The sequence below is a fragment of the Rhineura floridana genome, chromosome 7 (genome assembly GCF_030035675.1).
Source record: "Rhineura floridana isolate rRhiFlo1 chromosome 7, rRhiFlo1.hap2, whole genome shotgun sequence".
In the NCBI taxonomy this organism is placed as follows: Eukaryota; Metazoa; Chordata; class Lepidosauria; order Squamata; family Rhineuridae; genus Rhineura; species Rhineura floridana.
The window spans coordinates 152,435,252-152,579,430 of NC_084486.1; the positions used below are offsets into that span (position 1 = coordinate 152,435,252).

The 144,179-nt window shown below is 46.6% G+C and overlaps 1 protein-coding gene across 5 annotated transcripts; it reads left to right on the forward strand.

Moving 5' to 3' along the window:
- Positions 1 to 891: 891 nt before the first annotated feature.
- IL1RAP (interleukin 1 receptor accessory protein) lies at positions 892 to 96,613 on the forward strand. 5 transcript variants are annotated; one of them, XM_061637623.1, is made up of 13 exons: positions 892 to 1,160; positions 2,078 to 2,205; positions 25,590 to 25,694; positions 35,749 to 35,816; positions 46,600 to 46,885; positions 48,311 to 48,503; positions 53,570 to 53,735; positions 56,701 to 56,772; positions 59,586 to 59,715; positions 63,635 to 63,783; positions 64,343 to 64,492; positions 65,843 to 65,986; positions 95,061 to 96,613. In XM_061637623.1, the coding sequence occupies exons 3-13, from the start codon at positions 25,657 to 25,659 to the stop codon at positions 95,777 to 95,779; spliced, it is 2,115 nt and encodes a 704-aa protein (XP_061493607.1). In that variant the 5' UTR covers positions 892 to 1,160; positions 2,078 to 2,205; positions 25,590 to 25,656; the 3' UTR covers positions 95,780 to 96,613. The 5 variants fall into 5 exon arrangements, with proteins under 5 accessions (XP_061493607.1, XP_061493608.1, XP_061493609.1 ...); XM_061637624.1 differs by lacking the exon at positions 25,590 to 25,694 and adding an exon at positions 32,470 to 32,567; XM_061637627.1 differs by lacking the exon at positions 95,061 to 96,613 and adding an exon at positions 82,540 to 85,707 and having other exon boundaries at positions 898 to 1,160.
- The last annotated feature ends 47,566 nt before the right edge of the window (positions 96,614 to 144,179 follow it).

The window sequence follows — 144,179 nt, forward strand, 5'->3', positions numbered from 1 at the left end:
CTGTACCTGCCCTACACATGACGTCAGGTGGGGAGCAGGGGTGTGTGGTCTGGGGAAAACCAGCCTTGCTGGCCGAATCTGAACCCCGGGCAGGCCACGTTTGGCTCACGGGCTGCTGCTGGTAGAGATGACCCTGAGCTGGATGGGAGGGACTAGTGGGCTGCCTCGGTATATAAGGCAACGTCCTGGGTCAATTTACAGTGGGATGTGTGTAGAGGAATCATCGAGATTCTTCTCTGTCTCCAAACTGACCGAGGCAGCTTTTCAGAGGACGCACGGCGACTTCTGCCATCCAGCTGGGCAAACACAGTGAGGCCCTAGCAAGTCAGTTCGCCCAGTGGTGCCCTCCAGATGTTTTAGACGGCAACTCCCATTAGCCGTAGTCAGCACAAAACATCTGGAGAGCACCACGTTGGGGAAGGCTGGTCACGGCTAAAGGATTCCGTCGTCGATCACCGGGAAGTCTGTCATTGCAGCCCCGCCATCTCTCGTCGCCCCGCTCCTTACTCAGTGAAACAAGAGGCTCTTGTTTCGGAGAGGAAGATAAGCAGCGGGGGTGGTAGGTATTCTGCACGTGGTCAGAGGCCCTCTTCTTACTCAGTGCTCCCAGCCCAGGAGCGCCACACTTTAACCCTTGCTCGGTTTTAGCCCCCTCTTCCGCCTGGTTGCTGCGACAGGTTGCGAAGCAAACGCCTCTGGGGCGCATCCGGGACGCCGACCTCGCCGGCGTGGCCCTCCCACGCTGCTGGCCCCGCGACGGGCGGCAGCAACTCGCGCTTGGCCCCGCCCAGCCAGCCCCATAGGGCGGCGGAGGAGGCGGTGCCCGCCCCCTGCTTTGCATCGCGGCCACGTGAGCGGAGGGCCGGCTCCAATCAGCGCGCCCGCGGGGAAGTGGGGGAAAGGAAGGCGAAGCTGAGCGGGGCAAAGCGGCCGGGCGAGGCAGGCGGCGAGGGAGTGGGCGGAAGCGGCGCCTCGGAGGGCCAGGTGGGCGATCGCCGGGAAGGGAGCGCGGGGGGCGGCGGCGGCGCGGCGGCAGAGCCTGCGTGGCTGGCTGGTGATCGACGGAAGGGACGCTGCCGAGCCAGCCGCGGGTGCACGGAGAGGGCGCGTCGCCTTCGCCAGAGCTTCGTTCGGTAGTACCCCGGCTGAGTTCATCCGAGGTAGGCAACTCGCTTCACAGGGGAGGGTGCGCGCTCCTCCGGGCTCCTCCGGTTTGATTGGGTAAGGGGGCGCCTTTCATGGGAAGGGCTCTTTCGCCTTTAAAGTAAGGGGGTGAGCGCCCCCAATAATGAGCTCGCCCCCCCAGTATATTCCACCCATCTAGAAATATGCTTTGCCCCTTCTATGCCCCGCTCCGATTTTTTTCTCTGGTGCAGTTGCTGAAGCAGTTTTATTTTTAAAAACAAATGGCTAGCACACGGGATGGGGCGGGGGGGGCAGGAGAGTAAGGGGGCTTTAACCCTTTGCCTCCCACCGCGGGCCCGATCAGGATCAGGCCCCTTCCCCTGCGCTTTGCTCCGGGGGAAAGAAAGTCCTGGCAAAACCGTCCCGCTCAGCTCCTCTCCGCGGCTTCCGCCTCCACCCGCTTCTTTCCCTGCCGGCCTCTGATCCGCCTGGTCTTTGGCTCCCAGCCGGCGCCGCGCTTCCCGTCAGCGGCATCGGCCGAGCGGAGCCGGGAGGAGCAGCCCCGGCCGGCGCAGGATCGGCAGAAACACGGCCGGGCACTCTGCAGCCGCGCTCGGGGTTGTGCGGAGGCCCCCCGCGCTTTGAGCCGCTGCCGCGCTCCCTCCTGTGACAGGGAAAGGGGGCGATGAGGAGAGCCTGGCTGCAGGATTGGTCCAAAGGGAGCCTATCTAGTCCAGCCTCCTGTTCTCCCAGTGGCCGGCCAGGTGCCCCAGTGGAAGCCCCGTAGCAGGGCCTGAGGGCAAGATCCGCTCCGTAGCAACTGCGGCGCAGGGGCATCCTGCCTGTGACCCTGCAACGTGGGCCAGGCAGTGTTCTTGAGGGCAGGCAAGCCCTCTGAAAAATGGCACCGGGGGAGGAAGAGGAACAAACTTGTTGCTTGCTTTTTCCTCAGGGTGGGACTGGAAGACCCATCTGGCAAGGCAGATGACCACCTCTCCACAGAGAGTTTCTGTTGTGCTTTCGAGTACTCAGAGTGCTTTGTGTTCATGACCCCGGCAATCCATACAACAGCTCTGTAAGGTAGGCTCCTATTATTATTGTCGTGGGGGAAGGTGCTCTGCCCACGTGGGGTCTGGCCCAGGACTTAATCCCAGCTGCTGAGCCTCCCCCAGCCTCCCGATTCCCAACAGCTCCCAAGGAGTGAGATGGCAACCTTTGCAGGGGAGGATGAACACCTGTGGCCCTCCAGATGTTGTTGGACTGCACAGCTGCCGTCATCCCTGGCATTTGACTACCTGGCATGGGCTGACAGGAGTTGGAGTCCAGCCACAGCTGCAGGGCCGCCGGTTGTCCATCCTCACGAGTTAGTGCCTAGTCCTCTGTTTCATCATTCAGAGGTAGGTAGCTAGAACCAGACTTCTGGATCTGTTTGCTCATTTGTGTTTGCCGTGTATAGACTTTCCATCAATGACCTCCTCGGTGTGGTCCACAGATTTATTTATTTATTACAAATGAATTATAAACATGCACAAAAATTTAAAAAGCCAGTCAGTGCAACTAGCTGCCTAAAACCAACACCGGCTTGCATCAAACCATTCTGAAGCAGCATTAAAACCCAGCTAAAAATAGCTTGTTCCAAGGACGCTGAAGCATCGTTCGAAAAGTCCTGGGAGAATAAAAAGGTTTTCACCTGCTGCAGGAAAGATCTTAATGTCGGTGCCCAGAGAGCCTACCTAGCAGGGCCTGTCACTGGGGTGGCACTATTGAGAGAGGCCCTCTCCTCACTAGCTACCCCCTCCCCTCTTTAGATAGGCTGGTGGTCTGCCTCAGCAGCTTCCTGTGGTTGGAGAGGGCCCTTAGCTTCATGCAAGAGCCCCTGTGGGGAATGCAGAAGAGGTTGGGTCCAGTTTGACATCTTCAGTTAAAAGGAGCTCAGGCGGCAAGTCAGGAGAGAGACCCCTCTCTGCCTAAGCCCCTGTCGAGTGGCTGCCAGTCAGAGTGGTCTGCCTCCACATGAGGCGTTTTTGTCTGTTCATGCTGAGGGAGCGGCTCATTACGGTCGGTGTTCCTTCAGCCTGGTTTCCTCGACAGGTTTTGGTCTGCACCTCCCATCAGCCCCAGCTAGCGCACCCGTTGGGAGTTGGAGTCCAAAGGACTGCCCTCATTCCACTCTTGGTCCGGGTGGGTTCAGAGCACAGGGGATCCTTTCGGCCGCCGCACTTTCCTTTCTGTGGCGGATTCTCTTGTGGGGTCTCAGAGTGGCCCAGTGAACATCCTCCCCCCACCCTCAATGGGCATTTCTTAGCTTTTCTTAGCCTCTAAAAATTGCACTGATATTGCCTTGACACACGTGTGTGTGTGTGTGTGTGTGTGTATGTGTTGCATTGTCTGTTTTGCCACTGTGGGAATCTTTATGGCTCTGTTTTTGTCTTTTTAACTGCGTTTTTACTGTTACATGATTGCCCTGCAGATTACCTTGAGTACCTTTTTAGTCGTAAAGGTGACTCATATGTTTTGTAAATAAACAAACAGCACGTTCCTTCATTTGGCTGCAGGGAGCCTTTCAGTAGCTGAAGGCATCATCTTGAAAACAGCAAGCGTAAAAACTGGTCTGTTGTGGGGTAGACTTCATTGGGAACTTACTTAAGAACACAGGAAGAGCCCTGTACTGGACCAGGCCAACGGCCCATCTAGTCCAGCAGCCTGTTTTCGCAATGGGAAGCCATTGGCAAGCAGGCCCTCATCGCGAGAGCGCTCTTCCCTCCTGTGGTTTCCAGCAGCTGGTGGTATTTGCAAGCATACCACCTCTGACTATGGAGCCAGAGCAATAGCTATCACGGCTAGTAGCCACTGATAGACTTATATATGAATATGTCTAATCTTTTAAACCCCCTCTAGGATGCACACCTTAATGTGGTGAGGGGGTTTGAGAGTGTAAGAAGCTGAGAGCGATCCCTTCAGGAGTCTAGACCAAGAGGCTAGACTCCTAGCAGGGGCACCCAAGGCGGAATGGGGTCGCCATAAGTCATAATCGACTTGAAGGCGCATAGCAACAACAAGAGCAACAACAAATCTTATAAAACCCTCCAAGTCCGTGCCTCTTGTGGGAACAAATCCCATAGTTTAACTCTGTGCTGTGTGAAGAATATTTTCTTTTGTCTGTCCCGGATCTTCCAACATTCAGCTTCATTGGATGGCCACCAGTTCTAGTGTTAGGAGAGAGGGAGGAAAACTTTTCATTCTCCACAATGCATAATTGTATAAACCTCTATCGTGTCTTCCCGTACTCACCTTTTTTCTAAACTAAAAAGCCCCAATGTTGCAACCTTTCATCAAAGGGAGTCGCTCCATCCCCTTGATCATTCTGGTTGCCCTTTTCTGAACGTTTTCCAGCTCTACAATATCCTTTTTAAGGTGCAGCAACCAGAACTCCACACGGTACTCTGAGAGTGATTGCGCCATAGATTTGTATACTGGCATTATGATACCAACAGTTTTATTTTCAACTCATTTCCTAATGATCCCTAGCATGGAATTTGCTTTTTTTCACAGTTTCTGAGCAAGCAGGCTCCTTACCACTGGAATGTTTCAATTTTTGTTTTGATTGTTTTCTTGCTTGCCATCCTGGGTGACTTTGGAAGGAAGGTTGGAATTTTAATAAGTAATGACAATTATAGCTTGTTCCCCCTAGAATCAGACTCCCTTTCCCCCATTACTACTTTTCTCTCTTAGGGTTTCCTGATTGACCTTCAGTTGTACATCTGCAGGCAGGGTCAATTTCAACTTTTATTTTTTTTGTAGAGCACCTAGCAATTTTAGATATGTGAAATGATGTCAGGTCAGGACCATACAGAACTGGCTCTTTCAGGAAGGATGAGTCAGTTTATGCCTGATTAGCTATCCCCAAACCTAGTCATATAATTTTCTTCTTTCATAAACCAGGAAGCTCTCTCCATTTTCACGTTAGACTTCTTCCTGTGAGCCTTGGAAGCTGAATATGTAAGATGATGGGCTTTTTTAAATTTTTTTTTGGCATGGCAGGCCATCTTCACTGTGCTGTGTGGCTTTTGGCTTTTCTGGATGAGTTTAGACGTCGCTGACAGTGACTCTTCTTCTACTGTGTGAATAGGAAGGTCTTGTTGTAGCTGTGCACTTTGTATGAGTGAATAATACTTTGCATTTTTAGCATTTCCGTAATGCTTGTTGTGTGTTTGAAGTGCTTCACATGCAATTGCTCAAATTCCAAAGGGATAGCTGTCTTGAAGCAAAAACAGCCAGAAAAGAATCTCAGACCTTAACAGCTTTCAACTTGCTCTCCCAGTTCTTTCCTGTTGGCTTCTGTTTTGGTTGGGGGCAAGCACAACCATCCTGATTAGATCTTGTGCTGGCTTGATTGGGTCTTGCATTTGCTTCTGATCTGCAATGTCCTCTGACGCACACTCTCTTCTCTTGCTCCACATTTCGGCCTCACTCCATATATGACGTCAGGCCAAAAGGTGGAGCCTCACTTATATTTGAAAAAATGGAAATGGACTACCTTCAAGTCGATCCCGACTTACGGCAACCCTATGAAGAGGGTTTTCATGGCAAGAGGTATTCAGAGGGGGTTGACCATTGCCTCCCTTTGAGGCTGAGAGGCAGTGACTGGCCCAAGGCCACCCAGGGAGCTTCATGGCTGTGTGGGGATTCGAACCCTGGTCTCCCAGGTCCTCGTCCGACACTCTAACCACTATGCCACACTGGCTGTTCACTTATGTAAAAGGTGGAGCCTCATATATATATGAAGTGAGGCCAGAAGGTGAAGCAGCACAAGAGAGTGTGTGTCACAGAATGTTGCAGAGCAAAAGCATATATATATACATCCCTTTCTCTCATGTTCTCTATATATTTACTAACTGCATAGGTGACCAGTTTTATGAAGTGGACCCTGGCCCAGAAAACTGAATAGCACCATAGATTGGATTAATATGCCACCATGTGCTTTATTGTGTTTGATTTTTATATATAATCTCATTAACCTTCACAACTGCCCTGTGATGTAGGCCACTGACATTGTACCCCTTATTTCAGATTGAGGGACTGAGGCAGCGTAAGGCTGCCTGGTGAATTTGCAGCTAAGGTTAGTATTTGACTTGGGGTCTTGCTGGCCTGCAGCCTTAAAGTGTGGGTGATTTTAGTAAAACAAACAAATAGCTAGAGCTGTGTGTGAGGGAGAGTTACCCTGATGGCTGTTCTACCTCCACTGGTGGAGGTCGTATCGTTCTGTATACCATTTGCTGGAAACCGCAGGAAGGGAGAGTGCTGTTGTGTTCACGTCCTGCTTTGGGGTGTCTGGTTGACCACTGTAAGAACAGGATGCTGGACTAGATTGGCCACTAGTCTGATCCAGAAGGTTCTTCTTATGAGTTGGATCAGGACCATGGTGTGAAGGAGAAGAGCTTTATTTTATTTTATTTATTTATTATAAGATTTGTTAGTCGCCCATCTGGCTGGATAACCAGCCACTCTGGGCGACGTACACGATAAAACAGTATATAAAACAGTTAAAAATTTAAAACAACAGTAAAACTAGCCCGTTCCAAAAGCCTGCCTAAAAAACCAGGTCTTCAGGGTCCGGTGGAAGCTCATAATAGATGGGGCATGGCGTAGATCATTTGGGAGAGAGTTCCATAGGGTGGGGGCCACAATTGAGAAGGCCCTCTCTCGAGTCCTCACCAGTCTAGCTGTTTAGACTGGTGGGATCCAGAGAAGGTCTTCTGAGGCTGATCTTGTTGAGCGGCATCCCTGTCGATGCTGGAGGCGCTCCTTCAGATAAGCTGGGCCACAACTGTATAGGGTTATAAAGGTTAAGACCAACACCTTGAATTGGGCTCGGTACACAACCGGTAACCAATGCAACTCCTTCAACACAGGAGTGATGTGATCTCTACGGTGGCCGCCTGTAATCAGACGCGCCGCTGCATTTTGTACCAGCTGTAACTTCCGAACCGTTTTCAGGGGTAACCCCACGTAGAGCGCATTACAGTAGTCTAGGCGAGTGGTGATGAGGGCATGTACCACCGGTGGGAGCAGATGATTGGGAAGGTAGGGGCGTAGCCTCCGTATCAGATGGAGTTGATACAGAGCTGCCCGACTCACAGCCGAAACTTGAGCCTCCATGGACAGCTGGGAGTCAAGAATGACCCCCAGGCTACGGACCTGGTCTTTCAGGGGCAGTCGTACCCCGTTGAGCACCAGGTCTATATCTCCCAACCTTCCCTTGTCTCCCACAAACAGCACCTTGGTTTTGTCTGGATTCAGTTTCAGCTTATTCCTTCCCATCCAGCCACTCACCGACTCCAGGTACTTGGACAGGGTTTCCACAGCCAACCTTGGTGAAGATTTAAATGAGAGATAGAGCTGTGTGTCATCCGCATACTGATGACACTGCAGCCCAAATCTCCTGATGATTGCTCCCAGCGGCTTTATATAGATGTTAAAAAGCATTGGAGAAAGGATAGACCCCTGTGGTACCCCACAAATGAGGGGCCAGGGATCTGAGACCTCCTCCTCCAGTGCTACTCTTTGGTACCTCCCAGAGAGGAAGGAATGGAACCACTGCAATACAGTGCCCCCAATACCTAACCTCTGCAGGCGGTCCAAGAGGATACCGTGGTCAACGGTATAGAAAGCCGCTGAGAGATCGAGAAGGACAAGGAAGGTGCATTCGCCTCTATCCCACGCCCTTCTCATATCATCTACCAAGGCGACCAAGGCTGTTTCAGTCCCATGCCCCGGTCTGAAGCCCGACTGAAATGGATCTAGATAATCCGTTTCTTCCAAGTGTGCTTGCAGCTGTTTAGCCACCACCCGCTCAACTGCCTTGCCTAAGAATGGCACATTTGAGACCGGGCGAAAGTTGTTCAGATCTTGGGGGTTCAAGGTGGGCTTTTTTAAGATTGGTTTTATTATCGCCTCCTTGAGTACTGATGGCATTAGTCCCTCTTCAAGCGATGCATTTCCCATCAGCTTGATTCTTTCTGCCAGTCTATCTTTGCAGCTCATGATGAGCCACGAAGGGCAAGGATCAAGTAGGCAGGTGGTCGGCTTTAAAGTTAAAAGCACTCCCCTCTTCTCCCGAGACAAACACAAGGTCGAGTGCATGACCGGCTACATGGGTGGGACCCATTGAAATAAGGTGCAGCTCCCGGGAAGCCATGGTTTCCCAGAAGTCCCGAGGTGCTCCAGTGAGACTGGCCTCCGAATGCACGTTGAAGTCCCCCAATACCAAAAGGTTTGGGGACTGCACCCGCACATCCGAGACCAGCCCCAGCACCTCGGCCAGGGATTCTGTCGTGCTGCGGGGTGGGCGGTACACCAGCAGAATCCCTAGACTGCCCTTTGGTCCCAACCTCCAGTACATGCAATCTGCCACCTTGGTCTCATAGAGTGGGGGTCTGGTGATAACCAAGGACCTTCGATAAATAACCGCCACTCCCCCTCCCCGACTACCAACCCTCGGCCGCTGTGCATACGAAAACCCAGCTGGGCACATGGCAGCCGGAGTAGGAGCGGAAGCTTCATCCAGCCAGGTTTCCGTAATACATGCTAGGTCCGCGCCCTCATCCAGTATCATATCATGGATGAGGGATGTCTTCTGGGCGACAGACCTGGCATTGCACAGCAGCACTCGAAGGCCGGAGCATGGAGCCAAGCACCCCCCAGCTATCTGTTGGTTCCAGGCAGGCCTGGAATGAGGGACAGATATTACGCATCTCTCTCTGGTTCCTCTTACCTGACATGGCCTGCCCCTAGCTCCCCACCAGCGTCTGCTGCTCAGCCTCGGTATACATTGGCCTCCCACCCTTTCCCCATCTCTCCCCTGTGAATAGCACATGCCCCGATGTTAGCTTCCGCCGCTGTTAAACCTCCCTCACAAAAAGTGGCGGAGTTGAATGGCGCCACAAGGTCTCTTCAAAAGGCCCTCCAACAAAAGGGAGGCGATGCTGTTCCACACAGAGTAGACCCACTGGATTAAGGCCAGTGCCACAGGCGACCGCAGTGTAAATCCGCCACCAATCTCCTCTTCCTCCTCCTCCTCCGACAAAAGTTCTCCCTCTTCGGCTGGCTACGGTGGACAAAGGGGCCGGCAGCCGTATGGTAGGCGTTGTAGGCTAGTTGGGGCTCCACGGTCAGGAGGAGGGCAGCGAGGCAGCGAGGCAACCACTCGCCGCCTCCTCCTCCTCCGGCTTTGCTAGCTGGCTGGGCTGGGTGGATGGAAGAGCCGGCAGCCGTGGTGGGCGGTACAAGCCAGTTAGATTTTGCGGGCAAAGGGAGAATGGTAACAGTGGCGCTTCTCAGCCCAGCGAGAAGCCACGGTCCAGAAGAGAAGATGTAACAGCCGCAGCTCCCACTCCTCTGCCCGGCCCTTCGCCCCGCTCCCTACCAACGAAAGCTCGACTCACCCTTTTCTTCTGCCTTCTGTCCCAGTTGGAATTTCTCTCTCTCTCCCCCCCCCCCTGCCAAAATGGAAATGTACTGCTTTCAATTCAATCCCGACTTATGGCGACCCTACAAATAGGGTTTCCATGGTAAGCGGTATTCAGAGGGGGTTCACCATTGCCTTCCTCTGAGGCTGAGAGGCAGTGACTGGCCCAAGGTCTCCCAGGGAGCTTCATGGCTGTGTGGGGATTTGAACCCTGGTCTACCAGGTCATAGTCCAACACCTTAACCACTACACCACACTGGCTCTGCCCCCTCCTGTCCATGCCAGCAATTATTATAATTATTATATTTATTATTGTATGTATTGGTCTCTTTATACAAAGAAAAGGTCTCAAAGTGACTTGACAGGATAAAATGCAACACATAAAAGCAATTTAAAACAAAAAAAATTAAAACCTCCTACTGGGAGGAAGGGCGGGATATAAATCTAATAAATAGATAAATAAATAAAACAGTGTGCAATACAAAAAACATAAGATGCTCATCCTGCAACATACATGGACAAGTCCTCCCTGCCCCACTAAAAGATGAGAGGAAGTGAGCGTATTATCCTGGCTGGACAAAAAAGCCAGAGGTATGAGCGACTCAGTGTGTGTCTGCATTTATAGTTCCTTGTAACGTGTGAATCTTCTCTCTAACCTTTCAAACCAAGAAGGGATGTCTTTGCTCAGCCAGAATCCACTTTTTTATGTATAATCCATACTCTTGCATAGGGTATAATATTTGTATTGCTTATGCAGCACCATCATGGCGCCTTACATAGGCAGAAATAGATGGGTCTCTGCTCCCTAGGAGCTTACAATTTTAAAATAGACAATGGGGCAAATAACAGAGGGTGGGGGAGAGAGAGAGAGAAGAAAAGGGATGAGAGCATGTGGGATATGCTCTTCAGTGGCATCTAGTGCCTGTTGGGCTGGGGGGGGGCACGGAAGGCAGGGAGGCCAACAGTAAGTGGCGACAGAGGCCATGGCAAGAGGAGCCAACTAATTTTGGACTGGCTATCAGTAAGAAGACAGGTGTGTGCAGGCTTGCTGTTGAACAGATGGAGGGTTTCACTGGACCACCCTCCATTGACACTGCTAACATGTACTTCAAAGGTGAAGTATACGGCTTGGGACCACAATACCTGATGGAATGCCTCTCCTGACATGAACCCACCCGTACACTATGCTCAACATCAAAGGCCCTCCTCCGGGTGCCTACTCCGAGGGAAGCTCGGAAGATGGCAATAAGGGAGAGGTCCTTCTCAGTGGTGGCCCCCAAATTATGGAATAATCTTTTTGTCGAGGTGCACCTGGTGCCAACACTGTTATCTTTTCGCCACCAGGTTAAGACTTTCCTCTTCTGCCATTTTAGCATGTGTTTTTAAGTTGTTTTTAAAAATGTGTTTTTAAATTTGTATATTTGTTTTTAATGTTGTAAATCGCCCAGAGAGCTTTGGCTATGGGGTGGTATACAAATGTAATACATAAATAAAGGTGGTCACAGTAGCGCACGAGAGGACTAGGAGAGAAGTCGTAAAGGCCCACATGGAAGAGGTGGGTTTGATTATTTGAAAGAAGGGGGAGAGATGATTCCCGGGAAGGGATTCTGGGACTGGGGGCATGAAACAGTCAGTTGGCCAAGGGCATTGATGTGGGCTTCCTGGGGATGGGGAAAGTAATTGGGAAATCAGGGCAATTCTCACTGGAAAATCTTCTGATTGCCCAGGTCAGCCTTTGCCCAATCGGGTGCCCTCCATATGTTTCGGACTACAGCCCTCATCACCCCCAGCCAGCACAAGTTTTCAAACTCCCAGCACAACAGTCCAGGTCGGGAAAGGCTGCCCTAGAGAGTGATCACTGGCTGAGGGTAATAGAATTGAGGCAGGGATTTGACACTTGACATGATATGTAGGCAAAAAGAAGTTCCTTTCTCTGGGAACGTTCAGTCTAAATTTAGAGCAGGTCAGGCACAGCAACAGGGCTGTGTATGTGAGTAAAACGCTTCAGGCTCTTATGGAGCATAAATCCACCTTGACAAAAGAAGCTGATTCGAAAAGTGTGTCATTGTTACTAAGCAATATCTGTTCCTTTGAAAAGAGGGCAAAGGGCCTTCGTGAGAAATGAACCCATCTACAAGACCCATAAAGACGAGAGGAAGAGTTGGTGTTCTCAGGCTGGTGCGTGTGCTATTTTCAGCAGCAACTTGAAGTTTCGGCTGCATTTTCAGTCTTTGTGTTGGGTTCAATGTTGTGTTAAATTTCTTTTTCATTGCCACGGACGTGCCAGGAAAGGAATGAGAGGAGGAGGAGAAGGTGGAAGTCGAGAAACGATCCGAAGGGTGAGGGAGCCTGATCGTTAACTGTTGCTGAAAGCTCACAGGAGCTTCTGCCACCTTGGTTTCTCCTGGCTGTTTTGGGCTACAATTCCCATCAGCTGTACTGATGGGAGCTGTAGTCTAAAACATCTAGAGTGCACCAAGTTGGACAAAGACTATGTTACAACCATTGCACATATTGAAATCTATCTGAATTTGTTCAGGTTCACATTTCCCATAAAACGATGCACTTCACTGACAACTCTCATTGTAATTCCACTTACAACAGTAATAAGGGGCTCATTTTGAAGATCACGGTATTTGTGAGAAATGTAGAAAGCTCTGTGCCACGTTTAGCAGACATACAGCAAATTAAGTGACAGCCAAAGGTTTAAGATAATTTCAAAGTTTCAATAATTTCTGTGCCCACTATCTCTTCTTCGCAAGGACATCAGTTCATGGCTTTAGCTATACCAATTAGCTGTCCAGTGCTCTGTTCACACACCACATTTCGTTACAATGTTCTCATATACACCAGATGTTTGGGGATATGGCATTTTTGAAAAATGCACAATTTCCCTACTTTTGGTCCACAAATCAGCGTAAGGTCCTATAATGTTCAAAATACACTCCTTTGGCTGTTTGCAATTTATTTTGAGAACTGCAAGATTTGTTGTTGTTGTTATCTGCCTTCAAGTCGATTGCAACTTGTGGTGACCCTATGAGTCAGTGACCTCCAATAGCATCTGTCATGAACCATCCTCTTCAGATCTTGTAAGTTCAGGTCTGTGGCTTCCTTTATGGAATCGATCCATCTTGTTTGGCCTTCCTCTTTTTCTACTCCCTTCTGTTTTTCCCAGCATTACTGTCTTTTCGAGTATTCCAATTTATGATATTTTAAAATTATTTTAAACATATGCCAATGTTAGGTGTGCTCTACTTCTAGACCTTCAGTATAATTGCTAATTACTGGGGATACATTTAGCAAAGAAACCTGCATATGCAATATTCTGGGAGTTAAATAATAGACAATCACATGCTTCAAATTCATGCAAACCATTCATTTTTGTGTAGATTATAGAGGCAAGGCTGCCAGATGTCTGCATTTCAGGACAGTGTTTCTTTAACACTTCTGCAGCTTCTGTGATATATAAAAAAGATTAGTCCTGTAACTTGTATCATTGAACTAAAACATAATGAAACTCAATCAGTCACAAAACAGTTGGATAGCCTTTTCCTCTTATGTCAAAAGGGGCTGCATCATAGATGGCTATGCAAACTAATTTGCCTGAGCCCCGCCTGTTGGACCAAGTGGGAGGAGTCATCAGTATTCTGCCTACTGTTCTGATCATTTACATCCGGAGGTCAGAAAGAGGAGAGATTTCTGGTGCTGGTTACGGATTTATTATGTGGCTCAACGCATTTTGGAATATGTTCCTTCCTCAGAAGCTATATTTCCTTGTCTCTGTAAAAGCAATGAGAATTCTTTACCAAAGCCCCACACTGAATATAACTGGAGTTTGATTTATAGCACCAGAGCTTGTCTCTCCTCTTCGGTGCTTTTCCCATTTTTTGTTCCATTTACATCTGGGGTCAGGAACTGGATGTTATTGGACTTCAATTCCCATCAGCCCCAGCCAGCATGGCCAATGGCCACGGATGATGTTGGAAGTCACAGTCCAGCAATGATTTACGTTACTGATATCTGAAGGGGGAAGCATGCAGAGCTAGCATTTATCCCCCACCCCCGAAAGAAAACTAAAAAAATTCTGTCAGCTGCTTTGGTGCTACATTCTTGGAATAGTAGGAGCTGCCTTGTACTGAGTCTGTCTGGTCCATTTAGCTCAGTATTGTCTACTCTGACTGGCAGCCTCCAGCATTGAGAAGGAACTGATTGGACCTGGGAGCATCTGCATGCAAAACAGATGCTCTACCAGTGAGCTACCTATAGAAACATAGAATAGTAGAGTTGGAAGGGGCCTATAAGGCCATCCAGTCCAACCCCCTGCGCAATGCAGGAATCCAAATCAAAACATTCCCGACAGATGGCTGTCCAGCTGCCTCTTGAAGGCCTCCAGTGTTGGAGAGCCCACTACCTCTCTAGGTCATTGGTTCCATTGTCGTATGGCTCTAACAGGAAGTTTTTCCTGATGTCCAGTTGAAATCTGGCTTCCTGCAACTTGAGCCCATTATTCCGTGTCCTGCACTCTGGGACGATCGAGAAGAGATGCCAGCCCTCCGCTGTGTGTCAACCTTTCAAGTACTTGAAGAGTGCTATCATATCTCCCCTCAGTCTTCTCTTCTCCAGGCTAAACATGCCCAGTTCTTCCAGTCTCTCCTCATAGGGCTTTGTTTCTAGTCCCCTGATCATCCTTGTTGCCCTCCTCTGAACCCGTTCCAGCCCTTCCCCTGATTGGCCATGTACAGGCTACTTGACACAGTTAGGGGCAAGGTGGTAGGGCACTCTTAATTTGCACATATTTTCAGAGAGGTTGGATTGGTGGTAAAGGACACGTGATGTCTCCTCACTCCCTTTGGTCCTGTCTGGTCTCTGTGTCTAACGGCAGGTGTGTGATCATATGTGTGGAGGTGAATATATCTTACTATATTATATTTTTGTAAGTGTAACACTACCAGTGAATGCTTCTGCATGGTGGGGGGAGTGGTAGGGGGTGGCACAGCGGAGGGAGGGAGAGATGGCTAGGGGGCACCTAGTAGAGGGGATGGGGGATGCCTTGGGGGTGCTGTAGGATGAGGTATAGGCAGGGATGGCGAGCGACATGAGCAGAAGTGGCAGCCCCTAGTACGTATACACGCGTACACGGATAGGTAGTAAGGTAGGTTCAATAGTTGCTTTGTTTTTTATGTTGCAGTTTGAAGAAACCTGATGCAGAATTAAGTAGTATAATTGATTGTAATATTAAGACAATTTTGCTTGGAATTGCTAAACACATCACAAACATTTTAATAATAATAATAATAATAAAATTTTATTTAATTAGTCACCCATCTGTCCGCCTAAACGGACACTCTGGGCGACGTACACAATATAAAAACAATACATACAGCAATTTACAATATTAACAGCACTTCATCTAACCATCCTTCAGTAATACAATATAAAAACCTAACCCACCCCAGAAATCCCATAGGCCTGCCTGAACAGCCAGGTCTTTAAAGCTTGGCGAAAAGCCATCAGGGAGGAGGCATGATGAAGGTCAAAAGGAAGCAGGTTCCAGAGGGTGGGGGCCACGATCGAAAAGGCCCTCTCTCTGAGCATTATTGTCTCCTGCACGCATTCTGATTTGTAGAGTCTCTCTCTCTCTCTCTCTCTCTCTCTCTCTCTCTCTCTCTCTGTGTGTGTAGAGGCTTTTTTGTTTATTTAAATTTTTCAGAAATTCAGCAGCTCTCAAAGAAAGCATCATGTGTGAATGAGACTCCCTGACTGAAGCAACCTTTATGTGCACAAGCAATACGCTGAACGGAGATGTTTTGATGTTGATGAATAATGACAGACGCATTTTGGAACAGTACTGTTCATTCCCTTTCTTTCTCTGCTTACCAGACCCCCAAAACAATTTATGAATTTCAATTTGCAGAGACATTTTAAAAAATATTGTTGGAGTTTTAGAGCATAACTTGTTTGCGACGATGGGTCTGCTGGCATGGAAGATGCTGTGAAGTCACTGGGGCCCTAGTTTTTGCCAAAACTTTCTGCAAAAGTTCTGTTTCATTAATTGATCTGAAATTTCAGAAATTCCTTTCAATAGCATCTCTTTCTTACGATAATTTCTTCTTGTTTTTTAATCTCAGACCTAGTTCTGTAAGGTTCACTTGCGAGTGCCCAGAGGTGTCCTTTGGGTTTTGTGCGAGGTTGTCGCAAAGGCTTTGTGCTGTTATTTACTAATTGTGCTGTAGGTAATCCACAGCTCTTTGTAACACCCATTTATAGGGCCGTATCTTGGGACCCCAGAGAGTTTGGTGATCATCGTCCCAGAAAGAAGATATTGCAGTCTGCCGTACGTGAGCCTTGGCCCTTAGATAGCCACCTTGCCATAGACGTGCAGAATTTGTGGCCTGCTAACCAAACACAACCCCTCTTGACTACATAAAAGAACTCAATTGAAGTTTCCTAAACCCACTGTTTTGCTTGCTTGCCTGAGACTGAAAACCAGAGGGGGGGGGGAATTGTTGATTATTTGGCAGGTGAGAACTGATGGCCGGTGGTGGTCATCTTCCAGATTGGTGGGGTGCCAGTCTCTGTAACACTGCTGTGGAGTATTTTTTGACTCTGTTTGTGGCTTGGTATGGTTGGAGGGTCTGGCTCTGCCATGCATTACCTGGGGATAATGGTCCCTGACCTCTGGTTTCTAAGCCATATCCAAAGTATGAGCTCATGCCTCTGCTTGGCTGTTCTCTACTTTGCTCCTGGCCAGTAACAAGGCTTTTGTGTTCAGCCTGTGGAGGAGCTGGGGAGCAGGCAGGCAGGAAAGCCAGGTGGTGGGGTACGTCCTGGCCAGGCCCACAGTCTCTCCAAGTAGGCCACTAACCTTTCTGGTGTGTGTTGCCAGCTGTGGTCCTAGGAACATAGGACACTATTTTATATCTAGGCTGCAATATTTATTTATTTGATTTATATCCCTCCCTTCCTCCTAGTAGGAGTCCAAGGCAGCAAACAAAAGCACTGAAAACACTCTAAAACATCATTAAAACATATTAAAACAAAACATCTTTAAAAGCATTTTTAAACAAGCTTTAAAAACATCTTTAAAAACATCTTTAAAAAAAGCTTTAAAAGCAATTCCAACACAGACGCAGAATGGGACAAGGTCTCAACTTAAAAGGCTGGTTGAATGAGGGTCTTCAGTAGGCACCAAAAAGATAACAGAGATGGCGCCTGCCTAATATTCAAAGGGAGGGAATTCCACAGGGTAGGTGCCGCCACACTAAAGGTCTGTTTCCTATGTTGTGCAGAACGAACTTCCTGCTAAGATGGTATCTGCAGGAGGCCCTTGCCTGCAGAGCACAGTGATCAACTGGCTGGGTATACAAGGGGTGAGATGGTCTTTCAGGTATCCTGGTCCCAAGCTGTAAAGGGCTTTGTACACACAATGCAGCACCTTGGACTTAGCCCAGTAGCTAATAGGTAGCCAGTGCAGGCATGTATCTATGCAGAAGTAAGCTCCATTGGGTTCAATAGGACTTATTCCCAGGTAAGTGTGTATTGGATTGCAGCCTTAGTCAGGTCATTGACGTCCACAAAACCCTTCTCAGTAGTTGTGCCCAAGCTCTGCAACTCTCCTCCAAGGAAGGCCAGTCAAATCCTCTTGTTGATGCCCTTCCACTTAGCAGGCATTATTTATATATTATTTGAAGAGATTTCTTACTCACCTTTCACCATAACATTCCAAAGTGGGTTACAACCATGTAATCATGCCACACGAAAATCCAGTGGAGCAATTTAAAGCAAACTACAGTCTGTGCGTCAAACCATAGTGAAGGCCCCACAAAACCCACATAAATCTTAACTGTCACAGGCCAGGGTAAAGAGGCGTGTCTTCAGCAAGCGATGGGGATTATCTAATGAGGGTGCTTCATGCGAGGGTGCTTGATGCTCCCTCTGGGGGGGGGGGGAGCACCACAATTTGGGAGCTGCCACACACAGAAACGTCTCTATTTACACTGGCTTTTGGCTTAATACATTGATTTGTTTGCCTTCCTCCCAGTATTTTAGTTTGAACTTTAATTTACGTTTTATTATTTTATCAAGCCGTTGGATTTTTAAAAATAAATTTGATCTAAGTTGATGCTGTTTTTAGTAATTATATGTATTTTGTTGTATATGATCAGTCTGGGATTTCTGATTTGGAACTTATCCTCCCTTTCATCCGTGGATAAATGATACCTTAAAAATAGATACAGTCAACGGGGTCGTTTACCCTTAGTGGGTGGAGTTTGTGTTTCAATAGAAATACTATTATCAAAGGTGCTATGGACTACGAAGAAGAATGAATACAGGGTGAACAGGACAAATGAGCTAAGCGGAAGGCACGTCAAACAAATCCTCATCGCGACCATCTTCCATCTGGAAACCTCACTGTGGGAGGCTGTGTGGATCCAGAATTGGCTTCCACTGTCACTTATGGACCCACTGTTAAAGACCTTATCTTGGAAGACAATCTTACTCGGCCATGAGAGATCACCAATGAATGAATGACTTTGAAATATTTCAGGTTTTGGAGGCCAGAATCAAGTAATGTGCTTGGATGACCAGGCACTTTCCTACCTCTAGCTCTATGGGGTCACAAATGTGGCGCCCATCTGCACAATTGTGCCCTTGAGGTCCTTTCCTGGTGCCCACCAAGCCTCTGAGCTTCCCCCACCCTGGGTTTCAGCTCTGTGTGCTTTTTAAGGAAGTTGTAAGAGTGACACTCTTTCCACTTCCTCTTTCAGCACTATGGACTTTCCAAGACTTACATTATACAGCACTCTTTGAGTACGATTCTGGAGCCATCTGTGGATCCACCTGATAGTTTTTCCATCCAGCCCACGTTTAGCTAGCTTGCTAATCAGAATATCATGGAGCACTTTGTCAAGAGCTTTGCCGAAGTTGAAATATATTATGTCCACAGCCTCCTCGTCTGCCAATAAGTGTTACCCGATCAAAAAATTAGATAAGGTTAGTCTGGCAGGATTTTTCTTGACAGATTATCATTATCTCCTTCTGCTGCTGATGGTAATTGTGAGATGAGGCACGCCTGAGATTCTGGTCTAAATTCTGCTGCAAGGAAACCCAAATTATGCAACAGAAGATAATGCATTTTTCAACCTGTAAAACAGGGGAGGACACTTCCTTTGCATTCAGAACATTCCCAGCACCTCCAGTGACAAAGGATATTTGGGCTTTGTTTAAGATCTCTGCCTCAGGTTTTGGAGAGCTGCGACTGGTCAGAGTACAAGCTGTATACATTATGCAGATTCACATGATTTTGCTTCTGTTAGTCATGGGGCAGGAGCTACCTGGGCATTGAGCCCACAACCTGACCACTGGAAATAGTGGACATGTTTAACCCTCTTTTGTAGCTTCTTAGATTTGTCTCTGCAGGCATTGCCTTTCAACACCTTGCAATCTTAAGGTCTAGAAGCTTGTTTTTGGTTGGAAATAATAAACAGAGAGAGGTGCCGTACTCAGGATGTTAAATTTTGCATCCAGTGCCACAGTCAGCTTCTGTGGCATCTGTATAGAGCTGAGAGCAACACGCACAGTCATGGATACATCTCTCTTTGACTTTCCCCCCTAAAAACAGTTCAGACCTGGGAGTCTCAAATCTTTGTTTCAGTTTTTGCAGGATCAGTGTTGCAACATGGCACATTGGGAGCCCCATCAATTTCTCAGTTGTTTTCCATCCTGAATAATATCTTGAGAGGGACCAGGCTTGGACCAGGGCTTTGCATTTCTGAAAGGGAGGAAATGAATCCCATCAGCTTCATGGCTGCAGAGTTATTGCCTCATGACTCAGACAGAGCCCCCAAAGACCTGGACTTTGATTAAGGTTCTTCCTGTGATATCTACTCTGGGTTTGATCACTTACAAATTAAACTGAAGGGGTGAGTGTGTTTGTGTGTGTGAGGAGGACATATTTCTCAGTGTGTTCAACCACGGCTGGGTTAATAATATCTTGGGACTCAATCTTATCCATGCCCTCTTGTACAGAGAGTGAGGGAGGTGGGTTTCACACAAAAGCATCTATTTTCCTGATAGCAATAAATTGCATTTATGCCAAGTCTTTTCTTTTCCCCTCGTTTGGCTGGTTGGGAAGGCTGCATGTTCTAAGGGAGCTGCTAAAACAGTGGAATCTGACCCTTTTCAGCAAGAGGACAGAGGAGTTGTCTGCTGTGCAAGACGCTTGCTGAGCTTGCCAAGATTTAAGAGCATTGGTGATGCACTGGAGGCAAAGTTAAGGGCTGCAGAGTGAGAGGCAGGAACATCTATGTCAGGGGTCTCTGCCCTCTGCAAAGTTCTCCTGCACAAGCAAGTTACATCTGGTGTGGTGTAATGGATAAAAAAACTGAGCTACCAACCAGGAAGTCCCCAGTTCAAATGTTGCCTCTGCCATGATCTCATCAGGTAGTTTTAGGCAAGCCGTGGTCTCTTGGCCTTGGTGTCACCATCTGGAATATGGGTGGGAGGACAGTAATGCTGACTTATATGGGGCTGATGGAAATATTACAACCAGATCATGCATGTGAAGTGTGTTGAAGGCTGTAAAGTGCTACACAAATGTTAAGAATTGTTATTATCCTACACTAATACCTACAGGCCAACTCTGGTCACTTCTGTAGGAGTTAGCTGGTGTTAATGCTTATCTCCCTGCTATGAAAACCTTTGCCTGTTTTCTGAAGATGAAGCTGCACTTCAAAGGTTAAGAACAACCCAGGTTGACTTCTGATCAGTGGGCAACCGTGTTTTGGTTTCCTCTCACCTATTTGGTCTAAATGGCAGAGAAAATCACATTGGAGCATTATTTCTGATTGGCTGCCACATGTGATGTCAGGCCATGTGATGTCCTTGGACCTCTTATTTGTCTGGTCTCCTTGAGAAAATTAGTAGTTTGTCCTAAGTGAAAAGCTTTGGAATGTGCCCAAAATATGATCTGATGCATTACTTTGAAAGTCTTTTCTGAGAGGAGGGCAATTGCTCAAACATTTGTATATACCCCCAACTACAAGAAATTAGGAAGGATATTAATCATGGGGAATTTAATGAACCATAGTTAATAAAATCACCTGGAGCAAACTTGGATGATATTATTAAAACAAAAAAGTTCAATATCTGACGATTGCACTCTTCCAGCTTTCTCCTTCGCTAAAGATATCTTTCCACCTTTCAGCCATGCCTACAGACTTTCTAAATGTGTTAATGAAAGCTTTTGTCAGGCTTTGCTTTTCTGGGGTGCTAGGTGTGAATTGGTGGGAAAAGAACAGCTCTCTGTTCTGGCACATATGACCTATGAAGTGCAGACACTCTAATAGAGAGCTACTCGCTATGGGCGGTTTAAAAATGAAACAAAATAAATAAATAAATAAATAAATAATATCCTGTGGAGATCATGCTGCAGAGCGAATAAGCACATGGATAAGGTTGGAATCGCACTTGCTGGCCCTGTCTCTTGATGTTTCACTTGCTGGATGGAGCCATGGCATCCACATGAAGGTTCAGATAGGGGCCAATATTCATTCACACTGTCTCAGGGTTAGCCAACATGGTGCCCTCTGGATGTTGCTGGACTCCAGCTTCCATCAGTCCCAGCGGCATGTCTAATGGTTAGGGCTGATTATGAGAGTTGTAGCCCAACAGTATCTGGAGAGCACCACGTTGGCTACCCTTGTCCTTCTACAGCCAGGCATTTGATGGCTGAAAGATACTGTCCCTGGCCACCTTGAAATTATTAGCTGTGAGGGTATACCTGTCTCACATATCTACAGTAAAATTTTCTTAATGTTTTTTTTAATGACTTACATAGTTTAAAAAAATAAGAATGACGAAGCCCCAAACTGTGTTTTACTGCTGCTTTGGTGTTTTGACTTCTTTGAGAGGAAGGGCAGGACAGAGATGTAGTCAATCATAATGAATCATACTACGTTGTTGGCTCCACAGGGCCACCTATTTCATTAGGCCTAAATAATCAGTATGGCATAGTGGTTACAGTGTTGGACTATGACCTGGGAGAGCAGGGTTTGAATCCCCACACAGCCGCTAACCTCACTGACCTTGGGCCAGTCACTGCCTCTCAGCCTCAGAGGGGGGCAATGGGAAACCCCCTCTGAATACCGCTTACCATGAACACCCTATTCATAGGGTCACCATAAGTTGGGATCGACTTGAAGGCCGTCCATTTCCATTTTTCCTCTCTGTTAATGTTCATTTTTTGCCCCTGTTTTGACTGGGGCAGTGCTGGCACTAGAAAAAAAAATGTATTGCTTTTTGAGAGCCAGTGTGGTGTAGTGGTTAAGATTCTGGACTACAACCTGGGAGACCAGGGTTCGAGTCCCCACACAGCCATGAAGCTCACTGGGTGACCTTGGACCAGTCACTACCTCTCAGCCACAGAGGGAGGCAATGGGAAACCCCCTCTGAATACCGCTTACCATGAAAACCCTCTTCATAGGGTCACCATAAGTCGGGATTGACTTGAAGGCAGCCCATTTCCATTTCCATATAATCAGGTCTATCCATGTGTCCCAACTGCACAGCAGCTGCGTGTGGCCAGGCAGGCGAGGGACTCTGGTAGAAGCGTGTTCAAGGCAATCTCTAAATGCAGGAAGGATATCCTGAGTTGTCTGTCTGCTTAGAAACCAGTAGTGCCAAAATATGGACCGGTGTGCCACCAGGCTCCATCCCGAAGCTCCCACACCGGGCTTCCTTATGTTGCGAAGCCCTTGTGAGGAAAATGTGAAACTATCGTGCCAGTGTCCCCATCATTGTGTGCTCCCAAAGAGCATGTGACTGATCATTAAAAAACTTTTGGCCTGCTTCAGGGGGGCGGTTCTTGGGTTCTTAAGATAGAAAGAGAGAGTGACCTTGTGGATGACAAGGGAGTCATGGGTTCAAATCCCACCTCTACCACATAATTCATTGTGTTTGTCACTTGTCTCTCACTTTCTCTTTATTACCCAGTCTCTAAAAGGCTATCAGTAACCACTATCACATGACTCTGAATAATTGCTGCTATAATGCCACAACTTTCGTCCAGTCTCTAACTTCCCCTTTTGGGGCAAGGTGATTGAGAGGGTAGTGGCTGATCAGCGCCAAGTTTTCCTGGATGAATCAGACTATCTAGACCAGCCTTTCCCAACCAGTGTGCCTCCAGATGTTGTTGGACCACAATTCCCATCTTTCCTGACCATTGGCAATGCTAGCTGAGGCTGATGGGAGTTGTGGTCCAACAACATATGGTGGCCCACTAGTTGGGAAAGGCTGTTCTAGACCCTTTTCAATCAGGCTTCAGGCCCAGTCATGGGACAGAGACTGCCTTGGTCGCCCTGCTTGACGACCTACGCCAGGCATCAGGCAGTTGGGAGTGCATCCCTGTTGGTGCTGCTGGACCTCTCAGCAGCCTTTGATACGATTGACCATGGTATCCTTCTGGGCTGTCTAGCTGGGATGGGATTGGGAGGCACTGTTTTACGGTGGCTCCGATCCTACCTGATGGACAGGACCCAGAAAGTGGTGCTGGGAGACTACTTCTCGTCCCCCTGGCCATTGGCCTACGGGATACCACAGGGTTCAATTCTGCCTCCGATGCTCTTTAACATTTATATGAAACCGCTGGGAGAGGTCATCCAGATATTTGGAGTACAATGTCATCAATATGCTGATGACACTCAGCTCTATCTCTCTCTACCACCTGATTGCAGGGAGGGAGTGCTCATCTCAAGGCTGTGAAGGGCTGGATGTGGGCTAACAAACTGAAACTTAATCCAGACAAGATGGAAGTGTTGCTGGTCAAGGGGAAAACAGCGCCAGGGATAGGGTTGCAACCTATTCTGGATGGGGTTGCACTCCCCTTGAAGGAGCAGGTCCGCAATTTGGGAGTCCTCCTGGATCCTGCCATGCTGCTTGAATATCAGGTGGCTGCAGTAGCCAGGAGTGCTTTTGGCCAACTCAAACTGGTCTACCAGCTGCGTCTCTTCCTGGAAGCAGTTGTCTTGGCCACAGTGACACATGCATTGGTGACATCGAGGCTTGATTACTGTAACACACTCTATGTGGGGCTGCCTTTGAAAACGGTTCGGGAATTGCAGCTGGTTCAAAATGCAACAGCCAGAATGTTAACCGGTGCAGGGAGCATATCACCCCTGTGCTTTATCAACTCCACTGGCTCCCAATTTGTTTCCGGGCCTAATTCAAAGTGCTGGTTCTGACCTTTAAAGCCCTAAACAACCTTGGACCAATATACCTGAGGGACCACTTCCGCCCATATGTACCTGCCCGGGACCATCTGCCTCTGGTCTCCTCTGCATGCCTGGAATAAAAGATGTTAGACTGACAGGCACGTGGGAGAGAGCTTTTTCAGCTGGGCCCCCAAGCTCTGGAATACCCTACCCCAAGAAGTTCACTCTGCTCCCTCCTTGTTGGTTTTCCGGAGACTTCTGGAAATGATCTTGTTCCGGTGAGCCTTTGAGAGGGACTGAAAGTAGAGCCTGACACTGATTTCATGCCTTCTGTGTTAATTTTTACCTCAGTAGTCCCTTCAGTACCATTCCTTATGTGTGTATGTGTGTGTATATGTATATAAATTATTTTATGTATTTTAATTGCATTTTATGTATTATAATTTAATGTTTTTGTGATTTTTATTGTGTGCAATTTTATTATGTACGGGCTCGGTTTTATTGTAAGCCGCCCTGAGTGCCCTATTATAGGGTAGAAGGGTGGGATAGAAATGTTTTAAATAAATAAATAATAAATAAATAAACAGTGGACAGCAGATGCCCCAGATGGGAAGTCCACAAGTAGGGCATAAAGGCAACAGCTTTCCCCTGTTGCTTACCCTCGGTGTCTGCCGTTGGAGGTTCAACTTGTACATGTTTTGGGGAGGACAACTGCAATAAAAAGTTGTAAGTCCCCTTTGAAAGTGTTCTGTCTAAGTGGTAGGGGTGGTAAACAAAGTTCTCTGTGACGGGATACTTTTGCTGGAAAGCCTGTGAGGGAGTCCAGACATCTGTCCCCTGGCCAGGCGTGGTGGGGCCTGTTTTGTAACCTCTATATCTGCATTGTGTTCTCTGTCATTCAGCACCAGCCCTTGGCTGATCAATTGAATTGTTCTCCCTCAAATAATAAATATTGATGGAGGACATCAACCCCAGTCTCTTCGTCCTCATAGGTGCAAGTTGTTGCATACAGAAAGCTTTTTGGATAGACAGTTCAGGGAAGGGCTGTAAGTCATGCAAACATAGGAAGCTCAATCAATCACAAAACGATAGGTTACTCTTCCTTTTGTGTCAGGAAGGATTGCATCATATGTGGCTGTGCAAGCTAATTTTCATGAGCCGTGCCTGTTGGAGCAAATGGGTGGAATGATCCAGTATTTTTTTTATTAATTTATTTATTATTTGATTTATACCCTGCCCTTCCTCCCGGCAGGAGGGTGGCAAACAGAAGCGCTAAAAACGCTTTAAAACATCATAAAAACAGACCTTAAAATACATTAAAACAACTTTAAAAACACTAAAAAAAGCTTTAAAATCTTTTTTAAAAGGGTTAAAACCATTATTTAAAAAACACATATTAACAAGCAATTCTAACACAGACACAGACTAGGATAGGTCTCAACTTAAAAGGCTTGTTGAAAGAGGAAAGTGGAAAGTTTTTGTGAGTATTGTGATTATTTATAGCAGGGCTGCAGAACCTGTGACCCGATGTTGCTGGGCTTCAATTCCCATCAGCCCCAGCATGTGGCCAATGGCCAGGGATCATAGAATAGTAGAGTTGGAAGGGGCCTGTAAGGCCATCAAGTCCAACCCCCTGCTCAATGCAGGAATCCAAATCAAAGCATTCCCGACAGATGGCTGTCCAGCTGCCTCTTGAAGGTCTCCAGTGTCAGAGAGCACGACCAAGATATGGGAGTTATATCTTATTGGCTGTCTCTTTAATTTCTATCCCATCCTTCTTCCCAAAGATGTTGTGGGCCAGGGCTGCAGGTTACCCACTTCTGACTTACGTGGCTGAAAACTGAAGGAGGAAGCATGTGGGCCTTTTTCTCCCCTTCCCTGCAGAAAGAAAGGTCAGAATGTTCTGTCTACTACTTTGGCATTACGTTCTAGGAACACCAGAAGTACCTTATGCCGCATCTGATCATTGATCCATCTCGCTCAGGATGGTCTACACTGACAGCTGTCCAGGGGTTCAGACAGGGGACATTCCCAGCCCTACCAGGAGATGCTGCCATTGGGGGTTGAACCTGGAATCTTTTGCATGCAGAGCAGATGATCTGCCACAGAGCCACCCAACCCCAGTTCCAATAGTAGAATATTTTGCTGTCATGCAGAAGGTCCCAGCTTCAATTCTTGGCCCCTTCAAGTAGGGCTCACAATACATTGAGCCAAATGGTCGGCCAGTGCTCTGACTTGGGATAAGGCAGCTTTCTGTGTTCACACAGATGCAGTGTTTGTACGTCCTGGCTGCCACCTCAAATCCCTCCCTCCCCTAATCCAAGGTGGTAGCTCACCAAGGTTTCCAACAGGGGTCTTTCATAGCTCTGTCTGCAGGCGCTGGGGATTGAAGGGGTGGGGTGGGCCTTCTGCAGCTCTGCCATTGAGCTTTAGATGCTCCTGATGAACATAGGAAGTTGGGTTGTGCTGAGCCAGACTCTCGTTCCATCTAGCTCAGTGTTGCTTACACAGACCGGCCACGGCTCTTTGGAGTTTTGTTATTATATCAAGGTGGAATGCAACATAATAACAATCAGTAAGATTCCAATGGGGGTCTTTCTCAGCCCTCCATGGAGAATACCTGCCACGGATTTAACATTGGACCTTTTCCGTGCAGTCCATGTGCTCAACCACGGGGCCATTGCATGACCTTCCTGTGTTGCTTGTGAGCTTCCGAGGAGTGTCTAACTGCCTGCTTTTGAGCTTGGACTCTTGACCTGGCCCAACAGGTCTGTTCTCAAGATGTTGTGAACCTCCTCTTGCAGTGGTGCAACTCAGCCTCCGAGCATCAATTGTAATTTTTGGACAGTTGTTTGTTCGCTATGCGTTTGGATACCTTTTTAAGATTTCATAAGCACATTCTGCGTGGTGGTTCATGAGACAAGGACCAGGTTTCTGTCTGTGTTTAGATACAATTGGACACCGTTGTGAATCAAGGTGGTGGACTGAACCTTTGAAAACTGCACTGATCTCCTGGTTTCTTGGTGTTACTATTTATTTATTTATTTATTGCACTTGTGTACCGCCCCATAGCCGAAGCTCTCTGGGTGGTTTACAGCAATCAAAAACATTGAAACAAATATACAATTTAAAACACATATTTTAAAAACAATTTAAAACACATGCTAAAATGCCTGGGAGAAGAGGAAAATCTTGACCTGGCGCCGAAAGGATAACAGTGTTGGCGCCAGGCGCACCTCGTTTCTACGCCAGTTATTGAATATCTGAGGCAGGCAAGAGGCTGCTAGTAACTGTTAATTGCATGATGAGAGTATCAATTGCTCAAGGCCCAAAGCGGGTTGCAAGATGCTGGCTAGGAATGGGATGCTACCTGACTTGTACAAGTGATGAGGGATGGCTGAATCTGTCAATTTCATTTTCTCATTTTTTTTCAGTCTTTATTTATTTATTTAGTCCATTTATATACCTTTTATATTTAGATAAAACTCTAAGCAGTGTACAAGTCAAAACATCTTAAAACAACTACAAAAAACAATCAATAAAATACAGTTAACTGAACAAAACATCCTCTTTAGTATCAACGTAATGTAAACATTGCATATAAAATTAAGTACAAGAAATACAAGTCTTAAGCTCAATTCTCCATATTTCCATTTAAAAAAGAGAAAATGTCTCATGAAAATTCATCAGCAATTTTCTCCTAATATACACATTTTGGCACACAATTGTGCCTATATATTGCTGCAAGCACTTCTCACAAATATAGTGCATTTTTGTAAGTTAATTTCATTAATATATGCATTTTTTGCACAATATTACTTGGCTTGAGAACTGCACTAGACAATTCAGAGAAATGTGAATTTTGAAAGATGGCTGCTTTTGGGGTTGTCTACTGTTTCTGGAAGTATGGATTAGGTAGGTTCATCTTTGCATGCGAACTGGATTTCTCCCCTATCTCTAGCAAGTACAAGCATCAGTTGCAGGCGTTTGGAGGAACAGGTCCTCCGTTTACTTGAAGAGATTTAGCATGTGTTTTTAAATTGTTTTTAATTGTTTTTATTTTATTTTTTTATTTTTGTGTGTGTTTTAAAATGTGTATATTTGTTTTTATTGTTTTTAATTGCTGTATACCGCCCAGAGAGCTTCGGCTATGGGGCGGTATATAAATGTAATAAATAAATAAATAAATAAATAAATAATTTGTGTAACCCCAAAGCAAGTGCAGACAGTTTGTAATAGGGGAAGCAAATCCTGTTGAAAGTATTTCCTTCCTGAATTTGGATTGCTGGGACCACTGTGTCAGCAATTATTTCTGCTAAGGCATTAAAACCCAGATAAATTAAATAAAAAAATATTATCATTGTTGCATCATGACCTTGGAAGGTCATGCCTTTTTATTTGGGAGGCTGATGACTTGTCAATAGGAGCTGTTTGCTGTGGCTGTAGTTTTACTCTCTGGGGCTTGTGGCCGAAGGTGCAAACTCTTTACTGCTAATCTGCCTGCCCAAATAAAATGGACACTGATGTTCAGAGGCTCATTGCCCCTGGAAGAGCAATCTGGCCGCCTGGAAAGCACTTTATATTCCCTGCTCAATGGAGCCCAGATGGCTTCTGCTACAGTAATCTTCTCCATTGTCTATCCTCCTCTTTTTTTTGCAGTACCAGATAGTAGAAAGCAAAAACATTTCCTGAATGGGCTGAAGGGCCTTTCCCAGCATACATTAAATCCTTGAGCTTCCCTCCCCCACATTTTTTTTTGCAGCTGCTTTTGCAAATTATTTCCTCCCTTCTCCATCATTTTGCTTTCTTTATCTCTCCCCTGCCCCCAGTTCTGTGGTTTTGACTATTTGAGCAGCAGTGCTGTTCAGTTCTAGGGAAATACCAGGAAGGTGGTTCGGCCTATAGTCAGTGGAGGCTGATGGCTCTGGGGCAGTGAATCCACTCCACGTTTTAGTCCAAGCTTTCAAGGAGCTGTCCAAGGTGCGTCCAGCAGATTCACTGCCCCACTGACATCGGAGCCATCAGCCTCCACTGACTGTAGTCCAGTGTGCAGTCTTGTGTGTGACTTTACATATAATTAGCGGCACTCTTGAACCCTGTAGATGAGACTGCAGAGGAGATAAAAGCCTGCCAAATACATACACAGATATATATACCTTTTCCTTGAGCAGGCCTGCACAGTGTGGGACTCGCTATACCTGTATGGAGGCCCACCAAGGGCTGGATTAAATTGCTTTTTCTGTCTGCCTCGAACAGGTTTTACAATGCTTTTATTGTTGATTTTATATATGGCTTGTTTTTAAATGGACCGTTTGGAAATGCAAATGATTACTTGGTATATAAATAAACTCAAAAGAAATAGCAAAAACAGAGATGGCGCCTGCCGTGTCACAATGCACAGCTATCTGTCTGTGTGGGTCTCAAGGTGGGAATGCCTGCAATCTCCATGGATAAAACCAAGCAGCTAGTCCCCATTGCAGTAATGGGCCTGAAGGCTTTTCCAAGTGCTGCTGCATCAAATCACTGAGAAGAATGAATGGAAACGGTAGACTGCTACAGGTGTTAACTTGGTGGCTGTCAAATTCTGCCTCTGGGGCTTGTGGGCTTCCCATAATGGGCTTCTGGTTGGCCATGTGAGAACAGAATGCTGGAGTTGATGAGCTTTTGGCATAATTTAGGAGGGTTCTTATGTAGTCCCATATAATGGGAATTATTAACCCTGACTGGACATCGCCACCATGTCTTGAGAACTGGTTGGTGCTGGAATTTTGTGCAGTCTTCTGAGCTACACAGAACCCTTCATTAGACGTGATGGGAAAGCGGCAGGTGGCAATACTGAGCAGCAGTACATTCTGTGTGAACATGGTTGAGGGTTGTGCCGTGGTCTTCTGATACCCAGATGTTAACGGCAATAGTAGCTGAAAGGTAGGATAATATAAATATTTTAAATAAATAACTTTTAGAGAATGGGTAAAACCATCTATTTGCCTGGGTTGCTTAATCAGCCATTTACAGATTGTTCTGGACCCCTCAGGTGTTTTATCATCATCCGTTGGTTCTCCAAGAAAAATTAAAATACATCTTGTGTGTTTAGTCTGACAGCTGGTTGCCAGGGCATTTGGCTCTTGTTGCTAAGGGTATGTTCGTTGAATGGCAGTTTGTTGTTAAGCCTTGCCCAGAGAATAACTCAAGGGTTGCACTTCAGGAGGCCCTTCGGAAAGAAGGAAGTGGAGAGACATGTGTGGCAAATGGAAGCAGAATAATGACCAAGCTGGGTGACCTTGACACCGTCTCCATTCAATGTGCCTGGTGGGAGACTCTTATTGTGAGCGGTAGCAATGGTCAGGGGGCTTCGTCTAAGTGAACCAAGCATGCATATGGAGCAAATTCCTTTCCCATGGCACCAGTACTTTAGTGCCACTGAAATAAGGCTTGAAAGAAGATGCCTATTGTAGCCACTAGCATACAGATATATGCATCACTGAACACTAAAGTCAGGATCATTCATAAGAACATAAGAAGAGCCTGCTGGATCAGGCCAGTGGCCCATCTAGTCCAGCATCCTGTTCTCACAATGGCCAACCAGGTGCCTGGGGGAAGCCCGCAAGGAGGACCTGAGTGCAAGGACACTCTCCCCTCCTGAGGCTTCCAGCAACTGGTTTTCAGAAGCATGCTGCCTCTGACTAGGGTGGCACAGCACAGCCATCATGTGATTGATAGCCCTGTCCTCCGTGAATTTGTCCAATCTTCTTTTAAAGCCATCCAAGCTGGTGGCCATTACTGCATCTTGTGGGAGCAAATTCCATAGTTTAACCATGGTATTCCTGATCTGTGTGTATGGATGTGAAAGCTGGACAGTGAAACAAGCGGATAAGAGAAAAATCAGCTTATTGGAAATGTGGTGTTGGAGGAGAGCTTTGCAGGTACCATGGACCGCGAAAAAGACAAATAAGTGGGTGTTAGAACGAATTAAACCAGAACTGTCAATAGAAGCTACAATGATGAAACTGAGGTTATCATACTTTGGAGACATAATGAAAAGACACGATTCACTAGAAAAGACAGTAATGCTGGGGAAAACAGAAGGGAGTAGAAAAAGAGGAAGGCCAAACAAGAGATGGATTGATTCCATAAAGGAAGCCACAGACCTGAACTTACAAGATCTGAACAGGGTGGTTCACGACAGATGCTCTTGGAGGTCTCTGATTCATAGGGTCGCCATAAGTCGTAATTGACTTGAAGACACATCACAACAACAACAACAACAACAAAATTGTAGCCAAGAGAGTAGTGTCTCTCTGTGTGTGCCTGGTCGTGTGGTGTGTGTGGTGCGCATGAATGTTTCTCAAGTTTGGAAATGTGCCTATGGTCCCCAAAAGATTAGCGTCCACTGCATTACTGGGAAGGCTGCTGATTCTTTGAGAGAGGCCCTAAGCAGTTGGCTCTGCCCCCACGTGGGTGCAGACTCTTGGATGCTACAGGGTCCCCCCCTCCAGCTCTGGGGGTAATGCTTGGCATCACTGCCAACATTACTTAGGGGAAAAGAGGTTTGACATTGATATGGTACTTTTTAATGGGATTGCAGAAAGCTGCCTTGCACATAGTCAGGTCATTTGTCCATCTAGGTCAATATTGTTGACGCTGACGGGCAATGACTCTCCAGTGTTTTCAATGCCAGGGACTGAATCTTGTACTTTCAATGTGGAACACAGGAAGCTGCCTTGCACAGAGCGAGACTGTTGGTCCATTTAGGCCAGTATTCCCCACACTGACTGGCAGAGGCACTCCAGGGTTAAGGCCAGACTCTTTCCCAATCCTAGCTGGAGATGCTGTAAGGGCCTGAACCTGGGGCCTTCTGCATGCAATGCAGCTGCTCTGCCACCAAACTGCAGCCGCCTTCTACAGGCACCTGGGCAATGGCCAGATGCAAACGGAGATTTTGAGACTACAGCTGTGCAGAAGGCAGAAGTTTAGCAGGTGCCGCTTTGCTTGTGATGAGCTTTGCTTGCCACACCTCCCATTTTCTACAGGATCTTTGCGTCTGGTCCTGTACAAAGTTGATTATTTATATAAATATTGCTATTATTGATTTGGAGAGTCAGTGTGGTGTAGTGGTTAAGGTGTTGGACTCATTCATTCATTGGTGATCACTCGTGACCAAGTAAGATTGTCTTCCAAGATAAGGTCTTTAGCGGTGAGTCCGTAAGTGACTGTGGAGGGCAATTCTGGATCCACACAGCCTCCCACAGTGAGGACAAAGGTTTCCAGATGGAAGATGGTCGCGATGAGGATTTGCCTGATGTGCCTTCCGCTTAGTTAGTTTCTCCCTTTCACCCTGTACTTGTGCTTCTTCAAAGTCCATAGCACCTTAGATAATGGCTGACCGCCAATTGGGACGCTCATGGGCCAAGGCTTCCCAGTTCTCGATGCTTATGTTACTTTTTTTTAGATTAGCTTTGAGAACATCTTTAAACCTCTTTTGCTGTCCACCGATATTCCGTTTTCCATTCTTAAGTTGGGAGTAAAGTAGCTGCTTTGGAAGACGGTGATCAGGCATTCGAACAACATGGCCGGTCCAGCGAAGTTGATGTTGGAGGATCATTGTTTCAACACTGGTGGTCTTTGCTTCTTCCAATACACTAACATTAGTCCGCCTATCTTCCCAAGTAATTTGCAGAATTTTCTGGAGGCAGTGTTGGTGGAATCTTTCAAGAAGTTGGGAGTGGCGTTTACAGATGGTCCATGTTTCACAGGCGTACAGTCAGGTCGGTAGTACAATGGCTTTGTAAATAAGCATTTTGGTCTCCCTGCGAATATCCCGATCCTCGAACACTCTACGCTTCATTTGGGAGAATGCGGCACTCGCAGAGCACAGACGATGCTGAATTTCAGTGTCAATGTCAGCTTTTACAGAGAGATGGCTGTCAAGATAAGAAAAGTGATCGACATTCTCCAGTGTTGCACCATTAAGCTGAATTGATGGTGCTACACAGAGATTGGTTTGCACTTGCTGATGAAGCACTTTGGGTTTTTTTATGTTAAGCAAGAGGCCAAGCTTATCATATGCTTCTGCAAAGACATTTAGGATAGTTTGAAGATCTTCCTCTGAATGTGTGGAGACTACATTATCATCGGCATATTGAAGTTCTGTGACAGAGGTTGTAATTATGACCTGGGAGACCAGGGTTTGAATCCCCACATAGCCATGAAGCTCCCAGGGTGACCTTGGGCCAGTCACTGCCTCTCAGCCTCATGAAAACCCTCGCCACAAGTCGGGACGGACTTGAAGGCAGTACATTTACATTTAATCTGCCTTTGCCTGCAGTGCTCTCCCTGTCTTCCTCTCTCTCCAGTCTCTGTAGTCTACTGCATTCCTGCCTCTATGGTTGGATGCTGAAGGGTCCCTCTTTGTGACTCAGTTTCCCTTGCTGCTAATTTGGGCAGAGAGAAAGCCAGAAGCCAGATGTCTTGGGAGAGCCAAGGCCCCCCATGCTGAGGCTTCGGTGGTGCGATTTCCAGGGCCTCGCATGTCCTGGCATTCCTCTCCCACCGCTGCCCTCACAAGAATTCCTTCATCCGTCTCATTCCCAAGAGCTCACTCCGGCAACTCTCATAAGTAGTCCTTTGTTGCTCTGCTTGTCCATGCCTGAGCCTTCCTTTGAAAGGCAAACATGCCTCGTTCCATAAAGGGCTGGGACATTTAATAGAGGACAATTCCCTGTATCTTTTATGCTCAGGTACACACTTGGCTTGTTATTCCCTGCTGGAGGGTTTTCGCTGGGTGACCTTGGGCCAGTCACTGCCTCTCGGCCTCATGAAGACCCTATTCAGAGTGTCGCCATAAGTCGGAACCGACTTGAAGGCAGTACATTTACATTTTTATTATTGATTTATTTATAGCAATGGATCTCCTTTCCCATCAGAAGGCACTTGGAGCAACAGTCCTCTTGCCCCCCCCCCTCAATTTGAAGTCATTGTCTCAGGACAATGACAAGAGTTAAGGGAGTCTTGCTGATTTCAGCCGGAAAGAAACAAAACGTGAGCCACACCAAGTCCAGACTTTGGGGGGGGGGTACTCGCAAAAGGCAAACTTCACAAGCTGCTGAAGAAAACAGCATAACTTATTTACGAAAGCATTCCATTTTTTGTTATTGTTTTGAGTGTAACAGCTCTTTGTCAGAGGCAATAAGGAGCTCTTTCCTCAAAGAAGGAATTTTTCTTCGTCTTTTGGGAGAGCGCGTGTGTAAATAAATTGCAGTGTTTTCTTCAGCATCGTCCTTTAGCCTCTTCTTTCCAAGTTCCTACTTCAAAGAGAGTTGGGTGGGGAGTGAGTTCTAGTTCTCTTAGATAGCAGATGATGCAGTTCAGCCTGTTTTTATGATATTTTGTGGTATTGTTTATTGATACTGTTGTAGTTTATTATGATGATGATGATGATGTTCTGAATTGTTTTTATTTTGTTCTTGCTATGGAAGCCGCTTTGAGGTCACCTAGTGATGAAAAGCGGCACACAAATATACTAAATAAATAAACCTGTTTCTGGACTGTCACTACAGTTTTGTTTTCTCTCTCTGTTTGTGAGCCCTTTAAAAATTCCTTGCATGCATCTCATGTGCAGTGTGAAATGCAGACTGCAGGCAATGAACTAGCCGTTTGTGAGGGTAAAGCTAGGTGTGGCAGGGCCAGCCATATTTCAGATATGAGCTTAAGGGCTACTCCAGGCTGGTGATTTCCCCTCTGGAATGTGTCATTGACACAAGAATAGTGTGTTAGTGGTGGATTTATACTGGACCATCCACACATCTTCCCACCTTATCGGTTGTTCTGTGTTGCTTCCACAAGGTTGCCACGTTATTGCCATCTGGAGGGATAGTCTTGGAGAATAGCACATTTGGGACATAATGTACACCAGAACATTTGTAACATTCAAAAGATTACAGGATTTCAGCAGGAAGTTACAGGACATGCACAGATAAGAAATGAAGCAATATGTCTGCCCTTAAAATTTTGCAGGTGCAAATAGTATTGAAAGTGTGTATCATGAGTACAAATCATCATGAATGCACAATAAAAAGGATGTCTGGAGAAGCTCAAAGCGAGGAAGCTCATTGTTCTTGAATAATGTGCATGAATAATACACTCCAATAATATCTAAACACATGTGGCCTTCCCTGTCATGCCTTAGTTTTGTCCTAAGACGTGGCTCTGAGCAGGATTGCTGGCTCAGATTGTTAGGGCCCTTCCGTGGCTCCTAATTAAGGAGCAGAATTTCACGCCTCCTGGCTGCAAACTGAACTGTGCCCGAGGCACCCTCTGCTTTTTGTTTTTGCTTCGCTTGTTTGCTGCCTGTGGAAGCTAAAATGCACAGAACAGGAGATGTGCTTGCCTTCTGACTGAGTTTGCCTTTGCTACCTTAATTGTTTTCCTTCCTTCATGATCTGGTGGCATCAAGGGAGAACCAGGCTAATTAGAACATTTCAAGACATGTCAGGCTGCAGCAGAAGCAGCAATAGTGAGCTTTGTACCTTGGACAGGTGGGAAAGCTGTTTAATCTGGGTGGGAAGAGCAGGATGTCGAAATGTTGGCACTTAAGCCTGTTGGGGGCCCCTTGACTTGGACTGCTAACTCAGGGGGCACGGGGGACCCAGTCTCAATTATGCAGTTGCTACTGGAACACTTTCCAGCAGGGAATAACAAGCCAAGTGTGTACCTGAGCATAAAAGATACAGGGAATTGTCCTCTATTAGGTGTCCCAGTACAAGTGGCAGGCTCCAGCATGCGTGCACACACTCTTGGGTCAGTGTTGCATACTCCTGGCTTGTCTGCCAAGGTGTAGAGTCAGCTTTATGCAATTTGCATTAGATGCTTTTAGCGGGTTGGAGGGGGGTGGTGGCAACAAAGTACCTGGAATACTCATTCTGTCTGTCTGTTTTTCTACCCCTGCAGGATGAACGTCCGCTGCTGCCTCCTGGTAACTCTCTGCCTTTGCAGCGCTGACTTCGGCAGCCCCTCTGGTGAGTGAGCCACTTTTTCTGTCTTGGGCAACAAGGCTTTAATAGGGGGAGCATTTTATTTATTCAACAAAATTTATATGCTGCTTGATTGTACAAAACCTCTAAACGTCAAGCATATGAAACAGGTAGAGCTTCTTTTTTGGGGGGAAAATCTAAGGCTGGAACCAAATAATTGCTGTGAGTGCACCACAGAGCCTGGATGCACCCTGCAGGGATCTCGCTCCTTTCCTCTTTGAAGAGCATATCCATAAGCTGTATCATATCCTGCTTTGGACAGTCTGCAAAGTGACACCCCCTCCCAAGTCTTCCTAAACGGCAAGATAAAGACGGCCATGGCTGTTGGAAAATTCCGGTGGAAATGAGAGCGGAAATTACCAAAGTTTGTTTATTTGTCCCAGGTCCGGAATGGAAATCAGTCCGGCAAATATGATCAGTATTTGCTATAGTTATTTTCACTCTGCACACAATTACATCCCCCCCCATTTGCATTGCATTTACTTTGCATTGAAGTAAATGTAGTGGAATAACACACTGATGATCTAATTTATGTAATTAATTGTGCAAGTTACATAATTTTGCCACAGCAGACAGCCAGAGAAATAACGGAGGTTTGGGCAGAAGGCATACCGCAGTGGAATGGGAACAGTGCTGCTCTAAAGAGGACTTGTGGCATCATGATGGAAATGGTCAGATGGGCAAGTAGAAAGGTGCCTCATAGTAGTCAATCTCTTGGTCCATCTAGCTTAGTACTGTCGTCACCAGAGGTAGCCAACATGGACTACAACTCCCATCAGCCCCAGCAAGCATGGCCAATGATCAGGGATGATGAGAACTGTAGTCTCAGCAGCATCTGGAAGGCACCATGTTGGCTTTGCCTGGCATACACTGACTGGCAGCGGCTCTTCAGGGTACAGTCTCAGCCCTACCTGGAGATGCTGGTATTTGAACCCTGGGACCTTCTGCAGGTAGGGTGGTTGTTCAGCCATTGAGTTACAGCCCTTCCCCAGCTCAGAAGGTGAAGAGGCTTCTCTGGGTGCAATAGATGTTTCCCCTCCCCCAAGGCATCCTGTTCAAATGTGGGTCGGGGCAGTGGAGGGAATGAAACTAAAGAGAATGCAAAGAGGTCTTCGTATACACTGCACAACCGGAAGAGGATTTCAAAACTGCCCAGTGTAAATCAAACTGGTTCTTCAAACTGCGGGGCACCTCAAACAGCCAATCCTCTTTGGAAACCCACGTATGGTTGATCATTCTGCCACACCCGCTTGATACTTCGGGGCATCCCTGCAGGGGAATGACATGGCTAAGTGCCGTGCATGGGATCTGAGCCCCCCCTTCCTCCCCTCCTACCTCCCAGATGCTTCCTTCCTATGAAAGGACAGAAAGATGAATTCTGCCTTGCAATGCATCTTTGCACAAGGATGGAAAGTTCTGAATCAGCCTTTTGAGAGAGATTTGAGCAGCGGGAAAGATGCTGTAACCCTAGAGCCCAACCATGTGCCCCCTTCCCCCCAAGCTGCCATGCCCATGACGGGGAGGACTGTGACCACACAAGGTCTATGCACCTGGAGGGTTTCTGCAGAAAGGAAAGGAAAAGGAGGCAATTGTGAGGCCTGCCTAAATAAAGGCATCTCCAGCAAGTATGATACTGCTTTGAGTGCCGATGGGGCCAGTGGCTGGTGCTTCAATGGGTTTTTGGTTTGCTAGGCACTGGGGGTGTTTTGGGACATGCCAGGGGTGTACAAAAAGGGCTGGGCTCCACGTTCACCAGGGTACGGCCAGACTTTTGGTGCTTGAAATCAAAAAGGTGGCAGAACAGCTTTTAAACTGCAGGGGGAAAGCTGACAGTAGCTGTGGAGGGACCAGTTCAGGATAAAACACCCCGCTTTGACGAAGCCTTGATCTATCTCCTGCTCGCTCTTCATAAGCCCAAGTGCCTTTTCTTCTTCAGGACTTTCCTAATTACTTTAGCAACTCTTTCAATGTTCCTACAGCCCACCCGGGCAGGAGCATTACACCAAACTGATGCCGTCCAGTGCCTTGCGCTCTGTTGGCACTACACAGATGTAAAGCTGGTCCTCCAAGCATGAGCATGAGAAATCCTGTGGGCAGACCCAGGCCACCTTATTGCAGTGGGGGAGAGCCCTCCCTTCTGTGGCCACAAGCCAATGTGCTGAGTCTACAGTGGGCGTATCAGAAGCCTGGGCAAGGGGCCAAATGGCTCATTAGCAGAAGCATCCTCCCTTCTCTCCAAGCAAGGTCACCCCCCTCCTTGTTTGCAAAGTGGGGAAGCAGTTAGGGCCCATTTCGAACAAAGGGCACCCTTGATGGAAAGAGATGGGCCCCAAACGGAGCAAGATGAACGTGTTGGCATCTAATTAGCCGGAGCTGCTAACAGGCCAATTTGTCTTAGTCACGAGCTGGCTTTGTGAACTGCCAGCCATCTGGGGCCAGAGTTATTCCAGCTTCTTACTGATAAGCCTCAGAGGCTCCAAGAGAGGTAGACGATCAACTTGCAGGGCCCATCCTCTCTCAAGGATGATCCTTGCTCTCCTGAAGGCCTCTAGTAACAAGGGGATTGCAGTGGAAGGGTTTTGCCATTGCTAGGTGAGGAGTTCTCACCCCTCATTTTGTTAGCCGCAGAGTTGAAGAAGAATGCCTGGCCCCTTGGAGTGGAGTTTGGGTGGGCGGAGGCAGATGGCAAAGGTTTGGGACCCCATGATGGGATCTCCACCAGAGCGACTAGGGGAGTGGCCTACCCTTTGGAGGAGGAGCTGCACTCCCTGACCAGTCTGACACTTTTCAGGACGGGGCAAGTGTAGGAAGTGGTGATGCTTTTGTCCTGCTTTGTCGGGGGAGGAAGGGGGTGCCCTGATCTGTGCCGCATCGCTCTCTGTTCCTCGAGCTCTCTCTGATCTGTGCATGACTTGTACTTTCTTTGGCAAGGGCCAGCTGTGCCGAAAAGAGCACAGGAAGCTGCCTCATATGATGTCAGGCAGTTTGTCCATCTACCCCAGTATCGTCTGCTCTGGTTGGCAGCAGCTGTCCAGGGACTCGGGCAGAGAAGAGTCTTTCTCCACACTTGGCTACCCGATTCTTTTTAACTGGAGATGTCAGAACCTGCAGTCTTCTAGACACAATGCTGAGATGCCCCACCCCGAAGAGACAGACCTTCTCTGTACAGAGAAAATGTAGGCTAGAACCTTATGCACTTTTACTTGGGAGTAAGCACCAACTGAACTCGGTAGGACTTGCTTCAGAGCAAGCATGCAGAGGATGGGGTTGTCAGATTGGTGCATGTCAGGTCTCGAAATTGCTTCAAAAATAGCCTTGGCTGGCTCATCACAGCATCTGTGCTTGGCGAAAGCATCATTGGATAACAAGTATTTCAGTTGCTGAGCTGTGCAAGGTGTGTGTGGGGGTCCCCCTCTATTATTATTACTAATGTGATGTTTGTACAGGGGAGGTGTTGCTGTTAGTTGACTTGGATGTGCAGAAGCCTCTGGGAAGGTGGGATAATTAGAAATGTATCGGATAGAATAAATCATCTCTTTGCAGGCCTCTCGCTGTCTTGATTTGTGCATTGCTGAGTCATGAAGAGGAGCCCACTTCCTTCCTGGGCAAGCAGCCACAATGGTTAAACACCCTCTCTGTGTTAACAGGAAACCGTGCCGGATTTTTCCTTGGCAACGGGCCAGATTCAATCGCAAGCCAATGGGTGTTTTTCTGCATTTTTACTTGAGATGAAAGAGACTTCTAGTTGTGGCCAGTTTTGTTAATAATCATGTCTGCAGGAGGTTTTTTTTTCTGTTTTTAGTTCAGATTGCTGGAATTGTTGTGATAAACGTTGAGTTGTGGAAGTTTGGGGATACTGCTTTGTGGCTTTTATTTCTTTAAATTTTTCATTGAATGGTTTTTGGGGGTTTTTTTGCAAGCATAACACTGTAGAAAAAATCTACAGTGATGGTAATGATTCAGAAGAAAGGGAAGGGGTGAGAGCATGGAAAGGACTGAGAAAAGTAAGCTTATCCACTGGGGGCAGGCATCTTTATGCATTTGGTAGTGGGCTGCACAAGGGGACGTGGAAATTAAAAAAAATACATTTTTATCAACCAATAAAATTCTGAATTAAAAATTGCCGTAAGCTGACCAGATCTTCATATTGTGTTTCAAGGATGTGATGACTGAACTGGCTTTCTGGATGAGGCCAAAGATCCATCCAGTCTAAGTTTGAGTAAAAACAAATGAAAATAGAGCTTGATAAAAATTATGCATGGTGTGGAGAAAGTGGACAGAGAAAGGGTTTTTCTCCCTCGCTCATAACATTAGGACTTGTGAAAATCCAATGAAGTTGAATGTTGGAGGATTCAGGACAAATAAAAGAAAGTCCTTCATTCCCAGTCTATGGGCTTTGCCCCCACAAGAAGTAGAGATGGCCTCCAACTTGGATGCCTGTGAAAGAGGATGGGACAAAGTCACAGAGAAGGAGGCTAGCAATGGCCGCTAGCCACGTTGGCTGTGTTCTGCTTCCACTGGTCGAGGCAGCATGTCTCTGGATCCAGTTGCTGAGGATCGCAGGTGGAGAGAGCGCTCTTGTGCTCAGGTTCTGCTTGTATATTTACTATTTATTATATTTATTATATTTATTTATTTATACATACATACATACATACATACATACATACATACCCTACCTTTTGGCCAAAGTCCCTCAAGGCAGCTTACAAAAAACACAAATATAAAAATACAATATAAAATACATCAATAAAACAATACAATTTACAAAATGCAATTTTCAAAAGTTAGATAACTGCTCTTAGACTAACAATGTCAAATGCACGACGCGTGAGGGAAAAGGGACAGGGAAGAACAAGGGGAAAAGCACGCTCAGGCACCGGTTCTCAAATTACAGTTCTTATCATGACCAGCTGGAATGGAAGCAGGTAGCCTGATAGCATGGTGGGGAGGGCAAGGGCAGCTAGTCGCTACTAAGCACATCCCCAGATGTTCGAGTTCCCAAAGTCCTTTGCACAGGCCATTTCAGAAGTGCAAAACGGCCCTGACCACATGGCCTCTGGGTTCTCTGGAGCAATGCATCTGTCTTTTAAGAAACCATGGAATAAGTTCAGCACAAACATAGGAAGCTGAGTCAGGCAATGGGTCCATCTAGCTCAGTGTTATCCACACTGACTGGCAGAGGCTCTCCAGGGTTTCAGGCAGAAATCTCTGTCAGCCCTACCTGGAGATGCCGGGGATTGACCCTGGGGCCTTCTGCATGCAAAGCAGGTGCTCTGCCACTGAGCTGTGGGTCATAGAATCATAGAATAGTAGAGTTGGAAGGGGCCTGTAAGGCCATCAAGTCCAATCCCCTCCTCAACGCAGGAGTCCAAATCAAAGCATTCCCGACAGATGGCTGTCCAGCTGCCTCTTGAATGCCTCCAGTGTCGGAGAGCCCACTACCTCTCTAGGTCATTGGTTCCATTGTCGTATGGCTCTAACAGTTAGGAAGTTTTTCCCGATGTCCAGTCAAAATCTGGCTTCCTGCAGCTTGAGCCCATTATTCTGTGTCCTGCACTCTGGGATGATTGAGAAGAGATCCCGACCCTCCTCTGTGTGGCAACCTTTCATGTACTTGAAGAGTGCTATCATATCTCCCCTCAGTCTTCTCTTCTCCAGGCAAAACATGCCCAGTTCTTTCAATCTCTTTAGGTCCTTCCCCCTAAATGAAAAGGAGCTATCAGTCCTGCTTCAAACATCCCATCTTGGCACCACAATTAGACCCCTGCAAAGTGTGGATCCCTGTGCAATTTTGAATTGGATGCACAATGAACGGCATCATGCACCAGAGCCATACCTCTGCTAGATAAAACTTATTAGCATGTAAATTGGGAATCCCAGGAGGGAAAGGCAGACCAGATGAATACACAAATATGCTCCCTGAGTTTGACAGACAACACTGAGGCATGGTAAATTAAACCTAAAATTAAATATACACACTTGCCAGCTAGGACTGGCTGCTTTGCAAGCTTTGCCAGTTCTGAAAGTGGGAGTTTGTTCCTGCCATTCCTCAGGGTCCAAACTCACAATCTGACCATATGCCATTTCTGGGAAATGTTTTGATAAAAGTCTTTCACCTAAAGCGCTTGTGTAAACTTTCCAAAAAGTGAGCGGATTGGTAAAAAGGAAGTTAAAAGGCAAAGTCCAGAGGGCCAGATCACTCCCAAATGCTTTGGAGCCATTTAAAAACACAATGTGAGAAGCTCAATTGGAATGTATACCGCAGAACAGGAAAGGTACCACCAGGGCCAAGAGGATGCCAGCGTGGCTAATGAGCAAATGGTGCAAAGACGTCCCATTCTATGCAAGCCTCCTAGAGGAGACGTAATAGGCATGCCTGCCCCTAGGGCAAATCAGGTCAAAGATATGCTTTGGGAAAGAGCATCGGAGTCCCAGGTCCAGTCCCTACCATCAGGGCTGTACACAAGCTCTTTGATCTGTCTGTGGCCCCAATTTGTGCCCCCCCCAAATCGGGCTGATATGCATTGTGCTGACCCAGGGAAAATCCACATTTTGGGAAGGGGGGAGGCAGGGCTCGGGGATTTTAAAACCATATTTTAAAAATGGGGTGGAGAATGAAGAGACTCTGCATGTCTTCCTCCCCCGCCCACCCCCCAACTAAGGGCAGGTGGGTTCAATCCTGACGAGTGCTGCTGCTTTGTGAGCGGCCTCCCTGCATGTGGTGAAGCCACTTTTGAAGGAGCAGTAACCGGCATTGCGCAGGATGGCATCCTGCCACTTACAAGCGGGTGAGTGGGAGGATTCCATCCTGCGGGGCGCTGCTTCAGGGGCTGTGGAGAAGGAGAGGTCAGGCAGGAAAGGCAGCAACCCACCCCCACACTTACCTTCTCTACCTGTGAAGTCGTAGCCGCCCTTTAGGGCCTTCTTTTCCATGGTTTGTCCCACTTCCCGTCCATAGCTGCCTCTCCTTCCTGCACCCCACCCCTTGACAGACATGGATTGCTCTGGGACACCCAACATGATCCGCAGGGATCTGGGGCTGCCTCACCTTGACTCGATCAATGCCTGGATACCCCCAAAATCAGCCCAATTTGGTTGTGGTCTCGAGTGACTCCAGTGCACAGCCCTGTCATGACCCCCGGACCCTCAAGGTACTGGGTTCATGCATCAGACTCAGACCCCCACCCTTAGGGAAATGAGACTGGAACCAAAAGAGCTATTACTTCACCCTTGCCAAGGCTATGTACGCTCACAACAACCCTGCAAGGTAGAAGGTAGGCTGCCACCACCCCTGTATACTGGTCCACTCAGAGCCAGGGGATCTCTGAGCCCAGAAGATATATAAAACCAAGGTCCTAAAGGGCAAGAGTCACAGTTACACTCCTTGCCAGGCACCTCTGGTTTAACACTTAAAATCCAAGCCTTTAACTTCTTAACCCTCTTTGGTAGTTAGTGACTGAGATTGGTCAAGGTACTGAATCCAGAACCACCCCTTCTCTCAATTGAACACACCAGGTTAAATAGAAGTAGCTTTATTAAGATATATAAGTGCACATCAAATATAGCAGCAAGTAATCCTTTAAGACCATTCACCCAACAGGGGTTTAGGTTCTTACAAGAGCATTCATACACACAACAAGAAAATAACAAACTAACTCACCTAACTACTTAAACACGAGGTAGTTGGTTGCGTGGCACCTCTCCTAAGGGAGATGGATGTTCAACATAAAGCAATGGAACCAGACATAGGTTGCCTTCCCATAAGCAACCCCTGGAACCATAAGGCAGAAAGGTTTGGAACTCTGGTGCCAGTCAGCATAGGCAGAGAACAGAGAACGAAGGCTATGGGTCTCTAGCCCTATACTTAAGGGAAAAAGATCCTAACGGTCCAAGATTAATTGACCAATCAGGAATTGGCTGATGTAACTTTCTTCTCGATGTTTCTCACATTTTCGCGCCTTCAGGCCCCCCTCCCAACTGTGTTTTCCAACTGTACAGGCCAAGGATGACCTTGGGTACCAGGCACTTGCTAATCAGCAAAGATAAACAGGTGCAGCTTGTTAAGGCTTCTCTAACCATCTTCAGCTGGGAAGTGAAACTCAGATTTGCAAATTGGCAAAGGCTTGTCTTTTCCAACTGTAACCGTCTCCCAGAGTCCCTTACTGGAGCCAAAGTATTGCTATTAGATTTTTAATAACTCATGACCATTACAGGTTCATGACAAGCCCTACCTGCTATCTCCAAGTAGGGCTAGGAGAGAGTCCTCTCTGAAATCCTGGAGAGCTGCTGCCAGTCAGTGTCAGCCATACTGAGCTAGATGGGCGAATGGTCTGATTCAGTATATACATTCCAAAAACAGTCAAAAACATTCTCTCAGACAGTGATCTCAGGCTGGCCAGGAAGAGTGTCTTTCAGCCATCAAATGCCTGAGTAAAGAGGAATGTTTCTAAATTTCTCTTGAAAGTCAGTAATCAAGGAGACAGAACCTTATCAGGGAGGGCCTTCCACAAATGGGGATCTACCACTAAAAAGGCCCCGTCACAAGTCAACATGAGCTGGGCAGCCCCAGTGGCTGCACCACCAACAAGAGCATGCACAACTTAGGCCAGGCTTTCCTGGTCCAGGATTGGATGTGGTTGGCAAATCAGCCTAAGCAGGGCATGAGCACTCCTAGCCACAGAAGCCATTTGGGACTCTTGTGACAGATTGGGCCACATTCACACCATACATCTATTCTACCATTATTCCACTTTAAACTGTTGTGGCTTTCCGCAAGGAATCCTGGGACGAGTAGTTTGTGAAGGGTGCTGGGAGTTGTTAGGAGACTCCTCCTCACAGAGTTACAATTTTTGGAGTGGTTTCACAGTCCCTCTTCCCAGAGAACTCTTGATAATTGTAGCTCTATGAGGGGAATAGGGCTCCTGCTGGGAGGAAGGGCGGGATATTAAACAAATAATAAATAATAAAAACTCTCAGCGCCCTTCACAAACCACACTTCCCAGGATTCTTTGGGGGAAAGCCATGGCTGTTTAAATGTGGAATAAAAGCGGAATAAATATGTGGTGTGAATGTGGCCTTAGAATTGAGAAGTACTCCCAGGCTACAAACCTGTTCCTTCAAGGGGAACACGGCCCCTTCCAGATTGCAGCACCAAATTCCTGAACACAAGAGCCCTCCATCCACAGCACGTCCATGTCATCAGCATGCAGCCTCTGTTTATTGATCTCTATCCAGTCCACAGCTGCTAGAATTTGTGTTTTAGAAATATTCCTGTCCTTGCATAATCCATAAGTTAATGTGTGACAAACAGCTTATTTTTGTCCTGATCCTTAACAATCAAGCGCACGCTTCTCCCAATTAATTTCTTTTTTTTTTCAATTAATTTTTATTCCAATTTTCAAAACCAAAACAATACAAAAAGAAAACAACACAAATCAATAACTAGTACAATACAAAAAGAAATATATATATATATATATATATATATATATATATATAAAAGAAAAAATATTGACTTCCAATTTGTCATAGTTCAGCTATAAATCTATAATATATAACAAACCTATCTCTTAATAGATTATAAAATCACCTTCCTCCAGCGGTTATCTTAGTTTGTTTCAAATCTCATTAACATCATATCATTTTAATCTTCCACAAAAAGTCAAAGAGAAGTTTCCAATCCTTGAGATATATATCAATCAATTTTTTTACTAAATAAACATATCAATTAATCCAACTCATCAAATCTACTAAGTCCAGTAATTTTAAATCGCTCTTCTGTCATTATCCATATTGGGTCCATCTTTACGCACCCAAAAATCTTGCTGTCATAGTCATATAATAAAAGTCTGATAGGAGTTTCCTCCATCACAGATATTTTCTTGCCATCAAATCCAAACGTATCACTGAAGTATTGTTGCAGAGCCGCATCTGTGTTCCTCTTTTCCACATGATACACTAGTACATCTCTTGAAGGTTTTTCCATTGACACAAAACAGGGATTAATTCTGTTAACTTTCTCCATTTCAAGTTCCATCAAATCCTTCCAGTCCAGGAATTTTTTTGAACCAATAATATCTTTATCTCCAATCTCTTCAATTCCTTCAGGGACAGCGCTGAATTCCAAACTGTAATATTTGTCTCCAGGATCCATCACAGCCAGGAAATCCAAATCTTTTTTCATGTCCATAATTAAGCCAATCTCCATAATTTGAACCTTGCCTTTAATTTCTCTTTCATCCTTTTTTTGTTTTCCAGATCTATCTTTATTCTCCTTTCTCCCAATTAATTTCATGGGGTGGCTCTGGGTTTTATATGTTAATTATATACATTTTAATCCCATCCATCGTCCTCCAAGCAGGTTGAGGTGGCACAGGATGTTCTTTCCCCTTTAATCCTCACAACAACCCTGTGAGGTAGGTTAGGCTGAGAGATGGTGGTTGGCCAAAGGTCACCCAGTGAGCTCCAAGGCTAAGTGGAAATTTGAACCTAGTCCTTCATAGTCCTAATATAATTCTTTCTCTTTAGTTCTGTGTGTAAGAGAAAGAAAAAAATTAACCTGTTTATTTCCTACACCTTATTAATAATATTTTACACTTATCCTATCACTATTTGCTTATTACATTTGTAGCCTGCCTTTGCTCTGAGGGATAAGGCCGATAGATGCAGAGTTATTTCGTTTTACCTTCCCTCCAACCCTGTGAGGTAGGCTAAATTGAGACTGGCTATTTTAAAACGTTATTATTATTTTTACTTTTTCCCTTAGAGCGCTGTGATGACTGGGGAGTGGATACCATGAAGCACAGGCCGGTCTATAATGGAGAGCCAGCCAAAATCAGATGCCCGCTCTTTGAAGCCTTTCTGAAGTACAATTACAGCACGGCCCATTCAGCTGGCCTAACCCTCATCTGGTACTGGATTGGGCGAGGCCAAGACCTAGAGGAGCCCATCAACTTTCGCCTCCCTGACAACCACATCAGTAAGGAGAAAGATACCCTCTGGTTCCGCCCTGCGCTTCTCAACGACACCGGGAACTATACGTGCATGCTCAGGTGAGAAAGTGGGCAGAGATAAGTTGTTTTTCTCCCTCTCTCAACATACTAGGACCCAGTGGGGAATATTGGAAGATTCAGGACAGACAAAAGTACTTCTTCACACAGTGCCCAGTTAAACGGTGGTATTTGCTCCCTTACAAGGTAGTGAAGGCCACGAATTTGGACAGCTTTAAAGAGGGGTTAGATGAAGTCATTTACGCTTCTGAATACCAGTTTTTGAGAATTGCAGATGAGGAGAGCACTGTTCTGCTCAGGTTCTCTTGGGGACTTCCCATTTGGGCATCCGGTTGGCCACTGTGAGAACAGGATGCTGGAAGAATGGCCTTGGGTCTGATCTAGCTGCAGGGCTTTGCTTGTATTCCTAAGTTGAGGCTGTTTTTGGTGGCTTCATACACTCCCTGCTGGCACTCACCGACATCTGTTAGTGATGTCATCTTTGAACATAGTCAGTGCTACACCATCTATCCACTATCTAACCCTTTTAACCCTTTTAAAAATTGCTGTTTCTAGTTTCCTTTGCGTGGAATCCATAAACCTGTTATCCACTGTGTGAAGAAGGGTGTCTCTTTTTCATGTCTTAAATCTGATGTGCATTTTGACTACAGCAATGTGCTGTACGTGGGGCTGCCCTTGAGAACACTCTGGAAGAAATCTCTCAGTGGTTTACATATCTCAACAAAAATCAATTAGTGCTTTGGTGCAGTGGCATCTACCCTTTGGAATTCCCTCTCCGTAAATATCAGAGAGGCGCAGTCTCTGCTGTTTTTTCAGTGCCTGCTGAAGACTTTCCTCTTCCAACAAGCCTTTTGAGTAGAGACCTTTATCCCAGTCTACGTCTGTATTGGAATTGTTTTTAAGATGTTTTATTGCTTGTTGGTTGCTTCCTTGGGCTCCTTTTGGGAGGGATGTAAATTTAATAATAATAATATTATAAAAAATGCAGATTTCCTGTTCAGTGCAGCTGCTGCTGCTAATAATCACAATGATACTAAAATACCACATTTTAAGTAACATAATTAAATAATAAATCTCTGAGAAAATAATAACATACAACAAACACACACACACAGGCATAACAAAACAAAAATACATCAAGATACGGTGTCAAAACAAAACAGAATTACACTACATATCTTTAAAATATCTCAAATACTACAAAAAAAGCTCTCGCATGTAATAATACAAATGAAGAATTTAGGAAACTTTTTTTTTTGCCAAATATTTAACACTTTAGCTTTCCTTGCACCTACCACATCACTCCATCCACTCCATTCTTACTTCAGTAAAACAGACATTCAACCAACCGATAATGATGTGCAACAAAGAGATGTGGGTGACCATCAAGGGGTTGCGACTCTTCCCTCCGATGTTCCGGTCAAACTGATTAAAGCTTTTTTGCTTTCCATCTCTCTTCCCCAACAGAAACACCACCTACTGTAGTAAAGTCGCTTGTCCCCTAGAAGTCGTTAACAAAGACCCTGGTTCCTGTGTCAGCCAAGCTATCAAGCCAGAAGAAGTGCTCATGTATTTGGACTCCACCAACAAGAACCTCACCTGCCCGGACGTTCAAGGGTTTTATCCAGCCAGCATCAAGCCAACGGTCCGATGGTATAAGGTAAGGTCTGAAGCTTTGGGTTGGAGGCTTCATTTTGGAGAGAGTTTTCATTTTTATTTTATGCATTTGCAAATGTATAAAATACTTCACAATCAAAAGCTACCAGCAGTGTACAATCATCATCATCATCATCATAATAATAATAATAATAATTATCTTTATTTATTCCCCGCCCTTTTTCCAAACTGGAACTCAAGGCGGCTTCCAGATAAAAATAAGTACATATCATTAAGAACCTATAAAAATATAAAATATATAAACATATAAAATCAGCATTAAAACAGGATCAAACTATTAAGATGTTAAAACCAATTAGATATACACTTAAAATACTGCAACCCAGTTTAGGAGCGTACAACTAAAACAATAACATACAGCATCCTCTTCAGTCACTACCCTTAAAACCTTCAGTTCCAAAGGCCTGCCAGAAGAAAAAAGTCTTTAGCTGTCGACGGAAGGACTGCACAGAGGAGGCCATTCTTGCCTCCCTAGGGAGGGAGTTCCAGAGCCTAGGGGCAGCCACTGAAAAGGCCCTATCTCGTGTCCCCACCAGTCGCACTTGTGAAGGTGTTGGGATCGTGAGAAGGGTCTCTCCTGAAGATCTCAGGGTCCGGGCAGGTTCATATAGGGAGATACGGTCTGACAAATAGCCTGGACCTAAGCCGTATAGGGCTTTATAGGTCATAACCAGCACTTTGAATTGTGTCCGGAAACAGACTGGCAGCCAGTGGAGCTGTTGCAGCAGGGGAGTTGTATGGTCCCTGTAACCAGCCCCAGTTAACATTCTGGCTGCAGCTCATTGCACCAACTGAAGTTCCAAACAGTCTTCAAAGGCAGCCCCACGTAGAGCGTGTTACAGTAGTCTAAGCGGGATGTAACTAAGGCATGTGTCACTGTAGCCAGATCAGACGACTCCAGGAACGGGTGCAGTTGGCGCACTAGTCTTAACTGTGCAAACGCATTCCTGGCCACCGCAGAAACCTGGGCCTCCAAGTCCAGGAGCACAACCAAACTGCGAACCTGCGTCTTCAGGGGTTGTGTAACCCCATCCATCACAGGCTGAACCCCTATTCCCTGATCCGCCTTTCGACTGACTAGGAGCACCTCTGTCTTTTCTGGATTAAGCTTCAGCTTGTTCACCCTCATCCAGTCCACCACTGCTATCAGACACTGGCTTAGAACCGAGACAGTTACCTTGGAATTAGGTGGAAAGGAGTAGAGTTGGGTGTCATCTGCATACTGATGGCACCGAACCCCAAACCTCTGGACAACCTCTCCCAGCGGTTTCATGTAGATATTAAATAGCATGGGGGACAAAACTGAACCCTGAGGGACCCCACAGGCCAACGGCCAAGGAGTCGAACAGGAATCCCCCAGCACCACCTTCTGGGTTCGCCCCTCCAGGAAGGAACAGAGCCATCGTAAAACGGTGTCCCCAAGGTCCCATCCCGGTAAGGCGACCCAGAAGAATACCATGGTCGATGGTATCGAAAGCCACTGAGAGGTCCAACAGAACCAACAGGGACACACTCCCCCTGTCCAGTTCTCTGCATAGGTCATCTACCAAGGCGACCAAAGCCGTCTCCGTCCCATAACCAGGTCTGAAACCAGACTGAAATGGATCCAGATAATCCGTTTCATCCAGGAATCCCTGTAGTTGGGATAAGACATCATAAAGTTGTTGTTTTTACTTTGATTTAATATTTGGGTGCTGCTTTTCCAGCAACAACATTGAGGTCTAAGTGGCAATACTAGCAAAGCATTAAAAATTAGCAAACAGCATTTCTGTTGATGGGATCTGTATCAAAAATGCAATAGTATATAAGTAAAGCAAAAAGAAGCAATTCAATAAACAATTAATGCAGTTTGGTACAAGCTCATTAAGATTCAGAAAAGGCTGCTATGAAAAAGCCAAATCCCAGTTGACATAGTCCCTCTGTGTTGAACGTCTTTGGCTCAGCTGAGGTGAAGCTGCCAAAGTGAATGTCTGCATATGGCCCTGGCACACATTGTTGAAGGCGATAGCAGGCCTCATCCTCTTACCAGCTCTGCTGTCCAAGATGGATTCTCTCTTGGTGTCCCCAAGGCTCATGATGGCCCATATAGCCCTAGGAGTGACCACTCTGATTGGCCAGTTTTTTTCAGGGTGTCTGGCCTTAATAGCTGTAATCCATGTTTACCTGGAGATGCCAGGGATTGAACGTGAGGCCTTCTGCATCCAGTGCAGGTGCTCTACCACCGAGCTGCAATCTTTCCCTGCTGTTACGAAGAGAACTAATTGCATCAAGCTGGGCCAACTCAACATCAAACCGTGTAGTGCTTTGGTGGGCAGCAGCGTTCCCAAGCATTGGGCAAAATTTGTCCCAGTTGTATTTCCTCAAAACCTTTAACTGGAGTTGCTGGGGTCTGAGTGTGGCCCCTCTTGCATGAAGGGCAAGCAGGTGTTCTGCTGCTGAGTTCTGTCCCCAGCTCTAGCTATCATCATGTTTTTGACCAACTCTGGGCCTCCCCAAGAGGCTGTGCCATGCATCATCTGGCACTGCTGCAGGGAATCTATTGGCTCCCCAGACGTTGCTGAATGATGCTCCGGTCAGCCCTAGCAAGCATGGCCCATGGCCAGGGATGTTGGGAGTTGTCCTTCAGCAACATCTGGAGGGCCAAAGTTTCCCTACACCTGATTAGTAGTTGCATTGGATCTTTTCTCTGGGACCTTACGAATGTTGGCTGGCCTTAATAGCTAGCCAGAGTTCATGGTTGCCACTGACTCTCCATGGGAACATAGAATCATAGAATAGTAGAGTTGGAAGGGGCCTATAAGGCCATCGAGTCCAACCCCCTGCTCAATGCAGGAATCCAAAGCAAAGCAAAGCAAGCTGCCTTGCATCAAGTCAGGCTGTTGGTGTTGTCTATAAAGACTAGAAGCACCTTTCCAGAGTTTTATGGTCCTTGATTCTGCTTGGCAGGCAGCAGTGGGGGAAGGGCCATAGCTTAGCAGTAGAGCCTCTGGTCTGCATGCAGAAGGTTCCAGGTTCAGTCCCCAGTGGCACCTCCAGGTAGGGCTGAGAGAAACTTTCCTGGTGAACTGGTGCCTGTCAGTGTGGACCAGTGGTTCGCAAACAGGTTTCTCCCTCGGAGCACTTGAAAATTGTCGAGGGTCTTGGTGGACCACTTAATGATTTTTCTTCCTGATGTACCAATCGTAATGCTGTGTACTAAACGCTGCTTGATTTTTAATAGTCTTTTTATTGCTTCATTTCTTATATACTGTATTTTATTGTATCACAACTTTTGCTGCCCTGGGCTCCTGCTGGGAGGAAGGGCGGGATATAAATCAAATAATAATAATAATAATAAACAACTTGTATTCCATAGAATTCAGGTTGTAATTCAATAAAATGCAATATAAAGAACTAAAAGCTGCAATTAAAATAACATTAAGAATCAACATGACTATTTAATACAGACATGCCACGGACCACTTGAATGCAGCTTGCAGACCACTGGTGGTTCATGGGCCACAGTTTGGGAACCCCTAGTATGGACCATCTTGAGCTAGATGGTCCAGTGGTCTCACTTGGCAAAGGCAGCTTCCTCTGCCCCTAAGCTATTTCTGGCCTTTCCCAATGATCTGCACAAGGAGAGAAATCCTTTTCCTTCCCTCAGAATTTTCCATGAGCTGCAAAGAACTTGGAGGGGAGAAGGAACCTCTTGCATCATATCTGGTGGGAGAGATGGACTCCACATCTACCTTAAGTTTCCCTAATACTCCCACCCCCCTTGTCTCTCGATGGTCCTGTGAAGCAAAGAGTGGGTGATTTCCTGCCCTTGCTGCCTCGCATCCCATCGCAGAAGCTCTCCAGTGACCATTGTGGATCATGGAATCCATTCCAGGTTCTGCAATGTACTCTGGAATTTTGGAGGGTGTCAAAATCGCAGAGTTCTGAGGTTCCGTCAGCTATCCCAAATTGCCCTTCACGGTAACTCGTGGAACAAGAAAAATTGAATAAAACATGAAAAAGAAAGAAAGATCTTGAAATGAGAATCAGGTGCGTAGACAATCTGTGTTGCAAAATTCTGTATGCAGAATTTTGATATAAATATTTTTAAAGCACTGTGAGTTAACAGCTTTACTTATCCTTCACTCTTGGGTAAGCCTCTGAGGGGAGAACACCCTCCCCCCGACCAAATACTCTTCCCACTCAGATGCCCTCACTGTGCGAATGTAATTCATGGCTCAAGCATTGCTGGGAAACTTCTGTCCCTTTGATCAATACGCCTTTTCATCAGGGCAAAGAGGAATTTGGCTGAAGGGACTTGCCCATTAAAATTCAAATCTCGACTGTCAGTTGCAGAATGAAACTGAACCCTCTCTGGAAATAATTTTTGCAGATGGTAGATTGTTCGTCCCGCTAATAAAACTTCATCAAAAAATGGTATATTGCCTCTGTCATGCAGAGATGGATGTGACTTGGAAATGAGCCACATAGAAATCATCCCTGCAAAATTATGTATCGCCAACTTCTGTGATTAGGAAGAAGTTGCCCCCCTAGCATTTCCCTTCCTCCCTTCAACCCCTTTCTTGACACCGCCAACACGCAAGGAACCATAAAAAGAGAGAGAGCTCATGAAGGAAGCTGTTTAGCTTGCCTTGGCTCAGCCGCCAAAGAAGTGCGGGATTTTTGCTGCATAGTTACTCAGTGCCCAGGTATTCTGCCTTCCTGCAGTAGAACCGTGTCAGGATATATTGGGCATCATGAGAATCTCTTCTTTCGTCTCTAACTCTTGTAGCGTTGAAGGTAAATGCAACAATGTGGGGCACCAGCTTCTGAAATTTCAGTTTCCAGAAGCTTCCACAGTATTCAGTGAGTGGTGCTTCTGTGCCTGGATACCACCTTTCTTCCCCCCTCCCCCTGGAAATAAACATTGCATACTTAGTTGTAAACCGCCCAGAGAGCTTCGGCTATGGGGCAGTATACAAATGTAATAAATAATAATAATAATAATAATAATAATAATAATTTCTCACATGCATAAAGTATATCTGAGTGTGTATTTGTTGGCTGCAGAAATGCACCCTTGTGGATAATTTCACTGAACGGTATCCCAATGGCATCAACCTGACCTTTGTGTTCGTCCGCGAGTCATACCAGGACGACTACACGTGCATCGTGAGCTACAAAGAGAATGGTCGGGATTTTAAGCTCACCCGAACTTTGCGGGTAAAGGTGGTAGGTAAGTAGGCTCAAGGGAGAAATGGGAGAGGGGATGGTGGCAGTATTGATTGAGGTATACTGGATATGCAACTAGTTTTATCTCATAAGAAGCTGCTTTATGCCAGGTCAGGATAAAGTTCCATCTAGCCCAGAATAGTCCACCTCAGGATTTCAAAAAGGGATATTTTCCTGTCACCTGCTACCCCATCCTTTTAACTGGAGATGGCAGGGATCAAACTTTGTGCCTTCTGCATGCAGGACATAGGTTCTGCCACTGAGGTATGATTCCTCCCTAAATCCATCTCTTTGCATAGACTGGTAGCATGTAAGCTTATCTGGTTGTGGGATTCTGTTGACAGGTCTGTCACATAAGAACATAAGAAGAGCCTCCTGGACCAGGCCAAGGGCCTATCTAGTCCAGCATCCTTTTCTCTCGGTGGCCATCCAGTTGCCGATGGAAAGTCCACACAAGCAGGACATAAATGCAAAGAGCCCTTTTCCCTCCTACACTTTCCAGCGACTAGTATTTGGAAGCATACTGCTTCTGCCTGTGGAGATAGAGTTTAACCATAATGGCTGGAGGCCACTGATAGCCTTATCCTTCATGACTTTGTCTAATTCTCTTTTAAAGCAATCCAGGTTGGGGGCCGTCACTGCGTCTTGTGGGGGTGAATTCCATAGTTTAACTCTGCACTGCGTGAAGAAGTCCTTTCTTTTGTCTGTCCTGAATCTTCCAACGTTCAGCTTCACTGGATGTCATAGAATTGTAGAGTTGGAAGGGGCCTATAAGGCCATCAAGTCCAACCCCCTGCTCAACCCAGGAATCCAAATCAAAGCATTCCCGACAGATGGCTGTCCAGCTGCCTCTTGAAGGCCTCCAGTGTCGAACTCCAGTGTCCACGAGTTCTAGTCTTATGAGAGAGGGAGGAAAAGAAATTCTCTATCCACATTCTACATGCTGTGCATAATTTTTTTCACTTCTATCGTATCGCCTCTGACTCGCCTTCTCTCTGCTGCAACCTTTCCCCATAGGGGAGTTGCTCCATCCCCTTGATCATTTGGGCTGCCCTTTTCTGAACCTTTTCCACCTCTGCCATATCCTTTTTGAGGCGAGGCGACCAGAACGGTACACAGTTGATTATGCCACCATAATCAACATTGGGGGAAGGGCTGTGGCGCAGTGGCAGAGCATCCGCTTTGCATGTGGAAAGATTCTGGGTCCAGTCCCTGTTTTCTCCAGGTAAAGGAAAGGAGGCGCATGTGTAGCTTCAATGAGCAATATTGGGAAGGAGAATCGGTTTCCATTGAAGGGGAACTGCTCCCCTCCTTGAGCAAGGCAGCCCCCCCCAGCAAAGGAACAATCAGGAGTCCACTTCAAGCTCCTGATGCTTCCTTTGAAGTCCTACTACTACTACTACTGGTGATCACTCATGACCGAGTAAGATTGTCTTCCAAAATAAGGTTGGTTGGAAGACGCCTGTGCGTGAATTTGTTTTATGTCGGGAGATCGGCGCACCACGATCAACACACAATGTTGACAGAAAAAGGCTTTGATCCAATGGCACGGATACCATGACAATTGGAAGTCCTTTATCTGCTGCAGCCTTCATCCGCCTTCACAGCCGTTGTAACATGCACATTGTTATCCTCCATTGAGGACTTTCTTGGAGCGTTCTTTGTCTGGTTCCTCTCCCTTGACCTAACCACCATGGGTGACCCTGCTGGGAGTACATGACTCCCAACGACATCGCACACAGGGTTCATTGGAACACGCAAGCCCACTCACCACTACAAGGTGACGATCCAGTGATCCAGCCCTTACACGACCGACACCCGATGTCATGTATGACATCAGGTATAGGGTGGATGGGCGTGGCTTCTCTTAAACAGCCTGACGGGCCAAGTGTGGTGTGCGGGCCAAAGGTTCCAACCCCTGGTAATGGGATCAGTATGTCCCAAAACTACCAGCTTTGAGGTGGTAACCTTTGTGCAAAGAAGCCTTTCACTCTGTCATGACAGAGCCGGAACCCAGGGGTGTAATTTCCCTCCCCTCTAAAAGGCTTTTAGAAAGCTAAAGTGAAAAGCAGAAAAGTGTCACTTTTGAAAAACGTTCTCTAAGAAAATAACCAGCATTTTGAGCTGTCAGGGAGGGTTTTGTGTCTTGGTGGCCCTGTGCTCTTGAAACTACCTCCTGCCCCTCCCTCTGCTTAGTCTTGCCTGTGCACTTTGCTCTGTCCGGTTGCCTGTCAGGAGGAGAGCAGATTTGTCAGAACCATGTCATTATCGAGCGTGATGAGATGTTTAAAGACACCTGCACTTTGCAGTAATTATGGTTTGGGGAGCGAGTTGGGAGACGCTTGAAAACGGACGTGATAACAGAGAAAGAAAGCATTATTTGTTGCAAAGCTGTTCTCGTACCCTACTTGTGGGCTTCCCAGAGGCGTCACATTGGCCACCCCACGAAGCTACATGCTGCATGACATCAACCCAGCTTAAGCAGTTTTTATGGACACGTATGTTCTCCGAGTTGCAGCCTGCCAGTGCCCTTCAGTGTGAGCTGATGCCTGAGCATATCCCAGAGGAGAGAAGCTGAGGGTGGGAGAAGAGAATGGGTGATTGTTCGCTTGGGACATAGAATAAACCGTCCGATCTGACTGGCTTTCCTCAGGATCCACAGAAACTCAAGAAGTGCTTTTTAGCTTTTGCAAAGAAATGCATGCTCAAATAACACATGCGTCTGTGTTAGAATTGCTTTTAATATGTTTTCTTTAATAATATGCTTTTAACCCTTTTTTAAAAAAATGTGTTATACGTTGTTTTGTTTTAATGTATTTTAAGGTCTGTTTATGATGTTTTAAAGTGTTTTTAGCTTTTCTGTTTGCTGCCCTGGGCTCCTGTTGGGAGGAAGGGTGGGATATAAATCAAATAATAAATAATTAAATAAAATATCCCCTTCATTTAATTCCATTTTGTTCTGTTGGCAGGGTCTCCAGACAAAGCAAAGGCCCCACTGATAGTCACTCCAAATGACAGAGTCGTCTATGAATACAGACCAGGTAAGGTTCCCGCAGTAGTTGCCCAGATCTATCCACTCAGATCAGCATCTACCTTTCAAACCTGGCTTGTGTGTTCAGACAAGCAGTGAGCAGTGGAGAACCTTCCAGAACGCCTCTGGCTTGGCCACATGCCCTTGGAACACAGGAAGGCAGAAAGTTCTTCCGTCTAGGTCAGTACTGCCTACCCTGGAGGTGGAGAGCCTTCTTCTGCCTGAGAACCACATTTCCTTCTGGACAACCTGCCAGGAGCCACATGGCAGTGGTGGGCAAGGCCAGAGGCAGCAGCAGGCAGAGCAATAATTGTAGATTTCTACACACGCTCACACACCCCTCTCTGTCCTCCCTGCGGGCAAGCAAGTAGCACGGTCAGAGTTCAAGGATACGCCCCAGCCAGGCAAAAACACTCAAGGAGGGTGTGGCCTCAGGAAAGAGGGTGTGGCTGGGGGAGTGACCTGGAGCGAATCCCAACAGCCAAGCAGAGTGGCCAGGAGGGCCAGTTTGGCCCCTGGGCCATGGTCTACACTGACTGGCAGAAGCTCTCCAGGATTTCGGGCAGGGATGTCTCCCAGCTCTACCGGGTGATGCCGGTGATTGGACCTGGCACCTTCTCTTTGCCAAGCAGGTGCTCTACCACTGAGCTACAGCCACCCTCCCCATCTCGCGTGCATGGTTCTCTTTAACTGTGACCTAGATTACCCTCCCCCTGTGGATACAGTGGCTGTTCAGAGAGAACAGTTTTATTTATTCATCCGTCCCAATTTTATGCCACCCTCCGTCGAATCCATGATCCCACAGCAGGTTACAACCAGACTTCAATATCCTAAAACAGGAGCAGTAAAAGGAACAGTTTATTTAATTGATTAATTTATTTATTTATTCAATTTGTATCCCGCTCTTCCTCCCAGCAGGAGCCCAGGGCGGCAAACAAAGCACTAAAACACTCTAAGACATCATAAAAACAGGTCTTAAAACAGTTAAAACCTCAAGTGTAGATATGCAAATCCAAGAATACGGTGGCGGAAAACCCATTGCTTTGCTTAATTTAGACCCGGTGAGGCTTCTTGGTGCTTCGTGACTCGCCAAACCAAATGCAGCCTCCCACCACGTGGATGCTCCTTGTCTGTTGAATTGCCCACTCAGTCAGCTCTTCTTGTTTTCCAAACTGAGCAGGCTCAAGCATTAAAATCTTTTCCTCATTTTATTAATCATCATCATTATTAGTTCTATATTACTATTTCATATAGGTTTGCAACAATATGTAAACCAAAAGCTGCATAGCGCCTTAAAGGTAAGAAGCAGCACTTTGAATTGGGCCCGCAGATGAAATGGCCTCCGGCGCACAGATGCTTGACATGTGGCTGATATGTGTGAATGATGTTCCATATCAGCTGGAAAGGAGGAAGGGCTGTAGCACACTGATGGAGCATCTGTCTTGCACTTAGATGCCCCAGGTCCAATCCCTGGTGTCTCCAGGTAGGGTTGGGAAAAGACTCCCTCCCTGAAATCCTGAGAAGCCACTGCCAGTCAGTGTCAATAATAATAATAATAATAATAATTTAATTTGTGGGTCGCCTATCTGGCCAATGGCCACTCTAGGCGACGTACAATTTAACAACAATACATTACATAATACAATACATTAGTACTAACAGTACTAAGCTGGGTGGACCAATGGTCTGGCTCTGTTATAAGGCAGCTCTAATGTTCTGACTGAGAAGGTGGCCTGCCACAAAAGCAAAAAGTCTGGATTCCTAACCATGTTAAAGGTCTTACCCATTAAAGCCCTAAATGGTGGTGGCCTTTTAAAGCAGGAGTGGACAGACAGAAGACTGGGGTCTTGTGGTGGTCCGCAGGCTGGGGTGCTTGCAAAGAATGCTGGAGCTAGCACAGATGGGTCTGAGCCAGCCATGCACTTGCCAGTCAGTGTAGACAATACCTGAGCTGGATAGAGCAATGGACTGACTCACTGTAAGGCAGACTTGTGTGTTCCTGTGTTACGAGGAAGGCCGCTGCATTCTGCCACCGCTGACGTTTCTGAACCAAGTAGAGTGCATTACAGTAGTCTAGTCAGGAGGTCAGTGACAATGGCCAAGGCTCCACACTGCCATCACCAGCTCGGTTGGCCAGGAGGCGAGGAAGGAATGCGTTTACAGCCAATGCACAGTTTATAGTTTGGCCCTGATTGATAGTCTCTCTTGAAAGCATATAATAGTCTTAACTAGGTTGGTGTAAGCATATGGTTATTAGGGCTGTGCAAGGCACCACAATTCAGTTCGGTGCCTGATTTGGTAAGCCCGGTCGGACCCCAATTTGGGCCTGAACCAAATTGGGATCATGAACAGCCCTGGGTTGAGTAGTGAGGAGGAGGAGGAGGTGATGAAGATAGAGAGTCTTGCCGGCACTGTCTCCTGCTCCCCTCCCCCTTGCCACCTGACTCCATTTTTAATATCCGACCCCCACATTTGATCACTCTGGATCACTCTGGAGGGACTCAGGGCTGCTTTGATCCACTCTAGACACATCCCAGCCTGACCCAATTCATTTATTATTTATTTATTATTTGATTTATACTCCGCCCTTTCTCCCAGTAGGAGCCCAGGGTGGGAAACGAAAGCACTAAAAACACTTTAAATCTTCATAAGAACAAACCTTAAAACACATTAAAACAAAACATCCTTAAAAAGATTTCAAGATCTGATATTTTCAGACCGGTTGCACAGCCCCAGCGGCTGCTGGTAAATGTTGTTGCTGTTGTAGTTGCTGTTGTTCATTTTGCTGTGTCAAATAATTGTTGTCCGTATTGCGCATGTTAGGACAAGACCTCGTTCTCAGTTGTGATGTCCGTTTCACGTTCCTGAAGGATTCTCCGCAAGAGGTCTGGTGGCTGATTGATGGGAAACGCCTAGATGACATCACCGAGCTCAAGTTCAACATCTCCTATAAGTAAGAACCAAGGGTGTGTCCCTCTTGTCTATAATGGGGACGTGGCTGCTTGGTCCAGGGTCAGGGGCGAGATGTAATTCCTTGGCAGTGGCAGAAGAAAGCACAATTGAGACTCTGTGGGACAGCCTTGGGGCGGGGGAGGGTGCTTGGCCAAGTATCAGGGACTTTCTATAATAGAGGGTCTGTGTGGTAAGACCCTCAGGGCTCTTCGTCTGCTGCTGTGTGCAAGTGACATGGCGGTCACGTCTGCCCTGCTCTGTGTTTCCTCCCCGACTGAATGCACGCTTAGGGTGGGTAGATTTTTTCCCACCAAATGAACTGATTTATGTATTACGTTTAGCTCCTCTCTTTCCTGCAAGGAGCTCAGGGTGGTCTGCATGGTTCTCTCTCCTCTCCCCCCATCCATTTTAGCTTTACAACAACCCTGTGAGGTAGGTGAGGCTGAGAGACTGATTGGCTCAAGGACACCCAGTGAGATTCATGCCTAACTGGGGATTTGAACCCTGGTCCCCCAGGTCCCAGTGCAACACTCTAACACAATTTGCATCCTTCCTGTCTACCAATTGGTGCTCAAAGTGTCTAAAACCAGGAAAATATAGAGGAAAATACAAAATATCAATCAGTACATAAGAACAAGCAGTTCTTAGAATCATAGAATAGTAGAGTTGGAAGGGCCTGTAAGGTCATCATGTCCAACCCCCTGCTTAGTGCAGGAATCCAAGTTAAAGCATATTCAACAGGTGTTCTTATTTTTTTCATTTATTTCTCATCAGTGAAATAAAACCAAGCCAGGTGAACCAAATTTACAAGTGGTCATAACAGTTGGTTTATGATGCCACAGGCTTGCCTAAATAAAGATATCTTTGCCTGCTGGTAGAAAGTCAGCAGAAGCATGTCTTGCTGGACCTCTTTTTGGCAAGGAGTTCCAGAGGCCTGCAGCATCCACTGAGAAGGTCCTGTCTTTGACTTCCCAGTAAAGAAGTAGAGTCCCTTGCAAAGACCTTGCAGATTCTGATGTCTTTCTGATAAACTGGCCCCAAGTTGTGTAGGTCATAACCCAGCTCTGGAAAGGGGCCGGTAGCCAACTGTAACACAAGAGTCAAATGCTTCCTGTAAATGGCCCCAGCCGGATCTGGCTTCAGCTTTCTGAGCCAACGGAAGTTTCCAAATACTATTCAAATGCAACTTCATGTAGGTCGCATTACAGCGGTCCAACTAAGTCCATGCAGGTAAGGCATGTATCGCTGTGGCCAGATTCAACATCTCCAGGAACAGGCACAGTTGGCGCACTACCCTTAGCTGTGCAAAAGTGCTCCTGGTCACTGCCACTATCTGAGTCATCTTGCCCAATGCAGTCATCTTTGAATTGCATTGGTGGATCGATTCCCATGTGGCTGAATGAGACTGGACCGTCATCAAAATGTTCAAATTTGGGTTGTTGGCCTATATTGAACCATGCAGAACCATTATTTTCATGTTGCTTTTAAGGTTACTTAACCATGTTTGCGTTCTTTTTCTTATGGCTCTAGTGGTCAGCTAAAGATCACCCTCCCTCAGTGAGTGGCTCAGGGGTTACGTGCCCTGCCCCCTATGGAGCCGTAGGCAAGCTGCATAGTCCCAAGTAGCCCAGTTGCCCCCCAGCTGGCCGTTGCGGACAAGGAAGGGGCTGGCTTGTGCAGCTGTGGCAAGCTGAGCAGACCCTGGGCAGCTGGGGAGGACTAGCCTCAGAGGGAGGCAATGGGAACCCCCCTCTGAATACCACTCATCATGAACACCCTATTCATAGGGTTGCCATAAGTTGGGATTGACTTGAAGGCAGGCCATTTCCATTTTCAGCAGCATCTTATAGATCTTGCTTTCAACATGTGTGTTTGAGAGAGATTTGGTTTTGATTGCATTTTTTTTTCATTTTGTGAGCTACCCTAGGAAACTGATTGAAGGGTGGGGTAAAAATCCCCATCATAAATAATGAGATGGATAAATATGAAGCTCCCTTATACTGAGTCAGAACGTTGGTCCCTCTAATGGAGTCCCTCCTTTGACTGGCAGTGGCTGTCTAAGCTCCACCAAGGAGAGGACTACCCAGGCAGCTGAGATCCTTTTATCTGGAGATTCCAGGGATTGAACGTGGGACTTCCTGCAAAAGCCATGTGTGCCCTCCAATATTTTGGATGCTGGCTCCTTCTGTGAAGTCCTTTCTAGTGAGTCCGACCTTCTAGTCCTCTCCCCGTAGCAACATCAGAATCTGCCTTAAACTGAGTCAGACCATTGGTCCCCCCACCTCAGTATGGTCTACACTGATTGGCAGCGGCTCTCCAGGGTTTCAGACAAGGGTTCTGCCCAGTCCTACCTGGAGATTGAACCTGGGGCCTTCTGCATGCAAAGCAGGTGCTCTGCCAGTGAGCTACAGCCCTTCCTTCCCCTGCTGACTCCTCTGGGGGCCAAACTAGATGTGAGGTAGGAGGATCATGATCGAAAGAATACCTGTATGTTTTCCTGTCTGGGTCAAACAGTAGCTTATGGGTGCATTGATTTTAATTGAAGGAGGAGGGGAGGTTAACACCCCTCCCCCAGTGCTCCCCCAGTGGTCCTGATCCATATTGTGTATTTGCAGTTAGGGACAGGGGGAAAACATTGTTTGTTTGTATTTTAATGGGAGCCCCCCTAATCTGAGCTTCCCAATAATATATGAGAACCGAAACACAATTATCCTTCAAAATTCACACTTCCTCTGAATTTTGCAGTGCAGTTCTCCAACCAAAAAATATGTTCAAATGTGGGTATAAAAATGGATATGTAATTGAATGTAACGTACCAAAATACATTATATTAGGAAAAGAACACTTGCAAAAATAACTATATTAGGAGAAATACAGTCTGAGATGCTGACAGACCTTAGTGAGGCCTTTTTTTAATTGCAAACTGATACAAAAATGTGGTGAGCTGAACTTAAGACTGGGGGAAAAAGAAACCAAAATAGACAGACCCGTCTAGCCATATGTGCAGTGAAAAGCCCACATGTGTGATCATCACATCTGGTGATCTACATTTTGAGCGGCACATTAATTTTAGGATGCGCCTTCCACAGCTTCTTTTCATTTTAAAAGGGCAGGATAACTTCTCTGGGAATTACAGCTATGGAATATGCAATGTGGAAACATAACCCTGGTTCCAGCAGACAGACAGAGAGAGAGAGAGAAATACACACCCATGATCGTCTTCTGTGATGGGGAAGGGCCCTGGTGCTGGAGGAGAGCTTTGCACATACCATGGACCGCGAAAAAGACAAATAATTGGGTGTTAGAACAAATTAAACCAGAACTATCGTTAGAAGCTAAAATGTTGAATCTGAGGTTATCATACTTTGGACACATCATGAGAAGACATGATTCACTAGAAAAGACAATGATGCTGGGGAAAACAGAAGGGAGTAGAAAAAGAGGAAGGCCAAACAAGAGATGGATCGACTCCATCAAGGAAGCCACAGACCTGAACTTACAAGATCTGAACAGGGTGGTTCATGACACATGCTCCTGGAGGTCGCTGATTCATAGGGTTGCCATAAGTCCTAATCGACTTGAGGGCATATAACAACAACAAATGATCATGTGCTGTGATGGGGAAGTGTAGCTCAGTGGCAGAACCTCTGATTTGCATGCAGAAGATTGCAGGTTTGTTTCCTGCTAGCATCTCCAGGTCGGGCGGGGAAGGACTTTGTGTCTGAAGCCCTGGAGAGCTGCTGCCAGTCAGTGTAGACAATACTGAGCTACGTGGCCAGTGGCCTGACACAGTATCAAGAGAGCTTCCTAACCATATTCCAGGCTAATTCCCATGCTGAAAATTCATTCCTTGGGAATGTAGGTCTTGTTGTCCATCGGCAGACACCTCTTTCTCCTCTCCCCCGTTTGGCCTTTTCCAGGGAGACCCCCTTACAAGTTGGAGACCTGAAAATTGAAAAGACTCTGGTTGTGCCGAAGGTCACGGAGAAGGACTTGAAGCGCAACTACACATGCTGCGCCTACAACCTTAAAGGGACGGTTCACTTGCAGGCACTGGTGAAGATGGAAGGTAATTCCCAAATAGCACTTGAAGTGGGGGACAACCTTGGCAAAATGTGGGGTTCGGAAGGCTGAGTGGCTTTTGGCTGCCCACTGGTGGGGGATTCTACACTTCAGTTCCTCAGAATCATAATTGGATGGAGCCACAGATTTGAGATCCTGCAGAGAAAAGGGTGGCCTGCCACGGAGGGAAGGGTGCGCCAGCAAGAGCCAGTAAGCCAGGGATTGTCTCCAGAACCTTTCAGCTCCCGGATCTATTTTCACTGCCTAGTATTGGGCCCCATACTGTCATGCAATGACAAAAAAAGCTGCCCACCCTGTTTTGAGGTCTTCTTCTGGCTCCAACCGCCCCTTCAGTGGCAGAGGGGCCCCTCCTCTCATTCCAGCATTCCCCAGCCCAGTGAAGTGGAGTTTAGTTGTAATTACCGTGTTTTGCTCTGTTAGTAGTAATTACCGTGTTTTCTTTTCATTGTACCTTCCTGTTGTATTTAAACCAAATTAAATTTTGGGGTTTGAGTCTTAATACCCTGTGAGCATCCCTTTTCTCTTTCTCCCCCCCCCCACTCCAGTTCCCACACCGAGGTACACAGTGGAGCTCGCCTGCGGCTTGGGAGCGACTGTCCTCCTTGTGGTCCTCCTGACAGTCATCTACCACTTCTACTGGCTCGAGATGGTTCTTTTCTATCGGGCTCATTTTGGGACAGATGAAACCATCCTAGGTAAGGGGGGGGGGTCCCTGGCCAGTTGCATCCCTTGTGCTCTTCATTGTCCTCCCTGGACATCTTACGCCTCTCTCCTGTTATGGGTTGGCTACCATTTGCTTGTTTTTTGTTAGAGTGGCAGCGCTGTGCTTTTAAACAAACTTTCCCTCTGCCCCGATAACAGTTCTTCTCGGGACAAACTGGATTCCACCTGTTTGGTTTCACAGTTCTTCCATGGCTTGGCTCTGTCTGGCATTCCTGTCTTCCAAAACTCCATGCTGAGGGTCTGCAATTAATTTTGGAAACGATGCATGCCCCAATGGCTCTGCACACAGCCTTCTGCCCCTCTTCCAGCTTGCTACTTTCGCCCTTTGTCCCTCTTAACTCTGTTGCTCCTCATCAACCTCATCATCTCCACCTCCTTTGCTACTTTCTTTTGATGGGCTTCTGTGTCTTTATCGGATCCAGTTTAACTTTTTGTTTTTCAGTCTTTGTAATCTTTACTCCCCCCCCCCCCATCTTCTCTCTCTTTTTTTACCTTTTCTTGTTTTTGGCTAAGCTTCTGTGCACACACACTCTGCAATATGGGAGATAGTGATACTGACCGACCTTACAGGGTTGTTGTAAGGATTACAACAAGGCCATGTATATGGACTACTTTCAATATTCTGAGCATTCTGTAGGTGTTATTTGCTAAAGCTTTTCATAGTTAGATGTTGCTGCTGTATTTTTTAAAAAATGATTATTGTGTTTTAAATTGTTATGCTCATTACATTGTTTTCTAGCATTATTGTATATCTCTTGGTATTCTTTGGTAAAATGGTGTTTTATTATTCATAATAATTTCTCCCCAAAGGCACCTGAGGCGATGTAAAACTGCAGCTTTAAAACCCACACATCTATAAGACAGCACACAGTAAAGCAAAATAAGTGCATTAAGTACATGCATAATAAAATCTTAATGTTGACTTTGCAGCTGAATGTGGCAGCTGAATGAGTTGCAGCTGAATGTGGCAGCTTCTGGTATAGGATAATGTCAGAGAGCAGAAATCCTGCTTGTCCAGTGCCTCTCCACGTTCTGTTTGTATCCCACAAGAGCCACAGGCCTTCTTCCACGTGGAAACATTTCAGTTTGTGCCCTCAGAGTTGCCCCTAGCAAACAGACTGGCAGGCCTCGGGACCTCTTTGGTGGGCACAAGGTTCCTTGCTGAACCTATTAATGAATGCAGAGTGCCTTTTAAGGCCCCAGGGAGGTGAGGGAGGAAAGCCCATAGCAGGGGACAGAAAAACCCCTTCTTCCCTGCCCTACGGGCATTCACTTCCCTCCTCCTCATTCACGGAAGCCTTTTTCTTGCTTTCTCTGGTCAGATGGGAAGGAGTATGACATTTATGTCTCCTATGCGAGGAATGCCGAGGAGGAAGAGTTTGTGCTGCTGACGTTGCGGGGAGTTTTGGAGAACGAGTTTGGCTTCAAGCTGTGCATTTTTGACAGAGACAGCCTCCCCGGGGGAAGTGAGTATCTCAGCGTGCAGCCGCTGCCACAGCTTTCTGTTCTGTCTCCCTCGCTGATGTGCATGCGCACAGCCCTTCTGCTAGAAAGAAGAAAAACTCCAGAGCAACTCTTAGCAAAGGCAGAGCTGGGGAAGCTTTGCAGTTCCGTTTTACCCCAAAGCAGCTTGCCGCAACTTTTTAAACCCCTGCGCTTAGTGCCTTCCTTTAAGGATGGGATTTTGCTCCTGTGCCAAAGCCCCTGAGACCACTCTGAGGAAGATCCTGCAAGAGTAACAGATGTGGCGGAAGGGCACTTCGTTAAATTGATGAAATATTTTCCCTGGTTGGCAGGAGAGGGATGCAAATGGTGGGGCCAAAAGCCCTTGGAAATGGCCCCCTGGATTGAAATTGTCATCTTGGCACCCATGTGTGTCTGTCTTCATCTGCCAAGTAAGAGTAACCTTTCATGAATGCGGTGAAGCGACTCTTAGTTCTTGCTTGTCTCCCAAGGAAATCCTGGGAGCAGTTGCTGACCTTCTTAAATCACCATCTTTCCTTCCCTGTGCCCTTTAAAGAAAATACAAATTAAGGGACAGAGCATCAGGTTCTGCTGAGTCAATGATGGGAATTAGCCTGAACGGGTGTGCCTGTTCCTTCTACAGTTGCCTGTTTTTTTTCTGTACTCAAATTTCTGCAGTTGTTTAGTACCTGGTGGTACAAAAGAGGATGGGAAAGGGGCACACTGGACAGTGGAGGAGGGCTTGATGAGAGAGGGGCAATGTAGCAATTTCGCAGCGCCCCATGCTTAAAGCATGGAGAGTATGGCCAACGCAAGCTGCCATTCCCAGTGTCTTCCTCCCTGTTCCATCTTGGTACCTACAAGGAACCAAGCAGAGGACCAATGGACAAGCGTCTCCGAAGCAGGACGCGTCTTGTCGCATCCCTGCTCTGGTGCTGAGCCCTTCCTGCAGTCTGGACCCCCGAGGGAATTGAAGGCCCCTAAATACCACTCCATGGCCCGGCACTTGTCTTTGGGGAGAGACTGTAGAGGAGCAGATTTTGCGCCTGGGCAGGTCACGAGGGCTGGTTCTGGCCAGCTTTCCACCTGCCCTCCAGGGGGCACTAGGGTCTCCTGCCTTGCCCTCCCCATCTGCAAACTAGAGCAGGGCCTTGCTTTTTAAATGTGTTTTTAGATCTGGGGCCATGTCCTGGTTTCCACTCCATCACTGGCCTTGAGTTTCCATCTGCTTTATAACTTTCTGTGATTTGTTCTTATTCTGAACGCCCCCTCCCCCCGCAGGCTTGGGACCCTCTAGAGGCGCATATATACCTTTGGTGCCCAGAAGCAACAGTGGTAAAAATGGCATCTCTTTTCCTTGTGGGTTTCCCTGCCTTGTGCATCCAGAGCCAGAACGACTCACGTGAGCGCCCAAATTTCACTTCCTTCCTTCTCCTCTTGTCCTTTGCAGAGCTCCCACAGGAGCTGCCTTCTCTTCCCTCTTCCGCATCTGTAGTCAACTTTGTCACCTGCTACATAAAATGATCAGTTTTAATTACACTAGCCTAACCTGATGACAACGTATGCTAGCTTTCCAGTTCCATTGAACTCTTCCTTGGCTCGTTTCTATCGGGGTTCTGTGAAACTAGAAAGCTCGTGTACTCCAAGAGCGACAAAAGTTAGTGTGATACTATACGCCTTCAATCTTTTCAGACCCAGCACTCATCTTGAGCCCAAACATGCATTTTTGGACTCGCTTCTTAATTTTTTAATCATGCATTTGTATTATGATCGTGCTGCCATCCTGACCCACCCTCAGTCAGGCTGAGACCCAGTAGTGCATCCTGACCCACCTATGGAAGACCATTGAGATGACTGGCATCCCTTTCCTTACATGGCCTCTCTTATCATTTGGGATTGTCTTTTGTTGTTGTTACGTGCCTTCAATGGCGACCCTATGAATCAGCGACCTCCAAGAGCATCTGTCATGAACCACCCTGTTCAGATCTTGTAAGTTCAGGTCTGTGGCTTCCTTGATGGAATCATTCCATCTCTGGTTTGGCCTTCCTCTTTTTCTACTCCCTTCTATTTTTCCCAGCATCACTGTCTTTTCTAGTGAATCCTGTCTTCTCATGATGTGTCCAAAGTATGATAACCTCAGTTTCATCATTTTAGCTTCTAGGGACAGTTCTGGTTTAATTTGTTCTAACACCCAATTATTGGTCTTTTTTGCAGTCCGTGGTATGCGCAAAGCTCTCCTCCAACACCACATTTCATTTCAAATGAGCTGATTTTTCTCTTATCTGCATATTCACTGTCCAACTGTCCGTGGCACATACACGTTAAATATTTCCTATTGATTTTTAATTGCTGTTGTAATTACTTTTATTTCTTATGTTGCGTTATATTTCTATGAAATTTATTTCTCGCACTGTGTTTTAAATAAAATACAATATATAAGAAATGAAAGAAGCAATAAAAACGCAATTTAAAACTCACACGGCATCTAGCACAGCGCGCAAACAACGGGCAGAAGATCATCAAGGAGTCTGCTAAGAGCCTCAGGAATCTTCAAGTGGCTCACCAGGATAAAACAAGGTTTGGGAGCCACTGCTTTAAACCATGAAACACGGTCCCTCCAGATGAAGTGATGGGGTTGTATTCAGCTAAGTCTTATGCGCAGCAGACCCATTGAAGTGCCTGACCTTAAGCTAGTCATGTCTATTAACTTCAATGGGTCTACGCTGAGTAGGACTAGCATTGAATTCTGCCTGTGGCTACCAATGTCAGCTGCTTTAAATGAAGATTAGACAGACTCATGGAGGACAATGGCTACTAGACACTGTGCCTCTGAATACCAGTTGCTGAGAATCACAGGTGGGGAGGGATGCTCTTGCGCTCAGGTCCTGCTTGGGGCTTTCCATAATGGGCATCTGGTTGGCCACTGTGCGAACAGGATGCTGCACTAGATGGGCCATTGGCCTGATCTAGTTGCAGGACTGTTTTTGTTGCTAACTCATAGTCTCCCCCCAATGTTGCTAGACTATAACTTCCATCATCCCTGACAACTGGTCATAGTGGCTGGGGCTGATGGGATTTGGAGTCCCAACATCATCTGGAAAGCCACAGGTTGTCTGCCTCAGGCAACAGAACCTTTTGCAGTCTCTTCTGGAGGTTGCTAAATGTGTCAGCTGGGCTCAGAAAAGCACAAACTGTGTGTCCGAGGCCAGTTGTGAAAATGTGTGTGCCCCCAGCCAGGACTAGGGATGCCCTCTCCTCCTCCAGTTCCTCTATGGAACTGGCAGAAAGCTGCCCGTGTGGCTGTGCCTGACAGAATGAGCCTGAGGTTCCAAAATGCCATTGGAAAGAGGTACCCGTTGTATCTGTCACGGTTGCAGGGAACGAGGGAGGCTGAGCCAAGCTGGGCACAAACTCCAGGGAACAGAGCCCATCAGCTGGTGCCATGGATGTCTCTTCTCTACAGATCTCAGTCACAGATGTCTTTTAACAGACGGGATCTGCCCCCCCCCCAAAAGCTTTTGCTCTGTTCCTTCTGTTTCCCTGCTATTTTGGACAAGATGGGGAGACTGCCAGGGCTCTGCACATGATCCCATCCTTGTAGGGCTCCAGCACATCCCAGGCTCCGATCCTCTCTCCTTTCAGGCTTGGAAGTGCCTCTCCTTCTTCCTCTTCAGAGTATCGCCTACCGAGACGATCACTCTCTGGGGCTCAAGATGTATATGTTTATTTCCAGTCTGTATAACGTGGTGCCTTCCAGGGCAAAACTCAGGGGCCGCAGGCTGTACATCTGCTTTGCATGAAGGAGGTCTTTACTTCCACCCCTGGCATCTCCAGGAACATCTGGGGGAGGACTCCTCATTGGAAACCCTAGAGGGCTGCTGTCAGTCAGTGTAGACACTACTGGGCTAATTGGGCTTATTGTAAGGCAACTTCCTAGAGTTGTACAAGCTCAGATAATCCTTGTTTTAGTTTTGATATTTTTTTAAAAAAACTCATTACTTAAAACAGTCGAAAAACATTATACAGCTCAACCCAGCAACACAGATGAAACAAGCTAAAAGGAAACACAATAGCAGCTTAAATAATTATTTTCAAGATCAGGCCATTACTTAAAAGCGGATTGAAAGAGAGACCTGTCCAAGGCCTTTTTAAAAGCTTGCTGTCCTGCTCGACCGCTTCGATCTGCGGAACTTGCTCTCCTGCAAGTACCATCCAATTTTCAATCCCTCTCTCTGGGGAGTCCAGCTTTCAGAGTGGCAGGCCCTGTGCTCTGGAACCCTCCCTGCCTATTAATATCATGCTGGTTTAGACGCCTACTACAATCTTTTCTCTTTTGGCAACCTTACCCGGACATGGAAGCAAGTTATGTATACGCTTTTTAAACTTTTGCTGATTTTTATTTGTATAGTGATAATGGTTTCATGTTACACTGCTTGGGGATTTTTTTTGTTAAACGGTGTATAAATTCTCTTGCGTAAAATAAATAAATAAAGATCGGGCCAGACACAATACCCCTTGGGAGGAGGATTTCAAAAATGCTGTAGATCTAGTGCCTGCCAAATTTAATGGCAGGATCTGTACAGAGGCAGGCAGCTCTTCAGTCAACCTGGTCCCAAACTGTTCAGATCTTCAGGGGTCCTCTCTGGGCAAGTTCTCCAAATTTTATTTATTTATTTATTTATTTATTGTATTTGTATACCGCCCCATAGCCGAAGCTCTCTGGGCGGTTTACAGCAACTAAAAACATCAAAAACAAACATACAAATTTAAAATGCATCTTTTTGGCAGGGGTGAGAGTAGATGATCTTTTGAGGTACCTCCAGACTCTATGATTTGCTGATTTCCCCCCTCTGCCACTCACTAGGGCAGGTGTAGGGAAGCTTTGGCCCTCCAGCTGTTCTTGAACTACAACTCCCATCTTCCCTGACCACTGGCCATGTTTGCTGGAGCTGGGAGCTGTAGTTCAGCAACAGTTGGGGGACCACAACTGTTGTCACACAGAGGAGGGCCGGGATCTCTTCTCAATCGTCCCAGAGTGCAGGACACGGAATAATGGGCTCAAGTTGCAGGAAGCCAGATTTTGACTGGACATCAGGAAAAACTTCCTAACTGTTAGAGCCATACGACAATGGAACCAATTACCTAGAAAGGTAGTGGGCTCTCCGACTCTGGAGGCATTCAAGAGGCAGCTGGACAGCCATCTGTCGGGAATGCTTTGATTTGGATTCCTGCATTGCGCAGGGGGTTGGACTCGATGGCCTTATAGGCCCCTTCCAACTCTACTATTCTATGATTCTATCAAGCCAGATTTCGACTGGATATCAGGAAGAATTTCCTAACTGTTAGAGCCATATGACAATGGAACCAATGACCTAGAGATCCCCAAGATGTAAACAACTTTCGCCCAATTTCAAATTTACCATTTCTGGGCAAGGTCATTGAGCGAGTGGTGGCCAATCAGTTGTCAGCGCATTTGGATGAAACGGATTATCTAGATCCATACCAATCAGGCTTCAGGACTGGACATGGAACAGAAACAGCCTTGGTCGCTCTGGTGGATGATATGAGGAGGGCATTAGATAGGGGAGAACTCACATTTCTTGTCCTCCTGGATCTCTCAGCGGCTTTCGATACCGTCGACCACGGTATCTTGCTGGATCGTCTGGAGGGATTAGGAATAGGAGGCACAGTATTACACTGGTTCCGTTCCTTTCTCTCCGGTAGACAACAGCAAGTAGCATTGGGAGATGAGGTTTCAGACCCTTGGCCCCTCAACTGCGGTGTGCCACAGGGTTCTATCCTTTCTCCCATGCTATTTAACATTTATGTAAAGCCGCTGGGAGCCATCATCAGGAGGTTTGGGCTGAAGTGTCACCAATATGCGGATGACACTCAGCTCTACCTCTCATTTAAGTCCTCACCAGAGTCGGCTGTGGAAACCATGTCCAAGTGCCTGGAATCTGTGAGTGGATGGATGGGAAGAAACAGGCTAAAGCTGAATCCTGATAAAACTGAAGTACTGCTCGTGGGAGACAAGGGAAGATTGGGAGACATCGACCTGATATTTAATGGGGTACAATTGCCCCTGAAAAATCAGGTCCGCAGTCTTGGGGTGATTGTTGATTCCGAGCTGTCTATGGAGGCCCAAGTTTCATCGGTGTGCCGAGCAGCTTGGGGTCAACTGCGCCTCGTTCGAAGGCTGCAACCCTATCTTCCTGTTCACCAGCTCCCACTTGTAGTGCACGCTCTGGTCACCTCTCGTTTAGACTACTGCAATGCGCTGTACATGGGGCTACCCTTGAAAACAGTCCGGAAACTACAGCTGGTACAAAATACGGCGGCTCGTTTACTCACGAATAGCCACCGATACGATCATATTACTCCAAAGCTTTACAATCTCCACTGGCTTCCAGTTATTTTCCGGGCTCAATTCAAGGTGTTGGTATTAACCTTTAAAGCCCTATACGGTTTGGGCCCAGTATATCTGCCGGAGCGCCTCCACCGTCATAAATTGTGCCGCCCTACGAGATCTGCCACACAGGACCTGCTCTCAGTCCCGCCAACTAAAGTGGCTAGGTTGGTGAAGACTCGGGAGAGAGCTTTCTCTGTGGCGGCCCCCTCGATCTGGAACTCCCTCCCAATAGACCTTCGACATGCCCCTTCCCTAGAAATATTTCGCCGGGGCCTGAAGACTTGGCTCTTTAACCAGGCCTTTACAACCTCTGAGACTTCTAGGGTAAATTAGCCTTGTATTGAAATGCTGATAATTTATTATACTGAACTTGTATGTAATGTATTGACTATATCTTACTTATTGTATTTTATCATATTTTACTGTAAGCCGCCTAGAGTGGCCATTGGCCCCTTCCAACTCTACTATTCTATGATTCTATGAAGCCAGATTTTGACTGGACATCAGGAAAAACTTCCTAACTGTTAGAGCCATACGACAATGGAACCAATGACCTAGAGAGGTAGTGGGCTCTCCGACACTGGAGGCATTCAAGAGGCAGCTGGACAGCCATTTGTCGGGAATGCTTTGATTTGGATTCCTGCATTGAGCAGGGGGTTGGACTCGATGGCCTTATAGACCCCTTCCAACTCTACTATTCTATGATTCTATGACCACAACTACGTTCGGGAGTCTCCCAGACTTTCCCCCCTCTTGCTAATTTCCCTGCCCTTCTTTACACTCAGGGGTGTGTGCAGGTGTGCCTTTCAACTTTTAACAGGATGCATTTCTCCCAAAGCCTCCCACACACACACACACACACACTGCATTTGACAGACGTACTTATCAGTGATTCAGATGCTAATTCAGCTTCAGGCAGACTATCCGCCTTCTCTAATTGTTTTTGAGTTGCTGTTACTTTCAAGCGTTGTGTGGATGTTTGTTTTCATCCTTTGTTTTCACTTTACAGTAATTGATTAATTAACTACATCTTAACAAAAGGAATGGGGAAGAGCCTGAAGGCTGCATTCCCATCTGTCAGTCTGGGGTGTGTGTGGGGGGGGGCATGCTAGTGGTGGGCAGGGCTAGAGGCAACAGTAGGCGGAGCAACAAATGCAAATATTACCTTTGTCCAGTAAGCTTGTTTCTGCACATGCTCACACCCCTCTCTGCCTTCCGTCCAGACACCCAAGAAGCATTAGCGGAGTTCAAGGGCAAACTCCAGCCAGACAGAGACAGTCAAGGCCGGTGTGACGCAAGGCCAGTGACGGATGTGGCTGGGAAGGGGGGGGTCTTGGGTGGGCAAAGTCCAAAGGGGCAGATTAGGCCCCAGGCCTGAGGTTCCCCACCCCTGTCTTGCAAGGAAGTTCAGCTCAAAAAGAATGGCAACACTTCTCTGAGTAAGGCAAAGAGGTGAGCTTGTGAAAGTTTCAGGCACCAGCCCATTGGAGCTGTCTGCATGTGATGCTAGGGAGGATTCCTCACCCCCACACACACACACATCAGTTAATAATAAGCAGAATAATAATGTTTGTTGTTACGCACCTTCAAGTCAATTTTGACATATGGCAGCCCTATGAATCAGCGACCTCCAACAGCATCTGTCGTGATCCACCCTGTTCAGATCTTGTAAGTTCAGGTCTGTGGCTTCCTTTATGGAATCAATCCATATCTTGTTTGGCCTTCCTCTTTTTCTACTCCCTTCTGTTTTTCCCCAGCATTATTGTCTTTTCTAGCGAATCATGTCTTCTCGTTATGTGTCCAAAGTATGATAATCTTAGTTTCATCCTTTTAGCTTATAGTGATAGTTCTGGTTTCATTTGTTCTAACACCCAATTATTTGTCTTTTTCACAGTCCATGGTATCTGCAAAGCTCTCCTCCAACACCACATTACAAACGAGTCGATTTTTCTCTTATCAGCTTTTTTCACTGTCCAACTTTCACATCCACACATAGAGATCGGGAATACCATGGTCTGAATGATCCTGACTTTGGTGTTCAGTGACACATCTTTGCATTTGAGGACCTTTTCTAGTTCTCTCACGGCTGCCCTCCCCAGTCCTAGCCTTCTTCTGATTTCTTGACTATTGTCTCCAGTCTGGTTAATGACTGTGCCGAGGTATTGATAATCCTTGACAAATTCAATGTCCTCATTGTCAACTTTAAAGCTACATAAATCTTCTGTTGTCATTACTTTAGTCTTCTTGACGTTCAGCTGTAGTCCTGCTTTTGTGCTTTCCTCTTTAACTTCCATCAGCATTCGTTTCAAATCATTACTGGTTTCTGCTAGTAGTATGGTATCTTCTGCATATCTTAAATTATTGATGTTTCTCCCTCCAATTTTCACACCTCCTTCATCTTGGTCCAATCCTGCTTTCCGTATGATATGTTCTGCGTACAGATTAAACAAATAGGGTGATAAAATACACCTGTCTCACACACGCTTTTCTATTGGGAACCAGTCAGTTTCTCCATATTCTGTCCTTAACAATAATAATAATGATAAATAATAATAGAAGCTGGTCAGCAGGAAAAAAAATCACAGCAATAATCATCACCACACTAAACACCAGCATCAAAACAGAATCATCCCCAGTCAAAAGCCATCAAAAGCCTCCACCACAGTTGTCGCTAAAAAACTGTGAGTTTAACAAGGCAGTGACCATACAGAGAGAGCAAGGCAAGACTTCCTTCAGCATCAGCAGAGCCTGCTGGATCAGTCCAGTGGCCCATCTAGTCCAACATCCTGTTCTCACAGTGGCTAGCTAGATGCCCATTACAGGAAGCCTGCAAGCAGGATCTGAGCTAAAAGTGACTCACATTCCTGGGAGCCAGCATCAGCTTTTTAAAAGATTCCATCCTATTCACACTCTGGAAAACATGTCTAAGGCTAGAATCCTATAGACATTTATCTTGGAGTTGTTGTTGTTGTTGTGTGCCTTCAAGTCGATTATGACTTACGGCAACCCTATGAATCAGCGATAAGTTTCATTAAATGGAATGGGACTTAACTTCTCAATAGAAATGTGCAGCCTGTTGACATTAATGAAGCTTGTTTTTTGTCTACACACACATAAGATTGGACTGCACACGTTTAGTCGTTTGAGATTCCCCAGGCTCTGCCTGTGCATGCACCCTGCAAGGGGTTGCACTCCTCATACCTTTCCAAGCCTCGGCACAAGTGTGTCCTATGCATCCTCTCTTCAGCCATGCACAGCCTCCTGCCAGCTTGCTGTTAAGTCTGCTTTTCCTGTTTCATTTTGTTTTTTGTCCTCCTTCAAAGCATGCTGCACTCCGTCTTGCCACTTTCAAGTTTAAGTGGGCTAATCTGCTCCTTACGGGAACCTGGCAAGGCATGAAATAGCTGTCAGCTCATCTCTGGCTTCTTGGAGAGCATCACTGTCTCCCTATCTTTCTGTTGTAGGCAGAGGATTATGCTTTCCTCAATAAGGAAGTGGGAAATTATCCCAGGATTCCTTTTAACATCTATGCATTCCCCGCTACCTAGACATTTCCTTGCCCCACGGATTCTTTGGGCAGGACCAGGCCAAAGGAGACTGTCTAGTAGCACCAGGTTTTGGCTCTCTGCCACGTAGCCAGGAGGAGCACTTCTCCTCTCAGACCCAAGGAGAGAGCAAAGGGCAAGGCGAACTTTGCATTCATTATCTACAGGCAGCTGCAGAATTTTTGCCTGCTGTTTGAAAAAAGAAAAGTCCTGGCCTTGCCTTCCACTCAACACTTTTGAAGACATCCTCCACGCCACTGATCGCTTGGAGGCACCAGTGTGGGCACACAGAGCTTGCAAGCCCCCATGCGGCATGCCCCCTTCATTTTGATGGAGGACACCAATCCACAGGCATGTTCCTTTGCTTGTGTGAGACTTCCAATTTCTGTAATCCAAATCATAACAGTGGAAGGACAGAAGGGAAATCTTTACTGCAATAGGAAAGCTGTGTTCAGCTTGGATGCAAGATGGCTTTCAGACAGAAGAGTGTTATGACTGACTATGGCCAATTTGAGGCCCAGACTACACACTACAGGGAAATGTATGGGCTCTGTTGCCTTATAACTCTCTTCTTCCCTCCTCCCTGCCCACCAACACTTCAGTAACTTGTAGTTGCAAAAACAAAAAAGTGTTGATGTTTACCATAAGCAGCATCCAGTAAAGGAGAGTGGAAATGCTAAACCAATTGTCATGTCACCTTTTCCCACTTTTTTTCCTCATAAAAACCTAGAACTCTGTCATAAACCTAGAACCCAGATCATCCAGTAAATAGAGTGGCAGGAGATTTGGGATAGTTGGGGAAGCTGCAACCCTCCAGATGTTGTTAGACCCCCAACTCCCATCAGCCCCAGTCAGAGGGCCACCAGTTAGGAATGATTGTCCAGCTGTCGTCCAGCAACATCTGGAGGGGCCACAAGATTCCTCATCCCTAGGATTGGAGGAGAGCTTTGCGCATACCATGGACTGCGAAAAAGACCAATAATTGGGTGTTAGAACAAATTAAACCAGAACTATCACTAGAAGCTAAAATGATGAAACTGAGGTTATCATACTTTGGAGACATAATGAAAAGACATGATTCACTAAAAAAGACGATAATGCTGGGGAAAACGGAAGGGAGTAGAAAAAAAGGAAGGCCAAACAAGAGATGGATTGGTTCCATCAAGGAAGCCACAGACCTGAACTTACATGATCTGAACAGGGTGGTTCATGACAGATGCTCTTGGAGGTCTCTGATTCATAGGGTCGACTTCAGTCGTAATCGACTTAAAGGCACATAACAACAACATAAGAACATAAGAACATAAGAAGAGCCTGCTGGATCAGGCCAGTGGCCCATCTAGTCCAGCATCCTGTTCTCACAGTGGCCAACCAGGTGCCTGGGGGAAGCCCGCAAGCAGGACCCGAGTGCAAGAACACTCTCCCCTCCTGACGCTTCCAGCAACTGGTTTTCAGAAGCATGCTGCCTCTGACTAGGGTGGCAGAGCACAGCCATCACGGCTAGTAGCCATTGATAGCCTTGTCCTCCATGAATTTGTCTAATCTTCTTTTAAAGCCATCCAAGCTGCATCTTGTGGGAGCAAATTCCACTTGTTTATATTGAATTGCATTTGCCATTTTTCCGCCCATTCACTCAGTTTGGAGAGGTCTTTTTGGAGCTCTTCGCAATCCCTTTTTGTTTTAACAACCCTGAACAATTTAGTGTCGTCAGCAAACTTGGCCACTTCACTGCTCACTCCTAATTCTAGGTCATTAATGAACAAGTTGAAAAGTACAGGTCCCAATACCAATCCTTGAGGGACTCCACTTTCTACAGCCCTCCATTGGAAGAACTGTCCATTTATTCCTACTCTCTGCTTTCTGCTTCTTAACCAATTCCTTATCCACAAGAGGACCTCTCCTCTTATTCCATGACTGCTAAGCTTCCTCAGAAGCCTTTGGTGAGGTACCTTGTCAAACGCTTTTTGAAAGTCTAAGTACACTATGTCCACTGGATCACCTCTATCTATATGCTTGTTGACACTCTCAAAGAATTCTAATAGGTTACTGAGACAGGACTTTCCCTTGCAGAAGCCATGCTGGCTCTGCTTCAGCAAGGCTTGTTCTTCTATGTGCTTGGTTAATCTAGCTTTAATAATACTTTCTACCAGTTTTCCAGGGACAGAGGTTAAGCTAACTGGTCTGTAATTTCCGGGATCCCCTCTGGATCCCTTTTTGAAGATTGGTGTTACATTTGCCACTTTCCAGTCCTCAGGCACGGAAGAGGACCCAAGGGACAAGTTACATATTTTAGTTAGCAGATCAGCAATTTCACCTTTGAGTTCTTTGAGAACTCTTGGGTGGATGCCATCCGGGCCCGGTGATTTGTCAGTTTTTATATTGTCCATTAAGCTTAGAACTTCCTCTCTCGTTACCACTATTTGTCTTAGTTCCTCAGAATCCCTTCCTGCAAATGTTAGTTCAGGTTCAGGGATCTGCCCTATATCTTCCACTGTGAAGACAGATGCTAAGAATTCATTTAGCTTCTCTGCAATCTCCTTATCGTTCTTTAGTACACCTTTGACTCCCTTATCATCCAAGGGTCCAATTGTCTCCCTAGATGGTCTCCTGCTTTGAATGTATTGATAGAATTTTTTGTTGTTGGTTTTTATGTTCTTAGCAATGTGCTCCTCAAATTCTTTTTTAGCATCCCTTATTGTCTTCTTGCATTTCTTTTGCCAGAGTTTGTGTTCTTTTTTATTTTCTTCATTCGGACAAGACTTCCATTTTCTGAAGGAAGACTTTTTGCCTCTAAGAGCTTCCTTGACTTTGCTCGTTAACCATGCTGGCATCTTCTTGGCCCTTGCGGTACCTTTTCTGATCTGCGGTATGCACTCCAGTTGAGCTTCTAATATAGTGTTTTTAAACAACTTCCAAGCATTTTCGAGTGATGTGACCCTCTGGACTTTGTTTTTCAGCTTTCTTTTTACCAATCCCCTCATTTTTGTGAAGTTTCCTCTTTTGAAGTCAAATGTGACCGTGTTGGATTTTCTTGGCAATTGGCCATTTACATGTATGTTTAATTTAATAGCACTGTGGTCACTGCTCCCAATCGGTTCAACAACACTTACATCTCGCACCAGGTCCCGGTCCCCACTGAGGATTAAGTCCAGGGTTGCCGTCCCTCTGGTCGGTTCCATGACCAACTGATCTAGGGAATAGTCATTTAGAATATCTAGAAACTTTGCTTCTTTGTCATGACTGGAACACATATGCAGCCAGTCTATGTCCGGGTAGTTGAAGTCACCCATTACTACCACATTTCCTAGTTTGGATGCTTCCTCAATTTCATATCTCATCTCAAGGTCTCCCTGAGCATTTTGATCAGGGGGACGATAGATCGTTCCCAGTATTAAGTCCCTCCTGGGGCATGGTATCACCACCCACAACGATTCTGTGGAGGAGTCTGCCTCTTTTGGGGTTTCGAGCTTGCTGGATTCAGTGCCTTCTTTCACGTATAGAGCGACTCCGCCACCAATACGTCCTTCCCTGTCCTTCTGATATAGTTTATATCCAGGGATAACTGTATCCCACTGGTTTTCTCCATTCCACCAGGTCTCGGTTATGCTCACTATATCAATGCTCTTCTCTAAGACCAAGCACTCCAGTTGGGTCAAGGTCAGGCAAAAGAATGCACTTCTTCACACAATGCAGAATTAACTTACAGAATTTGCTACAGTAAGATGTAGGTTTGGCCAGTCATTTTGTGGGATGTACAAGAGGATGAGAGAAATTTTGTGGAGGAGAAGGTCTATCAGTGACTAATAGTCCTGGTGGCCAGATGCTACCTCCATGTTCAGAGGCAGTCTGCTTCTGAATTCCAGTTGCTGAGGATCCACAGCAGGAGAGGGCCATTACCTTCATGTCCTACACTAGATGGCTGTTTGGTCTGATCCTGCAGGGCCTCTTTTTCATTTTTTTTAATGTTCTTAACCACATGCTACTGGGTTAGCAACACCTGCACATTTCCCTGTAATGTGTAATTGGGGCTCGATGTTCTTATGTCTTTTCCTTTGCTGACTGGAGTTTGCAAATGAGATCCTTGGGAATAAGGAGTGAGAGGTGGAAAGACAGAGGATAGTAAAGCTTTAATCCTGTGCACTTTTTTCCCTTTAAAAGGGGGGGGGACTGAAACCTAGCCACCCCAGATGTCTGCCAGGGAACCTAAATTTGACATTATACAATTAAAGGAAACTGCTGCATAATTTATTCCGTTTCCCAAATCCAAATGTTTCTTTAATTGAATTTCTGAGCCAACTACTGGGGGAAATGGTGGGAGGGAAAGGAGGAAAGCAAATTTTATGGACATTGGGAGTGTTCCTTCACTCTGAGTGTTTATTAGTCACTTTTCCAAATTCACCCAAGTCAGTATACAGACGCTTAGCATGAACACTGTCACTAGAAGCTAAAATGATGAAACTGAGGTTGTCATACTTTGGACACATAATGAGAAGACAGAATTCACTAGAAAAGACAATAATGCTGGGAAAAACAGAAGAGAGCAGAAAAAGAGGAAGGCCAAACAAGAGATGGATTGATTCCATAAGGGAAGCCACAGACCTGAACTTACAAGATCTGAACAGGGTGGTTCATGACAGATGCTCTTGGAGGTCACTGATTCATAGGGTTGCCGTAAGTCGTAATCGACTTGAAGGCACATCACAACAACAAACAAGCATGAACACCCTCAGTCCAGCAAGAATGATCTGCGAGCATAACAGTGGTGTCGATGCTTTGTTGTGGGTCTGTCTGCGGAACACATTTTGCCCACCAACCTCCCAATTTAGTTTAATTATACATCATTATCCAATTACATGCCGTCTGATTTGGAGATTTTTTGTGTGTGAAAAGAAGAAATGTAATTAAATATGTTTAGAGAATGTATATAAATTATAGATTCATCCTTATACAGTTCATAATATTGGCATGAATATTGACATGGCATGTTTCTGTCGGAGAAACAATAGGAACCAACTATAATGGTTATAGGCTATAATGGTTAGTCAATGAGATCACATGTGACATCAGATGTGGGGCTGGTAAAGGGGTTTTGCAAATCTCTGTGCACAGTGCTTTGCTGATCTTCAGGGCTTGGACAGCTCTGTGCTCTTTGTGCCTTCCCCTGCACTATTTGATTTTCAAGCTGCACAGGCAAAAGCAGGTCATCTGATGCCATTGTGATGTCAGGTGATTGACAGGTGGGAGGTCCCACCCACCTGTCAAACTTAGTCCAGCGGTGGGGGGAGGCGTACTGGCTGGATCCACTTCTCCTGCTGCATTATTGTTTGTTTGTTAGTATAAGTACTGCATATGAAAAAAAAGTTGTATATGATAATTTAAGGTGATTTCTGTGTTTGGGATGACCCCTGTAGCCTCTGGGCCTTTGAACACAGCATATATACCCTATACACCAGGGCTTGCTAACCTGCCACCTATAGGTGCCATGATGGCCTTGAAGGCATCCCCACCAGGTAGCCCAGATCTGAGTGTTCATTTTTTTAAAAAAAGTCTCTAGCAGTCCTAGAAAGAAAGTTATGGCGCAAAATGTGCAGGCATTCTTCTAAGCAATTTCTATGAAATGAGCCAGCTTGGCTGCTCCAACCCGTCAGTGTTTTTAGCCAAAGAGGGAAGTCAGAGCTGTAATTGATAAGTGAGTTGTTTAGTCACCAGGCAGTAGGAATCCCTTGGTTCCTAAAGGGCTGCTGCTACCCCCTCCCTTTTAATGCACTTTTCCCACTTCTTGTAGCCTCAGGCCCTTGTGTGCATCATACACCCTGTACAGCCTATATGGCCAACTCCTGAGCCCTACTGAACTGGGGGTTGGGGACACATCCTTTGATGCAAGTGGGTTTGCATACGAGGCCACCAGTTGATATGCTGCATGAGCTGGAGGGGGGGAGGGACACTGTTAACATTAATAATGTTAAATAAAATAAACACAGAACATTATGAAACAAGCCATTAATAATGATGATGCTGATAGGATTTATATCCCACCCTTCCTCCCAGTAGGAGTCAAAGGCGGCAAATGTTTCAAAACCTCTATAGAAAATAGCAGGGTAAAAAATCAGTATGTTTAAATACGTTTAAAAGCAGCAGAATAAAACACTAAAATGCCCCAATGAATAGAAAAGTCTTCTCCTTTCCTGCTGCCCATCTTTCTGGGAGGAAAACAGGACATGAAGAGGGGATGGATAAGCTGTGTAGGTGGTGGAAAGTGGTGACAGGGAATAATGGCACTAGGCCCAGGATGGGGGCACTTTGAGATTTCACCAAGCTTATTTCTGCAGCCTTACGGAAGCCTTCGCCAACTTGGTGCCCTTCAGATGTTTTGGAGCACACAATTCCAGCTGGCCGGCACTGATGTGAGTTGTAGTCCAAACCATCTGAAGGGCACCAGTTGGTGAAGGCTGCCTTAGGGGCTAGAAACTTCAAAATATAAAATCAGAGAATTCATGCATATGGGATTCTGCATTGGATCCCTGGCCCTCGCTCAGCTGCTGGAGGGCAGTCTGTGTGCTGATCTTCTCTAATCTGCTCGGTGTGTTTTCTCTCTCAGTTCTCACGGATGAGACTCTGGGCTTCATCCAAAGAAGCCGGCGCCTCTTGGTCGTACTGAGCCCAAACTATGTCCTTCAGGGCACTCAGGCTCTCCTGGAGCTTAACGCTGGCCTGGAGAACATGGCTTCCACGGGCACCATCAAAGTGATCCTTGTCCAGTACAAAGCCATCAAGAAGAGCAAGGTCAAAGAACTCCGGCGGGCTAAGGCTGCCCTCACCGTCATTAAGTGGAAGGGCGAGAAGTCGAGTTACCCGCAGGGAAGGTTCTGGAAGCAGCTGCTGGTGGAGATGCCCGTCAAGAACACATCCAAGATCTCTGTGGATAAGCTAAATCTCTCCTGCCCTTCCCTACAATATGTCTGAGGAAGGGGAGGCTTAGAGTCCAGCAACGGGGTGGGGAGAGAAATAGCTGGCTCTGAGCGAGGAGATCTTTTTGTGGGGAGAGGGAGATGTAGGATGCTGTCTCCATCACTTCAGGACACAGCTGCCTCCTCACTCAGGTGCTCCAGCTGAGCCCAGCTTGCCCGCCTTTCTGTTCGTCAGGTCCAACCTGCGTGTTTTCTTGTGTATGGTGCCTCCTCATTGGAAATGCACATGTAAAGCCAAAATGTTTTCATCCAGTGAGGACCTGATGTCCTTGCAGGAGGAAGGGAGCTGGGTGCCTGAGGGGTTGGCCTCCCACTTTTGGGAGATCTCGGGAGCACATTAGGCCCATCGATCCTCTGGCCTAGAGGGTCACAGTGATATTTTTAACTTGTCTGAGCAGGATAAGGGCCTCTCCTTAACCCAAAACACAGAATTGGGAGCCAGCATCTCTGCTTCCAACACTAGTCTGCAAAGTAGGGATTGGTATGGGGTTGTTTTTCCCCCTCACTGTTCTCCCAGAATGAATGTGGACAGCTCATTCATTCCATAGCAGAACATCACAGAGATCTCTGGGCAGAATCTGAGAAAACAGTAAATGACAAAAGTGGAAGCAATATGGGATAGTGGACTGCAGTCAGCACAACAAGCCAAGTTAGGACTCTCAGGGTCAAAAGGGCCAGTTTTTTGCTTATTCTTTTTTTGAAATGTTCTCCAAAAATGTTAGTAAAGGCACTAAGGCCAAGCTGTTTCTGAATCAAGTTGAAGGGAGTTCACACCTCGCCAGATCTGTATTGTTCCACCTTGTCTCAGTAACTGATCCAGCACTTGGTACTGTTCATCATTCCCAAAGGGGAGTTGGCATCCTGACATTCCTTCCACCCTCAACCCTTATCCTGACTCTAGAGAAGAAACTCAGGAACTGCACTTGGCAAACACTGTAGTATATATCACTACAACGTGATGAGACGGAGGGACAAGCTAAGTGGCTGGCTAAGTTAGGAGAACTAAGAGGACTTTTTTTAAGACCTCCCTTCTGCTTCTTACTTGAGCTAGCTTGTCTCTGTTGGTATCCATTAAATTTGGTTCAAATGGACTAGCACAGGGACGGTGAACCTGTTGCCCTCCAGATGCGGTTGGACTCCAGTTCCCATCAGTCCCAGTCACGGGTGGCCAGTGCCCATTGGAGCTGGTCAGCTGGAAGGCAGGAAGGCCAGCAGCTGGTGGAACTAGGGATCCAACAACAGGCAAAGCCAATTCTAGTGTCCCTGCTGAGTTCTGCAAGGGGCAGCACTGTTGGCAGTCAGTGCTACCCTCTTGGCTGAGTGTAAGCAAGAAGGCTGGCAGGTGTGGGCCAGCTGGACGCTGGTGGAGCGCTGCCCCATTCGCTCTTAGCCTCCACTGCCCAGCCAACATGGCCAACGCTCGGGGACGACGGGAGATGTAGTCTAGCATTACTTGACGCAGATGTTGACACAGGTTCTTCAGCTTTTCACTAGCAAGATGACTACAGGGTGGTCAACAGGCAGTCTTTTGATTGCGGACATTAAGGCTACAATCCTAACTCCATTTTACCTAGGAGTAAGCCCCACTGAATTCAGCAGTACTGCTTTCTAGGTGAACTTAGTGGTTAAGGTGTTGGACTACGACCTGGGAGACCAGGATTTGAATCCCCACATAGCCATGAAGCTCACTGGGTGACCTTGGGCCAGTCACTGCCTCTCAGCCTCATGAAAACCCTATTCAGAGGGTCGCCATAAGTCAGAATCGACTGAAAGGCAGTACATTTACATTTGTTGTTGTTTTTTTGGTCAGGCTTGCAGCCTAAGGCCACAAACTAAAGACCTCCTTTCAGTCCAGTCCAGTCCAGTCCTTGGCTGCTCCAAGTGTCAAGGTGAGCAACTCGTCAGCCCTGCAAATCCAGCCTACTTAGTGAGGCCATCTGCCTCCACCCCAAATTGCCCAACCTCACAGCAATGTGGAGGATCAGGATTTGTGGCAAAGGGACTTGGTGAAAGGTTCCTTGCTGAACCTTTGCCCCTTTGAACAGTGCTGCCCCCCAAATCCTGGGGAGAGTGAGATGTTGTTCACAAGTTGAAAGCCCCAGGGCTGCCTGCAGATTTACTTGCCCACTTCCCTGCACTGCAGCGTAATAGAGGGCTTGTTTCAAGTCCCCTTCAGCATTTCCCATTAGCCTTCACTTGGTCCCCCCTTCTCTAGACTGGAAAGCCATGTGTGAAATGTGCTTGCTCTCTCTCTCTCACTGTAATGTTCAGTATTATTTCTCATGCCATTTGCCTTTACACTGCCTAGAGAGTAAAACTGAGACTCTCACGTTTACAGATAGCTCTCTCACTTATGACACTGGCAGGTCAGCCCCACAGGGTGGAATCTGTCTTGTTCCCAGGTTTGATGTAGCATTTTTCCAACTTTCATTTCTTGCCTTGTATTTTTTACAGACACACACACACACACACACACCCTCTGGGTGCTGAGGCCTCCCTTTTACTTAACGGAGATGTGACATGCAACAGCCTTCCTCAGTGGCTGTGGCTGATAGCCCAAAGACCTGGAGGGCACCAAGTTGAGGAAGGCTGCTGTACAAAGATGAGACTGAGGATTTCCTCACTTCATATTCTGTTGTTGTTGTTGTGTCATTTTTGCTAACATGAGACCAGTTCTGTTCCCCCTCCCTTTCTATATTTTGTTGTAGCATCCACTTTGACAAGTCACATTGTTGCCTCATTTTAATTTTGCTTTGTTTTGCATTGCATTTAAATAAAGCACTTATTTTGATAATTTTTTCCTCCTTGTGTTTCAGTTCATTCTCCATGTCTCATGCGTATGTGTGTCATCACCCCCCCCCATCATTGTTCTTTCCTCCTTCAAAAGAGAGGGCCCCATTAGCTCAGAGCCTCCCTTGCATGAGTCCCCACAAAATGAACGGGGAGCTCACACCTCCCTTGGGGCCTGTTTGGTTAAATGGAATGTGTGGGCTGAAAAAGAAAAACTAACCTCAGTGTCCAGGAGCGCATGTGCCCAATTAAAACTGGTGCGCCAGCTGCACCCGTTCCTGGAGCTGCCTGATCTGACTAGGGTGATGCATGCCTTGGTTACATCCCACTTAGACTACTGTAACGCGATCTACGTGGGGCTGCCTTTGAAGACTGTTCAGAAACTTAAATTGGTACAAAGAGCTGCAGCCAGAGTGCTAACCGTGGCTGGTTACAGGGATCATACAACCCCCCTGTTACAACAGCTCCACTGGCTGCCAATTTGTTTCCGGTCACAATTCAAAGTGCTGGTTTTGACCTACAAAGCCCTATACGACTCAGGTCCAGGCTATTTGTCAGATCGTATCTCCCTACATGAACCTGCCCGGGATTTGAGATCTTCAGGTGAGGCCCTTCTTGTGCTCTCCACACCTTCGCAAGTACATATGATGGGGACGTGAGATAGGGCCTTTTCGGTGGCCACCCCTAGGCTATGGAACTCCCGAGTGAGGTGCGATTAACTCCCTCGCCGTCTTTCCGGCGACAAGTAAAGACGGTTTTATTTCAACGGGCATTTGGGATAGAGAATGACTAGGATTAAGTGTCCTAGGATTGGTGACTACATTATATGGTCTTATTATTTTAAATTGTCTGCTGTTTTTAACGTATGTTTTATGGTTTTAATTTTTCTCAAAGTTTAATTCTATTTTTAATTGTATACTTTGTATGTTTTAATGGTGTTGTTTTTAGTTGTAAGCCGCTCTGAGTCCTATTGGGAAAAGGGCGGGGTAGAAATAAAGTTTATTATTATTATTATTATTGTCACTGGTCCAGTTTGCCCATTTAACTAGGCTGGCACTACCATTTACATGGTGGGCAAGCATTCCTCCCTTGCATGAAATAAAGTGGGTGCTTCGTGGAGGTTGCTCTCAGACTACCAGTACTTTTGCGCATTCGTCTAAATGCCAATATGTGACCTTCAGGTGACAAAGTGCCCCTTCGTAGCTCATCCCCAAGACAGTGGATACATCAGGAACAGAGGAGGCTGCTTGATACTGAGTTAGACCCATGGCCCATCTAGCCTAGTATTGTCTACACTGACTGGCAGCGGCTTTCCAGGATTTTCAGGCAGGGGGCATTCCCAGTGCTGCCTGGAGATGCCATTGGGGGTGAACGTGGGACCTTCTGCATGCAAGCAGATGCTCTGCCACTGAATTCTGGCCCTTCCATTGCAATGAACAGGTGCAGCATTTGGGTACAACAAAACCGCTTTTCTTTTTTAAGAAAGGTCTTTTTGCAGTGACAAAAGTGATGAGGAGAAGCTCTGGAAAGTGTGGGATAACTACCGTTTCATGGCAATTTCTTATGATCTGTGGGCAAATTTTGTGCGAGCAAATCAGGGTGGAGCCTCAAAAAGGAGGTTGGCTGGAAGCAGCCAGACCCAGTTCTTCTGTGAAGGGGAAGGATTGTCATGCGGGCCTCTGCATCAGCCATCCCTATGGAGCAGCTGCCTTTTGCACATGATGGAGGAGAGTGGTGCCTGCTCGCTCCTTTGCTGTGTGAATTACAGCACTGGCTCATCTGTGGACTGGGTCAGTGCTTGCATTGAGAAACAGGCTGCTTCTGATTTAGGTTGCGATGCCACAATGTCCTCTGTGATCAGCCACAGCTGGGTTTCTCCTAGAGAAAGGTGAGAGTTTTAGACTGAAAAATTCATTTTTTTTATTTATTACATTTGTATACCGCCCCATAGCCGAAGCTCTCTGGGCGGTTTACAACAATTAACAATTTTAGCTAATCTTTGATGTAAAATATCTAACACAACCTTTGCTAACCTGGTGCCCTCTAGATGTTTTGGACCCTACCAAATTGCAGACAGATAGGTCCAGGTTTTTTTGTGTTAGCTAGCCAAAGTTAAATTATATGTGGGGGGGGCGGGGTTTCCAAGCACTGAGATTGGAGAGTGTTGGATGGAATTCTAGCCATGGATTGGAAGCTAGAGCTGTCAATGAGCAAAGTCCAGCCCCCTTCCTCCACCTCTCCACAGATTATATGGTGTTATAATTAATAATTTAATGTCCTAGTCTGTCTAGCTTTCTTACAGAGTGTTTTCAGCTCTGGATTGTTCTGGATGGACCCAACTCACTCTAGAGTTAGCCAGAGCTGCCTCAATCCAATCTAGAGCACCTCTGATTTGGCCCAAATCAGCCCAATGGTTTGTGATTAGGCTGGATAGGTTACAGAGCCCTAGAACTTACTCCAGTAGCGGGAAGTCCCAAGTTCCAGAGGATTTTCTGCCATCTTTGAATGACAGAAACAAAATCCCTTCTTATGAGATAATAATGTATGTGACAGAATAGATGGGCAAGAGAGGAAGGTCACAGATTCAGTCTCCAGTTAAAGTCTGGGAAGGGCCTTCCTCAAGATTGTAGAAATCTGCTTCCGGCCAAAGATGACAACTGGAGTAGATGGCCCAATCCATAAGATGTCTTCATATTTTCGTAGATGGAAGGTCCATGGCTCAATGGCACAGCACATTTGTTTCATGTGTAAGGTGTCTGGCTCAGTGTCCAGCTGTGGGATTCCAATGGGAAGGTCTCGGAGAGCCACCACCTCTTGGCTTTTTGATAGAAAAAGGCAGTTGATACATCCACCCAAAATACAGTTTCAGTAACCTCCTTTTCACTTCCCATTGCCCAGAACCGAACTGTCCAGGGCCAAAGCACCACAGAAAGCAAATATGCTTCACAATTTACCTTAAGAAGGTGAAACTATGTCTGATCACTTCCACCTCCCCTTCAAAGAGGCTTGAGGGGCACTGTGGTTGTTGCTATTGTGTTGGCATTGGGGTTGAGGCTGCCACATTGGACAACTGCACGCACAGCTCGGGTCCTGCTTGTGAGCTTTCCAAAGGCTTTTCGTTGGCCACTCTGGGAAGCTGGACTAGATGGGCCTTTATAACTCCAGGATATACTGGGACTTCTTTTCAAGGGTGGGCATGTGCAGGCATCACATAAGAGCACCTACACAGATGCCTAGAGGTTGGGCGCAGCCAAATACTAGGGAGTCCAACCCTGTTGCCCAAAGGTGAGGGACTCTTCCTACCAACCTCCCATAGATCAACCAAGGTTCCAAAAACAGAGCACTCCTATGCCAGGAAATGTGCTGATGCAGTAATGGCCAACTATTATGTGTGAAGCCACATATTGCAGTGGAAGGCAAAGGCCGGAAACCCTTCAGAGTCACTGCCTAGTTTGATATCAAATGGATATTCCTGCCTGATCCCAAATGTGGTGACCTGTCAGAATGTGTGCAAATAAAGAGTTATTGGTGGGCAACACTACTTCAGACTGCAGGTTTGGGGCTCAGATGACGACGCTCCTCCATGCAAAAAATTACAAATACACACATGATAACCTACCATGTTAGACTGGAAAGGGTTTTAAAAATTGAAGTTGCATCCTGAAATCACTGAGGTTTATAGTCAGTGGGAAAGCCCTTTTTTGAGGTGCTGGCCAGCAATCTAAGCTGCCCTGCAGGTGTTGGGGCTGATGTAGTAGTCCAAAAAGTAGTTGTAGTCCAAAACATCTGGAGGGCATCAGGTTGGGCAAGTCTAAAGAGAGGGGAAAGCACTGAATGCAATCCTCAGTCACGGTTCAGTGGGAAAGACTCGGTCTTTCCTAGAGCTGTGTACAGACCCCCTGGATTGGGCAGACCCATCCCGAGGCCACTTGCCATGCCTTGGACCCAGTCCCAGATCCATGGAGGTCTGGGCCTAATATCTAATTAAACATCCAGTGCTGCATCTCCTTCCCCCCACTCCCAACCATGCAGGACGGGATCCTCCACTTATGAGCTGGGAAGCAGAAGATTCCATCCTGCACGGTGCTGCTCATTTGAGGAGAAGGGGGGGTCAGACAGGAAGCAGGCAGGCAGGAGCGCTGACCTCCCAGGAAGATGCAGCAGGTCACAGCGGCCCCCTTCAGCCTTTTCCCAACTTCTCAACTTTTTCCCAGCGGATGCCTGCGCATCCTTCCTGCTTGACATGCTCCCCCTGACAGTCCTGGATCGCTCTGGGCTTCCCAACCAGACCCACAGTGATCCTGCACTGTCTCATCCTGACTCTAGTGACACCCGGGTCCCCCCAAATCACCCTGATTTGTGGTGGGACTCACTTGGGTCCGGTGAACAGGCCTGGTCTTTTCTCTTGAATCTATTGGTGCTCCAGGTGTTTGTTTATTTATTAAATTTATATCCTTCCCCCCTTCCCCGCAAAGGAGCCCAGGGCAGCATGGAGGGCTTGGCTCGCACGTCTTCCACTATTCCCCCTCCTCCCCCCAAAATAAACGTCTGTAAATACGTGGTGGGCTTAGGACATTTTGTTGCCCGAGGCAAAGACTGTGCTCGTGCCCACCCACCCCTCTCCATTCCATGCACAAAAAACCTCCTTCAGCAATGGCGACAGGCTGCTGTCCTCCAGGGCATGGGGCAAGGGAGAAGCAGGCGGGTTTAGGGGACAGGTCTCTGACAGGCCTGAGGAGGAGCACTAGGCTCTGATTTCCAGTAGAGAGGATGGCTGGTGGGGGGTCAGGTGGAAAGATGGAGGGTGTTGCCGTTGCTGCTCCCCCCTTCAGCATGGAGAAATAGGAGGCTGTCTTCTACTGAATCAAACTGTTGGCCCATCTGGCTCAGGATTGCCCACATGGACTGGCAGTGGCTGCCCAGGGTGTCAGGCCTGGAGAGGCTGCTGGAGACTAAACCCGGGACCTTCTGCAGGCAAAGCAGCTGCTCTGCCACTGAGCCATGTCCATTCCCAATCTGCCACCTGAGACAAGCACCTCATTCAGCCGAATGGTCGGGACAAGCCGGAGAGGATGCTTAAGGGGCTTTGCAGGCACTGCCGACTGTTGGACAGCAGGGTGGCCCCGAGAGAGAAGGGGGGACCCATACGCTATCCTCAACCACGCAGATGCCTGGCCATACAAAGGGCTGTCGGTGTTTTCATGCGATAAGTGAGGAGTAACTTCAAAGCACGAATCTACCAAAGAGTGTACTTTACAGAAAGGTCCAGTTTTTAAGAAGACCCTGGGGAATCTGTCTCATTTGTCAATTTGTCAGGAGAGCCAGCATGGTGTAGTGGTTAAGGTGTTGGACTATGACCTGGGAGACCAGGGTTCGATTCCCCACACAGCCATGAAGCTCACTGGGTGACCTTGGGCCAGTCACTGCCTCTCAGCCTCAGAGGGAGGCAATGGTAAACCCCCTCTGAATACCGCTTACCATGAAAACCCTGTTCACAGGTCACCATAAGTCGGGACGGACTTGAAGGCAGGCCATTTCCATTTTGTCAATCATAATGGAAGCGATGCACACTCAGTCGTCCCACCACCACAGGGTTGCTTACAGACCATCTGTCCACCATTGTAACAACGGTGCTAACTGGGGCTGATGGGAGCTAGAGCCCAAAAGAGCCAGAGGGCTCCAGGTTGGGGAATATTGCCCTAGCGGCACCATGCATAGTTTAAAACAACAACCCCACTGAGATCTGGGTAGAAGGAGGTGGAGTGAAGGGGAAGTCGGGGGGCTGAGGGCAAAGAAGGTCAAATCCTTGCTCATGTAAGAGTCGATCAAGCAAAGTGGGCGATTCAGCAAAGGGTTTGTTTTTCTAGTCAATCTCCAGGAGATCCTGGCACAGCGTGGCAGCTTTTTGAGCAGACCTGGAGAGGACAACGGTAGGCAGGCAGAGTGAGATGGCAGCAGGCAAAGGGACCTGTCAGCTCTTCCAAGCAACAGTTGAGGTGGCTTTGCCACTTCAGATTATAGTTGGCAACTTCTATTAAGACATGAACATAAGAACATAAGAAGAGCCTGCTGGATCAGGCCAGTGGCCCATCTAGTCTAGCATCCTGTTCTCACAGTGGCCAACCAGGTGCCTGGGGGAAGCCCGCAAGCAGGACCCGAGTGCAAGAACACACTCCCCTCCTGAGGCTTCCGGCAACTGGTTTTCAGAAGCATGCTGCCTCTGACTAGGGTGGCAGAGCACAGCCATCACGGCTAGTAGCCATTGATAGCCCTGTCCTCCATGAATTGGTCTAATCTTCTTTTAAAGCCATCCAAGCTGCTGGCCATTACTGCGTCTTGTGGGAGCAAATTCCATAGTTTAACTATGTGCTGAGTAAAGAAGTACTTCCTTTTGTCTGTCCTGAATCTTCCAACATTCAGCTTCTTTGAATGTCCACGAGTTCTAGTATTATGAGAGAGGGAGAAGAACTTTTCTCTATCCACTTTCTCAATGCCATGCATAATTTTATACACTTCTATCATGTCTCCTCTGACCCGCCTTTTCTCTAAACTAAAAAGCCCCAAATGCTGCAACCTTTCCTCGTAAGGGAGTCGCTCCATCCCCTTGATCATTCTGGTTGCCCTCTTCTGAACCTTTTCCAACTCTATAATATCCTTTTTGAGATGAGGCGACCAGAACTGGACACAGTATTCCAAATGCGGCCGCACCATAGATTTATACAACGGCATTATGATATCGGCTGTTTTATTTTCAATACCTTTCCTAATTATCGCTAGCATGGAATTTGCCTTTTTCACAGCTGCCACACACTGGGTCGACATTTTCATCGTGCTGTCCACTACAACCCCGAGGTCTCTCTCCTGGTCAGTCACCGCCAGTTCAGACCCCATGAGCGTATATGTGAAATTCAGTTTTTTTGCTCCAATATGCTCTTCTGTACAGTCAATGAACCAACCAATTCCTGCACTCAAAAAAGTAGCATGTCAAGGAGGGAATGGGAGTGGCCTCTCTTTGCTTAGGGCCCCCCTAAAGAGCTGCTGCCAGTCAGAGGATCTCAGTTTGGTGATGATGATGATGATTAGTTGCTTATTACCCAAAGGTCTGCTTAGCCAGCACACTGATACAAATATCATCTTAGTAAAATAAATGCCTGGGGAAAAATAAGCCTTTACCTGGTGCCAAAAAGTGAAGGCACCACTAGGGGGCATATTCCACAACTGCAAAGGTGCTCTCTCTTGTCACCACCCTCCAAGCCTCCCTCAGAGCGGGGACCTGGAGAAGGGCCTCAGAAGAAGATGTAAGGGTCCAGGTAGATTTATATCAGAAGAGGCGTTCTAGTAGATATTGGGGTTCTGAGCTGTAAAGATCTTTATAGGTCAAAACCAGCACTTTGGATTGTGTTCAGAAGCATCCAGGCAGCCAGTGTAACAGGAACATAATTGGTGTTACATGATCTGTTCATTTTGAACCTGTCAACAGTCAGCAGCTGCATTCTGCCCTAACTGAAGCTGCTGAACCATTTTCAAAGGCAACCCTCATGTACAGCACTTTGCAGTAAAGCAAAGCCCGTGAGACACACTCACATGCTCATATAGTTTAGCAATCCCACTGAAGGAGAGAGCGGCGGCACCACAAATCCTAGGGTGGCCTCTTGTGCCATAATAATAATAATAATAATAATAATAATAATAATAATAAATTTAATTTTTTTGTTGCCTATCTGGCCAATGGCCACTCTAGGCGACTTACAACATTGTTAAAATACAATTAATAAAATACAATCATACGATATAAAAACAATACATCTGCAACAACAATATTAAAACTGGGCAGGAGGCATTACAGTTATAACAATTAACCCTCCCCGGATACCCCGAAGGCCTGTTGAAAGAGCCAGGTCTTTAAGGCTTTCCGAAATACATTTAGGGAAGAGGCATGCCGGAGATCTTGTGGGAGGGAGTTCCAAAGGGTGGGGGGCGCCACTGAGAATGCCCTCTCTCTTGTACCCGCCAATCTGGCTGTTTTTGTTGGCGGGATTGAGAGAAGGCCCTGTGTGGCCGATCTTGTCGGGCGGCATAATTGGTGGCGTTGAAGGCGCTCCGTGAGATAAACTGGGCCGAAACCGTGTAGGGATTTAAAGGTCAATACCAACGCCATGAACAGAGGCAGCGACTGGGACCTTTTGTGATTTGGCAACCACACACGTGTGCGTGCATCCACACACACTGGAAGTCTCTCTTGTCTCTAGTCATCTCTGCAGCAGGGCTGGCCCAGCTATTAGGGAGAGTTTGGTAGCTGCCTCATGCGGCAAATGTGGAAGGGTGCAGGGGGTGGTCCTGACACGTTGGAAGACAAAGTCACCAGGCCTTGTCCTTTTAGCCCCATGCTAGCTACCACCCTCAGGGCGTGGTGGGGGGTGCTGTCCTGTTCCCAGGGTTTAAGTGTGAATCAGTTGCCAGTCTAGCTGTCTTCTGCACATGGAACCAGACGAGGCAATATCTTACCTTTTGTTCTATGAAGGAGCACAGAGCCCCACAATGCAGCCTCCTAAACACGGGCAGATTGGGCAGACACCGGAGGCTGCCTTATTCGGCTCCATCCAGCTCCATATTGTCAACACTGAGTGGCAGTAGGTCTCCAGGGTTTTAGGCAGGGGTCATTTCCAGCCCAACCTGGAGGTGCCAGGGATTGAACTGGGGACCTTCTGCATGCTGTGCCACTTCCTCACGGCCCTTCCCTGACATGACAAAGAGGCACCTTAATGATGGGTAAATGCAGGGTTGTTCACATGTTACAACGAAGACAGGTACAAGCTGGCTCAGGTAGAAGCGTTTAGGTGAAAGAGTGCGTTCTTGGTCATTCGTACAGCTCAGGTATTGTGTATCGAGGTGCACAGATGGCACACTCATTGAAGATTACATGCAAATTACTGTAAGAGTGTATAGCTCATAGAATCATAGAATAGTAGAGTTGGGGGGGGCCTCTAAGGCCATCAAGTCCAACCCCCTGCTCAAGGCGGGAATCCAAATCCAAGCATTCCCGACAGATGGCTGTCCAGCTGCCTCTTGAAGGCCTCCAGAGTCGGAGAGCCCACGACCTCTCTAGGTCATTGGTTCCATTGCCGTGTGGCTCTAACAGTTAGGAAGTTTTTTCCTGATGTCCAGTCAACTATTTGTGTACACAGGTACTCAGATGGTACACTCCTTGAGTGTAACATGTGAACAGGCCTTGTGTTGTAGCACAATAAGCTTTCGTGGACTAGAATCTACCGCATCAGATGCACAAAGTGTTGCCTTCTCCACAAGGATGTAGAAACCTGGTGGGACCTCTCTGACTGCCATCCTTTCATTTTCCCATTAGACGTCACGGAAGCCATTTTTGACTTCATCCAGAGGAGCCGGAAGATGATTGTGGTGCTGAGCCCTGATTACTTGCTGGAGAAGAGCATCAGCGTGCTGGAATTCAAGCTGGGCCTCTTGTGCCAGAACAACATTGCCACTAAACTTGTGGTGGTGGAGTACCGGGCCCTCCTAAGGCCCCACCCAAACATCCAGCAGCTGAAAGAGTCTGTCCCCTTTGTGACATGGAAGGGGGAAAGGTCCAAGCGGCTAGGCTCCAAGTTCTGGAAGGCCCTGCGCCTCACCTTGCCTCTGAGAAGCCTGGGCGCCGCCGGTGGCTCAGCCTGGAATGAAAGCTGTTCTTCCCAGTCCGACATGAGCTTGGATCACATCCAGAAGAGGAAGGGGCGCTTGAAAGGGCAGGCTGAAGGCCCGGGCACAGGGCCAAAGAGCATCCCCGTTCAAAGAGGGCTTCCCCCGCTTTCCAGATTAAAGGCCAAAGAACATGCCAAGCCTTTCCTGGCCTGCCGGTGCTGCGTGGCATACTGTCACGAAAGCCACAAACTTGGCAGCCGTGGCCGAGCTGTGGCCAAACCTAAACGGGGGACGCAGCTCCACAGGCCGCCTACAGGACAGCCCACGAACGAGAAGCCACAGCCCCCTCCGGTGCCACCGATGGCAGCCCTGAGCCTTCGCCATTATGCAGACTTGTCAAACAACAATGACTTTTATGTACTCTAGACGACTGCTGGTGCATCCCTCGCAAGCCGGAGAGGTCAGAAGGAGGGGGAAGCGGGTCTCCCTCCAGCTGAGGGCCAAAACCTCTTGGAGTGAGGGAGCCAAAGGAAGGATGCAATGCGGCACGGAGAGGTGTGCTTGGCAGGGCCATCCTAGTTGTCAGGAGTGCCTATTCCGTGAAGCTAGGGGGACTCCCGCCCACACCCCAAGGAAAAGCAGGCAGATCAGATGGCGAAATTGCCCTGAAATGAAGTAGATCCCCTTGACACTAAGTCCCTGGATTAGGCAATCTGGCTGAATATTTTTGAGTATTAGTTCTGGGAGATACTTCAAGGTGTTAAGTTACACAAGAAGAGGCTGGTCAGCAGCATTGCAAAGGGAGAGACAGCTGGGAAGGTTGTGGCATACCAGGTGACCTCATTGCAACTAGAGCATCCTGGGACAATGGAGGTCTGTGGATGAGTGGTGTGCCCTACAAAGCCCATCCATGGCATGTGCACACACAGATGTGTGTGCACATCCATGCACATACCTGTCTGCATTTCTTGTTGGTGCACAGAGCTTTAAATTTAGATCTGGAGTGAGTCATCGTTAGTTAGGCAAGAGCTCGCTCAGAAATGCAAAAAAAAGATTATTTTGATGATAAAGAAATTTAAAAAACACCTTTTTGGGAGTTTTTAAATTAAAAAAACATTCTGTGGTAAGTGGCTTTTTGTGCTGTTTCATTTGGGAAGAAGTTTCAGGTCTGTGCTTTGGCACTGTTGCCATATATTAGAGACACTTTGATAAATAATAAACATTCCTTTTTTTAAAAAAAGTGGATGGATATTTGAAAAAATGGCAAGACATTTGAAATGCAGTTGTTTGAAATTAAAATTTTCATTTCTGCAGATGATTTAAAAGCACTGGCTCAAGAGTTGGTTTTATTGCTTGGCTTTTCTCACACTTTTTTCTTCCCTGGGCAAGTGTGTGTTTGTTGGCGGGGCCACTAACACAGCAGCAAGAAAAGTGGCAACATCAGGTGGACCCCCTGCCATGCCAGAAAGTTCCCCTGTACTCCGCTGGCCAGGGAACGGGCTGGAATTTGCATGCAAGCTTTGTGTGTCAAGAGACTTGTGTGTGTTTGGGAGATGTGTGAAGGATGAGGCAAACTCCCCTGGTTAGGCTCAGAAAGCCAAACCATTTCACCCCAAACCTGGAAAATAGCTCAGCTTATTCCAAGCCCAAGCCATATCAGATCATCTTGTACTCTCAGATCCAATTCCCATTAATGGTTTTGCCCAGTGCTACTGGTTCTTGCTTGTGAGACTCATGACAACAAGCCTCAGAATGGGAAAGCAATTCCGTTTGCTTCACATTTTCATGCAAGCCTACTTTCCTGAAACAAGACGCCGGCCCAAATGCTGCTATCCTTCAAAATCCTCACGTCTTCGAAGGTGGCAATGTGGTTCTCCAGCCAAATAACGTGTGCAGAAATGTGCCTATAAGGGAAGAGTGGGCACAGAAATGCATATGCAGGTGAAAATATCATGCAAACGTTCATTATATTGGTGAAAGCTGTTCGCAAAAATGTGCCTAATAGGGGAAATGTGCACTACAATGCTGACAAATTTTCATGAGGATTTTTTAAAAACAAGTATCAACTTACGTTGCGGATACCATGGATGGCGAAAAAGACCAATAATTGGGTGTCAGAACAAATTAAACCAGAACTGTCACTAGAAGCTAAAATGATGAAACTGAGATTATCATACTTTGGACACATAATGAGAAGACCTGATTCACTAGAAAAGACAATGAAAACAGAAGGGAGTAGAAAAAGAGGAAGGCCAAACAAGAGATGGATTGATTCCATAAAGGAAGCCACAGACCTGAACTTACAAGATCTGAACAGGGTGGATCACGACAGATGCTCTTGGAGGTCACTGATTCATAGGGTCGCCATAAGTCGTAATCGACTTGTAGGCACATAACAACAACAAGTATTATGGAGTTATACTTATGTTTTTAATGTGTTGTAAGTCTCTTGGAGACCTTTGGGTAACAAATGATGATGATGATGGTAATGATGATGATGGGTGAAGAGCAGCAGCCAGATATTGTTAGACAAAGTTGCATGTGCCACAAGAGTGAATGATCAGTCTGGCGGGCTACTGTACATGGAATGTAGGGCACCATCTTGTCCTTCAACAATCAACAATCAACAACAATCAACTTACGTGGAGAACTGAACTTGATTGGAAAAACGCAAAGGGTGGAAACCCTTCAGAGTCACTGCGCAGTTTGATATCGGATGGATATTCCTGCCTGATCCCAAATGTGGTGACCTGTCAGAATGTGTGCAAATAAAAATTGAGAGTTTTGTTCATCCGCACGCATGTTCCAGCCTGTAGTAATCCCACAACTTCCTGTCCCTTTATTCCAGGACTTTTTCTGAAAACTTTTAGGATGACTTCTCCTGCCCCCCACTTACTCTTTTGTTGTGAATTTCCATGTGAACCAGTCATGCACAATTATTACTGTGGGGCAGGGCGGGGCGTGTTGATCTTGAATCAGTTTAGCACCTTGAAAGTTAATTGAGAGAAATTTCCACTAACTTCCAAAAGTCTGGATCCCCATAAATGGCTGGTGGTAGAAAAATCAGACACACATCCCAAGCAAGGACCCTCTTATCCCAAGGTAATGAACTGGGTGGATTGTTCCACGTGTTAATTAGTAAGCAGAGAGTCGCCCTTTGGATTCCCATCCCAGGCACTGAGATGTACAGAAGCAGCCATCACCACAGCACTATTTTTGCACATTCACAACCCAAGCATGAAGAAGAGAGGGTCCTTTTTTGTACTGATAACTGTCTTGGAGACAACGTTGCAGCTGGCCCCAAGCTCTCTCCCCTCTCCCCCCCAAGATAAGGACCAAACTGACTAGAGAGCCTCAGCCAGTTCCTGTGGCATTTTTATATTTTGCCCTTTCTGCGGGTCCAATTTGCGGGTCCAATTTGATCCGAACAGGGGCTCTGGAGGGCAAGTGCTTTCCCATTTCCCTGCTTTGAATTCCACCCCCCTGCAAAGCTGCTGTTTGCTGCATGGAAGTCAAAGAACTGTTCTTCTTTCCAGATACTAACAAATTCTGTACCCCAAATCAACCTACACTGCAGTCACACGGGACTGAATGTCAGTAGCGTAGTAGCAAATTCAGAAGTGCAGGGTCCCTTCATGACAGTCACAGCCACAACCACCCCTCCCCCCCCTTGTTTTTGCTTCTGGATTGAGAACGAGTTCCTTGTTAATGCCTTCTCCCAAAGCAGCAGACATCCCCTAGGAGCCAAGCAGCGTGACAGGGGAGCATGCTTCCTACTGGGAAGAGTCTTCTCAGTGACTGACTCACCTCTTAACTCTGATTGGCTCCAATCAGCAGGAAAGGACAAGGAAGCATGTTAGAAGACTCTTCTCAATGGCTAACACACTCCCCTTTCATGTTGATTGGCTCGTAGGATGCTGTAGAGACCTTGCTGGAACCCTGCTCCCCCAAAGATAAGGGGTTTAAGACTTCCGAGACCCTGGATGACTACACTCCTGCTCAATATATTGATCTTTCAAAGGGATGGTCTTTATTTAATATTTTAAAAAGTGATGGAAACCAGTAATCTAGAGGTTTCTTTAAATTGCAAGAATGGCCACCACACACTGGTCTCAATTATGACCTGAGAGGGATTTTCTTTTTAATAATCCTGGATGAGGCAAAATAAATAAATAAAAAGTCTTAGGAAATGAGTATCACTGAAGTGTAAAATTAAGGCTATTTGAGAAAAGAAGCAGCTTAAAACTGAAAGGGGGGAGAGAGAAAAATATCCATAAGATCTAAACGATTTAAAAGTTGGACCGTGGGAGGGATGCATTCCTTGAGGAAGAGTTGTGTGTAAGCGAGGGACACTTTCCCGCAGCCGCGGATGCCTTTCGGAGTGACCTTCACATCTGCTGCTCCGCTCCTCAACCCCGGTATGGGGGGGAAAAGCCCCTTTCTTAGTCCTCAGGCCATCTATTTTTCCTGCTCAAAGCATGATTAATGATTTCCTACACGAGTGCCGATTGAGGCCGCCTCCCAGTGAATTGACAATGGATTCCAAAAGTTCCCCCAGAGATGTATTTTTGGACAAGAATGTGGCAGTGCTATATTTACCCCCATTCCATATCCATTACTTTCCCCACAAACAGTATTTTCACAGTCCTGACATATGTGTAAGCTTGAAATAGCACTTGCTCCTGTCCCTGGGGAAATGAGTTTTATACATGGCATCCATTAAGTGCATCTCTCTCTCTCTCTTTCTCTCTCTCTCTCTCTCTCTCTCTCTCTCTCTTCAAATCCTTTCCAGAGAAACAGCTGCCACTACTCCCCTCTCCCCGGATCATGCCCCTTCCCAGGATTCTGTCCACACAACCTCAGGGCATCCGGGCATATGGAACATGGCCTTTAATATTTCAGTCTTGAATTCGGCCAGCCTGTTTGTGCAAGAACAGAAGAGGATTTGCTCAGGAAGAACTATTCCTAGCAGGGGATTAAGAGATACGTCTGGACTGAACAGAAATCTCAACATCTTATCCATATCTTACTGGTGTCCTTGGTTCTTTGTGCATAGATAGCAGGTGTGGCCAGACCATCAGAAGAGCCTGACCACTGTTGTCCATACACTGGTAACCTCCAGGCTGGATTATTGTAATGAGCTCTATGTGAGGCTGCCCTTGAGGTTGGTCTGGAAGCTGCAGCTGGTGCAAAATGCAGTGGTGAGACTGCTCAGTGAGGCAGGGCATCGCCACATGTCACCCCACTGCTGAAAGAATTGCATTCACCACCTATTAGCTACTGGACTAAGTTCAAGGATCTGGTTTTGGTGTACAAAGCCCTGTACTGCTTGGGACAAGGATATCTGAAATACTGTCTTACCCCTTATATACCCAGTTGATCACTGCATTTTGCAGGTGAGGGCCTCCTGCAGATACCATCTTATCAGGAGGTCCGTTCTGCACATCTTAGGAAATGGACCTTTAGTGTAGTGGCACCTACCCTGTGGAATTCCCTCCCCTTAAATACTGGACAGGTAGCATCTCTGTTATCTTTTCGGAGCCTACTGAAGACCTTCCTCTTTCAAAAAGCCTTTTAAGCTGAGACATTATCCCAATCTGCGTCTGTGTTGGAATTGCTTTTTAATATGTGTTTAAACCTTTAAAAAAAGAGATGTTTTTAAAGCGTTTTAAAAATGTTTTTAAAGTTCTTTTGTTTTAATATGTTTTTAATTGTTGTTTTGTTTTAATATATTTTAAAGTCTGTTTTTATGATGCGTTAAAGTGTTTTTAGTGCTTTTGTTTGCCACCCTGGGCTCCTGCTGGATGAAAGAGTGGGGTATAAATCTAATAAACAAATAAATAATAAGAGTCTGGGTGCTGGAGCAGCCCAAAGGGGGCACATCTAGTCCATCATTCTGACCTCACAGTGGCCAACCACGGGAAGCCCACAAGCAGGACCTGCGTGCAATGGCAGGGCTCTCCCATCCTGCAGTTTCCAGTACCGGGTACCCAGAGGTGTCCTGCCTCTGGGAGGACATAGAGTGGCAGTAGCTATTGTTAACTGTAAGTAGCCATTAAGAGATACCTGATGCAAGCCATTAAGACAGTGAGTGAATGTGAAGGGCAGGTTCCCACTCCTGGGATCTGGCATACCTGTAGAAGGTGATGTGAAAGGCTTATAAAAGCACTGAAGCACTCTGTGTGGAGATTTGGGATAAGCAGGGTTAATGCTTGAACTGACTTTTCTTTGCGGGGATTTGTTGCTGACCCTTCTTTACAAAACAACAACAATAACAAAAGATGTGATTCCCAATGGCTTGGCTCTCTGGTAGAATGCCTCTGAGTGTGTAGAGAGTGCTGTCACTGTGAGTCATCACCATCAGGTAACCATAACTAACCCCATACATGTGGAGGTAAGGCCTGGCCTTGCAATGTACCTGGCTCAGTCCTAGTTTTTCTGCCTCAGCTAGAACTGGTCCTTCTGATATTCATCTTTCTGAACTGTCGCTTTCACACAGCATCTGGCAGAATCAGGCAGTGAGCTCATTCTTTGGGTGCATTTATTTAAATTGTGGCAATAATCAGTAGTGAATATCTGGATCCATTTCAGGCTGGCTTTAGGCCCCGTCATGGCACTGAAACTGCCTTGGTTGCACTGATCAATGACATCTGTCAAGAGAGAGATGGGGGAGTGCAACCCTGCTCATTCTTCTGGATCTCTCGGTGGCTTTTGGGACCATTGACCGTGGTATCCTCCTGGCTTGGGGATATAGGGGCTGGGGGCACTGCACTTTGATGGTTCTGCTCCTACCTCCAGGGACATTTCCAGAAAGTAGTTATGGGAGGCTTCTGTTCAGCATCATGGAAGCTTTCCTGTGGTGTCTTGCAAGATTCCATTGTGTCCCCCAAGCTATTTAACATCTATCTGAAGCCTCTGGGAGATTTGGAGTGGGGTGTCACCAACATGAGGATGACACCCAGCAATTCCTCTCTGCGCCATCTGAATCAGATGAGGCAGCTGAGGTGCTGGACAGGTGTCTCGGGGCAGTGATGGGCTGCACATGGGCAACAAACTGAAGCTACGTCCTGAAAAGACAGAAGTGTTATGTGTTCCAAGTTCTCGAGTCCAGGAGATGGGAGAATGGCCTGTTCTGGATGAGGTGGCATTCTCCTGGAAGGAGCAGGTTCATAGCTTGGGGGCACTCCTCAATCCAGCATTGCCCCTGGAGACTCCGGTGGCTGGGAGTGCCTATTTCCAGCTCCGACTGGTTCACCAGATTTAGACCCTTTTGGACAGAGATGACTTGGCAACTTGGTTATCCTCTGGTAACTTCCAGAGTGGATTGTTGCAATGTGCTCTATGTGGGGCTGCCCTTGAACACGATTTGGAAACATCAACTGGTCCAAAATGCAGCAACCAGATTACTGGGTGGGGTTCCTTTTAGAACTCATATAACTCCTATCCTTAAATAGTTGCAGTTCATTTCTGGGCCCAATTCAAAGTGCTCACATTAGTGTTTAAAGCCCTAAATGGCTTAGGCCCCAAACATCTCAGAGGCCACCTCCTTCCCTGCAGACCCTCTCAGGTGTTGAGTTCAGCAGAGGAGGGGCTTTTGCTAGTTCTGCCACTCTCAGAAGTTTGGGGGATGGGGACCCGGGAGAGGACAGACTCTGTGGCAGTTCCTAAGCTATGGAATTCCCTCCCCACAGAGGCATGCCTGACACCTTCGCTGTACAGTTTTTGGCGAATGCTAAAGACACACCTCTTTATACTGGTCTTCACTCCTGAGATGTATGTTTTCAGAACCCACCCGATTCTTGTGGTTGAAATGTGTTTTAATTATTTTTAATACTGAATTTTAGATTTTGTAACAAGCTGTGGGACTATGGTTGCCAGGTCAGAAGCATCTCAAGCCCTGAGATTTCAGGGACAGGTCCCAGTGATATCACACGGATGGGTTCGAGTGATGTCACAGGGGTGGGCCCCAGTGATGTCATCAAGCATGATACATTAAGCATCAACCACACTTGCTTGGAGCATACAATTCAACCAAAAACATTTCTCTGATTGGAAATTAAGATAGAAATCTTAGCTAAAAGATGGAGCCTGGGTAGGGAACATTTAATCTAGCCTACTTGCTTTCGGCAAGAAGGGTTTAAGTGCCTTCAGGCCAGGCCAGTCACCAGAAGGCCACTGTAGGAAGAAGGGTTTAAGTGCCTTCAGGCCAGGCCAGTCACCAGAAGGCCACTGTAGGAAGAAAGGAGCCTAGTGTTGTGGAAATGTTAGATGGGAGCATTCGGGAGTAAAGATGGATGCCCCTGAAGGCTGCAATTCTAAACACACGTACTAAGGGACTAAGCCCCCATAGAACTCAACAAGACTTACTTCTGAGCAGATATAGTTTGGATTGTGCTGTTGGTAAAGCTTGACTAGGGATCCTCTGCAAAGATATCCATATCCAAGCAGGCTTGGCAACCCCCTACCTGCAATACCCTGCCCCTACCTTTTAACATGGCTGCTCCAAACTTCTTTACTAATTTGACACCACTTCAGAGAGAGGTTTGAGAAATGAGTAAGAGTCAGAAGATTCACTACCTTTTCCTGCCTACTCTATGGGTGCTATAAACTTACTTTGACAGCCAACCCAATTCCAGTGAGTAATAACTGACAGAGAGAAAACATACATGGTTTGGTCTACCTTCACAGGCAGCAGCTTGGGAACAACAATTGCAGCCACACTTCCAAATATGTGAATTCTCTTCTACCACTAATGGGCAAGAAACAAACTGCCATGCAACCAACAAGGTGCATCATCAATGGGCTTTAAGGGATTAAACTGAGCACATGCAACCACTGCTATTGCTTCTATGGATGTAAGGGAGTGAGGTTAAAGGTAAATTAAATGCAAATAGAAAAGAAAAACAAAAGACAGTGATGATTTCCTAAATGCACTATCATACCAACCACAACAAGATTCCTATGAATAAGGCAGAAAACTCTGCATCCCACAACCAGTCAGGGTTCCTAACTAAAAATCAAAACTAAAAAAATCCTGGCAGCCAGTCCCCAAGTCACAGAAATCCCCATGCGGCACAACCTGACCCGGGGGCTGCAGTTAATGCAGAATGCTGTGGCACAATTGCTGACATGAATGCGTCAGCACTACAGTACCTCTGCTGTGAAATCTGCACTGGTTGCCAATTTGCTACCTGGCCAAGTTCAAGGTGTGCTTTCCATGCTACGGGTGCCACGTAGTACTTGTTCTGCTCTTGTCAGAAATTAGTCCTTTAGTGTGGCAGAACCTACGCTTTGGAACTCTCTGCCTATTGACATTAGGCAGACACCTTCATTGTACTCTTTTCCGCATCTGCTAAAATCATTATTGTTTAGGCAAGCCTATTCAGGCATGTAGAAGCTATTGTGTATTTTATCTGTTTTTAACTCATTGTTGGTTTTATTATTTTAAATGTTTTTAAATGCCTGTCTTTAACTGTTTTTGCCAATAATTTTATTGTTTTAATTCCTTCTGTAAACCGCCTTGAGATTTTTTACAATAAAGCGATATATAAATAAAATACATAAATCAATTTTGGAGTCACTGTGGCCCTTGACTCTCTTCCCACTTTTAGGAACAAAGGAATCTGCCTTATACTGATTCAGGCCATTTCGTACCATGTAGCTCAGTACTGATGACATGGACTAGCATTGTCTCTTCAGGATTCCAGGTGTTAGTCTTTTCCAGAAATTGAAGTTTGGACCTTTGCATGCAAAGCATATGCCCTGCCACTGAGCTACAACATTTCCCGTTTAAAACAGTATCTTTTAAAATGGTTCTTTTCAATTCACTAATGAATGCACATCATACCTAGGGCAGATCCCTAGCATTCATTTAATGCACATTCAACACACATTTGAAGCACATGAATCCCACCACAGAATCATGGTAACTGTAGTTTGTTAAGGGTGGTGAGAACTATAACTGTGAGGGGAAAACTACACTTCCCAGGATTCTTTAGGGGAAGTCATACACTTTCAATGCAAGTTGGATGTGCTTTAAATGTATTGTGTGGATCTACTTAATAAACTACTTAATAAACTTTGCCTGCATGAAAATTGTTTTAATTAATTTTTCAAAATGGAAATGAGCTATACAATGTACTGGGTGACCATGGGCACTCACTCTCTCAGCTTATCTGCCCCTCAGGATGAAAACAATGGAGGGGAACCATTACCACCCCAAGGAAGAAGGGCACACTTAAATTGTAGAGGAAATAATAATCTACAACCATAGTGTGAAATCAAATACTTATTGGGACACAGTATGAAGAAATATTTATATTATTATTAAAAATATTTATAAGCTGCTCTATTTTCACAGAAACTCAGAGCGACGAACAACATAATAAAACATGTAGATAAAAGCACAAATACAGCAATAAAATTACAATCTCTATATTTAGAGGTCACAGTAAGCCCAATCCAATACTTAAAAACTCTAATTATTCATTTAAATTAAATGCAATCTGGAATAAAAACATTTTAACCAGGCGGCGAAATGACAAAAGCGAAGAGGCAGAACGTATGTCCACAGGTAACGAGTTCCAGAGTCTAGAAGCAACAGCTGAGAATGCTCTATCTCTAGTCCCTGAAAGACGAACTAGTGAAACTGGCGGAATTGTAAGAAGAAAATCATTAGCGGATCTCAAGGGAAGGGGGGGGTTCGTAAACAGACAATCGATCGGACAGATAGACAGGGCCCAAGCCGTGAAGGGCTTTAAAGGACATCACCAGCACCTTGAATTGGGTCCGGAAGCAAATCGGCAACCAATGAAGTTGCTGTAACAGGGGAGTCGTGTGAACACGAAAACTAGCCCCGGTCAGCAACCTAGCTGTAGCACGTTGAACCAATTTTAGCTTCCGAACAGTCTTCAAGGGCAGCCCAACGTAGAGTGCATTGCAGTAGTCCATCCGGGATGTAACCAGGGCGTGTGCCACCTTAGTCAATTCAGGCGTCTCCAGAAACGGACGCAGCTGGCGGACCAGCCTTAGCTGGGCGAAGGCGCTTCTGGAGACCGCCGAGACCTGGGCTTCCAGATTCAAGGCAGAGTCCAGGAGCACCCCCAAGCTGCGAACCTGGGTCTTCAGGGGGAGTGTAACCCCATCCAACATAGGTAAATTCCCCGTTGCCAGATTAGTCCCACGATTGACGTAGAGCATTTCTGTCTTATCTGGATTTAATTTCAACTTGTTTGCCTTCATCCAATCCATCACTGCAGACAGACGTTGGTTCAGGGGAAGGACGGCTTCCTTGGCATCAGGCGGGAAGGAGAAATAAAGCTGAGTCTCATCAGCATATTGGTGATAACGAACTCCATATCCCCGGATGACATCACCCAGCGGCTTTACATAGATATTAAATAACAGTGGAGATAGGACAGAACCCTGTGGAACCCCACAGGTCAAAGGCCGAGGGGGTGAACAGGAATCTCCTAGTCTTACTCTCTGGGACCGGTCCTCCAGGAAGGAGCGAAGCCAGCACAAAACAGTACCCTCCAGTCCTAACCTGGATAGACGGTCCAGAAGGATACCATGGTCGATGGTATCAAAGGCCGCAGAAAGATCCAAGAGAACCAACAGGGACACACTCCCCCTGTCTAGTTCTCTCCGAAGGTCATCAACCAAGGCGACCAAAGACCATAAGCATGACTGTCAAAGAAGTTTATTATTTACACAACCTGTGAATATATTTATAGTGCAATCCTATGTTTGTTTACTCAGAAGCAAGTCCCAGTGCATTCAATGGGGCTTACTCAAACAGGGAAACGTGCAGAGAACTGCAACCTCAGGTAATAAGAAACTTTATTCATCCTACCCAAAATGCCACTTTAAGCTGTTTTGCAACTGTTTATACTTATAGTTATTGCATTTTAAAGGGATTTATTTATTAATGTGAGCTGCCTTGGTTTCCAATCACCAACCCTACCTCACAGGGTTGTTGGAACGACTCCATACAAACACACACACTGCAGATGTAAAGATACATACACCCCATATAATAGTTTATTGTCAAACCAGTTGGTCATTGCAGAACTTAAAAAAAAATCAGTATTCGTTTCCTACATAATGAAAACGGTGACACCTAAGTAAGCCCTGCCTAATTGCTTTAAAAATAGGATTGGAGGGAGAGAGAAAGATTTACAACACAAAAACCATTCTTTACTATGTTCACTTAAATATCCCATTAATTTACAGCACAAGCCTAACCATGTATACTTAAAAGCAAGTCCTATTGAATTCAATGGGATAGGGCAGCCTGCCTTGAGCTAATTTAACAGAACTTGGGGGGGGCAGCTGATGTTTTGGTGTATATCTTGTGAACCAGACCACCTAGAAACTTAATTTTAAAAAAATGAAAGCTGAGAGTCCAGAGACTCACTCAGAGACCCAGAGAGGACCCCCAAAATCCAGAGTCTCCGGGTGAAAACCAGACACCTGGCAACCCTGCCTGGGATGAAGTATGGGCAATTTAACAACAGCAACAACAATAATAGTGACCAGTGCCCATTGACATTGGTGGGGTGTAAGGCAGAGAGGCTGAAAGTAGATTCAGCCAATCACAGGCAGGAGGAGGAAGCTGACACCCAAGGCCACCCCCTGGACTGGATTCAAGTTATAAGGCAGGCAGGTGAGGACAGGCTGAGGTTTGTGAGGCTGTCTGTGACATTGTACTGCGCTCCTAACCCCTAGAAATGAAAGTAACCTTATTGCAATAAAAGGCTGATTGTGTGTGTGTGTTTCCCTTAAAGGCCACTAGAGAGCAATGGGGCCCCCATAAAAAGTCTGTATTCTGCAACATGAAAAATGCTCACTGGTGCTGAGGTGGGTAGGAGGAGGCTGGGTGCGGGTGCGGGGCTCACCTTGGGCAACTCTCACATCTGTACCACTTTAAAAGAAAGTCTTTTGGGTGTGGCTAGAACGCCTTCCGAAATAAATCAGAGTGTGGTTCTCATTTGCCCAAAGAACTGACTGTTAGAATTATTATTTTTTAAAAGAAAGAAACTATGCTGGTTTCAGAAATCATGGCCAAGTATCCCACTATTTCTTTTTTTGGAGATAGATAAAGGAGACAAGAAGTGATCTTGAACTAGGAGGAGCTGGGCTATGGGGCAGAGGTCTACAACTCTGCATCCTGAATGATTACATCCACAGTGGGGTGGGCACGTGGGGGACTCACGGATTGTTCTGAGCTCTGCTTCCTCCCTCCAAAGTAGGGATTTATTTATTTAATTATATTTATACCCCACTCTTCTTCTGTCCCAGAGCATAGGAGGCTGCCTTATACTGAGTCAGACCGTTCATCCTTCTAGCTCAGTATTGTCTACACTGACTGGCAGCAGCTCTCTGGGATTTCAGACAGGGGGCCTTTTTCCAGCCCTACGTGGAGATGCTGCTGGGGATTGAACCTGGGGCCTTCTGCATGCCAAGCAGATGATCTACCACTGAGCCACAGTCCTTCCTGAGGCAGCATATATGGGGCTCACCAATCGTTCCCTATCTGGGCACCAACCCCGTTCACCCACTTAGCTTCAGCAAGTGGGCTGCATCAGACATCTCTGGAACCTGCCCTGATGGGAACCCCAATTGCAGCTGTTCTTAAAAAAAGTGCTTTGACTGGATGTGTGGATCCTTGATATTCATGCCAAGCTTTGCAACTCTGGGGAAATGTGTTGCAGAGTAGCAAAATTAGGTATTTGAGCATCTGAGTGAGCCTTTGTGCATTTGAATCTTTGCCAAATATTACACCTTCCCTGCGAATTAGTCAGACTGAGACTTTAAGCTTCAAAATAAGAAAGAACTACTTTATTCTGGAAGAACATGCTTGATAGGAAAGAGTCCTACATCTAGCTAACTAGCTAAGTTGGAGATGCAAACACTAAGCCTAGTGTTGGCCCTCATGCTTGGAGGAGAGGGAGAGACAAAGAGAAGATGTCTGCTCTCCCTCTCACAAGAAAGGAGGAGGAGGAGGAAGGAGATGTGGTCAACATCCTCTGCATATCAATCTAGCAGGAAGGGAGAGTCAGCAGGAGATCAAAGGACAGGTGTTAGCCTAGCAACCAAGAGGTCTCCTCTCTAGCTACCCTTTTTAACCCCATGCAGCCTCAACCCACGAGTTGGAGTTGAACCGCATATATTCCAACAAAATGAGCATGCAACGCCCATGTTGTTTGCATGCATGGTTCCGCCTACTGGATTGGGATAGGAATGGAATGGAGCACAATATGTCACATCTTGAAAACATTTTGCAATTTTTTTCATTCTGGATTCCTGTATTTGTTTTGGGGTGTTCAAGATTGTGGCTGCATTGCATGATCCGTAATCACTACAATGGTGTGACCAGTGAAGGTTAAAGAATCCTTTTTTTGGAAGCTGAAAGGACTGCTGCCTTTGGCATGCAATACCTTGTGCACGTTGCCTGCAGGGCTATTTATAGCCATCGGGACTCCAAATTTGGCCCCGAGAATTGGCCAGAGAGCTGCTTTATACCACTGACTGGAAGTTAGGAGTTTGCACCGTTCACACAGGAGCAGAGGACATTGGTCCATCTAGCTCAGCGTTGTCTACACTGACTGGCAGTGGCTCTCCAGGATTTTAGAAAAGGAGTCATTCCCAACCCTACCTGGAGATGCTGCCCTTGGGGATTGAACCTGGGACCTTCTGCATGCAAAGCAGATGCTCTGCCACTGAGCTGTGGCCCTTCCCAAGAAGTGCTCCTGGGGAATAATCTGAAACACAGCGAAGAGAAGCCGGCCTCCTCTCTCTCCTTAGCAGAGTGTTCAGGGGCCAAAGTCCTCCTGAGGCATGTAGCTGTAGTTTCAGAACCTGCCACCAGGTGGCCACATAAACCCAGAGTTGGGCCCATGGCGTTCTTTTGCTAAGGCAAAAGATCCTTTGGGGGCTCCAGTGGCATTGCCCCATCTGCTCTGCTTACCCCATCTGTGTGAGTGCTGAACACAGAGAGGGCTGCCTGTTCCTGTCTAGAAAGTGTCAAGCCTGGGGAAAGGCCCAGAGGGCTTCTTTGCACTGCACCAAGGGGAGCTGCAATGCAGTTGATCTCTGTCAGCTGGGATATGTTCAGGAGGCTCAGGATGGTGCCTAACCCTGTCCCTGAGACTGCAAGCCAGCCAAAGAACAAAAGCTCTCTCTCTCTCACACACACACACATATACACACACACACACACACACTTTCACAAGGAGCCCTACAGACACTTCCACTCATCTCCATTCCCAACACTGTTGCCTATGGAATACAGACCAAACAGGAAAAAAACCACATACCCTGAAGTTAATTCCTAAACCAGAGCTTGGGAAAGTTACTTTTTTGAACTACAACTCCAATCCAGTGGCCATGCTGGCTGGGGCTGATGGGAGTTGTAGTTTGAAAAAAGTAACTTTCCCAAGCTCTGTCCTAAACAACTACAACATCTATTAGCCTACAATCTCTTCTATTTCAGATAGGGAGGGGCAAGCCGGCAGGTTCAGCTTCTCTCTCTTTGTCATTTTCCCAGTTTTAAGGCCAATTCATCTTATTTCCACATCAGTTTGCTTTTTTTTCTAAAAAAAGTCCTCAAGAAAATTCATCAGCATTTGAGTGCAGATTTCTCCTAAAATAAACATTTTTTTATGTATTGTTGCCTAATATGCACATTTTTGCAAGCAATTTGCCTACTGCAATGCATCTTGTGTCCTATTTTCATGTATGCAATTCATTTTTATGCACACTTTCCTGTAATACTGTATATGCATTTTGTACACTTTTTTTGTTGAAGAACTTCATTACAAAACGTGGAGGTGTAAATTTTGGAAGAACGTTGAGCTTGCGTTTTGGTTCACATATTGCTTCGGAAAATGTGAATTTGGGAGGTTTGCATTACAGTGTGGACTAAACGGAATTCCAGCCCTAATTTCAGGAGCAGCTATTAGTTAGCATTCAGGCAGAGCAATCCAAACTATAGGAAGCCAGCATAATTTACGGCAGGGTAAATAATGCTGACTAGGAGTCCAGAGTCTGTGAGTTCAAATCCCCACTCGTGTCTCCTGGGTGTCAAGGGCCAGCTAAAGATCACCCCTACAGTGAGTGGCTCAGGGGTTACGTGCCCTGCCACCTGTGCAGCCGTGGGCAAGCTGCCTGGTCCCAAGGAGCCCAGTTGCCCCCCAGCTGGCAGTTGTGGACAAGGAAGGGGCTGGCTTGTGCAGCTGTGGCAAGCTGAGCAGGCCCTGGCCAGCTGGGGAGGACTAGCCTCAGAGGGAGGCAATGGGAACCCCCCTCTGAATACCGCTTACCATGAACACCCTATTCGTAGGGTCGCCATAAGTTAGGATCGACTTGAAGGCAGTCCATTTCCATTTCAATTTACCCTTGTTCTAAACAACGTTCAGGAGTGGGGCTACTACTAGCTGAGCCATGCCAAACCTGGCAGCGGGAAAGGGAGCGTTTAAAATACACCACCCTTTTTGCCAGTGTAACTTCCACTGTGTGGCTAGGTCATTTGACTGGGCTGAACAGAGTTTGGGACAGGGGTTAGTCTCACCCTGTCCCCACCACACCCCTTTTGGAGGACTTTCCCCAGCCTCACCTGGCTTCGGCTGAGTCAACTGAGTTGGCTGAGTCCCTCCTGAGTCGTAGACCTGGCTGAGCCCCAGTTCAGCTGAGATCCACCTAAAGTCTGCTCATCCCAATGGCTCTTGGGTTTGAATTGCTCCCTAAATCAGCCTTCTCCAACCTGGTTTTAGACTACAACTCCCATCACCCTCATAAACAGCCTTAGGTTGGGAAAGCTATTTTAGATGAAGCAAGCTGCAGAAGCCTGCAGGAATGTCCAGAACAGGAAGACACAACCACAGCCATAGCAGACTATGCAGGACGGTCCAAAGAGCAGGTGCCCGTTAAAGGCAAGTGTACTGCTACAGTCAACATCTAAGAAGAAAGAGCTTTGCAGTCTTTTACAACAGCTTCAAGACATCAAAGTGTAGAACGGCTGTTGCGCTAAACATCATCAAGGCTATTTGTTATTTAATTGCTATCCTGTCCTTCCTCCCGGAAGGAGTCCAGGCCAGCAATGGACTAAGGGCACAATCCTACTGGTATTTATGCCAGGGGATACTGGGTGTGGCGGATTGCTGGCTGAGTCGGCTGGGTCTGGCTCAGCCACACTATGCCAACATAAATCCCTCATCCAGGCTCATCCAGGGTTTAGTCAGCCCAACCCAACTCAGCCAGGGCTCAGCCAAGACTGGCATAAAGTAAGCCAACATAAGTCCCCAAAAAGGGACATTCTGGGGCTGTGGTGGGGGTGGGACCAATGGGAGGGGGACTTACGCCATATCCTACATCCACTCAGCTTGGTCATGTGACCTTCAGTACCGTCATAAATCAAGCCGGGAAAAAGCTCTGCTGGCTGAGCTGGCATTCTCCCCTCTGGAGGGCTCCTGAACAGAGGATCTGGCATACTTTAAGCCAGTTTAAATTAACCTATAGGATTGTGCCCTTACATTATGCCGGCTTCCTCGATGTAGGATTGCTCCCCACGTCATCACAAGATCGCAGAGCAATTATGCAAATGTATGCATTTGTTTATTTATTTAAGTTGTTTCTATGCCATCCTGCAATTCAGAAATGTTGGGGTGGTTTCCTGTACGTAATAAATAAAGGAAATACAAGCAGACAGATTTCAAGGCATTGGGAAGTGAAAGGGGTAAAAGTGAATGGTCTTCCTGGTGACAGATGGAATGACAAAGATGCACATCATTCATTTTAGGTGGGGGAGGGCAAAAAGAGGAGCAGCACAACTGGCAAAAAGTCACCAAGAAATGTTGGATTCAAAGAAGATTTGAGGAAGTCCAGTAATTCAGCAACCGACTTTATTTATTTTATTTTATTATCTAAAGTATTTCTATCCCGCCCTTTTACATTACAGTGGGGCACTCAGGGTGGCTCACAATGCCATCGTACACAGTAAATAAAAACACAAAAACATTAAGATAAATAAAAATACATAAAATACAGGTAACAATTCAAGGGGAGTGATATTAAAGAGGTAGAACTAGAAAAGGGGAAAAATAAAACCAGTTTCAGGCTCAGCCTTCAGTCCCTTTTGCTCCCAGATTTGTAAGTCTGCTCCACTGAACCCAGTGGGACTTCCTTCCAAATGAATATGCATTGCACTGCCCATGGGGGAACAGCAAAAAAGAAGCAGCACTGAATCAAAGGGGGGGATGCCCCCCAGATGTTTTGTGCTACAGTTGCCATCAGCCCCAATCAGCTGGGCAGTAGTCAGGGATGTTGGGAGGACACAAGGGTGGCATCTAGAGTCCCTTCATCAGAGGCATGCGTGAAACAGTTTATTCCAACAGGAGCACACATCTCCAGCATTTGGAAGAGGGAAATGACTTTCAAAAGCTGCCCCAGAAGCCACTAGGGGATGTGGGCAGGATTATGATTATTATTAGTAGTAGTAGTGTTGTTTGATTTATATCCTGCCCTTCCTCCCAGCAGGAGCTCAGGGCGACAAACAAAAGCACTAGAAACATTAAAACATAATAAAAACAAACTTTAAAACACATTAAAACAAAACATCTTCAAAAATGTTACTTAAAAAAGGCTAAAAGGATAATACAATATACATTGATCTATTTCATTTTTATCCCACCCTCCAGAACTCACTGTGAGGCAGGTTAGGCTGAGCGATAGCAACTGACCCAAGGTCATCCAGGAAAATTCATGGCTAATTGGGGATTTGAACATGGTCATAGTCCAGCACTCTAAACACTGCACTAACCTGGTTCTCAGGGGGCCAGTGCTGGCTGGCGGCTCCATGTCAGTGGGGCAGTGGAATCTGTTCCAGGTTTTATTCTGAACTTTCAAGGAGCTGTCCAGGGTGCTGAAGCCTGCAAGGGGGTGTAAGAAGAGTCAAGAAGACTCGAGGGGCAATAAAGGATGGGGTGTAATGGAGGCTGGGAAGGTACTGTGTAGAATGCTGAGGTGTATTTGACTCCTCACTATCTACTTGGCTTTAAGCAACCTCAGTTGTGAAGGTTGTCATAAGACAATCAGGTGCCACTAGGAAGCCCACAAGCAGGACACATGTGCAACAGCAATCTCCCCACTCGTGTTACCCAGTGATTGGCATTAAGAACATAAGAAGAGCCTGCTGGATTTAGTCCAGCACCCTGTTCTCACACTGATCAACTAAGCTGGTGGGCTCTCCAATATTGGAGGCCTTCAAGAGGCAGCTGGACAGCCACCTGTTGGGGATGCTTTGATTTGGATTCCTGCATTGAGCAAGGGGTTGGACTGGATGGCCTTACAGCCCCCTTCCAACTCTATGATTCTAACCCTGTGCTTATGGGAAGCCAGCAAGCAAGATCTGAGCACAACAGCACTCTCTCCACTTGTGATTTGCAGCAACTGGCGTTCAAAGGCAAACTGCCCCTGACAGTAGAGGTAGAACATAACCACTGTGGCTAGTAGCTACTAATAGCTTTATCCTCCATGAATTTGTCTAAACCTCTTTTCACGCCATCAAGCTCGTGGTCGCCGCTGCCTCTTAGGGGAGTGAATTCCAGAGCTGAACTCTCTGCTGTGTGCAGACGTCCTTTTTCCCGTCTGTCCTGAATCTACCAGCATTGAGCTTTACTGGATGTCCGAGTTCTACTGTTGTGAGAGTGGGAGGAAAACTTCTCTGTCTGTTTTCTCCAAGCCATGCACAATTTTATGCACCTCTGTTGTGTCTCCTCTTATGTGCCTTGTTGCTAAACTAAAGAGCCCCAATCCAAACCCAAACCCTTTTCTCTTAGGGGAACTGCTTAATCATGTCGGCTGCCCTTTTCTGCAGCCATTCCACTGCAGCAATGTCCTTCTACGCCTCCTTAAACCTGCCCACTTTCCCTTCCCTGTGAGGCAAGGAGCAAATATTCTGCTAATCTGGAGTCTCAAGTAACATCTTTGTGCTTCAAGGAGCTCCCCTTTTTAGATACATTAAAAGATAAATGTTTAAACAGCTGCAATTATAAGGTCTGAGTAAGAGAAAATAAAAGGCATTGTGCTGGGTTGGAGCCACAAGCTTGGAGCTCCTCCAGAAGGGAGGAATTGGTGGGTGACTCGACCGAAAAGGTCCATCATTTTCCCCAATCCCCAGCGTGGTGCAACTCTCGCTGTGGGAGATTTCTCCCTGACAGTTGAATGAAAAGGCAGCAATGTGGAAAAACCAGCTTGCGTGATTGATCGCCTTGCAGCCTCTCCCGGGATATTGTTCTCAATGGACATGAGCTGAGCATTTACCCCGATGGCCGGGCTATTTTGAGGACAGGCGATAGGCATCTCCATTCTGCGCTTCATCATGGGTACTTAGGCAGAGTGAATTGGAGCTGCTGATCTTATCACTTGCCTAATTCTGCCTATAAAAATAAGTCAGCCGCTCTCCAGTCAAATGGAGGGAGGAAGAAAGGGGAGTTCAACGCCTCCTGATCTGATAGGAATTCCCCGGCCTTCTTAACTGAGGGATGCCCTCCCGGAGTAGTTTCTGCACCTGTGGAGCTGTCCTGAACATGCAGGCAGGCCAAGCCTAGGAGCATAGGAAGCAGCCTCATCCCGACTCACTGGTCCATCTAGCTCAGTACTGTCTACACTGACTGGCAGCAGCTCCCCGACATTTCAATCAGGGGACGCTTCCAGCCCTGCCTGGCGATGCTGTTGAGGACTGAACCCGGGACCTTCTGTATGCAAAGCCACTGAGCTACGGCCCTTCCCTGCAGATGCTTGAAGGAGCACTATTTTTAGGATCACCCAGGAACTGGAATCTGCTCCCACAAAATGTAGTGAGGGCCACCAACTTGGGTGGCTTTAAAAGAGGGTGAGATAAATTCATGGAGGATCAGGCTGCCCACGGCTACTAGCCACAGTGCCTATGTTCTACCTCCTTTGGTAGTTTCATGTAGACCATGTTAACACTGTGTGAAGAGGATGTTGGTCTAGGTGGGCCTTTGGCCTGACCCAGGAGGGCAGATGCACACCAGGGCCCCTTGCAGTGAGCTGGGCAGCTGCAGGGGCTGGCCTGCTTGGGCACCTTCCAAGGCCCACATCCTGGCTCCTTCCCTTCACTGTTGCCACCCACCATTTGGTGCAAAAGGGGATGAACGCAGGAACACAGTAACTTGCCCTATACTGTGAGAGTCTCATTGTCCATCTTGCTCGGTATTGTCTACACTGACTGGCAGTGGCTCTCCAGGGTTTCCGACAGAGAGTCCCCCCCCACCCGTCCTTCCTGGAGATGCCAAGGATTGAACCTGGGACCTTCTCCCTGCAAAACAGATGCTCCACCACTGAGCCACGGCCCTTGGATGAGGCAGTGAATGGCAACGTGGAAATGAGCACCAAACTTCCCCTAGATTCCACTAGATTTCCAGAAGCTGCCAAGGCTGTTAGGCTGCAAGGCAGCAATTTATTCCATTTCTCCTGAAGTTTCCTTACCTAATAATTTCTGTATTTTATTTTGGTCTTTCACACAGCATAAAAGCCACTTTGACCCTATGATTCTATGATTCTAAGTGGCTTTTATGTTGTGTGAAAGATCAAAATAAAATACAGAAATTATTAGGTAAGGAAACATTGGGGGAAATGGAATAAATTGCTGCCTTGCAGCCTAACACAGCCTTGGCAAGTTCCTGGGCAGAGAGAGCTCTGTACCTGTGGAGAAGCCAGTGAGAATGGTCCCCCAAACAGCAACGCAGAGTGGCTTTGCTATCAATTTGGAAAAGAGATGGGCCAAACCTCAGTTGATCTGAGAACTCATGAATGATGGGACATTGGAGTGGAAAGGGACTTTGTGATATCATAGAATGATAGAATCATAGAATTGTAGAGTTGGAAGGGGCCTATAAGGCCATCGAATCCAACCCTCTGCTCAATGCAGGAATCCAATGCAGGTGGCTGAACTGAACAGGGCGGTTCATGACAGATGCTGTTGGAAGTTGCTGATTCATAGGGTCGCCATAAGATGTAATCGACTTGAAGGCACACAACAACAACAGGTGGCTGTCCAGCTGCCTCTTGAAGGCCTCCAGTGTTGGAGAGACAACCACCTCCCTAAGTCACTACCTCCATTGTTGTACCACTCTAACAGTTAGGAAGGTTTTCCTGATGTTCAGTTGAAATCTGGTTCCTGTAACTTGAGCCCATTATTCCGTGCCCTGCACTCTGGGACGATCAAGAAGAGATACATTTCATGTGCACTCAAAGGCCCCCTCTCTCAGTCACAGGTAGCACAGCCTTTGCAGAGATTTCCATTTCCAGTGTCACCCTCTGAAATGATCAGGTAGCACAAGGGTAGGGAACCTTGGGCCCTCCAGATGTTGCTGAACTACAACTCCCATCAGCTGAAGCAAGCATGGCCAGTGGCCAGGGGTGATAGAAATTGTAGTTCAGCAACACCTGGAGGGTCAAAAATTCTTCACACCTGAGGCAGCAGGCGGCAGGGGAGACTTTTGCCTCAGACCCCAGAGAGTCACTGTAACAGCCAGAGTGGCTGATAACTGGGCTAGATGGATCTTGGCTGCATCGAGTACTGAGTAAGTGCAACTCTTGTTAGGGACAGAAAAGACTTTTGGTTCAGTTGCAAAACAACAAAAACCACAATCCCATGAAGCAGCACAGCAATTAAAACAGGAGGCTGAGGCTGACAGATGGACAGAAGGTCTGTGGAAACCGGCATGTCTTCAAAAGCTGGTTGAATGCCAAGAGAGATGAAAATATTCAAGAAAATAATGTAGAAGAATGAGTATAGGAGGCCAAATTGCCTTCAAAAATGGCTAAATTCTGACACTTTTATTCTCTGAGGACTTCTTTAAAAAATAAAATACAATTGCAAAGTAATGTGGAAAGGAGAACTCCACCCAAGTATGGAAAAACACATGAGCAACTGACATGGACAGATCCATCCACCCCTCACTGTTACCCCCATGCCTCGGAGCTGCTTTCATGCCCCCATCCTCCACCACTTGCAGGTGTGGCCCAGTTTTTGTACCTAAACTTCCTCCTCCGGCTGGCAGACCAGCACTGAAAGAAGCTGGACTGGCAGAGTTTTGGGAGATTGCAGGAGGTGTCATGCCAAGAGTCAAGTGGAGAATTAAGTGTTCCTAGCCATGACACCTGGGAAGTAGCGCCGCCAATTCCGTGTGCAGTGACCTCGAAGCTCAGCCGAAACATGCACTATTTGCCTTGCAAAGGGTGGCAAATCAAACAAGGCAGGGGGAGGGGAAGCAGCAGCTGGCAACGTTTCTGGGGGTAGGAAACCACTGAGGCAAAAAGTGACACAGCAGCAGATCTGTAAGAAACTGGCCATTGAAGGGGTGTGGTGGTGGGGATTGTGGGGTGAGGCAGCCTGGGAACGGTTTCTCCCCCTCCACCAGTTTATCTCACATATGGAGGGATTGTGATGTCACGTGACTCATGTTGGGTGAATCACAGGCTGGAATCCATAAAGGTTATTGCGGGGGGGGGAGGGGAGAGGAAAAAATTACTCTCGACAGAAATTGCTCCCAGAGCTCACCTCTCTCCCTCACCCCCAGGCCTGGCACTCTAATTTTCTCAATTTCTCCTTTGATCTCCTCCCTTCCTTTTCTGGCGGTACCTAAAAATGTCTACAATTCAACATATAAAACATAAATTCAGCAGACAGGTGCTTGCAAACATAATGGAGGTGAGAGCAAGGTTGGACACTACCATGTCTACCCGGGGGGGAGGTATTTCCTGATTTTCAGTGGACATTCCCCTTACACTCTCGCCCCTGCTTTTGTGCCGTCTTGTCAGAATGTGTTACGTTTATTCATTGGTATTTCTTTATCTAGCTAGGTATTTATACTGAACAGACAAAACTCTAAGCAGTTTATGTAAAAGATTACATTAAAATTCTATTTATACACTGTGTACAGATCCGTTTTTATTCATACTTCTGTACACCACCATGGAACCTCTGGATGGAGGGCTGCTAAAAAAGAAAAGAAAAAGTAGTTTCAATAAAATAAATAAATGAGGACTAGTGATTTTGTGTTTTTAATGAGGAGGATTGAGCTATATGTGCAGAACTAGCCAAGGACTGTACCACTAAGAACGAAACAGATCAGCTGCCTCATATAATCATCCTGTTGCTGGACTGGAGATAAGTGGGCAGGTCCAGCCCTAGCATTAGGTAGAGTGATGTGGCTGCCTCAGGCAACACAGACCCTGCTCCAGGTCCCCCCTCTGAGGAGGCTCAGAGGGTAGTGAGAAGGGAGAGGGCCTTTTCAGTTGTGGCTCCCCATTTCTGGAATGTGATCGCTAGCAAGGTCTGCCAGGCGCCTTTGTTGACATCTTTTTGATGCCACGTAAAGACTTACCTTCCCCCCCCAGGCATTTTGTAGACTGATTATGTTGTTCTCTTATTAGTGTGCTGCCAAAGCTTCCTGTGGCTGTCATGGCGGTTGTTTGCTCAGTTTTATGGTTTTATATTTATTATTATTTATTTATTATACTTGTATACCGCCCCATAGCCGAAGCTCTTTGGGCGGTTTACAGTAACTAAAAACAAATACAATTTAAAATACATCTTGTAAAAAACAATTTAAAACACAATTTAAAAATTTAAAACTACATAAAATATATAAATATGGAGGGCAGCTATGAGAGAACTAGAAACTGCAAAGATGTATCACTGAACACTAGAGTCAGGATCATTCACACCATGGTATTCCCAATCTCTATGTATGGATGCGAAAGTTGGACAGTGAAAAAAGCGGACAGGAGAAAAATCAACTCATTTGAAATGTGGTGTTGGAGGAGAGTTTTTGCGTACCATGGACCATGAAAAAGACCAATAATTGGGTGTTAGAACAAATTAAACTATCATTAGAAGCTAAAATGATGAAACTGAGGTTATCATACTTTGGACACATAATGAGAAGACCTGATTCACTAGAAAAGACAATGAAAACAGAAGGGAGTAGAAAAAGAGGAAGGCCAAACAAGAGATGGATTGATTCCATAAAGGAAGCCACAGGCCTGAACTTACAAGAACTGAACAGGGTGGTTCATGACAGATGCTCTTGGAGGTCGCTGATTCAGAGGGTCGCCATAAGTCGTAATCGACTTGTAGGCACATAACAACAACAAGTATTATGGAGTTATACTTATGTTTTTAATGTGTTGTAAGTCTCTTGGAGACCTTTGGGTAACAAATGATGATGATGATGGTAATGATGATGATGGGTGAAGAGCAGCAGCCAGATATTGTTAGACAAAGTTGCATGTGCCACAAGAGTGAATGATCAGTCTGGCGGGCTACTGTACATGGAATGTAGGGCACCATCTTGTCCTTCACCTCAGGCAGCAAAATGTCTTTGGCTGGCCATGCTAGAATCCTTAGTTCTTACTGCTTGTTTGCCTTGTGCGCAGGAGGTTTTGTGTAGGGAGGAGTGGACACCATTTGATGCCCGCCCCACGTCCCCATAATCAGAAGTTGCAGTGTGCATAAATAGGTCCGTCATGTGAGACTCTGGGTGCCTGTTTTAAAGCTGAACTTTGCAATGGGCAGGCATTGCTTCTGCACAGCTTCACAGGTGATGCCCAAGAGAATCTGTAAGAATGCAGGAGAGAAGCTGATGTAGAGGGGAACTAAGAAGTCACTGGTTCAAATCTTACATTTGCTATGAGTTCTCTAGTAGCTATAGGCAAGCCAATCTCTCTCTCTCTCTCTCTCTCTCTCTCTCTCTCTCTCCAAAATACTCCCAAGGACCATATAAATGCAACACCTTGGACAGTTCCTTGAAAGTTCAGATGAAAACCCAGAGCGGATTCACTGCCCCACTGTCATCAGAGCCATTAGTCTCCACTGCCCTCTATAGAAACACACACACACACACACATTTAGAGGAAGGTATTATCTCTACTCAGCCAAAGTGTCATTTATGAAAACAGGCTCTGGAGAAGAGAAAGTTGGTTCAGTAATTTGCATTTCCCGAAACAATACATGATCCAATATGTAGCTACGCTTCAAAATTCACACTTCTCTGAATGTGATAATGCGCTTCTCCAACCAAATGAAATGGAAATGGATTGCCTTCAAGTCGATCCTGACTTATGGCGACCCTATGAATAGGGTTTTCATGGTAAGCAATATTCAGAGGTGGTTTACCATTTCCCTCCTCTGAGGCTGAGAGGCAGTGACTGGCCCAAGATCATCCAGTGAGCTTCATGGCTGGGTGGGGAGACGAACTCTGGTCTCCCAGATCTTAGTCCTACACTCTAACCACTACACCACACTGGTTCCAGCCAAATAGTGTGTACAAAAATGCGTATATTATGGGAGAGTGTGCAACAGAATGCATATATTAGTGAGAATAACATACAAATATTTATTTTATTTTATTTATAGAAGTATTTCTATACTACTATATCATAAAATATCAAGGCGGTGTAAACTGTTAAAACATAAAAGATCATTGAAAACTATAAACAAATACAGATCATCAAGGTGAATGACTAACTAATCATAAAACAGTTGCACAGGCCTGCAGGCACAAAAAGACCTCAAAAGATGCCTGACAGTGAAAAGCGAGGATGCTTTCCAAATCTCTACTGAAAAAGTGTTCCACAGCATGGGACACTAAACACTTCTGGGTGAGGCCAGCATGCATTTTACTGGGAGACATTGCTCACAAAAATGTATCTATTGGAAGAAGCATGTGCTACAATGCCAACCAAGTTTCATGAGGACATTTTTGAAAAATACATTCACAAACTAATGTGGTAATATGGTGAACGGAAAACTGGAAAAATAAGATAGTGAGAGAAAATGGAATGGACAGATTCGCCCACTTCTTGTGATAGATACGTCATTGATTTATATAATATCAGTGCTGTCCCTGATTTAATATCTGCACTTTCCCCAAATCATGTGCCCTTATGGGACTTTGCATTCTTTCCTGAATGTCTGGGAAGTGTAATCTTGCTGGCAAGCGCATGAAGTGAAAACATTTTTTTGCAATCATGTGGGCTAGGAACTTGGCAAGCACAGAGGACTTCACTCTAGCAGTGCAGGTGCGTGGGGAGACAGCAGATAACCATTGTGTTCTGGTGACAGCTGGGATCAATCAGACAAAGGCATTTAAACACCCTCCTTAATGGGTTCTTTCTTGACAGACTTTATAATTAAATCACCCATCACTTTTCAAAGGCCCTGAAAAGTACCTCAATGCAGCCCCTGTAGAGAAATACATTCTTTTGACTTGGAGAGGAAATGTCTTGTTGCGGCACAGGATGATGACAATCTCAGCTGGGTGTCCCCTCGTGGGAACTGGAGGATGTAACTCTATCTCCGTGGAAGCTGCCTGGACTTTGTTGGGTGCGAGAACTGTTTTCTCTTGGTGTGCTATGTTCTGAAGCAAATATGAATATGGCAGAGATGCCCCCAGGCCCTACCCTTCCTATAATTACAGTGAAACAATTTGGGTGAGGGGAGGGGGGAATGAAATCTCAAGCAATCAACCTCACTCAAATCTTACTGTTGTGCACATGCTCACAGCTCAGTGGGTAGAGCTTCACGTGGAGAAGGTCCCAGGTTGAGTCCCTAGCATCTCTAGTTCTCAGGATCTCAGATAGAGTTGGTGATGGGACAGGGCTGGTCTGCCTGGGAGACCCTAGACATTTGCTGCATGTCATAAGAAAATAAGAAGATCCCTGCAGCTGGATGAGAGCAGAGGCCCGCCTGGCCCAGATTTCTGTCCTCACAGTGGCCAGCCAGATGCCTCTGGGAAGCCCACAAGCAGGACCTGAATGCAACATCATTCTCTCCACTTGTGATTCCTAAAACCTGGTATTCAGAAGCATACCATCTCTGACACTGGAGGATTAGATGGGCCAATGCCTTAGGAGAAGGCAGCTTCATGCATTAAAATGGTCTGCAGAAGACATGCTCTTGATGAATTATGAGACACTGTGGCAAAGTCCAGGTGGATTGATGCCACATGGACACCACAGATGCAGAGATGCAAAGATTATAGGATCATTAGAAGGGATGCCAAAGGACATCTAGCCACGGCTTAAGGACATATTGTGTCCAGAATATCCTCAGCAGAAGGCACCTCGAGCTTTGTTTGAAAGAAGCCCTCTCAGGAAGATTTCAACATCTCCCTGGAGAGCTTGCACACTGAACTGCCTGAAGAAGCCATGGACATCCTCCTAGGATACATTAAAAGGAAAAAGAGAACATTTCTTCTGTGGTGTAGTGGTTAAGGCATTGGACTACGACCTGGGAGACATAAGAACATAAGAACATAAGAAGAGCCTGCTGGATCAGGCCAGTGGCCCATCTAGTCCAGCATCCTGTTCTCACAGTGGCCATCCAGGTGCCTGGGGGAAGCCCGCAAGCAGGACCCGAGTGCAAGAACACTCTCCCCTCCTGAGGCTTCCGGCAACTGGTTTTCAGAAGCATGCTGCCTCTGACTAGGGTGGCAGAGCACAGCCATCATGGCTAGTAGCCATTGATAGCCCTGTCCTCCATGAATTGGTCTAATCTTCTTTTAAAGCCGTCCAAGCTGGTGGCCATTACTGCATCTTGTGGGAGCAAATTCCATAGTTTAACTATGCGCTGAGTAAAGAAGTACTTCCTTTTGTCTGTCCTGAATCTTCCAACATTCAGCTTCTTTGAATGTCCATGAGTTCTAGTATTATGAGAGAGGGAGAAGAACTTTTCTCTATCCACTTTCTCAATGCCATGCATAATTTTATACACTTCTATCATGTCTCCTCTGACCCGCCTTTTCTCTAAATTAAAAAGCCCCAAATGCTGCAACCTTTCCTCGTAAGGGAGTCGCTCCATCCCCTTGATCATTCTGGTTGCCCTCTTCTGAACCTTTTCCAACTCTATAATATCCTTTTTGAGATGAGGCGACCAGAACTGTACACAGTATTCCAAATGCGGCCGCACCATAGATTTATACAACGGCATGATGATATCGGCTGTTTTATTTTCAATACCTTTCCTAATTATCGCTAGCATGGAATTTGCCTTTTTCACAGCTGCCGCACACTGGGTCGACATTTTCATCGTGCTGTCCACTACAACCCCGAGGTCTCTCTCCTGGTCGGTCACCGCCAGTTCAGACCCCATGAGCGTATATGTGAAATTAAGATTTTTCGCTCCAATATGCATAATTTTACACTTGTTTATATTGAATTGCATTTGCCATTTTTCCGCCCATTCACTCAGTTTGGAGAGGTCTTTTTGGAGCTCTTTGCAATCCCTTTTTGTTTTAACAACCCTGAACAATTTGGTGTCATCAGCAAACTTGGCCACTTCACTGCTCACTCCTAATTCTAGGTCATTAATGAACAAGTTGAAAAGTACAGGTCCCAATACCGATACTTGAGGGACTCCACTTTCTACAGCCCTCCATTGGGAGAACTGTCTATTTATTCCTACTCTCTGCTTTCTGCTTCTTAACCAATTCCTTATCCACAAGAGGACCTCTCCTCTTATTCCATGACTGCTAAGCTTCCTCAGAAGCCTTTGGTGAGGTACCTTGTCAAACGCTTTTTGAAAGTCTAAGTACACTATGTCCACTGGATCACCTCTATCTATATGCTTGTTGACACTCTCAAAGAATTCTAATAGGTTACTGAGACAGGACTTTCCCTTGCAGAAGCCATGCTGGCTCTGCTTCAGCAAGGCTTGTTCTTCTATGTGCTTAGTTAATCTAGCTTTAATAATACTTTCTACCAGTTTTCCAGGGACAGAAGTTAAGCTAACTGGTCTGTAATTTCTGGGATCCCCTCTGGATCCCTTTTTGAAGATTGGCGTTACATTTGCCACTTTCCAGTCCTCAGGCACGGAGGAGGACCCAAGGGACAAGTTACATATTTTAGTTAGCAGATCAGCAATTTCACATTTGAGTTCTTTGAGAACTCTCGGGTGGATGCCATCCGGGCCCAGTGATTTGTCAGTTTTTATATTGTCCATTAAGCTTAGAACTTCCTCTCTCGTTACCACTATTTGTCTCAGTTCCTCAGAATCCCTTCCTGCAAATGTTAGTTCAGGCTCAGGGATCTGCCCTATATCTTCCACTGTGAAGACAGATGCTAAGAATTCATTTAGCTTCTCTGCAATCTCCTTACCGTTCTTTAGTACACCTTTGACTCCCTTATCATCCAAGGGTCCAATCGTCTCCCTAGATGGTCTCCTGCTTTGAATGTATTTATAGAATTTTTTGTTGTTGGTTTTTATGTTCTTAGCAATGTGCTCCTCAAATTCTTTTTTAGCATCCCTTATTGTCTTCTTGCATTTCTTTTGCCAGAGTTTGTGTTCTTTTTTATTTTCTTCATTCGGACAAGACTTCCATTTTTTGAAGGAAGACTTTTTGCCTCTAAGAGCTTCCTTGACTTTGCTCGTTAACCATGCTGGCATCTTCTTGGCCCTGGCGGTACCTTTTCTGATCTGCGGTATGCACTCCAGTTGAGCTTCTAATATAGTGTTTTTAAACAACTTCCAAGCATTTTCGAGTGATGTGACCCTCTGGACTTTGTTTTTCAGCTTTCTTTTTACCAATCCCCTCATTTTTGTGAAGTTTCCTCTTTTGAAGTCAAATGTGACCGTGTTGGATTTTCTTGGCAATTGGCCAGTTACATGTATGTTTAATTTAATAGCACTGTGGTCACTGCTCCCAATCGGTTCAACAACACTTACATCTCGCACCAGGTCCCGGTCCCCACTGAGGATTAAGTCCAGGGTTGCCGTCCCTCTGGTCGGTTCCATGACCAACTGGTCTAGGGAATAGTCATTTAGAATATCTAGAAACTTTGCTTCTTTGTCATGACTGGAACACATATGCAGCCAGTCTATGTCCGGGTAGTTGAAGTCACCCATTACTACCACATTTCCTAGTTTGGATGCTTCCTCAATTTCATATCTCATCTCAAGGTCTTCCTGAGCATTTTGATCAGGGGGATGATAGATCGTTCCCAGTATTAAGTCCCTCCTGGGGCATGGTATCACCACCCACAACGATTCTGTGGAGGAGTCTGCCTCTTTTGGGGTTTCGAGCTTGCTGGATTCAATGCCTTCTTTCACGTATAGAGCGACTCCGCCACCAATACGTCTTTCCCTGTCCTTCCGATATAGTTTATATCCAGGGATAACCGTATCCCACTGGTTTTCTCCATTCCACCAGGTCTCCGTTATGCTCACTATATCAATGCTCTCCTCTAAGACCAAGCACTCCAGTTCTCCCATCTTGGTTCGCAGGCTCCTAGCATTAGCATACAGGCACTTGTAAGCAGTGTCTCTCTTCAAGTGTCTTTGGCACTTGTGGTTAGGCCTGTGGTAATTTTGCTCTTCTGAATTTATATCCTGTGCCCCTGCTCTCACAATGTCTACTTCTAGGCCTACCCCTTTTAAAATTTCATCATTTCTTTGGTTTTTATCCCAGGGGGGAGGTTTATTCCGAACCGGACCTTTCTCAGCTCCTGTCAGGTTTTCCCCCTCAGTCAGTTTAAAAGCTGCTCTGCCACCTTTTTAATTTTAAGTGCCAGCAGTCTGGTTCCATTCTGGTTCAAGTGGAGCCCGTCCCTTTTGTACAGGCCCGGCTTGTCCCAAAATGTTCCCCAGTGCCTAACAAATCCAAACCCTTCCACCCGACACCATCGTCTCATCCACGCATTGAGACTGCGAAGCTGGGCCTGTCTGGCTGGTCCTGCGCGTGGAACCGGTAGCATTTCAGAGAAAGCCACCTTGGAGGTCCTGGCTTTCAGCATCCTACCTAGCAACCTAAATTTTGCTTCCAGGACCTCACGGCTGCATTTCCCCATGTCGTTGGTGCCAACGTGCACCACGACCACTGACTCCTTCCCAGCACTGTCTACCAAACTATCTAAACGACAGGCGATATCCGCAACCTTTGCACCAGGCAGGCAAAACACCTTGGGACCAGGGTTCGAATCCCCACACAGCCATGAAGATCACTGGGTGACCTTGGGCCAGTCACTGCCTCTCAGCCTCATGAAAACCCTCTTCATCATAGGGTCGCCGTAAGTCAGAATCGGCTTGAAGGCAATACATTCATTCATTTTATCTTAAGTCTCTTTTCTTTAAAAGCAATTCACAAATGTAAATAATAATCACCACCACAACACAAGAAGCAAGGTACTTTGAATGGCAGGGATGCAGAGGAACCCTGAGCAGCATGTGCAGCAATGAAACTTGGCCTCTCCGCTCCTGAAAACACACTTTTCAAAGCCGCTCTTTGGCAAAACTAGGTGATGATTGATGCATTCATCTAATATTGATTTGGCAGTCAGGTCTTCAAGCCTACGCTGCTTCGAATGCCACAAACCAGGAATGAACTACTGTCTCCAGTGCCACTATATCTCTCTCATATTTCCTGTTTGACAGTTAAGGGAATTTAGTAAAGCTCAGTGGTAGACATGGATAGGGGAGACATTCATTTCAGTTTACATTTAAAGGTAAACTAACCTAATTTACACTTTCAAAAACAATACACAAACCGAAGTTCACATTTCCAATAATTTTTCAATGTAGTTCCTCAGCCAAGTAATAGATACAAAAATATGTGTACTAAAGTGTGCATATAAATACATATATTAGTGAAAATAACACATGAGAATACATAAATAAATAAATAATAAATTATATTGGGGGAAGATGCTTTGCCAAAATTTATTTTATTATTTATTATTTGATTTATATCCCACCCTTCCTCCCAGCAGGAGCCCAGGGCAGCAAACAAAAGCACTAAAAACACTTTAAAACATCATAAAAACAGACTTTAAAATACTTTAAAACAAAACATCTTTAAAAACATTTTTAAAAAGCTTTGAAGACATCTTAAACAAGAAAAAAAAAGGTTAAAAACATTTTTTTTAATGGTTTACAAACATATTAAAAAGCAATTCCAACAAAGTTGTAGACTGGGATTAGGTCTCAACTTAAAAGGCTTGTTGAAAGAGAATGGTCTCCAATAGGAGCCGAAAAGATAACAGAGATGGCGCCTGTCTAATGTTTAAGGGGAGGGAGTTCCACAGGGTAGGTGCCACCACACTAAAGGTGCATTTCCTATGTGGTTCAGAATGGACCTCCTGATAATCAGGAGGGCTGGTGAAGTGCCAGATGACTGGAGGAGAGCTGATGTTGTCCCTATCTTCAAAAAGGAGGAACCAGGGAACTACAGACCACTCAGCCTAACATCAATCCCTGGAAAAACTCTGAAGCAGATTATAAAACAGTCAATCTGTAAGCACCTTGAAAACAATGCAGCGGTTACTAGGAGCCAACATGGATTTATGAAGAACAAATCCTGCCAAACTAATCTTATCTCGTTTTTTGATTGGGTAACCTCTCCTGTAGACTGTGGGAATGCTGTGGACGTAATATATCTTGAATTCAGCAAAGTTTTTGACAAAGTGCCCCATGATATTCTGATAAGCAAACTAGCTAAATGTGGGCTGGATGGAACAACTATCAGGTGGATCCACAGATGGCTCCAGAATCGTACTCAAAGAGTGCTTATCAATGGTTCTTTCTCAAACTGGGCAGAAGTAACTAGTGGGGTACCACAGGGCTCGGTCCTGGCCTGGGCTCAGTGCTCTTCAATATTTTTATTAATGACTTGGATTCAGAGGTATAGAGCATGCTTATCAAATTTGCAGATGATACAAAATTGGGGGGCACAGCTAATACCGTGGAAGACAGAAACAAAATTCAAAGGGACCTTGATAGGCTGGAGCATTGGGCTGAAAACAATAGAATGAAATTCAACAGGGATAAATGCAAAGTTCTACACTTAGGAAAAAGAAACCAAATCCACAGTTATAAGATGGGGGATACTTGGCTCTGCAATACGACATGTGAGAAGCATCTTGGAATTGCTGTTGATCACAAGCTGAATATGAGCCAACAGTGTGATGTGGCTGCAAAAAAGGCAAATGCTATATTAGGCTGCATTAACAGAAGTATAGTTTCCAAATCGTGTAAAGTATTAGTTCCCCTCTATTCAGCACTGGTTAGGCCTCATCTTGAGTACTGCATCCAGTTCTGGTCTCCGCACTGTAAGAAGGATGCAGACAAACTGGAACGGGTTCAGAGGAGGGCAACAAGGATGATCAGAGGACTGGAAACAAAGCCCTATGAGGAGAGACTGAAAGAACTGGGCATGTTTAGCCTGGAGAAGAGAAGACTGAGGGGAGATACGATAGCACTCTTTAAGTACATAAAAGTTTGCCACACAGAGAAGGGCTGGGATCTCTTCTCAATTGTCCCAGAGTGCAGGACACAGAATAATGGGCTCAAGTTGCAGGAAGCCAGATTTCGACTGAACATCAGGAAAAACTTCCTAACTGTTAGAGCCATATGACAATGGAACCAATGACCTAGAGAGGTAGTGGGCTCTCTGACACTGGAGGCATTCAAGAGGCAGCTGGATAACCCTCTGTCAGGAATGCTTTGATTTGAATTCCTGCATCGAGCAAGGGGTTGAACTTGATGGCCTTATAGGCCCCTTCCAACTCTACCATTCTATGATTCTATGACGTGAACAAGGTGCTTGTGACGATGCGGCCAGCAACATGTCCTCTTGACCCTTGCGCTTCTTGGCTTATTAAAGCTTGCAGAGGTGATTTAAGTGAGTGGATCCAGGGTGTGGTCAACCCATCATTGTGGGAGGGAGTGGTTGGGGGAGGATGTGTTGGAGGCAGAGAAGTGGGTACCACTCTCACCGCCACACAGTAGGCATGGTTATGATGTTTTACTCGTGCCCAGTCAGCCTCACAGCACATCTTTTGCCACTTGTGCTCTGGCCATCGTTCAGCCTGTTTCATTGCCCTTAGCTCACTGGTGTACCAGGGTGCAAACCGGACTCCACAATGCCGGACAGGGCGCTCAGGGGCAATCGTGTCAAGAGGCCAGCATGCCTCGCTGTTCCACAGCGTGACAAGGGCTTCAACAGGGTCACCTGCTCTATCTACTGGGAACTCCCCTAGGGCATTCAGGAATCCAGTGAATTCCATTAGTCTCTGGGGACGGACCATCTTAATCTGTCCACCACCCCTGCCAGGAAGGATTGGAGCCATAAGTCTAAACTTCCCCAGGAAGTGATCTGACCATGACAATGGGGTTACATCCACCCCCCCATCTCCAGACCACCCCTTCCTCCATCTGGAGCAAAAACCAAGTCGAGTGTGCCCTGCTGTCACAGTCAGCTGCAAGACAGAGTGTACTAAAGAACGATAAGGAGATTGCAGAGAAGCTAAATGAATTCTTTGCATCTGTCTTCACAGTGGAAGATATAGGGCAGATCCCTGAACCTGAACTAACATTTGCAGGAAGGGATTCCGAGGAACTGAGACAAATAGTGGTAACGAGAGAGGAAGTTCTAGGCTTAATGGACAATATAAAAACTGACAAATCACCAGGCCCGGATGGCATCCACCCGAGAGTTCTCAAAGAATTCAAATGTGAAATTGCTGATCTGCTAACTAAAATATGTAACTTGTCCCTTGGGTCCTCCTCCGTGCCTGAGGACTGGAAAGTGGCAAATGTAACGCCAACATTCGAAAAGGGATCCAGAGGGGATCCCAGAAATTACAGGCCAGTTAGCTTAACTTCTGTCCCTGGAAAACTGGTAGAAAGTATTATTAAAGCTAGATTAACTAAGCACATAGAAGAACAAGCCTTGCTGAAGCAGAGCCAGCATGGCTTCTGCAAGGGAAAGCCCTGTCTCAGTAACCTATTAGAATTCTTTGAGAGTGTCAACAAGCATATAGATAGAGGTGATCCAGTGGACATAGTGTACTTAGACTTTCAAAAAGCGTTTGACAAGGTACCTCACCAAAGGCTTCTGAGGAAGCTTAGCAGTCATGGAATAAGAGGAGAGGTCCTCTTGTGGATAAGGAATTGGTTAAGAAGCAGAAAGCAGAGAGTAGGAATCAACGGACAGTTCTCCCAATGGAGGGCTGTAGAAAGTGGAGTCCCTCAAGGATCGGCATTGGGACCTGTACTTTTCAACTTGTTCATTAATGACCTAGAATTAGGAGTGAGCAGTGAAGTGGCCAAGTTTGCTGACGACACTCAATTGTTCAGGGTTGTTAAAACAAAAAGGGATTGCAAAGAGCTCCAAAAAGATCTCTCCAAACTGAGTGAATGGGCGGAAAAATGGCAAATGCAATTCAATATAAACAAGTGTAAAATTATGCATATTGGAGCAAAAAATCTGAATTTCACATATACGCTCATGGGGTCTGAACTGGCGGTGACTGACCAGGAGAGAGACCTCGGGGTTGTAGTGGACAGCACGATGAAAATGTCGACCCAGTGTGCGGCAGCTGTGAAAAAGGCAAATTCCATGCTAGCGATAATTAGGAAAGGTATTGAAAATAAAACAGCCGATATCATCATGCCGTTGTATAAATCTATGGTGCGGCCGCATTTGGAATACTGTGTACAGTTCTGGTCGCCTCATCTCAAAAAGGATATTATAGAGTTGGAAAAGGTTCAGAAGAGGGCAACCAGAATGATCAAGGGGTCGGAGCGACTCCCTTACGAGGAAAGGTTGCAGCATTTGGGGCTTTTTAGTTTAGAGAAAAGGCGGGTCAGAGGAGACATGATAGAAGTGTATAAAATTATGCATGGCATTGAGAAAGTGGATAGAGAAAAGTTCTTCTCCCTCTCTCATAATACTAGAACTCGTGGACATTCAAAGAAGCTGAATGTTGGAAGATTCAGGACAGACAAAAGGAAGTACTTCTTTACTCAGCGCATAGTTAAACTATGGAATTTGCTCCCACAAGATGCAGTAATGGCCACCAGCTTGGACAGCTTCAAAAGAAGATTAGACCAATTCATGGAGGACAGGGCTATCAATGGCTACTAGCCGTGATGGCTGTGCTGTGCCACCCTAGTCAGAGGCAGCATGCTTCTGAAAACCAGTTGCCGGAAGCCTCAGGAGGGGAGAGTGTTCTTGCACTTGGGTCCTGCTTGCGGGCTTCCCCCAGGCACCTGGTTGGCCACTGTGAGAACAGGATGCTGGACTAGATGGGCCACTGGCCTGATCCAGCAGGCTCTTCTTATGTTCTTATGATCCTGGTGAGTCACCATATACCCTGCCCACTACCAATCTCCTCCAAATTGGTTAGGGAAGGAAGGAAGGAAGGAAGGAAGGAAGGAAGGAAGGAAGGAAGGAAGGAAGGAAGGAAGGAAGGAAGGAAGGAAGGAAGGAAGGAAGGAAGGAAGAGGGTAGTGCCCTATCCCTTGGGACTCCCCAAGGGGGGACCCCCTTCAGTGGCGACCCCAGCACTTCCACTGCCCAAGGGCAGCTGGGCTTTTATGCCTCCTGACCCAGCCAGGAGCTGACGCAAGAGGCTGCAAGAGTAACTGCAGCCTCTCTCTGGAGCAAGGATCAGGCAGGGGGTCCCAGTCCTCGCAGCACTTACCAGGGAGTTTAGCTGTCTGAAGAGAGCAACCCAGAGGAGCAAGCAGCAAGCACCCAGATGATCAGATACTCACTACCAGGACAGGTCTTCTTCAGTCCCCTTAGTGCTGCAGCTGTGCATATTAGGCAAAATTGCATATATTAGGTCCACATATTTTTCAATGTATTTCCTCAGGTGAGTAATATATCCAAAAATGTGTCTACTAGAGTAATGTGTGCCTATAAATATATATATTAGTGAAAGTAACACATAATAATAATAAAATTTTATTTCTAAGTCGCCTATCTGGCCGAATTAACGGCCACTCTAGGCGACGTACAGAAAATTAAAATATAACATATAAATACAAATACAACATCAGACTCTACTTAATCTAAACCCACCCACATCTTTACAGAATAAAACTAAATTACCCAAAAGTCCCGTAGGCCCGCCTAAACAGCCAGGTTTTCAATTCTTGGCGGAAACCTACCAGGGAGGGGGCATGGCGAAGGTCACATGGCAGAGACTTCCAGAGGGTGGGGGCCACAATCGAAAATGCCCTCTCTCTGGTCCACACCAGCCTAGCTGTTTTAACTGGTGGGACCGAGAGAAGGTCTTGTGAGGCTGATCTTGTCAGGCGGCATATTTGATGATGCTGGAGGCGCTCCTTTAGATAAACTGGACCGAAACCATGTAGGGCTTTAAAGGTTAACACCAACACCTTGAATTGGGCCCGGTAAACAACTGGTAACCTGTGCAGATCTTCCAGCACTGGAGTGATATGATCACGGCGGCAGCTGTTCTTAATCAACCGTGCCGCCGCATTCTGTACCAGCTGTAGTTTCCGGACCATCCTCAAGGGTAACCCAACGTAGAGCGCATTACAGTAGTCTAAGCGAGAGGAGACCAGGGCATGTACCACCCGTGGGAGCAGATGGACAGGAAGGTAGGGACACAGCCTCTGTATTAGATGTAATTGATACCAAGCTGCCCAGCTCACTGCCAAAACCTGAGCCTCCATGGACAGCTGGGAGTCAAGAATGACCCGAGGCTGCGAACCTGGTCCTTTAGGGGCAATCTTACCCCATTCAACACCAGGTCAATATCACCCAACCTCCTCTTGTCTCCCACAAGCAGTACCTCGGTCTTGTCGGGGTTCAGTTTCAGCCTATTACCTCCCATCCATTCACTTACAGACTCCAGGCACTTGGAAATGGTATCCACAGCCAACTCTGGTGAGGACTTCAATGAGAGATAGAGCTAAGTGTCATCCGCATATTGGTGGCACTGCAACCCAAATTTCCTGATGATGGCCCCCAGCGGCTTTACATAGATGTTAAATAGCATGGGAGAGAGGATAGAACCCTGTGGCACACCACAGTTGAGAGGCCAAGGGTCTGAAACCTCATCTCCCAGTGCCACCCGTTGGTGCCTGTCTGAGAGGTAGGAATGGAACCACCGTAAAACAGTGCCCCCTATTCCCATCCCCTCCAGGTGATCCAAGAGGATACCGTGGTCAACGGTATCGAAAGCCGCTGAGAGATCCAGGAGGACGAGGAAGGCATGTTCTCCCCTATCCAACGCCCTCCTCAAATCATCCACCAGAGTGACCAAGGCTGTTTCAGTTCCATGTCCAGTCCTGAAGCCCGATTGGAATGGATCTAAATAATCTGCTTCATCCAAGTGTGACTGTAGCTGTGTGGCCACCACTCGCTCGATCACCTTGCCCAAAAATGGTAGATTAGAGACTGGGCGAAAGTTGTTCAACTTTTGGGGATTCAAGGAGGACTTTTTCAGAATGGGCTTGATTACTGCCTCCTTAAGGGCTAATGGCAGTGCACCCTCTTCCAAGGAAGCATTTACCACTGCCCTGATCCCTTCGCTCAGTCTGTCTTTGCAGCCCACAATGAGCCACGTAGGGCAAGGGTCAAACAGACAGGTGGTCGGCCTCACAGTAGAGAGCACCTTGTCCACTTCCTCAGAGGGAAGAGGCTGAAACCGATCCCACCGGACCGGGATGCAACTGGCCGACTCTGGCCCACTTCCTGTGTCCATGGCGTACGGAATCGTGTTCTTCAGGCGCTCGATTTTATCAGCAAAGTGTTTGGCAATGTGTCACAGGAGGCTTTAGAATGCTCCAAGGGTTCCTGCGCAACCGGACCGACCAGGCTTTGGACCACTTGGAACAACCTCCTGGGACAACACTCTGTGGATGCAATAGAGGCAGCAAAGAAATCCTTCTTTGTTGCCTTTGTTGCCACTTGATAGGCAGCTATTGCTGCTCTAACCACTGTCCGATCATCTTCGGAGCGAGATTTCCGCCACCGGCACTCTAGTCGTCTCACCTCCTGCCTCAGACCCCATAAGTGTGGTGTATACCAGGGCGCAATCTGAGTTCTATTCAGGGGGAGAGAACGTTTCGGAGCCACCTGGTCTATAGCCCTGGTGATCTCCCTATTCCACTCTGTCACCAGGATTTCGACCGGGCTACCTTCTGACGGTCCCAATCTCCCAGGGCATTCAGGAATCCCTTTGGCTCCATCAGGCGTTTGGGACGGACCATCCTAATAGGTCCATTTCCCCTGCGGAGGGTGTGCAGCAATGAGAGGTCCATGTTCACCATATAGTGGTCTGACCATGACACGGGGTTCGAAGAAACAGCCCCCATTTTCAGAGCACTGAAATTCAGAAGAATGCATTATATTGGAGGAAAGCACCTTGTCAAAATGTTCATATTAGGCAAAATTGCATATATTAGGAGAGCATCACATGGGGACTTTAAAAAAAACACCACACAAACTTACGTGAAAATGCGGATGAATGAGAAATGAAGAGGAACCAAAATGGACTTATTAGCCCATCGTTAGTGATCAAGCACACATTTTGCGTGCCAAAGTTCCTAGATTCAAACCCAACATCTCCAGAAAGGGCTGGGGAAGAGTGCTTCTCTGAAACCCTGGGCAGCCACTGCCAGTCAGTGTTGGCAATACAGAGCCAGATGGTGTGACTTGAAATCAGACAACCTCCTATGTGTCATGGCCCCATCAGAGGACTCATCAGACGAGGATGACTCGGGAGTAACAGCAGCAGACCCAGAAGCAGCAGACTCAGAAGGAGAAATGGAGGAAACTCCTGAGAACCCAGCTCCTTCTCCCCCTCAGCTGCAGAGCCCCCCAGACACAGCTGAAGCCCTTCAGCCAGACGCAGACAGTGAACAGGAGACTCCCCCCTCACCTGCAGAACGTAGACAACAGAAGGTCAGGCAGAAGAGGGGCAGGCCTGTCCACTTAAGGCCAAAACACTGATGGCTCACACCTGCTGACAAACCTGCTCCTTAAAAGACAAACCTTGGCTTCAGCTTGTTGCTGACTACAATGTTAGATGTGGCTTTGTGTGTTTCCAGATTCCCTGACCCCTTGGCAATTGAACCCGGACCTCTACTGACCTTGCTTCTGGACTTCTGGCTTGGCACGTAAGCTTAGGAAGGGCCTTGCCCTTATCATGCTTCATCCTCGTTAGCCTGGCAGATTTACGACCAGACTGCCAGCTAAGGACTTTCCTGCCCTGATAACAACCCAGGAATCTCCAGCCCCCACCGGCACTGCTGTTTCAGTGCAGAGCTGACACTATGTTCCTAAGGAAGTTTGGATCATTTGGCTTTCAGAAGGGACGCTAGCCCAGCCTTTGCCAATCTGGTGCTTTCCAGATGTTTGGGGCTATAACTCCCACAGCAGTGCTGGCTGGGGCTGATGGGAGTTGATGCCCCACACATCTGGAAGGCAATTGGTTGGCGAACGCTGGGGCTAGCCAATGTTTTCTCCATAGTGGATTGGCACTCTTGATACCCTGCTCCAAATCCTTCCATGCTACCGGTTTCAAGTAGCTGTCCCAGGGGAAGGGCTGGATCTTCCATCGATAATTTGTAGTGGTTAAGGTGTTGGACTACGACCTGGGAGACCAGGGTTTGAATCCCCACATAGCCATGAAGCTCGCTGGGTGACCTTGGGCCAGTCACTCAGCCTCATGAAAACCCTCTTCAGAGGGTCACCACAAGTCGGGATGGACTTGAAGGTAGTACATTATTATTATAGCTGCTGTAACTTTGTGCAAACCCAGCAATGGCAGGCAAATGGCAAAACAGCATTCCTTCTCCCCTCTTCCCCCAAATGACTCCAGAGACATAAAGTTCAGCCTGTGAAGCGTGCGAAGTACGTTACCCACCCATTTCCCCACCCCTTCCTGGGAGATGTGGGGCAAGTGCCAAACTCTTCGCAAGGTTTGTGCCTGCTGTTTGTTGAGGAAGTGTCTTGGGCACTGCTGAGAATGATTAGCTCAAATAAATGGGCAGGGAAGGGCCCCCCTGATCATTTCTTTTTTTCTCCATCTCCCTTTGTTCAGCCCAAACTCCCAGGGCCCTGCCAAGCCCATCATCACTGCAGCGATGAATATGCCTCAGATTGGTAAATTAACAGCCAATGGTTATTTCTGTAAGGTGAGCTTGTTCCAGGGCTGCGTATAAAAGGGAGAATTAGCTCTAATGTAAACAGCTGTGCGGGTCCACTCCTGTTTGTGTTTCGGTCCGATTGTATAAGTGTTTTTATGATTTTTTAAAAAACGAAGTTGATGAGGCATTGCCAGGTTGTTTTGCACCATCTCAAGAGACTTAAGGAATGCTTGGGGAACAGCCTGAGCTGGGTGCTGGAGTCTCCACTCTGCATGCAGAAGGCCCCAGGTTCAATCCCCAGCATCTCCAATTAGGCTGTGAGTGTCCTCTGCCTGAAATCTTGAACAGCAGCTGCCAGTCAGTGTAGGCCATACTGAGCCAGATGGACCAGTGGTCTGACTTAGTATAAGGCTTCTTCCTCTGTGCCTGTGATTACGCAAACCTCAGCTGAATAAAAATGATGGGTTAGTGAAGAATAACTGCCCACTTCTCCACCTCTTCCTAGGATGCCCAACTCTCCACAAGGGACACCTATATAACCTTACATTTCTGAGAATGTGTTCTGACTTATTTCCTAATTACATTATCTGGATCCACTTAAATCTGACTTCCAGACCTGGGTAGATATTGAAACCAATTTGATCCCCCAGGAGAAGACATGGGGAGGGAGACTCTGCTGATTCTCTCGTACATCTCTGCATGTGCGGCATCCTTCTGGCCACAGCAGAAAGTCACTGCTCAGAGTATGTATATCTGAATACACCCTTCCTCAGAGCCTTGAATGAATACTTTATACCCTTAATTTGGTCCCAGTCACTTGGAGACTTTGTAAATTGCTCTGAGACATTTTTGTAGAAAGCAAAGAACAAGTGCAAGATAATAAATAAACAAGTCAGATAATTACACTGCTAAATAGAGTAGAAGGGTGGGATAGAAATATTTTAAATAAATAAATATGAAACAAACCCGCTGGCAGAAAAAAACAATTCTCGCTCAAGGTTTCCGCTGTTGAATTTGCATGTCATCATCATCATCTCTTCTCAAATTCTACATTTGAATTTTAGGGTCATGAAAGATTGGCTGGATTCACCCAGCACTGTGATGAGAAAGTGACTCCTGGTAACTGTGTTGTGATCTTCAGAATAGTCCAGCTTGGGTCAAGTCTACAGTGCACCACACTGTGGCTGCACCCACTTTGTAATGGTTCTGCAGAGGAATGGGGGGAACTTTGATCTGAACAGAGAGAGTGATGGAACTCAGGCTCACAGCAGGCCTGGAACTGGTGACCTGAAGGATGGTGGGTGGGGATTTAGCTCCGGCCAACACCAGTAGGCTACAGCAGGGTTGGAGAAGGGAGGAAGAGATCTACAATGTGTTGGCAGCTTCCTACAAGCTGGTCAAGGGAGTCTCTCCTGCCAGTCTCTTTCTTGGATGCCCTCATTTAACACACTGCAAGTACACAGCCTTCTCATTTACAAAACCCAGATCTATTCATTTGTTTCCACCCCACACTGTTCATTATTACGATTTTATTTTCTGGTTCTTTTGTACCTGGGTTGGCAGAGATGAATAATGGCTTTGTGGCTCACGCAGTTTGACAGTTGCTTGGAGTCCTCCTGCTTCCTCCTCAGTGCTACGGGGGCGCATGTGAGTGATGGAGGCTGGCATGTACATGGGAGGAACAATTGCTCTCCTGCCCAGGGACAACCTGACCGCACAGGAGATTGCTTTGGGGAGGGGGTGGCCAGAGTTTTTGGAGTGCCTGCCAAGGATGCCGTGTGCAATGGCTTTAAAAGAGATTAGTCAAATCCACAGAGGACGGATGGGTGCCAAGGAATATTAGCCATGACTTCTAAATGAGACCTCCAAGCAGCTCAGAGGCAGCAGGTGTAATGGTCCCATGGTCTAGCAGCAATCAGGACTCAGAGTCTGAAGCTGCAGAACCTCCAGCTATAGAATCCATCCAGGTTTAAGACTCAGCGCCTGCTTTGGGAGAGCAGGAGACCACAGAGCCTGGGGCCCCAGCGCACCAGAGCCTGTGGAGCAGGACCCTCATGGGTACCTGCCTCTGAGGAGGTGGGTAAGTTAGTTTGCATTTCAAGCCGAATATATCAAATCCACATTTTCCAAAACAACATGAAGACTGAAACACAGCCTGCATTCAAAATGCTTAGTTATCTGAATTTTGTGACTAAAGTAGGGCTGGGTGAAAAATTGGATCCTGTTTGCATTTCAAGCCGAATCGATTAAATTCGCAGTTTCTGAAACAATATGAGAACCGAAAGAGAGCCATCCTTCGGAATTCACACTTCTATCTTTCATGACAAGTATAATTTGTGTATGCACATTGGGGGTCAAGGTTCTGAGACGGGCTACAAAAGTGCAATAAAAAAGTGAAGATATTCAGAAGCTGAACAACTGGAGGGGCTGCCAAAGACGCTCCTTGTCTGGGCTCCCACTCGTCCCAGGGCTGTGGTGGAGGGGAGACACAAAGAAGCCCAGCTCTGGGAGCCTTTTTCCGAGCAGTGGACATAACTTCTTGCTCTGGCAAGTGAATGAAGTGATAATGAAGCGATAATGAAGCTGTCGAGTTTGTTTGGAGCAGTTTAGCACAGAAGAAGAGTGCTATGATTAAGGAAGCAGAGGCTGGAAACTTTTTCCTTTTCTTTAACGGACCTCCTGCATTACAAAACAATTTAAATCAGGGGTGAGGAACCTCACGCCCTTGGGCCAAATGAGGCCAGGCCTCTCGTTCTGGCCCTTGGAACTCTCCTAGGCCACATCCTTCACCAGCCCACTTCACACTTTGATTTTGCCTGCCTGGGATGTGTCCTGGAGCTTTGATAACACCTCTTGTTGCTTGCCTGGATGTAGGAGGGACAGGTGTGTGGGTGTGTACACTAGCGAACTGCACAAAGGTAACATTTACATTTATTGCCCTGCCCACTTTTGCTCCTGGCCCTGCCTGCCACTCGCCTCTGGCCCTTGGAAGGTTGCCCAGGAGTGAATGGGGCCCTTGAGATGAAAGAAGTGTCCCCTCCCCCCCTCAGTTTAAACAGTAATACTTTTTTGCAAGTTCATTTGCGTTACTAACTAAAAACTGGCAGTTGCATTTCAACTGGCTGAATATCTTTTGTCAAAGGTCAGTAGGTTTTACAAGTTGAATCGTGGCACTCAGAGGTAAGCGCTGCTAAGTTCAACAAGCATACTACCTGGAAGTGATGCACAGGATTGCATGCATGCTGCTCCTAATAACTGCAAAAGGAAAAATCTGTGGCTGATCTTCTGGGAGGGAAAATGGTAACATTTAAGGGTATGAAACAGGAAGCACTTGAGATCCAGGTCCCTTTTCGTTAGGGCAGCCTTCTCCAACCTGGTGCCCACCAGATGTTTTGGATTACAACACCCATCAGCTCCAGCTAGCAAGTGAAGGTTGGTGAAGGCAGCATTAAGGGCTGTTGCATTATTCACTTCACACTCCCCTGCCTAGGCTTGTCTTTCTTGTGCATCATGCATGTGCTTAGCTGTGCCTCTTTCCCAGCCATCCTGTACCTTCACTTCTGTCTGTGAGGAAGACAAAGACGTAAACAAGAGGGGGGAACACACCTCACTTGATAGGGAAGAGGAGACAGGCACACAGCTGCAGGCACCGGTGGGAGAACCTTAACTTCAGGAAAATGCAGAGCTTGGAAAAGTTACTTTTTTGAACTACAGCTCCCATCAGCCCAATCCAGTGGCCATGCTGGCTGGGGCTGATGGGAGTTGTAGTTTTAAAAAGTGACTTTTCCAAGCTCTGCCGTAAACCTCAGTGAAAGACAAACTGAACCAGACACCCAAATGTTCGGCCACTTCTGCTTCCCCTCCCCAAACCAAACAGGCCCACAGCACAGTGGGAGTATCTAGAGGCCACTGATGGAGGACAAGGCAGGCCCAAGACCCTGGCTTCAGTCGTCTCCAGCTAAAAAGATGCCAGCTAGCATTGCCCAGAAAGACCTTAGCCTTGGAGAGCCACTCCCCACTGAAGGAGACCAGCCTTCTCCAGCCTGGTGCCCTCCAGATGTTGCCAGACTGCAACTCCCATAATCTCCAGTCAGCATGGCTGATGGCCAAGAATGATGGCAGCTGGAGTCCAACAACATCTGGAGGACACCAGGCTAGAGAAGGATGGAGCTGACACAGTGATGGTCTAGATCAAGGGCCAAACGTGACCCTCAGTACTATCCTGAGGCCACTCCCCCTTCCTAGCCATGGCCTCACCTGCAGGGCTTTGCACTCGCATTGAGAGATTTTGCCTAATATGTGTTGGAATATATGAGGTTCAACTCCAACTTGGTGGGTTGAGGCTGCATGGGGTTAATAAGGGTAGCTAGAGAGCTAGACCTCTTGCTGGTTGAGGCTATACCTGTCCCTTTGATCCTCTGCCATCTCTTCCCTTCCTGCTAGGCTGATCAAAGGAATGTTGATCTCAGCTCCTTCCTGCCTCTCTCTGTGTTCTCTTTCTCTCGAGAGGGGAGCAGACATCTTCTCTTTGTCTCTCCTCTCAAACAGGATGAGGGCAAGCACTGGGCTCAGTGTTTGTGCCTCCAACTTAGCTAGCTAGATATAGGACTCTTTCCTATCAAGCATGTACTTCCAGAATAACATAGTTGTTTCTTATTTTAAAGCTTAAAGTCTCTGTCTGACTAATTTGCAGGGAAGGTAGAATCTTAGCAAAGATTCAAACACACACACACTAAGCTCGCTCAATACTCTCCGTTCCGCAGCGCTACACAACTCTGCTACGCATCTCAATAGAGAAATTCCGACAATATGAAAGGTGTGCTTGAATTCTGACGGTGGCTCCTGCTTGCCTGTCTGTGTAGAAGCTGGCCTGCTGTACAAAAGTGAAATCTGCATTCATTGCTCTGCCCACATTTGCCTTTAAACACAACCACCACTGTCACGTGGCGCTCAAGTGGCAAAGGGTCCCCCTCCCCTGCCTCATGATGTAACCGTTGCCTGACTCTGCGTAAGGCAGCAACTGAGGATTAAAACACCAACAGTGCAATTTCACCGAAGGAAGGAAGGAAGGAAGGAAGGAAGGAAGGAAGGAAGGAAGGAAGGAAGGAAGGAAGGAAGGAAGGAAGGAAGGAAGGAAGGAAGGAAGGAAAAGGACTTGGCAGAAAGAGTAATGTCGGGGTCCTGCTGGCTTAGTTGGCTTCCAAAGGGGGTCAGGCAAATTCATGGAGGGGGAGGAGGATGGCTCAATTAAACCTTCATATTCAGAAGCTGAGAGCAATGCCATCAGGAGTCTAGACCAAAAGGCTAGACTCCTAGCAGGGCCACCCATGGTGGAATGGTCAAAGCTGAGACACCAGACTAAGATGCATTCAAACTCAGAGGAAGGCAATGGTAAACCACCTCTGAATACCTCTTACCACAAAAATCCTATGAACAGAGCATCCAAAATGCACCATGAGATAGTGCTGGAAGACACATGTTATTGGAGGTCACTGATTCATAGGGTCACCATAAGTCATAATTGACTTAAAGGCACATAACAACAACTATTTCTGGATGCCAATTACTGTGGGCAGTGCTGGTGCCAAAGGGTGGACAGGCCGGGCCCTGGCTGAGGGCCCCGTGGCCCACAGGGGCCCCTGAAGGGCCCCCCATGGGGGTGGGGGAGTAGCGCTCCCCTTCCGCGATCCATGGCAGGGTCCCTGCCGCAGATCGCAGGGAGGGAGCTTCCAGGCTGTCCGCCCATTCGCTCGCTCCACCTCCCTCCCTCTCCTGTCTTCTGCTGCTGCGTGCTGTGTGCGCAGGGCTGCCATCAACCAAGATGGTAGTGCAGGCTTCTTTAAGGGGCTGATGCACCTACTGCCATCTTGGTTGATGACAGCCCTGCGTGCACAGCACGCACAGCAGCAGGATGCAGGAAAGAGGGAGGTGGAACAGGCAGGAGCTGCATGTCTGGAGCAGGCTGGTGCCCAAGGGCCCTGTCATGCCTGGCTGCATGCATGCATGTGGGGGCTGGTGCCCAAGGGCCCTGGCATGTCTGGCGCCAGCCCTGACTGTGGGGCAAACATCAGAGGTGAGCCATTGCCACCATGTCATCCTGGCTAGCCTGTCTCAGGGTAACAAAATCCTGGACTGAAAGGATCCCTGGTCTGACCTCAGCAGGGCTCTTCAGATGCTGTGTTGGTCAGGGCACAATATTTGCCAAGGTCTTTCCAAGATACACTGGCAAGCTGCTGTTCTGGCTCCTTGTCCTTGGTATCTGTTTGCTCTGGAAGGGGAACTACGGTGGTGTTTACACACACACACACTGCACACCTCCACTCCTCCTTACAACCGTGGGCAAAGCTTTGGCCATTTCCCAGTTCCCTTATCTTTTAGTTAAACAAGTTGGCGCTTAATGGTTTTTTAATTCTCCTCCTTTTTTAAAGAGCAATTGCCGTTAGGAGCCAAACAAAAGGAGGGAAGCAAAGGTGAAGCGAGTGTCATGTTTGGGTTGCAGGGAAGTGACAGTCATGGAGAGTCACATGAAACGGGGCAGGAGATGGAAGCTGGCACATCTTGTATGAAAGGAGATTGAGAAGCTGGATGTTGGAAGATTCAGGACAGACAAAAGGAAGCCCTTCTTTACCTAGGACAGAATTAGACCCCAGAATTTGCCCCCACAAGAGGCACTGATGGCTACCAACTTGGTCGGCTTTGAAAGAGGATTAGACAAATTCATGGAAATTAAGGCTATCGATGGCTACTGTTAACCATAATAGCTATGCTCTACCTCCACTGTAGGAAGCAGGAAATCTCTGGATGCCAGCTGTTGGGAATCACAAGTTGGGAGAGTGCTCTTTACGGTCAGGTCCTGCTTGCGGGCTTCCCACAGGCATCTGGTTGGATGCT

What these genes read in the sequence shown, in the direction of transcription:
- IL1RAP (XM_061637623.1), top strand. Translation starts at nt 25,657, where the DNA reads ATGTGGGCCTTTTTCTCCCCTTCCCTGCAGAAAGAAAG. An exon ending in CCTTCCCTGCAGAAAGAAAG is followed by an intron (nt 25,695 to 35,748) that starts GTCAGAATGTTC and finishes CTACCCCTGCAG; the next exon opens with GATGAACGTCCGCTGCTGCC. An exon ending in AACTATACGTGCATGCTCAG is followed by an intron (nt 46,886 to 48,310) that starts GTGAGAAAGTGG and finishes CTTCCCCAACAG; the next exon opens with AAACACCACCTACTGTAGTA.